The sequence below is a fragment of the Galeopterus variegatus genome, unplaced genomic scaffold, assembly GCF_000696425.1.
Source record: "Galeopterus variegatus unplaced genomic scaffold, G_variegatus-3.0.2 Scaffold85, whole genome shotgun sequence".
NCBI lineage: Eukaryota > Metazoa > Chordata > Mammalia > Dermoptera > Cynocephalidae > Galeopterus > Galeopterus variegatus.
In genome coordinates this window covers 948,039-1,092,217 of record NW_007726196.1, presented here as the reverse complement: position 1 = coordinate 1,092,217, position 144,179 = coordinate 948,039, and the positions used below count along the sequence as shown (strand labels likewise).

General features: G+C 38.6%; 2 protein-coding genes and 1 long non-coding RNA gene across 4 annotated transcripts; 1 reads left to right on the top strand and 2 right to left on the bottom strand.

Moving 5' to 3' along the window:
* Positions 1-12,202: 12,202 nt before the first annotated feature.
* On the bottom strand, positions 12,203-27,274 carry LOC103596719. The gene is made up of 2 exons (XR_551062.1): positions 27,187-27,274; positions 12,203-12,629 (listed from the first exon to the last, which is right to left on the bottom strand). It is a non-coding gene; the product is annotated as an uncharacterized LOC103596719 (long non-coding RNA).
* A 13,192-nt stretch (positions 27,275-40,466) lies between these two features.
* Positions 40,467-72,829, top strand: TBPL1 (TBP-like 1). 2 transcript variants are annotated; one of them, XM_008580400.1, is made up of 7 exons: positions 40,467-40,605; positions 65,092-65,270; positions 67,324-67,406; positions 67,674-67,737; positions 69,473-69,576; positions 69,665-69,759; positions 72,293-72,829. In XM_008580400.1, exons 2-7 carry the CDS (start codon positions 65,136-65,138, stop codon positions 72,370-72,372), a joined length of 561 nt encoding a protein of 186 aa, XP_008578622.1. In that variant the 5' UTR covers positions 40,467-40,605; positions 65,092-65,135; the 3' UTR covers positions 72,373-72,829. The 2 variants fall into 2 exon arrangements, with proteins under 2 accessions (XP_008578622.1, XP_008578613.1); XM_008580391.1 differs by lacking the exon at positions 40,467-40,605 and adding an exon at positions 41,877-41,940.
* Positions 72,830-72,898: 69 nt separating this feature from the next.
* SLC2A12 (solute carrier family 2 (facilitated glucose transporter), member 12) lies at positions 72,899-127,450 on the bottom strand. The gene is made up of 5 exons (XM_008580411.1): positions 127,177-127,450; positions 109,908-111,248; positions 90,428-90,550; positions 85,859-85,991; positions 72,899-76,870 (listed from the first exon to the last, which is right to left on the bottom strand). The coding sequence occupies exons 1-5, from the start codon at positions 127,289-127,291 to the stop codon at positions 76,717-76,719; spliced, it is 1,866 nt and encodes a 621-aa protein (XP_008578633.1). The 5' UTR covers positions 127,292-127,450; the 3' UTR covers positions 72,899-76,716.
* Between the last annotated feature and the right edge of the window lie 16,729 nt (positions 127,451-144,179).

The following is a 144,179-nucleotide window of genomic DNA, read 5'->3' as shown; positions in this document are numbered from 1 at the left end:
AACCCTGTCAAATGTGGTTCTAAATATATTTAGAGGAAATATCTAAGACAGACAATTATATTGCAAATATGGGAGGGTAAATTAATATAAAGAGCTGTAAGATTTATATACTTCACTTCAACTGGTAAAATGATACCAGTAGACTGTAATATGTTATGTATGTATAAGGTAACACCTAGAGAAATCACTAACAAAGCTATACAAAAATATTTACCAAAAACACTATAAAAAACAAAATGGAATTCTAAAAATATTTAAGTGACCTACAGGAAGTCAGGAAAAAGAAAAAAAAACCCAAACAGAGAAAACAAACAAAAAACAAACAAAATAAATGGCAGATTAAGCCTGTAACATGTCAGTTATTACATTAAATGTAAGTGGTCTAAACATACCAATTAAAAAATAGATCATCAGAGTGAATTTGAAAATATGATCTAACTATATGCTGTCTACATCAAAGTCATTTTAAACATAACAATATAGGTAAATTAAAAGGATGGAAAAAGATATATCATGCAAACATTATTCCAAAAATACAGTAGTGACTACAATTAATATATAATAAAAACATGTTTCAGAGCACAGAAAATTACCAGAGACAGAGAGGGACATTATGTTAAAAAAAAAAAAAGGGTCAATTCATCAAGAAAACATAACAATCTTATATGTGTATGGACCAAACAATAGAGCTGGAAAAATATGTGAAGCAAAAATGTGTAGAACAGAGAGGAAAAATAGATAAATCCACAATTATAGTTATAGTACTAAAGATCCCTCACTCAACAATTGGTAGAACAACAAGGCAGAAAATTAGCAAGAATACAGAAGACCTCAACAACAATATGTAATCAACATTTATGAAACACTCTTCCCAACACTGGCAGAGTATACATGCTTTATAAGTGCCTATGGAACATATGCCAAGAAAGACTATATCCTGAGCCATATAGCAAACCTCAACAAATTTTTTAAAATTGAAATCATATAGGGTATGTTCTTTGACCACAAAGAAGTCTACTAGAAATTAAAACAGAAAGGTAACAGAAAAGTCATCGATTACTTGGAAATGAAACACTCACTTATAAATAATGTATTGGTCAAAGAGGAAGGAAATAAAATATACTGAACTGAATAAAAATCAAAATACAACATATTGAAAATTTGTGGGACATAGATAAAGCAGTGGGAGGAAAATTTGCAGCACTAAGTGTATATATTAGTAAAGAAAAATAGTCTCAAATCAATAATCTTAGTTTTACCTCAAGAACCCAGAAAAAGAAGAGCAAAATAATCCCACAGCAAGCAGAAGGAAGAAAATAATAAAGAGCAGAAATCAATGAAATTTAAAAGAGAAAAGCAAGAGAAAATCAATGAAACAAAGGGTTGATTTTTTAAAAGATCAATACAATTAACAACCTTCTAGCAAGACTAACAAAAAAAGAGAGAGAGAGAAGACACAAATTACCAATATTATGAATTAAAATACGGGATATAGCTACAGGTCCTGCAGAGATTAAAAGAATAAAAAAGAATACTATGGACAACTCTACAGACACATAAATTTGGTAACTTAAATAAAATAATAAAAGGCTGAATGCTTTCTGCCTTAATATCAGGAACAAGGCAAGGATATCAGCTATCACCACTTTTACTCAACAGAGTCCTAGAAGTTCTAGCCAGTGTAATGAGGTAAGAAAAATAAAAGTCATACAGATTGGAAAGGAAGAAGTAAAACTATCCCTATTTACAGATAACTTGATTGTCTAGAAAATCTCAAACAATCTACAAACAAACAGAAGCTCCTAGAACTAATTAAAGAGTTCAGCAAAGTCATGAGACACAATATAAACAAACAAAAACCAGTTATATTTACATTTACTAGTAATAAAAATGGGGACACTAAAATGAAAAATACAATATAATTGCTCAAAAAATAATTAGGTATAAATTTAATGAAACATGGGTAGGATTTGCATGCCGATGATTACAAAATGTTGAAAAATATCAAAGAAGATCTAAATAAATGGAGAGACATACCGTGTTCACATGCTGGAAGATGCAACAGAATAAAGATAGTAAAGATATAAATTCTCTTCAAATTGATATATAGGTTTAATACTATTCCTATCAAAATACCAGCAAGATTTTTTGTAGATGCAGTGACAAGACAATACCAAAATTTATATGGAAAGGCAAAGGAAGTAGAGTAGCTAAATAGTTTTGAAATAAAAGAATAAAGTGAGAGGAATCATTCTACCTGATTTCATGACTTAACTACACAGCTGTAGTAATCAAGGCAGTGTGGTACTGGCAGAGGGATAGAGACACACTGATCAATGGAACAGAACAGAGAGTCCACAAATATACTCACACAAATATTACCAACTGTTTTTTTTGTTTGTTTGTTTGTTTGTTTGAAAAAAGAGCAAAAACAATCCAATGGAGGAAAGGTAGTCTTTTTAACAAATGGTCCTGGAGCAACTGGACATCCATAGGCAGGGGAAAAAAAAAAGAATCTCAACCTAAATCTCACACCTTATATAAAAAGTACCTAAAAATGGATCATGGGCTTAATCATAAAATGTAAAATGACAAAACTTTTTGAAAAAAATAAGATAAAATCTTTGAGATTTAAGGCAAGGCAAAAAGTTCTTAGACTTGACACCCGCTATAAACTGAATGTTTATATCCTCCCCATATTCTTGTGTTGAAACCTAATCACCAATGTTAGGAGGTAGGGACTTTGGGAAGTGATTACGACATGAGGGCAGTGTCCTCATGAATGGGATTAGTGCCCTCATAAAAGAGACCTCAGAGATCAACCTCTCCCTTCCACCATGTGAGAACTCAGGAAAAAAGACCACTGTTTATAAACCAAGGAAACGAGCCCTCACCAGATACCAAATCTACCAGTGCCCTGAAATTTGACTTTCCAGCTTCCAGAACTGTGAGAAATAAATTTGTTTTTAAGCCACCCAGTCTATGGCATTTTAGTTATAACAGCCTGAATGGACTAAGACAACACCACAAGCATGATCCATAAAAGGAAAAATTAATAAATTGGGCTTTATCAAAAATAAAAACCTTTGCTCTTCGAACAGCCCTGTGAAGAGTATGGAAAAACAAGCTATAGAGTGGAATAAAATATTTACAAAGCACATATCTAACAAAATACTGGTATCTAGAATTTATAAAGAACTCTTAAAACTGAACAGTGAATAAGCAAACAATCCAATTAAAACACAGACAAGACATAAAGAAACGTTTAACCAAAAAATGTAGAGATGGCAAGAAAGCACAAGCAGAGATGCTCAACACTATTAGTTATTTGGGTAATGCAAATTAAAACTACAATGAGCTATCACTACACACTTTTCAGAATGGCTAAAGTAAAAAATAGTGACATCAAATGCTGGTGAGTATGCAGAGAAACTGGATCACTGATACACTGCTGGTGGGAATGTAAAATGGCATAACCACTCTAGAAAACAGTTTGGTAATTTCTTAAAAATTTAAACAGGCAACTACCATGTACTGCCAGGCATTTATCTCAGACAAAAAAATACGAAGGTTTGTGTTTTGTGTTCATACAAAAACCTATGCATGAATACTTATAGCAGCTTTATTCATAAGAGCCTCAAACTGGAAACAACCCAGATATCTTTCAACAGAGGAATGGTTAATCAAACTCTGGTGCATTCATACCATGGAATGCGACTCAGCAGTAAAAAGGAATAAACTATTAATACATGTAATAGCATGGATGAATCTACAGGGAATCATACTAAGTAAAAAAGCCAGTCTCAGAGAGTGAAGTTATCAAGATGGTGAAATAGATGATTCTCAGTGCCATTCCCCCACACAAGCCATCAATCTACAACTATTAAAAAGCAAAGATTGCCATCCTGGTATCCCTGGAGCTCAGAGAAAGAGGAAGAGAGACCTGTGAAGTCCATGAAGTCAAGAGAGGCCACAATGAGAGGGAGTAGGGACCACTCCAATTGTTCTGAGCCACAGTCACTTCTGAGCTAGCCTAGTAGGAGGCAAGGAGTAGCTGCAACACATAAATCAGCATCCAGGAACTGGGAAAAGCTGCAGTGGCACTCTTCATGTGAACTTCCTTGGAGTCTGCAGAAGAGAGGAGGGCCTGGAGTGCACCATATCAGCCCAGAGATCAGAAAACCACTGGAAGGGTTCCCCTGTCCCTGCATAGGAGTGAGGGGTCACAACCAACCAGAAAAAAGGAGCTACCCAGAGGTCAGTGAGTCATTGCTAGGGATGCATACACAACCTGCCCCACAAGAACCATTTGGAGAATGGGTAAAAGGCTAGCCCTCTGGGGGGAAATTTGAGCAAAAATGAAAAAGAATAAGAAAAAATGAAACACAAATACAGCAGATATGGGACTCCCTCAAGTGAGATAACCTCCACATAACTGGCGTACCCAAAGGAGAAGAAAAAAGAGGAGACCTAGAAAGCATATTTAAAGAAATAAAGACTGAAAATTTCCCAAGTATGGAGAAAGATGACAGCATCTAGATACAGGAAGCTCAGAGGTCACCAATCAAATTCAGTCCAAAGAGGAACACCCCAAAATACATCATAATCAAATTACTAAAAACCAAAGACAAAAAAAGAATACTGAGAGCAGCAAGAGAAAATACACACATAACATTCAACAGAGCCCCAATACATCCCTCAGTGGATTTCTCAGTAAAAACCTTACAAGCCAGAAAGAATGGGATAATATATTCAAAGTGATGAAAGAAAAAGACTGTTAGTCAAGAATTCTACATCCAGCAAAACTAACCTTCAAGTATGAAAGAAAAATAAAATCTTCCCCAGACAAACAAAAGCTAAGGGAATTCATCAACACTAGACCGCCTTACAAGAAATGCTAAAGGGAGTTCTTCAGTCTGAAAGAAGATGATGATAAAGAGTAGCAAGAAAACATTTGAAAGTACATAACTTATTAGTAAAGTAAGTACACAGACAACCTCAGAATACTCCAATGTTATAAGGGTGGTGAATAAACCTCTTATATCTTTAGTATGAAGACTAAATGACAAACCTAAGAAGGTAACATATTCAACATCCATATAAAAAAGATGTAACTTGGAACAACAAATATCAAAAAGGGGGCAGGAGGAATGATGCCAAAGGAGAGTCAGCTTTTTTATTTTTATTTTTAGATATCAAAGTTAAGTTTTTATTAGTCTAAAATGTTTTATAACTATAACATGTTTTTTGTAAGCCTCATGGTAACCACAACACAAAAATTTATGAGACATACTAAAAATAAATAGTGAGGAATCAAAATACACTGCCAGAGAAAACCACATAACCACAAAGCAATACAGTAAACTGGATCTACAAAACAGCCAGAAAGAAAAAAAAAAGATAACAAAATGGCAGTAACAAGTTCCTATAAATCAGTAATAACCCTAAATGTAAACAGAAAAAAAAATGCCCCAATTAAAAAACACAGAGTGACTGAATGAATTATAAAAAAAGAACCAACAATATGTTGCCTGCAAGAAACTCACTTCACCAACTGAAAGTGAAGGAATAGGAAAAGATATTTCGGTCAAATAGAAACCAAAAAAGAGCAGGAGTAGCTATACTTATATCAGATAAAATAGACTTCAAGCCAAGAAAAGTAAAAAAAGATAAGGAAGGTCATTACAGAATGATAAAGGAATCAATTCAACAAAAGGATATAGCAATTCTAAATATAAAAGCACCCAGAGAACCGAGTTATATAACAATTACTATTAGACCTAATTGGAGAGATAGACTCAACACAATAATAGTTGGGGACTTTGATACTCCATTTTCAGCAAAGGATAGACCATCCAGACACAGAATTAACCAGGAAACATCAGAATTAATCTCTACTATCAGCTGATTGAACCTAATAGACGTTTATAGAACATTTCATCCAACAGCTTCAGAATACACATTATTCTCAGAAGCACATGGAACATTCTCTAGAACAGACCATATGTTAGGTCGCAAAACAAATTCCAACAAATTTTTAAAAATTGAAATTGTATCAACCACCTTCTTTGACCACAATGGAATAAACTAGAAATCAACAACAAAAGGGTTACTAGAAACCATACAAATACATGGAAGTTAAGCAATATGCTCCTAAACACCAAATGGGTCAAAGAAGAAGTCAGAAAGGAAATTAAAAAATTCCTGGAGTCAAATAAAAATGAAACCACAACATACCAGAACCTATGGGATGTGGCAAAAGCAATTCTAAGAGGGAAGTTATAGTAATAAATGCCTACATCAAAAAAGAAGAAAGACTTCAAATAAACAACCTAATGTTACACCTCAAGGAACTAGAAAAATGCGAACAAACCAAACTCAATATCAGCAAGAGAGAAATAACAAAGATCAGAGCAGAAATAAATGAATTAGAAATTTAAAAAACAATACAAAAGATAAAAGAAACAAAAGATAAACAAAACAAAAAGATAAACAAAATTAGTGAACCTTTAGCTAGACTAACAAAGATAAAAAGAGAGAAGACTGAAATAAATAAAATCAGAAATGAAAAAGGAGACATTACAATTGATACCACAGAAACACAAAGGATCATAAGAGACTGCTATGAACAACTATGCAAACAAACTGGAAAAGCTAGAAGAAATACATAAATTCCTGGACACATGCAACTTGCTAGGTTGATTCAGGAAGAACTGGAAAACCTAAACGTACGAATAACAATGATATTGAAGTAATAAAAACTCTGACAACAAAGAAAACCCCAGGATTAGATGGCTTCACTGCCAAATTCAACCAAACATTTAAAGAACTAAAAACCGGTTCTTCTCAAACTCTTTCAAAAAATTAAAGAGGGGGGAATACTTTCAAACTCATTCTATGAGGCCAGCATTCCCTCATACCAAAACTGTAAAAAGACACAGGAAAGAAAGAAAACTATAATAGACCAATATTCCTAATGAACACAGACATGAAGATCCCCAACAAAATACTAGTGAACAGAATCCAATGACATATTAAAAAGATCATTCACCACGATCAACTCAGATTCATTCTAGGAAAGCAAGGATGTTTCAACATATGCAAATCGATAAACATGATACATCATGTCAGCAGAATGAAGGAAAAAAATTATATGATCATTTCAATAGATGCAGAAAAAGCATTTGATAAAATCCAACACCCCTACATGACAAAAACACACAACAAATTAGGTATATAAGGAATGTACTCCAACACAATAGAAGCCATATACAACAAACCCACAGCTCATACCATACTGAATGCACAAAAGCTGGAGGCTTATTCTCTATGATCTGGAACAAGACAAGGATGTCCACTTTCCCTACTATTACTGGAAGTTCTAGCCAGTACAATAAGGCAAGAGAAAGCAATAAAGGGCATCCAAATCAGAAAGGAGGAAGTTGAACTATCCCTATTTGCAGATGACATGATCCTATACATAGAAAACCCTAAAGACTCCAACAAAAAATTACTAGAACTAACAAATGAATTCAGGATACAAGATCAACACACAAAAATCAATAGCCTTCCTATGCACCAATAACAAAATAGGTAAAATAAATCAAGGAAGTGATCCCATTCATAATAGCTACCAAAAAAATAAAATATCTAGGAGTAAATTTAACCAAGGAGATGAAAGACCTCTACAATGAACACAAATAAATGGAAAGATACCTCATGCTCATAGGTTGGAAGCATTAACCTCATCAAAATGTCCATATTACCCAAAGCAATGTACACACTCAACACAATCCCTATCAAAATACCAATTATGTTCTTCACAGAAATAGAAAACACAATCTTAAAAATTGTTTAGAGCCACCAAAAGTCCTGTATAGCCAAGGCAATCTCGAACAAAAAGAACAAAGTTGGAGGCATCACATTTCCTGGTTTTAAAATACACTGTAACACTATAGTAACCAAACCAGCATGATACTGGCATTAAAACAGACAAACTGCCCAATGAAACAGAATAGAAAGTCCAGAAATAAACCCATGCACTCACAGCCAACTAATTTTCAAAAAAGGTGCCAAGAATGTACAGTGGGGAAAGGACAGCCTCTTCAACAAATGGTGCTTGAAAAACTACATATACACATGGAGAAAACTGAAACTAGACCCCGATCTCTCACCATATACAAAAATGGACTCCAAATGGATCAAAAACCTAAATTTAAGACTCAAAACTCAAAAACTACTGGAAGAAAACATAGGGGAAATGCTGCATGAAATGAGTGGGCAGTGCTTTTTTGAGCAAGACTACAAAAGCACAGGCAACTAAAGCAAAGGTACATAAATGGGACTACCTCAAACTAAAAAGCCTCTGAACAGCAAAGGACATTGTCACCAAAATGAAGTAAACAGTCTACAGAATGGGAGAAAGCATTCGCAAACTACATGTTGGACAAGGGGCTAATATTCTGACGATGTAAGGAACTCAACTGAACAGAAAGAAAACAAACAAACAAATTAAAAAATGAGCAAAGGACCTGAACAGACATTTCTCAAAAGAAAACATACAAAGGCCAACAGGCACATGAAAAAATGTTCAACATCACTAATCATCAAGGAAATGCAAATTAAAATCACAATGAGATACCATCTTACTCTGGTTAGAATGGCTATTATCAACAAGGCAAAAAATAACAAATGCTGGTGAGGATGCGGAGAAAACGGAGCTCTCCTACGTTGCTGGTAGGAATGCAAATTGGTACAGCCATTGGGGGAAACAGTATGGAGGTTCCTCAGAGAACCAAAACTAGATCTATCTTATAATCCAGCTATCCCACTATGAGGTATATATATGCAAAGGAAATTAAATCAATATATCAAAAAGCCACCTGCACTCCCATGTACATTGTAGTACTACTCACAGTAGCCAAGAAAGGGGATCAACCCAAATGTCCATCAACAGATGAATGGATAAAAAATTTGTGGTATATATACAGAATGGAATACTATTCAGCTCTAAAAAGAAATGATTTCTTATCATTTGCAGCAGGATGGAACTAGAAACCATCAGGTTAAATGAAGTAAGTCAGTCACAGAAAGGCAAATACTGCATGATATCAGTCATATGTGAAATCTAAAAAAATAAAATAATAAAGAAAGGACAAAAAAGGGGGAGTGGGGTTCGTAGAAATAGAGAGTAGAATAATGGTTACCAGAGGCCGAGGGGAGGGGGGCACGGGGTCAGGGAGGAGAAGGAGTGGTGGACTAATGGGTACAAAACTATGCTATCTATCCCAAGTGAATCATTGTGCAGTATATGCACGTATTGAAAAAACACACTGTACCCCCTTAGTACAAATACGTACAAGTAAATGTTAATTTTTTTTAAGATCCCGAGTACAAAATATTTTTTTAAAGCCAGTCTCAAAAGGTTACATAAAGTACGATTCCATTTACATAACATTCACAGGCAGAAAAGGAGTTGTGTATTGTGTATTACCTGGAGTGATTTGTCCTGATCATCAAGGGGAAGTTGGGTTATTACCACACAACGAAAAAAGTGAATATACAGGAGATACCATAGGGTATCTCTTAGTACAGCCAGTTCCTGCTATTTGTGGTAGTTATGTCCTATAAAGTAGCTGCAAACACTGAATTAGCAAATATTGGACAATCGCAATTGCCCTTAGGGGGTATATACATTTCATGTATATACAAACATGTTTCATGTAGATTAAAATCTTAAATTCTAAAAACAATTCATCCCAGTAGATCCTATTTTCTTTATTTTACAGAAGTGAAAACACTACAACTACCTCAAAATAAAAAATTAATTTCTTTTAAAAGGTGAAAAAAGGGTTACAAGTGTTAAATGACTTGCCCGAGGCTGCCCCACTAACATGTGCCAGGATTGGGATTCAAACTTCTGACTGACCCCAGAGCTGGAGATTCTCGCACTACACTGCACTGCCCCCTACCGGCGCCATCCTCGGGTCATCTCTGTATGACAGGCGAAACAAGAAGGCAGAGAGAGCATTGCCTTGGATAACCTCAGCTGGGAACATGCCCGGCAGGCGACTCAAATTTTTCTCTGCTCTGTGCATGTCCTCAGACGACCACAAAAGCCTACATTTCAGACTTGCTTAGCCAGCCCAACAATCGCATAAGCCAATTCCTTGCTTATACATCTCTGAATATATAGCTCCTACTGGTTCTGCTAAAATAGAGCAATTATCCTGGAATATCCAGGTGGGCTCAATACAATTACAAGGGTCTTTCACTGTGGGAGAGGGAGAAGAATCTGTTAGAGTGAAGCAGTGTGAGAAAGACTCAACCAACCAGCATTGTGGGCTTTGAAAATGGAAAGAGGCCAAAGACTAAAATGCTGGCATCCTTTAGGAGCTGGAAAAGACAAGGAATTTTTTCTTGGAGCTGCCAGAAAGGATGCAGCCCTACTGACACCTTGATTTTATCCCATTTAAAACTTTTGACCTCCGTAACTGTAATATAAGAAGTTTGTGTTCTTTTAAGCCACTAAGTTTGTGGTCATTTGTTACATCAGCAATAGGAAACGAATATACCAAATCTATGAAAGCTGTCTCAAAGTTTTCTTAATAAAACATAAAATTTCACTATAACAAAAGGGTAAAAAAAGAGTAAATCTAATTTTAAATATGTATATAGTTTATATGTATTTAAATAAATACATATTTGGTTTATAAAATACATAGATGTATACATTTTTAATACAAAAATTATAGTATTGACTTAACTTATGCTTTATAAAAGAAATTCAGAAAAAAATTACCATTGTGATTTAGCTTTTGTGTAAGAGAATATTCCCATTGAAGTTTCCACTGAGACAGCACACTATAATACATGTAAGATTCAAGACAGAGCCCCTTACGAAGAATTTATAAAGAATATGGCTTCAAAAATTGGTTTTATGACCTTTGAATAAAGAAAAAGTGTGGAGAGAAAGATTTCTGTAAGAAGAATATCTTTAAAAGAAGACACTGTGTGTGGTTTGGGTTTAAGCCGTGAACTCTGTGCCATTCCTGTCCTAAGGGGGAAGGAGGGACCTGCCATTTCACAGGGTAAGAGAGGCTCCTAGGGCTACTCAGAGAGCTTCAAATGTTATTCCTGCAGCAGCACAAAGGTTTGACTCTTGCCAGAGGCCAACTTCTCAGTGGCAGAGCCAGGAGAGGGATGTTGTGCTATAGTCTATACACCCAGAGTATACAGAGCTTGTCACCCACAGGAGAGAGAGCAGGCACAAGGTCACCTTGGGCCCAATCCAAGTGGGCCACCTGAAGAAGCAGAGGGACACAAGCAGTAAGTTAAAGTCCACAGACAGAGCCTCAAGTGGCCACCTGAAGTGGAGATGTATCTGTCTGGAACAAGGGATAGTGCTCATAACAGAAAAATTGGCTCTAAACATCTGCAGGTGCAGAGTACATTGAGACAAATTATAATAATACCCTGTTCTTACAAGATTTTTCCTTTCCCTTTAGAGTCTTTAGACCTACCCCTCCTGTTTGAACTTTCTGGGGGTCAGAAACTGACAGGGTTAGGAAAGAGGAAGAGTAAAAATGGAGGGAGACACTGAGTTGAAGCCAACTACAGGCCCCTTTTCCACTTCTAGCCTCAGGCAGATCTGTGCTGGGGGGCTGTATTAGTCCATTTTGTGTTGCTATAACAGAATTACCTGCGAGTGGGTAATTTATAAGGAACAGAGGTTTATTTGGATTACAATTCTGGGACAGCTGCAACTGGCACAGGCCTCAGGCTGCTTCTACTCATGGCGGAAAGTGGCAGGCAGCCGGTGGGTACAAGCCGATCACATGGCGAGAGGAAGCAAGAAAGAGAGAGAGGAGGTGCCAGGGTCTTTTAAACAATCAGGTCTCACGGGAACTAATAGAGTGAGAACTCACTCACTACCCCTCTTCCCCCAGGGAGAGCATTAATCCATTCATGAAGTATCTGCCCCCATGACTCAATCAGTTTCCAACACTGCCACATTGGGGCTCAAATTCCCACATGAGTTTTGGAGGGCACAACACATCCAAACTCCATCGGGAGCTGAAGTTAAACACATAATATAGTTCAGAATTCTATTAATATCTTGGGTTGGACTTTCTATTGTTATTGAACCAAATGAAATTTTTTTTGCACATGTGCAATGAAAAGCCAAACACCAAAGCACCGGTCTTTGCAGCAGAGGAAAAGTTTATTAACAAAGTGCCCAAGTAAAAAGATCAAGAAATATATCTCAAATCCAACTTGTTCACATCAGGAAGAAAAAGATCTTTATGGGAAAACTGTTAGAGATGAGGTGAGGTGTGGGAGGTCGTGACTGGTTAGAAGGTCTGAAGAAGTTCTTCAGTGATCTGCACAGGTTCAAGCCATCTGCATGTCTCTACATGTTCAGAAAATGCCAGCGTTAGCAGGATCTGGAGGTGGAGTTTCTGGCCCTCTAACATCAAAAAGGTCACCCATCAGACATTTGTTCAGGCTCAGTAGAGAGGTCTTTAGGCTCAACCAGTTTAGCCTAATTTGTATTGGGCCAGCTAACCCCAACAGTACTGCCAATACCTTAGGCACACAACTCATGACTTCCGTTCTAGAGGTATTATCTTAAAAGGCAAATAGGAAAAAACAGAATGAGAGGTTAGTGTCTTAGTGGGTTTTTGTGTTGCTATGACAGAATACCTGGACTGGGTAATTTATAAAGAACAGAGGTTTATTTGTCTTACAATTCTGAGACAGCTTCATCTGGCACAGGCCTCAGGCTGCTTCTATTCATGGTGGAAAGCGGCAGGCAGCCAATGGGTACAAGAAAATTACATGGCGAGAGGAAACAAAAGAAAGAGAGGGGAGGTGCCAGGTCTTTTAAACAACCAACTCTCAGGGGAACTAATAGAGGGGGTACTCACTCGCCACCCCCACCTAGGGAGAGCATTAATCTATTCACGAGGGATCTGCCCTGTGACTCAAACAGCTTCCAACATTGCCACATTAGGGATCAGATTTCCACATGAGTTCTGGGAGGACAATACATCCAAACTCCATCAGTTAGTTATGGGAGTTTTACTGAAAGAACAAGCAATTTAAACAGGGGATAAATTTTAACTGAAAAGTCACTGTTATACTATTTACCTAATTGAGACTCTGTGACATTCAGAACTATCTCCTATCTAAAAATTAACACAAAAATTATAGGACCTGTCAAATTTTCATTCAGGGAAATAATAACTTCCTCCACTGATCCCTTTTTAAAGAGGGAATAGGAGAATGGATAAATAAATAAGTAGATAACATATTTGAACTATTACATCGACATACCAGTTATATTTAGTGTAGGAACTTTCCATTCCTCTTAGCACATTCTAGCTGGATTAGCAGTAATACTTTCTTCCTATGATCCTGTTTCTGTTGCCATACACAAACTGGACAACTAGAATCATCAAGATTTCCTCTCTTATATCCATTCACTCAGATTCTAAAGTGTTTTTCCCTTACGTTGTTCTTATATATCTATTCCTTCCTTTGCATTTCCCCTACCTTTATTGCTCTAGTAGAGGTCCACATTGATTCATATCTTGGTTACTAGAATAGTCTTCTCACTAGTGTCTTTGCTTAGGTCCTAGAATCATGCCCGTATTCAATCTATTCTACACTAAAGTCAAATCTTCATGAAAAGATGATGCTTTTCCATGTTTTTTGCCTGGCATTCAAGGCCTTCCATGATCTGACTCTACCTTCTTCCCAACTATATTCCTACTTTTTTTCTATCCAATGTGTTTGTTCCAGATAAATGGGCATACCTCTATATCTTTTCCTTCTGCCTGGAATATTCTCATGATTGTGGCTATATTTCAGTTTTGTAGAATCCCATCCTTCCATCAAGGTCCAACTCAAATGCCATCTCCTCCATGAAGCCTTTCCCAATCACCTCAGCTGGAAGGGGCAAGCTGCAGTGTGAGTGAGGTGGATTCTAGGACTGTATAAATCAACCTAATTAAATCAACTGAAAACTGAGAAAGGCATAACATTTGTAGGCTCCCATCAATACTGATTTGACAGTTCAATGAAATTTATAGAGCTTAACCAAGGATGGATTGACAAAAGGGAATGATTCACATAAAAAAACAAAATCTCGGGCCGAGCCCGTGGCAAACTCGGGAGAGTGCGGCGCTGGGGGCGCAGTAGCGCTCCCGCGGAGGGTTCGGATCCTATATAGGGATGGCCGGCGCTCACTGGCTGAGCGTGGTGCCCCCGGTCTCAAAAAGGACAAAAAAAAAAAAATCTCCATTGTTTATTCAGAACTTCCCGGGCAGATATGGGGGACAGAGGAAATGTGGTCACAAGAAGTGTACTTTAATGGCAGCATGAAGTTCATTAGGTTTTCACAGAGGTTGGATAAAGGACCTACCTTTATAGTTATTGTTTAATTAGAGAGCAGAAACCATACCATAATTTGGAAAGGAAAGTTTAATTTAAAAAGTTAACTTCAGCAGAGGATTAACTGTAAAGTGAGAACCTGAAGGCTGAGAGAGTATACCCACTGAGAGAACAAAATTGGAAAAAAGGACCCCTCCCCAAGGCTGGGAATCAGATCTCATTGTACAAGTCCATTGGACAGAGAAGTCCTTGGGTTGATTTGAGCCAAAGCGGCCCACACCTGGTCTGAGCAAAGACTAACAAACTAGGAATTTCAGCTGGAAATAGCTAGCAGGAAATACCCTTCTTAGGTCCAAGCAGGCAGAGGCTGGCCAACTGGGAACCATGGCTGGGAATCATTGGGAATTTGCCCTCTGAATTTCAAGGGAAAGCCATAAACAAGAGGTGCCACTCCCAGGAAGGCGTCGTAAAGCCACCGAGGAGATGCTGAGTAGAGATCGCCACAGAAGTGTTGCTTTGTTCTGGCCACCAGATGCTGCTGGCTGCCACACCTGCGGCAGGAACCTGGTCTGCAGAAACCTGCTAGGAGGAGCACAGTGGGTGAATCAGAATAATCTCCTGCGGTGTCCCTCCAGCGCCCTCTAGTGATAAATATTAACATCGTGCCAGCTGCAAAGGAGAGATACAAAATCTATCTCCAGACTAGTAGATTTGCAGCTAAACAGAGAATAAAGGGTGGATTTGGAGCTGAGGCAACAAATTGATAACTAGAATTCTTCCCAATCATTTTTTCCTGTGTCCTCATTTTTCTGTTCAACAGACAAAATAGATTTGTAACTCAACTTCCTGGGTTTCTAAATCCCAGGGTTTCTCTAGCCACCACCATCGTCCTCACTGAAAGATTCCAATGAAAAAAAACAAACAAAAACACATTTACTGAAGCTCTAGGACAGGTGATTATATACATTATCTCTCTGATGTAGAATACCGTAATGAGAACTACACTTTTTGTAGGCAGTAGATGAGAACTTGCTACTCTTCTTATTCTTATCTTAACACATGAGGAAACTGAAGCTCAAAGACAAACAGCTAGTAAGTGATGGATTTTAAAGTTTGAATCTAGGATCATCTGACTAGAAAATCAGTGTTCTGTTGACTAACTCTGGCTGAATTTCTCACCAAAAAACTAACTTTTTTGTGTTGTGCTAAGAAATTCCAGGTTCCAGGCTGAAAATGTGTGCCTCAGATAAGGTCCTGCCTTTGAGAAATCCTGCTGGTTGGTACTCAACTATTACTTTTTGGATGCCATGTCTTTTCTGTGAATGCCTAAAAAATGCAATAGAAGTTAAATTTTTCTCTATGAAATTTGTTAGCTTCATTGTGAGCAAGCTTGGAGTCTAGTTGTGTATACATCTCTGTCGGGGGGTGATTCTATTAGCCTATTATTTATGGATCACTGAGTAAGTGCTAGCTGGCACTGTGCTAAGTGCTCTGTATGCCTTTTCCTGTATAATCCTTGACACAACCTAATGGATAGGTATTATTATCCCATTTTTCAGATGAGGAAACTGCAGACTGGAGAAGTTAAATAATTTGACCAAAATCATCACCAAAGTGTTGGCACTGGGATTTTAATAAAGAGAGGTCTGACTTAGCAGAGGGCTTAACTTCTTGACCATGCCATAAGGCCAGAGCCCATGTAGTTGTCCTTGGCTTCCCCTCTGTTGTAAAATTTTCTTTGTTTCAAATATTCTAGATTTTTAAGCGGATTTTTGTAAAAATCAGCTGCTTTCAATTAATAAAGGAAATTGCTCCTTTGAGATGATTAGGCTCCTTTAAAGTGTGTTAAGCCTTTTATAGAGAGCAGCTGATTTCTAACCCTTTTAGATTAGCAGGGGAAGAGTCACTGATATGGTGCCCCTGCCCATTCTCATTGATTCCAGATGAGGTTGGGTAGATATGTGGATACGTGACACGAACAGTTTGCATTTGTCTAGGAAGAAGATAACGGCTGACAGTAATATGGGTGGACTTATTTTTCATCGTTTGCTTCTTACCCTGGGTCTGCTTGCTAGAAGCATCACATCCACAGAGTGGGCCTCTGTGAAACTCAAGCAGTCACTCTTTTTGTGCCTCCACTTCATGTTTAACAAAAATAGGTCTTAGTGTACATTTCTGTGTCACTCAAACTAGAACAGAACTTACATAACTGAAAGTAAAATCTATTTAAATGCTTAATGCTTAAATATTTGCTTCACTTAGCATTCTATTTTATTAAATTATCTCATGTATATAACATGACTATCATGCCAAAACTATTTGGTTGTGAAAAAGATAAGAACATAAAAATGAATTTTAAGAACTTAATAGCTTATATTACTTAATTTAATTTTATAAAATTAAATTGTGCATATCTAGGGCTATATTTAGATTTAAAAACATTTGTAAGGGCCTTATATTAGTCTGTTTCTGTTGCTTATAACAGAATATCTGAAACTGGATAATTTATAAAGAATAAAATTTATTTCTTACAGTTTTGGAGGCTAGGAAGTTCAAGGTCCAGGGGATATGTCTGGAGAAGGCCTTCAATGCAGGGTATCACGGGGTGGGAGAATAGGCTGAGCAAGAGAGAGCTAAACTTCTCACTCACTCTCCTTAAAAAGCTACCCGAATCACACTCATTACTCCATGAATGGATCGATCCATTCACGAGGGCACAGTCCTCACAATCTAATCACCTTTTAAAGCCCCACCTTTCAAATACCATAATTGGATTTCCCGCCCTCTTAACATAATAATGTTAATGTAATAACAATGAGGATCAAGTTTCCAATACATGAACCTTTGGGGGGGACACATTTTACACATAAAAGGCCTTCTATAGACCTCTCAATCTACAGACATCTGTCAATTATAAAATCTTCCTTCCAATGTGGAGATTTTGACAGCAACTAAGTATGTCTATTCCAATTATGCATTCTGGAACTGGAGAAATAACCACAGGAAGGGTTTGGGCACCCACTGGATTCACTGTGAGCAAGATCTGAGCTAAGATTCCATTAATCACCTGACCCCCATAAACCCCTCTTCTAATTGGAGGGACACTGTGACTTTTTTTTTTTTTTTAAAGATGACCAGTAAGGGGATCTTAACCCTTGACTTGGTGTTGTCAGCACCACGCTCTCCCAAGTGAGCTAACTGGCCATCCCTATATAGGGATCCGAACCCTTGGCCTTGGTGTTATCAGCACCACACTCTTTCAAGTGAGCCATGGGCTGGCCTCACTGTGACTTTTTAGGTCTTCTGGAATCAATGTCATTTCACAGCCAGTGTCCAGTAGTCCCCTAAAGGTCTGGCTATTTCCCTTTTCCCAATGCAGTTACTCTGCTAAAGGGCCTTACAGCCCTTTGGGGAAGGATGAGAGAAAGATTATAGTACAAATTTTTGGTAGTGTACCAAGATCCTTCCTCAAGAAGACTCAGCCACCCCTTCATTTAAGGAGTTCTGGTCTGTAAACTGGCTCAAGTCTGGGAATCAATTGATTAGGGGCCATGACTCTCTGTTTTTATGATTCAACTTAGACTTTTGTTCACCTGTTTTATGCTTATACAGATCGAGTAAGAATTCCATAAGTTTTCTGTCTATTTGACTTCCAGCAACACCATGCTTAACTAGCTATCACCACAGATCTGCAAGAGTCAGACTATTCTGATTGTTGCTTTGCCTCTGCTGTCCATTATAGTAACTACACCTACCTTGCCTTTGTCAGCTGAGTGCCCCTGCCACCCTAGGATCCAATTATCTCCTTTGCATTTAAGGTTTCCAGTTGAGTGGCTGTGGTTCCCAGAGTAAGGTCTGATCTACAGAGAAGAGCAATCACAGAGCTCTTCAGGGATGCTAGGGCTCCTCTCACAAATCTATTTCTCAAGGTATCAGTAAAAAAGTAAGCCTTCTGGAGCCTCTCAGTGTGGGTGAGTAGGTTTTACATGACAAATCCACTATAGCATTTCAATCTCCCTAAGCCTTTGAATCTCTTCCTCTGTAGTTAACCAGGGACATCGGGTATTTTTAACTCACTCACAGTGATCCATGTTTCAGCCAATCAACCAAACTGTTAGCGTCTTTCCTAACTCCCCAAGCTGCAACACTAAATACAGAATCTCTGCTTAGTGGGCCCATATCAGTAAATTCAGCCTGATCCAACTTTGTTTCTTCCACTATTATCCCACACCATTAATATCCATTCCCATACATGTTTTCCAGATTTCTGCTTGTACAAATTAGAAAACTCAAGTAGTTCTTGTTGAGTGCAATGCATCTCCTTATGTGTCACAGATTGTACCTCACCTTTAGGGACCTGCCAGGACTTGAGTCCACTTATAGGTCTAGAAGCAAAGAGGAGTGGTGGGGGTGAGTTCTGAGGAGCATCGTCATTGTCTTGCTTGGTAACTGCCTCAAGGGAGGCCATTACTGTTTCTTAGGCAGTGGAGAGTTGATCCCCTCAGACAGTGGTCAAAAGGCCACTCATGGCTAAGCCTAATGGCTGTGCCAGGAGTTCCTGGTGTAGCCTGAAGAACGATCTCATGTTCTTGTAAATCTCACTAAATGAGTCATGATAACAATTATGAAAAGTTGGCAATCACTGTTATAATTACTGGAAATTCACCTTGCATAATTTTCCCAGTTGTCACACTTCTCTGCATAAACCCCTCCTTTCTGTTCACGTATCACACCACATGGTGGCAGCCTTGTTTCTCATTTCCTGTCTTGCATTTATTGTTCCTAAAGATCTTTATTGTTACTGAGGAGGTATTGGGTTTGGTAAAAAAGGAAAGAAGAAACCTCAGAAACCAATGCTCCAGAGGAAACTAGTAGGAAAAATAGTGAGGGCTTTTGTTTCCTTATTTATAAAATTGAATTATATTGTAATGATGAATAAGCTAACTATCCTGATTTGATCATCACATATTAGGGGAGGGGCGTTCTTTTTTACATGCAGAGAAAAAAATTTTTTTATTGGAACATAGTTGATTGTACATATCTGAGGGTACAGCATTGAATTTCAATACCTGTGTGACCATCACATGTTGTATACAACTATTGATAGTCAACTGTGTACCTCACAAATATGTATAACCGATTATGTTTCAATTTTTTAAAAAAACTGAATTAGATGACCTCTGTAGTCCCTTCTATTTCTACGTTATGATTCCTGACTTGACACTGAACCTGATCGTACCAAGATGGGGCTTAGAAGTGAGAAAAGGATGATGGGACAAAGCCTTCCTGAGCAAGCTCAATGAGCATATTCCAGAGAGCAGTGAAATAGTAAGGGACAGTGTGAGGTGAGGATGTCCCCAGCACTTTCCAAATGGAAGGCAAGGAAATAACAAGCTCAGCAAATCTCTTTGAAAGTTGGAGGGTCTCCAGGACAAAGAGATAAAGAAAAAGTGTAAGTTATAAAAGAGTTAGAAAACACTGGTTGAGTGTTCAATTTCCATACTCCAGAAAATACGCTAAAATCAATATAAAACTGCCATCTAAGAGGAAAACTAGAAAGAACTCCTAATTAAATTAACTCTAACAACTACTTAGGGGAGAAATACAAAACCACTACCATCCAATCAAGGCATAGTTTCAGGGAGAAAAACCAATACCTGATCAATAATATCATAACTCCTCTGAAGAAGAAATAAGTTAACAGAAAGGTAGTCTGCATGGTGTCTAAAAATGAGGAAACAAAGAAGAAAAACTTTGTCTTCTGCAGTATTGTTCAACAGAGAAAGTCTAGTTAATTTTGCTTATATATTTAGTCCATTCGAGGTGTGTGTACCTTTTTTAAATTTATTTTTTCATTGTACATGTTTATGCTGTACAGTTTGTTGTTTCAATACATGAATATATTGTATAATGTTTCAATCAGAATAGTTAGCATATCTATCACCTAAACATTTATTATTTCTCTGTGGTTGTAACATTCAAAATCCTCTTTTCTGGCCAGCTTGAAATATACAATACAATATTATTATCTATTGTCACCCTAGAACACCAGAACTTATTCTTCCTATCTAACTGTAACTTTGTAACTTTCTACTGGTCTACCAACCTTTCCCTGTGAGGTTTATACACTTTTAAATAAGGCATACTATCCTAGTTCGATAATGCTTGCCACTGAAAGTATCCAAATATTTTTCCTTGGACATATTTCCTGACCACTGATTATTTTTGTTATGGAGAAAATATCTTAGTTTTGATATTTATTTGGAGACAATATAACAAAATGTTTGCTTTGGAATCAAAGAAAATTCAAATTGTTGTCCTGTCACTTGAGCAAGTTATCCAACCTAAACCTTTTCCTCATCTTAGTAGAGATATTAACATAACTCATAGTGTTGCTAGTGAGGATTAATTGAGACAATGAATGTAAAGTGTTCGGCAGAGTCTCCAGCACATAAGAGACATCCCCAAAATGGCAGATATTGCTACCAATAACTAATCATTTCATTGAAGTTTTCTTAGTTTTTTTTTTTTTTTTTTTTTTTAAAAGATGACCGGTAAGGGGATCTCAACCCTTGGCTTGGTGTTGTCAGCACCACGCTCAGCCAGTGAGCAAACCAGCCATCCCTATATAGGATCCGAACCCGTGGCCTTGGTGTTTATCAGCACCACACTCTACCGAGTGAGCCACGGGCCGGCCTAAGTTTTCTTAGTTTTGATGGATATTTTTAATTGACTTTATTGGGTTTTCCAGACAATATCATCATGTGCAAATAAAAATCATGTTGCTCTGTTTTTATTATATTTCTTTTTCTTATCTCACTATATTGGCTAGAACTTCTGGAATAAATGAGAAAAAATAATTATGATAAGTGGCATCCTTGTCTTAGTGCTTTACTTTAATGAATGTTCCACTAATGCAGGCTGGACAAATAATACAAACAGGGAAGACATCACAAATGATCAAAAGTCTGACTTCTTCCCTATCTCATCTTCCTGCATCCCACCAAAGGTAAATACTATTCTGAATGTTGCTTTATAATATCCTTACTTTTAAAAAAAATCATTTCTATTAGGATTTTTTTGGCATTGCTTCAAAAGAGTTTTTTTCATATATGCTTGGTTTTGCTTGTCTTTGAACTAGTATTATGCATTATGTAGTCTTTCCAAGTTGATCATGACACTCAATACTAAATTGCTAAGATTAATCCATGTGATTGCTTCTAGCTTTAGTTTATTCATTTCCATTACTGTATAATATTCCTTTTTATAAACACCATAATTTATTTGTTCTACCTTTAAGAGACTTTTGGATCATTTATACTTTTTTGCTATTATTAACAATGTGACATGTACATTTTTGTATATTGTACCCTGTTGCAAGAGCTACCCTTATGATTACTAAAAAGATGAAATTGAGCATATTTACCTACTTTTTATCTATAAGTTCATTGACACTATCATGTTTCTTCTTCTGTGTAATGCCTCTTAATATCTTTTGCCCATTTTTGAACTGAGTTTTCTGCCTTTTCTTATTGATTCTGTTACTTATACAAATTGAACACTCCACTAACCCTTTGGCATTTATGTAAGTTACAAATACATTTTTCCAGTTTGTGGCTTTTCTTTTTACTTTATCTAGGGTGCTTTTATCAACTATAAATATTAATTTTAATCTATTTTCCAATCCTGAGATTACATTCTTTCATATTTTCTATTAAAAGTTTTAAAATTTTGCCTTTTATGCTTAAGTCTATAATTAACCTGGAATTGATTTTTCTATATGGTGTGAAGTAGGTGACCTATTTTATTTTCTATATAGATAACCCATTTCCTAGCACTGTTTACTAAATAATCCATTTTTCCCCAATTGGAATCACAATATAACCTCTGACATCTATCAGGCTCCCATATATGAGTTAGTCTAATTTTTGGCTCCTGATTCTGTTTTACTAGTCAGTCAGTTTATCTAATCCTATGCCAATAGCTCACCCTTGAATCACATAGCTTCATAACAAATTCTGTTCACTGAGAAGGCAAGTTTCATTCTTTCCTCCCAACCTTGCTCTTCCTCTGGAGTGTTTGTCAAGTTCCTCTAAAATTTAGGTTGGGGGGGGATCTAGATGGGAATTGTATCAAATCTATAGATCAATTTGAGATGAAGTTACTTCTTTTAAATATCAAGTTTTCCTATCTATTCAATTGGTATATCTCTGAATGTAATGTAATTTAGTAACATCATTTTTACATAAAGTTCTTACATATCTTATTATACAAGGGTACTTTTAAAAGGTTGTGGAAAAATGGAATGGAAAGATAATATAAACTTTTCCATACACTTGTTGAAGACCCCTTGTTTGTATTTCTAAATACTGTTTTGTGGATTCTATCAATATTATATATTTTTATATTACATTCTCTTAACTATTTGTTGCTAGTTGAAGTGGATATGATTGATTGGCTGTCAGTCTTCATTCCCACCCTTTTCTATTGTCACTGCCTGTATTGCCATTGACACTCCCAACAGAGGCTGGAAAGCCAAAATCTACATTTTCCAGATTCTCTTGAAGCTAATTTTATCTTTGTGAATTATTTTCTCCCAGTTATATAAGTTTATGGGAGATGTGGAAAGCAAAAGTAAGGCAGAAGTCATCTTTCTGTTGCTTCAGGGTTTTCAGCAATTAGGCAAGGTCACTTTAGTATAGAATTTGTCTGCAGCTCTGTTCTAGAATCATTCACATTTCACAGGTGTTGAGTTGAGAGGCAGTTGAAGAAGTGGCTTTCTCATTACAGATTCCTGAATTGCAGCTTTGGTGATTGCTATGGTCTGAATGTTTGTGTCCCCAAAAATGCATATGTTGAAACCTAATCACTGTGTAACGGTGTTAGGAGGTGGGGCGGTTGGGCAGAATCCTCACGAATGGTATTACTACCCTTATGAAAGAGGCCCCAGGGAGTTGCTTAGCCCCTTTAGCCGTGTGAGGACACAGGGAGAAGGCCCCATCTACAAACCAGGAAGCAGGCCCTCACCAGGCACCAAATCAGCCAGAGCCTTGATCCTGGACTTTCCAGACTCTACAAATGTGAGAAATGAATCTCTGTTAGTTATAAGCAGTTTACAGTATTTTGTTATGGCAGCCTGAATGGACTAAGACAGTGACGTATTAGTGAATGACAGTGGCAGTCTCCTGATTCAACTTGTTTATCGTGATATTCTTGGAGAGCCATTTCTGTGTTTTTCTGAGATTCATACTGGCTTCCCATACTGGCTCTTTTAATGATTTTATAAGCATCTAATCTCCTCTATTGAGTCTCTTTCTATTTAAAGCGGTTTCTATTTCCTGGTTGTTAGCTAACATACAGAAACACAACTAATTTATATATGTCTGTGTGTGTGTATATATATATATTTTATTCAACAACCTTGCTAGACTTCTTTTTTATTCTAATGATTGATCTATAAATTCTTTTGAATTATCTTTGTACATAACCATATCATCTGCTAGTAATGAATATTCTGTTTTTTAAAATCCTTGTATCTTTTACCTATTTTTTCTCGCCATATTGAACTGGCTAGTAGTCCAGTAGAGAGCTGGTTGGAACAAAATGAAAGTTTAATTGCAAGTGTCCTTGCTTTAGTCCCATTCTTAAAAGGTAAGCCTTTGGTATTTCACCATTAGGTACAATATTTGCAGTAAGTTATTATTATTATTTATAAATACTCTTTATCAGTTTAAGGAAGTTTGATTTTATTCCTGGTTTCACAAGGGTTATATTTTAAATCACAAATGCATATTTAAATTTATTAAATGTCTTTTGTATCTACTGAAATTTTTGTCTTTCTTTTTTTTCTTTAATCTATTCATTTAGTGGATTACAATTATTTACTTTCTCATGTGAAAGCGACTTCACATGCCTGGGATAAACTCACTCAGTCACGGTATATTATCCTTTTTATATATTGGCTAATATGCTAAGAGGTTTACTGAGGTATAATTGACACACAACAAACTGCACATATTAAAAATGTACAATTCGATCAATTTAAGGTATTTATACATTCATAAAACCATCGCCACTCCCTCTATAATCTCTTCCTCCCCCCATCCTCTCTTTTATCCCTAAGGACTCATTAATCTGATTTCAGTCACAATATATTAGTTTGAATTTCCTGCAATTTTATATAAATGGAATCATACAGTATGCACTCAGTTTTGCCTGTCTTTTTTCACTCAGTGTAATTATAATTATTTTGAGATTCTTCAGTGTTGTTATTGTTTGTATCAATAGTTCATTCCTTTGTATTTCTGAGGAGAACTCAATTTTATGGAGATACCACCATTTGTTTACCCATTCACCTGTTGGTGGATCTTTGGGTTGTTTCTTGGGTTTTTTTGCTGTTACAAATAAAGCTTCCATAAACATTTGTGTACAAGTCTTAGTATAAACACATGCTTTCATTTCTAGGAGTAGAACAGCTGAATCATATGGTACACATAGATTTAACTTGTTAACATACTACCAAATGATTTTCTAAACTGGTTGACTATTTTACATTCCCACCAGAAGTGTGTAAGAGATCCAGTTATTTCACATCTTTGAATATGATCAGTTTATCAAAATTTTAACCATTCTAATATCTGTGTAGTAGTATCTTATTTTGTTTTATTTGCATTTCTCTAATGACTAATGACATTGAGCATCTTTTTATGTGTTTATTTGCCATCTGTATATCTTCTTTGGTGAGTGTTTATTAAAATCTTTTGCTCATTGTTTTATTGAATTGTTTTCTTATAATTGAGTTTTTAGAATTCTTTATAAGATATATAATTTTCAAATATTTTCTCCAAATCTGTGGCTAATCTTTTCATTATCTTCACAATGTCTTTTAAACAGTAGAAATTTCTAATTTTGCTGAAGCATGACATATTAGTCTATTCTTTAATGGATATTCTTTGATGTCTACTTAAGAAACACTTGCCTAACCTGAGGTCATAAAGGTTTTTCCCTATGTTTTCTTCCAGAAATTTCATAGTTTTAGATCCTTTTTGAATTAATTTTATATATGGTACAAGGTATGGATTGGATTAAAGTTTTTTGTTTGTGGTTTTTTGGGGTTTTTTGTTTTGTTTTGTTTTGTTTTGTTTTTTTGCATGTGGCTACCAAATGATTCCAGCACCACTTGTTGAGAAGATTATCATCTCTCCACTGTTTTGATCAGAAATTTCACATAAAGCTTAAAACTGGCTGGTAATTTTCATATCTCATACTCTGTCATGTTTTGGTAACAAGTCATTCTAGTCTTATAAAATGAATCTGAGATACTTCTTACTTTTCTGTTCTTCAGAATACTTTATGCAAGATTGGAATTATATTTCTTCCTTGAATACTTGGTAGAACTATAGAACTTTTGACTATTGATTTTTCTTAATTCTGGAAAATATGTTTTCTTAGGAATTTGCCCTTATCTTCTATATTTTCAAATTCATTGGTATCTAGGAATATTTATAATATTCTCTAATTGTTTTTTAATCACCACAGCATCTATAATGATGTTTCCTTTTGTATTCCTGATAGTAATTATTTGTACATTCTTTTTAACTTTTCCTCAATTAATCTCAATTAAACAGATATTTAGAATTTTTATTAGCCATTTCAGAGAACTAACTTTTGGCCCTATTAATTTTCTTTATTTATGATTGTTTTCATTTTATTAATTTATGCTCTACTAGTTGTTAATTTCTTTCTCTTTATGTAGACTTATTGTGCTTATTTTAATTTCTCATTGATGATTAATTAATTAATTTCAGCCTTACTTCTTTGCTGATATATATGCATATAAGACTTCAAATTTCCTTTTAAGTACTACTTCAGCTTGAACACAAAATTTACCAATAGCATATTTAATGTCAATCAGTTTAAAATATTTTCTGTTACCTATCATAATTTCCTCATTGACCTATGAATCATTTTGAAGGGAATTTCTTAATTTCCAAGTATATGAGGATTTTCATGTTATGTTTGTGTTATTAGTTTCTAATTTAATTGCATGTGTTCAGGAAACGTTTATGTAGTTTTAATCCATTGATATTCCTTAACATTTTCTTCATGGCCCAACGTTTTGTCAATTTTTATATATATTCAATGTGCGCTCAAAAAATATTGGGTGGATTATTACCAAATATGTGTGTGTGTGTCAATTTTTTTCTTTATGATATGTTACTTTTTCATTTATTGAATAATTTGTTTTAGATGTGTTTAATCAAGTTCTAAGAGAGGTTAGTAAACATCCCCCATTAGTATTATGGATTTGTATGTTTCTCCTTATAATTCTCTCACTTTTGCTTTATAGATGTTGAGGCTACATTGATAGGTACATACAGATTAAAACTGTGAAATCTTCCTGGTGAACTGTGATCTTCATTACCTCTTTGCTTTTAAAAACTATCTTCTCTAGCTACATTAACTTCGTTTTGATTAGTATTTTCATGCTGTATTATTTTATAGTTTTGCTGTCAGTCTTTCTCTATCTTTATGTTTTAGATGTGTCTCCTATAAGCTGGATATACTTGGATTTTGTCTTGTTTTGTTTATCTTAATCAGGTTTGATAAGCGTCACCCTCCAGGAACCTCCACGTGTTCAGCTATCTGGAAGCTCCTGAATCCTGTGTTCTTGGAAACTTCGTTACATAGGCATGATTCAAACATAGACAACCACATAGAAATGTTATTGGACAAAAAGAGTATACTCTAACACTAACAAACTAGATGGGGAAATGCAACATGGCCTACCTGTTCAGATTCTTCTTGGCCTCTCTGTATAGTATTCAATCCCGCTGGGTAGTATGGGGCAGTACTTCTGAGATGCGGGTCTTATGACCTACAATCAGATACAGTAGGTCAGAGAATTTCTTTATGGCCAGTTCCAAGACAGAGTCAGGAGAAGGTTAGAACAGGCCAGGAACTGTGGATGAGAATCAAAATATACACATCATAATATCACAGTCTGTTTCTACTATTTTAGTAATTTCCTAGAAATTACAACATGCATACTTAACCTTTACTCTCCTTCTTGATAATATAAGCAGCTTAGAATATTTGACTCCATTAAACATATATGCCATTTAATTGCATTTTAACTTTTTATTTTTAGATGCCCTGTTATGGTTTGTTCTTTTACACATTCAATGTGTACTAGATTTACTCACTTTCTTTGCTCTTTATTACTTCTGTATCTTACATTTTCCATCTGCTTAAAGTATTTCTTTAGAACTTTCTTCAGTACGATTCTGCTGGGGGCAAACTCTCTCAGTCTTCGTTGGCCTGAAAATGTCTTTATTTCAGATTCATTACTGAAATATTTTTTACTGGGTATAGAATTTGAGATTGGTAATGATTTTCTCTCATTACCTGAAGTATATTCTTCCACTGTCTTCTGATGTCTCTTGCTGCTGTTCAGAAATCATGTCAGTCTAACTCCTTTAAATACAATCTGTCATTTCTTTGTGATTGTTTTTAATGTTTTCATTTCTTTACCTTTGTTTTCTTTTTTAGCTTTGCTCTTCTGCTGTTTTACCGTGGAGTTGTTAGATATGGGTTTTATGGGTTTCTTTTTATTTATTCTCCTGGAGAGTCACTGAATTGTTTTAATCTGTGCATTAGTGTCTTTCATTACTTCTGGAAAATTCTCAGTCATTATGTCTTCAACCATTACTTGTGCCCCATTTTCTTCCTCCTCTCCTTTCTGGATTCTAATGAAATGTATGTTAATTCTTTCTCCTCAATCATTTTTGTCTCTCATCTTCTGTATTTTCTTTTTGTTTTTGTTTTAAAAATTTTTTTTTCCTTACCAATCTTCTAATTCACCAATTCTCTTTTCAGCTATGTTTAATCTGCTTTTAAAGCCATCCATTGGATTTAAAGAAGGTGGCCTAAAAACACATATTTACCTTCTTATCATTCTAAAATCCAATTAAATTGAAGAAATACAGAAACACAAATTATGAAAAATATAGAAATAAAAACTAATTCATGACAGCACTAAAAACTAGTCAGTGGTACCATCAGAAAAATAAAACCATGGAGAATTTCCAGATCATATAAATTTAAGTTACTGTACTTTTTAGTTCTAGAAGTTCCATCTGGTTCTTTTTTATATCCGCTATGTAATACTTCCTGAAGACATTTTAAATTTATCTTTTATTTATTAAATAATAGGCATAGTTATTTTATTACCTGTTTTATAACCCACTAAATCCAAATGTCAGCTATTTGTGGTTCTGTGTCTGTTGTCTGTTGTCTCTGTTGGTTTGTTCTTTCTTTGTGTGTTTTTTCTTTTCTTTTCTTTTTTTTGGGGGGTGGGGGGGGCTTTTAAAAATTTTTGTTTCTAGGGCCAGCCTGTGGCTCACTTGGGAGAGTGTGATGCTGATAGCAACAAAGCCACGGGTTCAGATCCCTATATAGGGATGTCTGGTTGGCTCACTTGGGAAAGCGTGGTGCTGATAACACCAAGTCAAAGGTTAAGATCCCCTTACTGGTCATCTTTTAAAAAAAAAAGAAAAAAAAATTGTTTCTGTTGGTTCTTGCTCATGTTGTCTTCTTTCTTCATGTGCCTATTTAAATCTGACTACATCTGTGCTGATACTTGAAAATGTATGTTTAGGAATAATTTGAAGCCTAGTAAAGAGATTTCTTTGTTTCTGCTAGGCACCTAGGGACACTATCAGTCTGAGATCACCTAATCCTAAATTCAAATCTTATATTTCCCTGTACCACCAAGGTGATGGAAACAATCTCAGGAGGACTTCAGTTATTCTTATCTCTCAGTTTTTTATTCTCTTTTCAGTATTTGCTTTTTAGGAAGGCTTCTAAAATTATTCTCCAGCCTTTTTAGTAATTTTCATCATTGAGTTAGCCAATTACCAAAATCTGGAGGTCTATTAATTTCTTCCTGAGTCACTTTTGCTAAATATTTTTTTTGTTAAAGAAGTCCATTTCTTTAAAATGTTCAAATTTATTGGCACAAAGTTGTTCATAGTTTTCTCTTTATCTCCAGTCTTGGTTACGTCTGAAGTTATAACTTCCTTTTTTTTATTCTTAATTTTTTTAAATTTGGACTTTCTGTCTTGTTTTTCCTAGTCGTTCTCCCCCAGGGGTTATCTATTTCACTATTTTTTTTTAATAGATAGAATTTTCCCTGTTTTTTTATTTTTTGATTTCATTTATTTCTGTCTTTATCATCAATGTATATTTTTTCTAATTAATTAGAGTTTCTTCTGCTTTTCTTTCTCTGGTTTCATTTTTCCTTTTCTTTTTTTCTAATTGATCTTCTTCTCTAGTTTCTTAAGTTTGACACTAAACTCATGAATTTTCAGGCTTTCCTCTTTAAAGCAAATAACAAGTTTGTTAATTACGTTGTTTAAATTTATATCTCTACTAATTTTTATCTGCTTTATTCAGAGTGGTTCATTGGCATATCCACTGACATAAACTTGTCAATTTCTCATCATATATCTATTAAGTTTTGCTTTTATTTTGTCTGATATTAATATGGTTACTAGTTTTTATGGTTAGTATTTTCCTGAAATCTTTCTCATTTTTTAACTTTCCATCTTTCCATTTTTTAAATATAAAGAAATTTTTGGAGATAATAGAGTTTTGTTTTCTTTTTTTTTTTTAACTCACCAGAACAATTTCTGCCTTTTAACTGGTGAGCTCAGTATATTTGTACACAGAATACAGTTCAATTTTTTAAAATCCATAATTATATTTTCTGTCTTTTTGAGGTTGAATTTAATCCATTAACATGTATTATGATTGCTGGAAATTTAGAATTTGTTTCTTCTATCTTATTTTGTGTTTTCTATTTGTTCTACTTTTTCTATTTTTTCCTCCTCTTGTGACTTTATTTATATTTGCTTAATCATTTATTTGTTTTCTTCTTTCATTTTTGCCTTTTAGTAAATGAGAATTTATACACTCTATTTTTATTCTCCTGTAATAGTAGCAGTCTTAGTACTCTTATTTAACAAGAAGATCTAAAATTAATCATACCTTAACTCCTCTTTCAAATAATGTCTTAAAAACACTCTTCTTGCATTGACTTTCACCCTCTTCCCCCAACTTAATTGAGTTGTTAAGTATGTGTGATAAAGTTTCCAGAATAGGAATTAAGTGGTTAACTTTCCCACCACCAGAGGGTGAAATGCATTTTCAAAATATTTTTTTACTTTATGTATTTCAAAATAATATTAATATTTATCTTAGTTGTAAACCGAATTATGTTTTAAACAACTAACTGAACTTTTGTTTAAAGAGGTGGGCTAAAAACAAATTTACTTCCTTTTCCTTCCAAAATTCAATTAAATTGCCAAAAAAAAACCCCATAAAAATGAATTTATAGCACCACTAAAAACCAGTCTGGGGGGCTACCAGTTGACTAGAACAGTGGAGAATTTCTGGGTTATAGAAAGCAGATATCACATGAAGTATTAATTCTGAGGAGGGGACAAATGGCAGGAAGAAGGGGATTAAAGGAGACTTCCCTTTGTGTGTGTATGAAGTGTTATAGGTGTATGTTGTCTGAATTTCTACAAAAATGTATTCATGTATTTTTTGTGTAGAAAAAAGGTTACATAATCACTTATAAATAAACTGCATGGATAATGAATACAAATTTGACAATAAAACTAGCAAAGCTGAGGATCTTTGAAACCCATATACCTGACAAATCTCACAAAGAACTCCTTCAAAAGGGAGCTAAGACCAGAGAAATTGAGGATCAGTCATCCATTCAGGATTCGTTTTTGTTATGAAATGAAGATCTAATTATGTATATATTTTCAAATGAATAGCCAATTGACTTCATACCATTTATTGATAGTTTATCCTTTCTCAACAGAGTTGATATATCACCTTTATTGTTTACTAAATTCCTTTAAATACATAGATCTGTATTTTCTATTCTTTTCCATTCATATTTTGTTCATCTTTGTCCCAGTACTACACTGTTAATTATTATTTTTATATGTATCTGTGTATTTTTATATCTGATATTGTTAATGTTCTTCTTTTGCAAAATTTTCTGTTATGCTCTCACATTTTCTTTTCTAGATAAAATTTAGAATCTAATTAATTTCATAAATAATTATCAGTTATTGATCAGGGCAATATTTTATTTATAGATACATTCAAAGAAAATTAACATGTTCATACTATTGAGTCTTTCCATTCTAGCAGTTTTACACTTTCTTCTCTTTTCTCTCCATCTGTCATCTCTGCCTCTCTCTCCACATCAGCTTTGTTATCAGCTAGTCCTCACAGAGAAGGATATGTCAGCCTGTTGCTCTCAATCCACATCCTCCCATTTTCACTATCAGAAAAGGGAATAGCTCTTTTTCCCAGCTGTACCTAAGTAAATCCTGGGGTAGATATTCATTGGCCTGGCTTGGTTACGTAACTTCTCCCCAACGAGTTACAGTGGTAGAAAGACGGGGGAATGTGTCCAATTAGGAGGGATAAGCCACACAATAATTTGAGCAGAGACAATAATGTAAAGAATTTTAAACTATAACAGGGAATTGGAGTGTTGAAGATGGGCTAATTAGAAATAAAGAAAACTCTACAAAATATAGGAATAACACATTATTTTGAAGAAGTAGGTATTATCCCTGGGGCTATGATGGAGCACCCCAGAAAAGAGCCTCCCTTGGACTGTTGCCCCCCACCCCCCACCCCCCACCACCATGGCTGGGCTCCAAACCTTACTGGGGAGGGTGTGGCCATGGCTCACTGAATGACATAGAATCTATGATCCTTCACAGCTTCACTGGAAATCTGCATTCTAGGTGCTGGGGAAAGCAATTTACATGGAGATGTCTAACGGAGGAACTCACCTGACGGGGGCGGAGATTGGGGGCATTGCTGCAGGAGCTGGGTACTGGAGGAGCTGTATGTGTGGTAGTAGTTGGACACCAGAGAAGCTGCTCATGATGTAGCAGCCACATGCTCTTCAGGAACCTTCCTGAGTACTCAGCTCCCATATGCCCCTTTCTACAACAAAACAATGGTGTGTTTCTATGTCATAAGATACGGCTATCTTTCTTACGAGTGAAATTCATCCTTTCCACCAAGTGAAAAGACATAGAATCCTAGGAGTCATTTTATCTATCACTGGCTATATTAATTAATCCTCATATTCAGTGACAGTTCCACTGAATATTCTGTTACCTGAAGACTAATTGTAAAGTTAACTTCTGTGGTTAACTTTGAGTTGCATGTAGCCTCAAAAAAAAAAAAAAAAAAAAAAATCTCTAACTCCTAGCCCCCAGTACCAGTGATTGGAACCTTATGTAGAAATGGGTTCTTTGCAGACGTAATTAAATCTTTTGATGAGATCTTTCTGGATTTAGGATGGGCCCTGAATCCAGTGGCTGGTGTCCTTATAAGAAAAAGAAGTGGGGGATTTGAGACACAGACACACAGAGGAGAAAACTATGTGAATATGGAGGCAGAGATTGGAGTTATACGTCATAAGCCAGGGTGCCAAGGATTGCCAGGTAACTGCCAGAAACCAGAAGAAAGGCACGGAATGCGTTATTGCTCAGAACTTCCAAAAGGAACCAACCCTGCTAACACTTTGATGTTGGACTTCTGGCTTCCGGAACTGTGAGAGAATACATTTTTGTTGTTGTAAGCCACCAAATTTGTGGTGCTTTGTTATAGCAGCTCTAGGAAACACATACAACTGCCAATAACTTGAATATATAAAAAAGATGAAAATGGTTAGCAAATACAATAAACACATATATAACAATCTAATAGAAAATGTGCAAAAATACTACTGTCCTTGTTTCTATAATTGCTCACAAGGCTGTAATTGCATGTAAAGGCAGTATGGCTGCCTTTTTCCTCTACCCATTCTATATTTTTCCTGTCCTCAGCCAGAGGTTGGTGTTATTTACTTGATGGAGTGACCCCAAACCTTCATTTCTGAAGAGTCCAAGTCATCAAACACCCTACCTCTTCTTTTGGTTGCTGTTGTTTATCATTATCCATACTACTGAACATGGAAGTACTAAAAGGATCCACAGAGAATCCCCTCAATTCCAGACTGTCCTCCTTTCCTCCATTACATAAAAGCAAACCAACTTCCTCCTAGTAATTGGGATCAACCACTCCAGCCAGTGGGTTACCTCCTATTTTTTGGCCTTTTGCTTTAGAGGTATAGGGAACTCAAAATGGCCAGGTAGTAGTCTAATCATTCAATTTAGTGAACCATTGTTGCATTTCCTAATGGAAGAACTCTCTCCTTAGAAACTAAGGTCTCTAAATCAGCAGAAAAATTTCCAAGTAAGGACAGAAAAACTCTGAGAATAAGTTATTAGGTAATATTGTGGGAAGAGCCACTCTTACTGACATACCTTGATTCAAATGTGTCTCGGCTATGGGAGAGATGGCACCATATGATGGTCTTTGATTCAAAACAAATGTAAGACAGAATCCCATTTTTCCAGGGTATTGCCTCCCATCTAAGAGTATAACTGAGTCCTCAGTAAATCATTTCACCATTTAGTTAAGCCAGCTGCCTCCAAACGATGGTGTATGTGGTAAGCCCAGTTAATGCTATAGGCATGGGTCCATTGCTGCACCTCCTTTGCTGTGAAATGAGTTCCTTGCTCAGGTGCAATGTTGAGTAGAATGATGGTAAATAAGGCATTTTGTGAGCTCACAGATAGTGGTGCTGGCAGAAGCATTATGAGCAGTAAAGGCAAATTCATTTCCAGAATATGTGATTATTCCAATGAAAATGAATCTTTGCTCCCTCTATGATGAAATAGTCCAATGTACTCAACCTGCCACCAGATGGCTGGTTTATTGCCCCTGGGAATGGTGCCATATCAGGTACTCAATGTTGTTCTGTGCTCGTGACAGAGTAAGCACTTGGCACTAGTGCTGGCAAGGTGAGCCATGGTAAGGGGAATTCCAGGTTGTTGAGCACATGCAGAGCCTCCCTCCCTCCCATCATGGCCACTTTGTTCATGGGTCCATTGTGCAAGCACGAAGGTAGCTGGACAAAGATGCTAACTGACATCCACAGAGCATGCCATTTTGTCCACTTGATTATTAAGAGTGACCTCTGCAGTGGATACCTTTAGTGTGCATTCAGACAGTACATAAATATCTTTACAGTTTATGCCCATTCAGAAAAGTTTATTCATATACCCTGTGATGGTTAATTTTAGGTGTCAGTTTGATTAGATAAAGGCTTACCTAGAAACCAGGTAAAGCAATCTTTTTGGGTGTTCCCATGAGGGTGTTTCCAGAAGAGATTAGGAGGAGAGCCTGAGTGGACTAGGGGGAAAGGATCCACCTTCAATATGAGCAGGAACTACCCAATCCACTGAGGGCCTGGAGAGAATAAAAACGGGGAAAAAATGCTGAATCTATCTCTCTATCCTCTGCAGCTGAGAAACATTCTTCTCTCCTGTTCATGGACATCCAAACTCAAGATTCTTCAGCATTTAGTTCCAAGGCCTTATACCAGCAGCAACCCCTGGCTCTCAGGCCCTTGTCCTTGGACTGAGGATTACACCAACAATTCACTGATTCTGAGACTTCCAGAGAAACACACCATCAGCTTCCCTGGTTTTGAGGCTTCTGGACTTGGACTGAGCTATGCTACTGGCATCCACTTTGCAGATGGCCTATCATGGGACTCTTCAGCCTTCACAGTCATGTGAGCCAATTCCCCTGGTAAATCCCCCCTCATATATTTATATACATATCCTGTTGGTTCTGTCTCTCTGGAAAACCCTGATAATACATACCTCTTTCCCACACTTCCCTGTCACCTATTTTCCAATCCCATTCCTTCCAAGTCCCTGAGTATCTAGAAAAACCATTAGCAACTGCCCATTCTGGTCATCTCTCACTCCAGATATGCTGGATAAACAAATATACTGTTCGTTTACGATCATTTTAAGGTTCCTTCACCACTTTTGTTCAGACCCTTGAGTAGGGCTGGGAGAGCCAACTGTTCTGTAGAAGGTGGATTCCAGAGGGACTGTATTAGTCAGGGTTCTTCAGAGAGACAGAATCACTAGGATATAATTATATAAGGGATTTGTTAGAGGAATTAGCTCCTGCAATTGTGAAGAAAGGTCCCATGATAGACTGCCTATAAACTGGATGCTGGTGTTGTGGCTCAGTCCAAGTCCAAAGGCCTCAAAACCAGGGAAGCTGATGGTGCCCTTGGTATAAGTCCTGGAACCCAAAAGCTGAAGAGTCTCAAGCTCTGATGTCCACGGACAGGAGAGAAAAGTATATCCCAACTCCAGCAGATAGAGAGTGACTGTCACCTCTTTTCCTCTGTCTTTGTTCTCTCCAGACCCCTAGTAGATTGGATGGTTCTCACCCACACTGAGGATGGGTCTTTCCCACCCAGTCCACTCAGACTCTCACACTAATCTCTGCTGGAAACACCGTCATGGACACACCTAAAAAGATAGCTTTACCAGGTTTCTCAGCATTCCTTCATCTAACTTCAAGTTGACACCTAGAATTAACCTTTACAGGGGCTGTACATGCTGTAAGACCCTGTCAGGGGAGCACACTGGCACCAGAGAGAAAACCTTTCCATATTCCAATGTCTCTCCAGCATTCTCTACCAACAGAACTTAACATTGTGATAGCTAGCAAAAGAAGACTACTTATAGGGTCCAGATTCTTCTTTACAGAACAGGCATAAAGAGAGAATTTGGAACAGAGAAGCAATAAATCAATTATAGCACAGGCACTATATGGTGGCCCAGCTTAGGTTGGAAATCCACCTCTCTATCAATCATGTGCTTATTGCAGCTCCCATTTGGAATCCCACTAGGTTGGGGATAGGCAGAGAGGAGAAGTAGTTCCCCAAAATGAGAGGGAAGAGCAAGCACTCTTCCCAAACGAAGAGAGGAGTTTGGGGGCTAACAAAACAATAAATGTTCCCTACAGTTCACCTCCAGACTACTCAATGCATGTATGAACACACACACACACACACACACACACACATACACACACACACAGAGTTTTCTTTTTATCTATAGTCCTCTTAACATAAACAGCTATCCCATATGCAACTGCAAATGTACTCAATTTCTCCCCAGTGGGAAGAGAAAATTTAGTTACATCCAGCTACTAAATTCAGCTCCAATTTCAGGATGTTTGAGTACTGTCAATCTTGATCAAATCTAGATGTAGCTAAATGACGAATAATGAATTTATTTCCAATGCACGAATATGCAATAAAGAAGGGGGAAATGGGATAACAAAAACTAATGAGAAAAGACAGAAAGGAAAGGCAACATACAGTGGCTGTGATCATATACCATATCCTGCTGGCCCAGAGTAATAAGGATAAGAAGGAGTTCACTTCTCCAGCAGAGAATCTTTGGTTAGCCAATCAAAGTGCCAAGATTTCCCTCTCTCAAAGACCCTGCCTTCCATGGGTGGTGAGAAAAAAATCTCCTGGGACTGTCCTTGCAGCCTACTTCATCTTTTTAGCAAGTATGGAGTCTGGGACATTGCCTTTGAGAAAGCACAACAGTAAGTACCTTTGCCAGGCTGAGGACTTTCTGGCAATACCTTAAAACTTTACTTGGCTGCCAGTCAATGTCATTTGGGGAAATCCATTAGCTTGTTATCAGAAATCTTACTGAGACTGAGCTCTGAATATGGACCCTGTCCTTCCTGTTCCTATCTCTTGGAAACTAGCCTGGCAACTCTGTCAATCTCTCTAGAACTTAGTTCAATAGCTTTTGTCATAGATTCTGTCTGAAAGTAGGGGGAGGTAATAGACTGGGATTATGAAAACAGCTTACAGCATCAGCCTCCAGCCCCTAAGTTGTATACCACTCAGCTGGCATATTGGGAAGAACTACCTTTTTCAATCGGTAAGGGGGCATAGCAGAAGATATTTGAGAAGAGTCCTGAGAAATGAGGCATCCATGACTCCATTGCTCCCCTGGGTTTCCAAATTCCTAGCTGGCGTATTAACTTAATGTGGGGCAGAAAACTTAGTTATTTCAATTGGCAGAGTAGATATTATCTGTTCCTTATCAGCACAGGATAACTAAACCACTGGCAGAAAGGACTCCTCTTGACCATGCTGTATAATTTTCACCCCAATATTGCCTGTCTCTTTCAGAAAGGCCATGCGAAACTATAGTATGTCTCTCTTTTGGCACTAGGGGAGGCCAGAAGTGGACAACATATTTCAATAGTCTAATTTTCCTTTTCTTAAGTCAAGTCCCCTAAAGCTAGAGCTTTATTGGACATAACAAATTATCTACCAGTGTCTCTCAAGCTGCCTGCGGTGAAGGATCAATTTTTTTCTTTTCTTGTTTTTAGTTACCAACCAATTGCAGACAAGTGCTTTAATAAACACAAAAATGCATATGTAAATGTCACTGTGATGTCAAATTATTAAAAGTTTAAAAATGTTCCTCCCAATTTCTATACCTATTTCATGCTGACTAGTACAGCTCACTGATTGGCTTTGAATCATATATCACATTTTCAGTAGCACTGATCTAACCAATAAAGCTTGCTATTTTCTCAGCCTGGGATGAATGGCTCCTCACTGTCCCACCCACCTTGACTAAGCCACTTCAACATTTTAAGGTCAGACAATTGCAATTCCCCATTTCCAGGTATCAACTTCCTTATTAATTAAGAGTCTTGGTTCAGAACATATGCTGTATATTCTAACCTCTGGTATATTCTGTTATAGTCTATAACCTCTGTTATATTCTAAACACTGTTACATTTTGACTTCTGTCTCCTAGCTGGCACCTGAATAATGGGGCACAGTATAAAAGCAGTGAAGCCCATAGACTTTATCTCATTGTCTTACTTCTTTCATTGTGAAGTGAATTCCTTGGTCAGAGGAATGGTATATAGGATAATGTGATAGCATACAAACATTCCATAATTCTATTATTAATGGAAAATAGTGCTTGCAGCAAAACCAAATCTAATTCCAGAATGTGGAACTATTGTAGTAAGGCAAATTGTTGACTGATCAATGACAAAAACGAGTCCAAAGAGTAATTGATATGCTTGATTCCAGGCATCTAGTTGATCCACTTGAAGGAGAGTGCCTCATAAGGACCTTAGAATTGGTCACCATTGTTCTAAAATTTACCTTTAAACAGTGGCAGCAGCTGAATGGAGCATTTCCTCTGCCATTTCATTGGTAAATCAAACCATGTTACTCTTCAGCTTAAAGTCTGTTTCCCTAGCACTTGGAAGAAAATCCTGACTCCTTCTATGATCTACAAGGATTTAAAGGCTAAGGCCTTATTTTCTCTGCAACTTCATCTTCTGCCATTCTTCCCTTGCTCTTTTCCCGATGCCCTAGCCACGCCAATACCCCAGCACAGCAAGCTCTCACATACCCTGTTGCTTATGCCTGGAACACTCTGGGTACCCTTCTCACACCCCTCCCTTTTAGAGATTAGCTGACATGTTACCTCCTAAAAGTCCTCTCCTCACTACCACATTCCTTTCTAATCCAGCTTCTGTTCACTTTCTATACCTGACCCAAGCTATTATTTAATAGTCCTTGAAAAATAACTTAGTATAGAAATTGAAACGAACCCAATCATTCTACAGAGCTTTTAAATGTGCAAATATTTTTCTGAACACAGAGCGGGAAGCAAAAGGTCAAGAGACCCCATAAATAGTTAAATACTCAAATGATTGTGTACTCCCAAATCCTCCAGAATTCAGCCCACGTCTTCTCTTTCAAAAGGAAAGAAGCATCATCATTTTTCGTCATCGATTCACGCCAATCAGAGGCCAGGCACCCATGAACCCGCCTCGTGGCCTTTTATTAACTTCATCGGGGCTGCTCACTGGCCGCACACAGGGCTAGAGGCTCTGAGTGCAGCCGAGCTCCGGGGCAGAGGCCCGCGACAGGCTGGGAGTGGGCGTCCGCGGGATTTCGCGCGGTGCTCCCGGAGCCGTTACCGGAGCGTCGCTCCCGCGGGCAGCCCATCTTAAGCCAACCCGAGGGGTCGTTCAAACTGGCGAGTGTACGCCCCTCGGGGTCCCCCGGGTGATTCCTGGGCTACTCGGGCGCAGAGCCACGGAAGGGTCTCAGTCCCCAGACGCCCAGCTTCCAAGTGAGCGCCCTCCCAGTCCGGTCGGCCCGAGCTGCCGCTTCTCCCGCACAGCGCCCCCGTCCTCTCACCCTTCCGGGACCCGGCGACCGGGCGTTAAAGCCGCCAAGTGCCTCCCGGCTCCCGAGGGACAGTCCCGACCGCAAACCCTAGTTGAGTAAAGGATATTGAGGGACAGAGTGACACAGGCTTCCTGCGCTGTCCATCCATCTATCCGTCCATCCTTCCATCTATCATCCCTTATCGCTCTGTTTTAGTAGGCTTCGAATGCCTTAGTGAGAGCTTTATCGCGACATAGTAAATTATCGCGTTTATTGAACTGAAAAACCGACGTGCGACTTTTTCAGACAGAAAACGTCTCGTTTAGTTAGCAAAAACTAGCTTTACTGATTATATGAGTACCTTTTGCATAAATTGAATAAGCTAATGAGAGAGTTTAAGGTTGTGACCAAATAAAAGTGACTTTTAAAAATATTACTATACGTCAGAAATTACGTACATATGTTTAGATATCAGCTAAAAATATACAAGGGATACACAATTTTTTAAGAACCATCCCAAGCCGTTCTCAAGCAAAAACGTCTAGCTGCATGCCCTCTAACCCCTTTCACCCTCCGCCTCTCTCTGCTGGTGCGCAGATGCGGCCTGACTTGTAACCAAGGAGGAGGAAGGGAGAGTGGGGGCGGGGAAGGAGAAAGTGACGGGAGCAGTGAGAGCCGGAAATGAGTGGCTAGCGAGGCACCCAGGAGGGCCCTGCCCGGCGGCGCTCTAGCCCCAGCGCGCTGTCTCTATGCTCCCCCGCGTCTCGTCTATTTATTGTCGCGGGGCGGCATAGGCCGCCCAGTACCCGGAACAACAAAGCCCGAAAGACGGAGCCCGAACCTTGGGGGCTCCTAGCAACGGGCCGGGGCGGGAGTTCCATGGAGACTGGGGAGCGCGCCCGCCTCATCATCATCCTCATCCTCCAGCTTATCCTTCGCGTTCGACGCAACCGGCAGCAGCGCTGCCGCCGCGTCCTCTGCTACCGCCCCCTCTTCCCACGGTAACCCCGGAGGCGGCCCTGGGCGGGGGAAGCGCGAGCGACTGGGCGGCCTGAGTGCCGGGTGCGGGGCATCTGGGCGCCCGGCAGACGGGTGCGGAGCCAGAGCCGGAGCCGTGCTGCGGGTGGGGTACGCGGGGGCGGGTGACTGGAGGAGAGGGGCTGAGGCGGCGGAAGCCGCTCGGGTGGCGGCGGGAGGGTCCGGTTCTGACGAGGACGGGGTGATATTTGGGGACCTCACTCGGGATAACGGGGTGGGGGTGGGGCGTCCCTGCCTGGGAGCAATTATCGAGCCGGGTGTAGGGTAAGAAAAGAGGGCTTATTTTTTGTGTGAGCCACTACTAGGAAAGGCAGGGAAAGGAGATTCCCCATCTCTCTGGAGCCCTCACCCCGGGGAAGAGGGACCGTGCAAAGATGCTGGGGGTCTGTGGCTTCCCACAAAACTTCAGCGGCCTCTGTGCAGCACAGGAGGGCTCCCAAATAACGGCTTAGTCGGTTCCTCGTTCTGGCAATGCCAGTGGCCCTGCTTTATTTTATTATTAATATTTTTGACCAAAACTAGGGATGGAGAAGGATCTGGAACTAAGGAAGAGAAAATGAATTGTAGATAGGTCTAAACAGGGATAAGAGTCAGGATAAGTGTTTAGTAATAGACCCGTAAGAACCTTAAAAGTAAATCTAATAGGGAATGACGGTTTTAAAAAATCTCTTTCTGCAGAGATACGCATCTGTAGGCTCTGTCAGTGTGCTCATTGCAGTAAGACTCAAACTATGCCCAGTCCACATCTGTGAGCTCTCTGACTGCATCTGCCACCTGCAGTTCCAGAGCGACACTGGCAGTAACTAGCGTGAACTTGTGTATTTAGGATGAAGAACAGTGCCTTAAAATTGTGGCTCAAGAAAAGGGAACAAGCTTGGTGCGATTTTGTGTGTGTGTGTGTATGTGAAAAGGCAATGACAGAATCCCTGGGGACATTTTAAAAAGAGACTAGGAGACGATTCAGCCATCCTGGCATAATTTGCACAATCTTTTTTTTTTTTTTTTTTTCCTCAACATTGCCAGTGACTTTATTTTTTTCTTGTCATTTATTTTATATTTTAATTTATTAATATACAATATAGTTAATTCTCGTTCCCCTTTACCAATTCCTCCTTTTCCTCCCATCCTCTCCTCCCACCCCACCCCCGCCAATCAACATCATATCTGTTCCCTGGTCTTAACAAAATCAAGGAATTGTGATTGTTGCAGAATCTTAAAGTTTGAGAAATGGCAGTTCATCCAAATCGAGAAGTGACTTTTAGCGCTATCTGGTCAAGTTTCACAGCTTGATATGCCCAGTTAAGTACTCATGAGTTTATGCTTTCTCTTTAAGCCTTTCATCACACACTACTAAATGATTTTATATTTTCCAAAACCATATTAGGTCAGTAAATAAAATTTTCCTGTGGTATGCTGAAAAGGCCACATACATAGTACTATTATACCGTTTTAGTGGCCAACAGGAATAAAGCTCTTTAGATTAAAGATGAAAATAAAGCTGATAAATCATAGAAGCATTTTTGTCAACTACAGCTTCTGTTTGTTCTTCACCTCTTTTTCTAAGCCTGGTTTCTCTTAAGCAAAAAGGTGTGATCCTTATCAACCCCCTCTTTTTATACTCTCCGCCATCGAAATCAGTATCAGAAACTGATCTGCTACTATCTACTCTTGATTGATCAACTAATTCCTGAAGGACTAGCCAGAATACATAGTTTTAAACAGGCATTTTCTTTCTTTTTTTAAAAAAAAATTATTTTATTTATTATTTTTATTTTAAGCTTTTAGTCTGGAATTGAGGTTCAGTGTCCTTTGTTAAAGGAATTTCATGTATGTGCAAAGATGTGGGCAGTTTTAACAAGGATGCTAAAGGATGTGAATGAACATTGAGAAACCTAAATTGCATTTTAAGACTCTTAAGAACAAAAGGGTAATATTATCATCTTTAGATTAATGAATTGAGGACTGTTGCTTTATCTTTTCATATAGCTATTCTTCTGTGAAGGATATGCTGGGAGGACCACCTTGAGGCATAGATGTTGAATGCCGGGATTTTCATCGTGCTTGTGACACTTAATGAACTCCCTTGACCTCAGGGCTGCCATCAGACTCACTTCCTGTGGTCCTCATTGCTGCTGCCTTTATCCTTTCTCTGTTTGAGTGGGGTCAAGCCCTAGTTTCCACCTTTATTAACAATCCTATTTCTGCTTTCCCTGTTCTTTACTCCAACACTCCCAGTGTTTGGTGTTGTCTTAGTTTCTTTCCTTTCTTTACCATGTCTGAATCAAAAATGATTTTTCTTAATGCTGTCTGTATTATTTGTTTCTTATGGAGTTTTCAACATATGTCCTTTGTTTGTATAGACTTTTGATTAATGTTACTTTGTTACATTTTCCTCCTATATCCCTCCCCTTTATTTGGACAGTTGGAGTGGTCACGTCAGATGTTCTGTATTCATTCTGAATAACTGTTGGTTGTGAATACAACAGGTTAGAGCCGTATGCTGAGAATCAAAAGATTGTATTGAAATAAGACATGTGAAAATATTTGAACCTTTCAGAATAAAAGGCTTTTTAGAAGCCCCAGTTGCTTTTTTAAAGGTAAGAGTATCGTAGATCCTGCTGTGTGTTTTAAATTCAACCTTACTTAGATTTTCATGATTTTTATTCTAAGAAAGGTATTCATATGTCAATCTTTTCTGATCATTTTGCATCTGAAAATTTGACTGAAATTACTTTTTTCCAAGTGTGAGGGAACTAAAGTGATTTCCACAAATTTTGCTTCACGTGGAAAATTGTCGCATCAAAATTTTTGTGGATATATATATATGTAGAATGTGCAGAATTTGCTATAAAGTAGAACAAATACATATGAAACATTTAGCTGAGTATCTTCGAAAGGAGTTATTTCTTATCATGGATGTGGCACATTATTTAAAAATCAACAAGTATTGTATAATCTAATTGAATGGATGTGAGTACAGTTTTTAGATAAAGGAAGCCAGTAATAACCTGGTGACGGATTTCCTTCTGTTGCATCATAGACCATGTGATGAAATGATTGCTATGAAAAGTAAAGTTTAAATTGATTTTAGAAGAATTTATAGTAGAAAATTTCCACAGCGTCTTTGAGTCAGAACCTGTAGTGCTTTGAAAATTTAGCTGTATTGTAACATTTGAACTAATAAAGATTTCCTGAAATTTATACCTATTTTGTTGCACCTTTTATATTCCTAATGCCATGTCACATATGCACAGCTGGATGAAAGGTGTTTCCCTTCAGGTGCTTTTTGTGCACTTGAAGATAGCAGAAAAATGACATACATGGGTTATAAAACATGACAGACAGACACAAATTTGAATTTTAAATCCTTTATTACATACTGCCTGGTACTATAGTTACAGGTGTACAGATTTCATCATGCCTGCTAAATTGGAAGATTCTTGAGAATCAGGACTATGAGTCACATCATATTGTGTGTTCATGTCGTGTATGTATGTATTTTGAAGATTAATATGTTAATAGAGGGAGATATATATTTGTTTATTTTTATTTCACTTCAGGGACTTATCTAGTTGATGAGGGGAACCTTTTTGAAATCTGATTCCTAATGCCTAAAATTTCAACTTTTCATCCTGTCTATAGTTATAAGCAGCAAAAATTTCTCAGACATGATTAGGGCTTTGTTTTAGCCAATTCAAACAATAAAGATAATGGTTGACTGCCCTACTTTGAATAGATACAGTGTTTGCTCTTGTCACCTGACTACCACTTTGGGAAATTTCAAAAGGTTGAGAGACTATATACATGTCTGAGGTCTTTCCAGTCCATGTAGACAAATTTGATTTTTGCATTATGACACAGTACATCTTTTCTTGAGAAGAGAGATGGGTGTTTGTATAGTTGTGAAAAAGCAAGATTCCAGAAGTATATATAGTGGAAAGGAATCAGGTCACATCAGAAATTCTACTCATCTGGTCTTATCAGTGACTAAAGGGTGACAGAATTGATGATTGAGTTTAAAATGTCTGGTTTTGTGCTGGGAAACATGCTGCTAGAAATCCCATTAAATGTTTAAAACACACTAAGCTGATTTCTGGGGCAGTTCAAATATGCCTTCATGTAGGAGTTAATAATATGAAACTGTTTAAAATTTTACCAAAAAATGCAACACAAAAGTTTGTCTTTTGGTTTCTTTCACCATGCAGTATACATCCATTAAGAAAGAATACTGAAAATCAGATGGTGTGTTAAGGTCAGAGTTTTCTCAGGACATGTGTGGATGACTTTAGTATTGAAATGTCCTTAGCATGATAGAATAGACATCTGTCTGTAGACGTTCGTCCATGGTATGTTTTTGTTTTTTAACTATGTGAGGAATTACAGCATCTTAAAATAAGTAAAGAATTTTCCATTAACTAAATGGTTCCAAAGAATCAGGTGTTAATCTTCCTCCTCCTTACATTACAAGTACCTGTATTTCTGTTTGTGAGACAGAACAGTTTTGATCAGAATCAGTTACGTTTTCTTCGGTTTAGGGTTGTATAACACAGAGTATAAACTCTGGTTAGTGGCTGCCTCTGTTCAGCATCGTGGCTATAGTTTTTATTAGTGGTATGGCCTTGAATAAGTTTTTTCACTACCATGAGCCCCAGTTTCCTCATCTGTACTATGAGGTTATTGTTAGTACCATCTCTTAGAGTTGTTGTGAGAATTTGAGAATTAGTTAAACACTTAGAAATTTAGTTAAGAGCTGAAAAAATATTAGCAGGTGCTAGTAACGATGATACTAGTTAGTACATTAAAGGTGAACGATTAGACCACTTGAATGCTTTTTTAAAATTTTTATTTAGAGGCTTTCTACTAAAGCATTGAAATTCTTTCCTTGTGATCGCTAACTATTGGACTGATCTCTGCTCTTAGGTTTTGGGAGGGAGAAGTACTTTTTTAAAATTTTGAATTGTCACACAGGCATCTGGTTATCACTTATGGCAGATGGACTAAGTAAAGAGAGACATCTCTGTTTCTTGGAAAAGGAAGGCCAACAAAGCCTGGTCTGGCACTGTGTTGCAGCTATTGAAATGTTATTTCCCTGTGGACTTGACTGCTTGTTTAGCTGTATGGTACTTCTGAATAAAGGGAACAGACCCCAGTGGTTTCATTTAGCAGATTTAGTCTTTCTTTAGAAAACCCTCTGTTTTTCACTTGTATACCCTTAAACTGATGGTAAACTTGAAACTGCGTCATCAGGGTTAAGTCATTTAACTTGAATTTTGTGTCACTATAAATGTTTTAAATAGTTTTTTTGTAATTTTAGCTGAAATTGCTGCTTTCCACCAATAATTTGAGGCTGAAGAATGACTGCCAAGGATTGCAAAATTATTTGTTTATGCTAAGGCTAAACAAATATTGAGGCTACCTAATCAGGAAAATAATTTGATAATTGCAACTTCGTTTAGGCTGCTATTGAAATAGTTAATTTTTTAAAGTTAAGTCCAAATGTTTTAGTTTAAGCTAGACAGACATTTGAAACTGCTGACTAAAAAAATAAATGTTTCTGGTTGAAGTTAATTGCAAACTGTTCTTTCCTATTTTGGCTAATATTCAGGCCTTAGTTTTTATTTGAAATATATTTTTATAAATTATATATTATAGAAGTTTATGTAAAATATATTATTAAAAGTATATTTTGCTTTAAATGTACAGGGGTAAATTTTCATAATTCCTTTCCATGTTGTGCTGGTTTGTTTATTTGTTTTAGTTTTTTTATATATCTCTACACACTAAGAAGATTGGCAAATATCCTTATATTTAGAGGTGTGACTTTTGTTTTCCTGCTAGAAGAAAGTGAAGTTTGTTGGTACTGTTGATTTAGTTGATCAACTAGGTTAGCCAAAATAGACTTAGTATTGATATAATATTGTTGACATTATTTTCTTAGCCATCACGGATTTTGGATCTAAAAAATACTGAGATAAGAGAGAAAATGATCATGGCTATTTCACTTAAATATATATATATATACATCTATAGATATATTCTCCTTTAATTTTAGATACTCTGAGGACTGTATTGGGAAATTTTTAGGAATACAGGTTTCCAAGGTGTCAATACTATTGTCCACAATAAAACTTGCCTGTTTTGAGCCAAAGTTCTGTCTAACACATTGTTAATGTTTTCCTAGTGTTATTTCCACCACACTCTTTTTCAGGGGCAGATGTTGCTGTCCTTCAGATATGAAGATAACAAAGCCAATATGTAACCCGAAAGTACAAATATGAAGATGGGTATTTGATTTATGACTATGGTCAACTTTTGTAGAGCCTATCATTTTTTGAACCTCAGCTAAGACTCATGGTGAACCTAAAGCTTTTGTGGAACAAGAACCATCCCATCCTTTTTAATTCGACATAGTTTTGTCGAGCCCCAAAGCCTCTTTCCTCCTCACCTGCTTATGGCTACAGTGAGTTTTTTGGGCATCTTCAGTTACTTGTATGTATGTACAACCTAGTGAAGTTGTAATGAGCATCCCATAATTGCTTATAGGTTAACCACTGTCCAGGATCTTTACTGGTTCAGATTAGGGTGGTTGCAAAGAGGCACAACCATGTTGAAGTTACAATTACCAATTCATCAGACCTTCCTCAACACAAATTTGGCGTGCTAATCTAAAAGGTACCTTGTTCTCGATCTTAAAAAATAAAATAAGAATAAAAATAAATAAAAGATACTTTGTTCTCTACTCTTCTTTTGACAAGTAAGTGGGCAGGAGAAGGCTGAGATAAGGGATGTGACATGGTTCAACAGATTAAAAGCTGTAATAATTTTGTGAATAATAATTCTATCATTTTCTCAGGAGCATATTGCTAAAGTAAGTCTTCTGGTCAGTATAGCAGAGAAGACCTTCAGCTGGCCAGTAATCTTGAAACTTCCACTTCAGTACATAGGGCAAAACTACTAGGATCATGATTTAATTTGTATGTACATTAAGAATGTGTGCCTCTTGGCTTACTCTTTCTAGGATTTTGTTTTTAGCCTGTTACAACTGGGAGAATTTCAAATGTCTGAAACCATATCCTTAATTTGTTTGTCTTGTGTTGTATTCTCACTCTCACTTTGTAAAGAGTAACATAGAGAAAACAGTTGCCTTTCAGGGTTTGGGAGTCCTAACTAAAACCAATAATAACTTGTTAGGTGTGGGAGTACTAAGCAAAACATTCCAGAAAGTGAAATAAGGCAATAGTAGGATTTTATTGGAGAACTTGAGGGGATTGTGGCTATTAAGATTTTTATTGCTATATTGAAAAATGTCTACTCTTTCTGCTTATGCCCCAAATCTACAGCTCTTTCTTTAAGTGGTTCTTAGTATTCACTTAATTCAGCAAGTACTTATTGAGTTCAAGACCAGGTGCCAGCTACTGAGACAAGTTCTAAAGATACACATATGTATTATTTATTTTGGTGGCTGGACAGTAGGGGATTTGAACCCTCGGTCTTGGTGTTATCGACACTGTGCTCTAACAACTGAGCTAATCAGCCAGCCCTTAAAGACACACATTTAATTAAACAGTTTTCTTCAAGGAGATTGGTGCCTGCAGTCTAGTAGACGGCCTCTTTCATTTGGTGTGCCCTCTGCTGGGGTGCTCTTCTCCAAATGTTTTGTGTGACTGGCTCCTTCTTATCCTTCAAGATCTCATCTTATGATTCATTTCTCATTTCTAAGAAAGTTGAAAGGCCTTCCCTAGATCATTCCTCCTAAAGTTTCTCTTTTGCCATCTTGTATATTTCTTTTATAACGTAGATCACATTCTCTGATTATTTTAATTGCTGGCCCATTTGTTGTCTGTTTCTTCCACTGGAATAAAACTGCCATGAGGGTTCCTTTACTGACCATTTTGTTCTGAGCTATATTCTTATATATAGAATGAAAAGGGTCTGCTATTGCAAGAGGAATAGTATAAAGTTGAGAATGTTAAGGTGTGTTGGAAGTGGAAGATTAGGGTATAAAAGGAAGATTGGAGGTGGGAAGCACACTGCATTCTACACCAAGCAGATTAGATTCTATTTTGTTTGTCAAAGAGAGCCGAGAGATATTTCTTTAAGTAGGGATGTGGCACAATTTGGAAGATAATTCTGGTAGTTGCTTGGTAAATGGACTAGATCGTAGAGACTGCAAGTAAAGAGTTCCATTAGAAGGCTGTAGCCATAATGACTTGCAAGAGAGCCTAATATAAAACACTATTGCTTTGGATGCAGGATGGAAAGCTAGATTAGAAGTCAACTGGGCGTAGGAGAAAAATGAGAGATGAAGGATGATTCTGAAATTTCTGATTCAGATGAATGAATGTTGGATGGTACCTTATTCACTAAAATTAAGGAGAGACTGGGTTAATGGGTACGAAACTGTGCTACGTACCCTGAGTGAACCATTGCACAGTATATGCATGTATTGAAAGAACACACCATGCCCCACAAGTAAAAAAATAAAATTAAGGAGAGACAGAGCAAGTATTTTTGAGGGGATTAATGAGTTCTGTTTTGGATGTGTTGGTTTAATTTAATAGATATGCCTAATAGACAGTCGGAATATGGACTCAGGTCTCTGGTAAGTCAGGATTGAAGTAGGAGCCAGCCATAAACAAGTTCATATATAGCAACTGAAGCCTGAAAAGCTTTAAGAGGAAAAGGATTTAAGTCAGTGGTTTATAACATTCAGGGATATTAAACCCATTTGAAAATATTATGAAAACAATGGCCTCGTCAGGTACACATAGATTTGTGTGTGTATAATTTCAGGGGGATCCTAACCTCTGGAACTTATCATTGAGCTTTTCAGGGACTGTTGTCAACTTCAATTAGGAACTTCTGATTTAAGAAGCATGCAGAGAAGTGTTCAAGATGGGAGGAGAACCCAGGAAAGATGCCTCAGAAGGCAGGGGTAGTAGGTGGTGAGGCAGAATTTTGAAATTCAGAGGTTGCCAAGGCTTTATGCTCTGGAGAAATTCAGCAGAGGAGAGCTTCAACTATGCTGTTGGATTCAGCAGTGAGCCATTCATTGGTAATGTTTCATACTGCGTAGAAGCAGAAGGCCGATTATGCCAGTTTAGAGCATGAATGGGAGGTCAGGAAACAAGCCATGGCAAACAGTGTAGAAATCGTGATATTCTCTATTGTAAACAGTACTGCTTATAAGAATATATCCCATTTTAAGGACTTAGTGATAGGGAAATTTCATTATTTTGATTACCTATTGTGGTGTTTCAGCCCAATGGTTTTCAACTGGCTGCCCATTAGAAACACCTTGGAAATGTTTTGAAAATTAAGACCCTTAACATGGTCAATTAAGTCAATATCTCTGGGGTTGAGTTTCTTCACACTTATTTTGTTTCTTTTGTTTAGGCTTTTTTTTAATAGTTAAGAACCAGTGTTCCAATCAGAAAACTTCCTCATCACTCTTGTAGTGTATACTATGTAAGAATCTTTTCTTTTACTTGTATGTTATCATCAAATTACTCACCTTACCATTGTGCTAGTTTTAAATCAGTGTTCTTTAGTCTTTCTCACAGTTTCTCCATATTTATCTTTTTTGAGTGACACAACCCTCCCTCTATTACTGAGATCCGGCCAGTTCTGAGTAAAATAAGAAATTTTTAATGATGCTTACATGTGGAAAGAGTATTCATTCTGAAATACTGTTTGCTTTAAGTATATTTTTTTACTCTTCTTGCTATTTTTTAACCAGAAAGTTTGAACTCTATACTATTTTTCCAAGTTGCTAATTTCGTAGTTTTACCTTGCTTTTCTTAAAATGGCACTCATGCATGCTGTAGACCTTTAAACATGTTGTCTACACTAGAGCAGACATTTCATGTGAAGGGTAACCCTATAAAAGCAGTTGAAAGGAAACTATCAAAAACCTGAAATTTCACCTGTTGTGTTTTCACCTTGCAGTGCTTTCTCTTGGTTAAATTCTTGATGAGCTATCAGTGGTTCACATTTGAACCTTGTATTCACATACTTAAAATAAAAATCAGAATACGGAGAAATTTGACCTTGATGTATGCCAACCCTTATACCAACCAGAAGTTACAGGAGAGTTTATTTGATCTTTTAATTACCTAGTGAACTAACATACCTGAAGATTAAAATAATAATCTTTTAAAAGTTATGCTATTTTATTAGCATTAGTTTAATGGCTTAATTAGTCTCACAAATTATAATTACTTATGGGTAACTTAGGCCAATTATCAAGCTTCTATGTAAAGAGATTAAACATCCTAGTTTTTTTTTTTTTTTTAAAAGATGACCGGTAAGGGGATCTCAACCCTTGGCTTGGTGCTGTCAGCACCACGCTCAGCCAGTGAGCAAACCGGCCATCCCTATATAGGATCCGAACCCATGGCCTTGGTGTTATCATCACCGCACTCTACTGAGTGAGCCACGGGCCGGCCCAACATCCTAGTTTTTTAAATGGTAGTCCATAATATGGGAAAATAGGGATACATGAAGACCTGCTCAAGAAATCGGATATCTTACAAGTTAAATAAAGTGAACATCATAAACTTTTGTTGTAATTTTACATCCAAACCTGTTTACTTCTAATTTTCCTGCTCTTGCATGTACTTAACCAAGTAAAATTTAGCAAAATATCTATTTTGTAATATGTGGTAGACTTGGTCAGAGTCTTTTTTTCTCCCTTTCTTTTACTATTTCCTTTACCAACTTCCCTGCCCCTGCCCATCCCCATACCCCCCCCCCCCCACAATCAATAACTACTATTTCTTTTAGTTTTAAATGGTTTTTTTATTGGGGATTTTTTTTAAATTCACTGTTAAATTTAGCTTTCTTCAATACTAATTTTACTTAGCAGATCAATCAACATTATTTATTTTTACCCCTTGCTTTTAAACTTGAGGTATCATGATCTTTTTTTGTGTTCCAAAACTTGGGGACTGCAATGAATAACTAGAAATCCTTTCCATTTTTGAACATTTCTCTGTCCATGGAAGATGAAGAAAGAAGATAATAATAGTAACAATGAGAATAGCTTAAATTGGAATGCTTACCATGTGTAAGTACAGTGCTAAGCACTTCACATGAAAATTCACTTAACTATCACAATTTTACAAATGAGGATATTGAGGCACAAAAGTGTTAAGTAATTTGCCCATAGTTGTATGGCTGATAAGTGGTAGATTAGGGATTTAACCTAAGCAGTCTGCTGAGCTCTTAAACTGTGTGTGTGTGTGTGTGCGTGTGCGTGTGTGCGCGCGCGCAAACATTGCTTTTTAATAATCCCAAGCTAACAGTTAAGTTCTATAGACATTTTATTGAATGTGTGTAGTGCCTTGGGACCTATGCCAAGTCTGGTTACAGAAGTAAGAAAGACTTGATTATGCTTCTGAGGAGCTTGTCATCTACCAAGGAGACATATAAATAGGAAATATTTCACTATATATAGTGAAATTTCAATATAGTGTGGAAAAGTGCCATGATAGAGATATGCATAGTAACATGGTAATGGCACTCAGAATAGGGACACTCTGGCTTAGTTTTTGGGATCAGATTTTTTGGTTCTTTTGATTTTTTTATTTCACCCATGATGATTTTAATTACTGTCTATACTAGGGTTTCCAAATTTTCATTTCCAATCTAGACCTAGACGTGAACAATGAACTTCTGTTATCTGCTCTGTATCTCCTCCTGCATTTCTCACAAGTTCCTTCAATTCAAAATGTCCAAAATGGAATTGTTACCCTTCTTCCTTCCCTGTCTCCCCTACAAATCTGCCCTCCCTCCTATCTTAGTAAATAATGTCTTGGGTCACAAGCTTGTAGTCATCCTCCTTCTCCCTTTTCCTCATCCCAATATTAATCACAAAGCTCTGTCCACTCTGTCTCCTAAAAATATCTATCTTCTGTCTACTACTTTCCATCTTCAACCAGTACCACCACTCAGGTTCATGTTCCTGTCATCTCTCTCCGGCACTGTTACAGTAGACCCTGACTGGATTTCCTTATCCATTCTTAACTTCCCATTGCAGAAGTGGTGGTGATATATCTTTAAAAAATAGAACATTAATTGCTTCTCCTTTAGCTCACCATTACTCTTGGAATAAATATGAAAATTCTTAACATGGCATAGAAGGCATGATTTGTCTTCCATGTATCTTCAGCTTTTCAGTGTTCCAACTTTAGCCATGGTGACCCTCTTCCAGGTCTTGTTCACTGTTGTATCCCTATCCCATAGCATGGGGGCTAAGCTTAGATTTGTAGTTCATTTGTTATAAAATTGAACAAAGGTAATGCTGAGCTATATGGAACAAGTAGAGCTAAGCCACATGCAGAAGTGGGTATAAATGATTTTCAGCAGAAGGACTAGATGAGACAAAACGTTAATATTCTGTACATATAAGAGCTTTTATAAATCAGTGAAAAATCTCAGAAAGAAAATGAACAAAGGATATGAGACTGTTAACTTTGGAGAAATAGAAATGGATAGTGATATTTGAGTTCACTCTGATTAGTATTTAAGGAAAACCAATTCAGTGTTGCTATTTTTTATATCTAAGGTTGTCAAAAATTTTTGTAAAATCTTTGGTGACTAGATAAGACAGCATATGCATATGATCCCAGTGTTATTTAATATGCACAGATAAATATATTAGCCTAGAAATGTGCTTATATGAGCATAAAAAAGACTTAACAGTAGTTATCACTGTGGTAGGATTATGATGACTTTATTTTCTTTGAGTATTTCTTATGTAATCAGAAAAGGACATGCTGCTTCTTTAAAAATCATTCATAAGACTATTTACTTGAAATATTAAGAAGTATATCCAAAGTCCACTTTTACATATATATGTCTGTTTCTGTTACTTATAACAGAATACCTGAAACTGGGTAATTTATGAAGAGACGAAATTTACTTCTTACAGTTTGGAGGCTGGAAAGTCCTGGTCCAGGAGACATATCTGGTGAGGGCCTTCTTCTGGGTAGGAACTCTCTACATGGTCCCATGGTGACCAGTGTACCACATGTGAGGAATGGCATGAGCAAGAGAGCTAACCTGCTCACTCTCTCTCCTTATAAAACTATCAGAACCACTTCCATTACTCCGTGAAGGAATCAATCCACTTACTAGGGTGCAGTTCTCACAATCCAATCACTTCTTAAAGGCCCACCTTTCAAATACCATCATCAGATTTTCCACTCTCTTAACACTTACAATGGGGGTCAAGTTTCCGATACATGAACTTTTGGAGGACACATTTAACCCATAGCAACATAATAAGGAACCAATATGCCAAATTTCTCATCTTTGAGTTTGAATCCCCAAATTTAAAGTTGTATTCAATAAAATATGCTTTTTTGCCTTGTTATCCATAATAGTTAATGTTTGTTTTTTGTTTTTTTTTTTTCCTTTTTTGTCTTTTTTTTTTTTTTTTTACTGACCGGTAACGGGATTGCAACCCTCGGTGTCATGCCCGTACCAGGTACCAGCAACGGAATCGCAGCCCTCGGTGTTGTGCCCACACCGCGCTCAGCCAGTGAGTGGGAACCGGTCTCTACATGGGATCCGAACCCTCGGCAGGAGCGCCGCCGCACTCCCAAGCGGTGCACTCTCCAGTGCGCCACCGGGCCGGCCCCATAATAGTTAATGTTAATGGTAGTGTTGACTAACGATAATGAAGTATATTATAATTTGTGAGATGCTCATTAATTCTTCAAAATGATCATGTGAAGTAGATGGTATTGTTTGCATTTTACAGATGAGAATAGGAACAGTTCAGACCTAGCCATTTTCACTTAACTTCCGTTAGGATCCATGTCTACTGTTTTAACACCCAAGTTTTCTTACTTTATAGATACATTTTAGTATATGTTGAAACAGTGAAATAAGTAAGCCACTGCTTAAACATTATTTTAAGATGGGATGGACATTAGGTTATGTGTCCTCATATTGCAAAATAATTCATTTTTTCAATTGGAACTTTTTCATGAGAGCGTAAACTATTGAACTTATCTTTCTTTAAGCACTCATTCAGAAAATCAGCATCGCTTAAATCTTCCCTCACTACCTTTTAGGCACCATTATGAATATTTTTGTTGACTAAAACATAAAATACACTTTTTTGCACTTTTTTGTTGTTGTTGTTAATAGATGCTGGCAACCCTCAGAGTTGTTGATAATTGACTTCCTTAAAAAATAGTATCTTTGTAGGTCTCTTAATATAGATTTTACAAATTATAACAATTCTCCTTTTTTGACTTCAGACAATAATAATTTATTTTGCTCACAAATCTGCATTTTGAATAAGACTCAGAAGAAATAGCTAGTCTCTACTCCATGGCTGTCTGTCAGCCAGGTAGGATGACTTAACTGGAGGCCAGAAGATCCATTTTCAAGGTGTTGCCTACATGTGGCTGAAAAGGTGGTGCTGGCTATTGACTGGGAGCTCAACCAGGACCAGGGGCCAAGGAACTTGGTTTCTTTCCATATGGGCCTCTCCATGGTCTGCTTAGGCTTGGAGCAGGGTGGTGGGACTCCACGAACATGCATTCTAAAAGAAAAAGGCAGTAGTACTAGGTATTTTTATGACTCAGCCTGGAAAGTCACATACTGTCACTTGTTTTGTACTCTATTAGTGGAGGCAGTTACAAAGATCTGTGTAGGTCCAGGGAGATGGGGGTATACCATTCAGTAGGAGAAGTACTGAGGTCAAATTTTAGGAGGAGCATGTCAGATGGGAAATATTGTTGCCATTATCTTTGGAAAATACAATCTGCCACAGAAGCATTTGCCTGGACTCGTAGTGGTCTGGAGTTACTGATAGGCCCACCCCAGGCTTGGTGTTGCCTTTCCATGGAGCTAAACCCTCAGTCCTTGGAAGGCTGGATTGCATACCTGTTAAAGCTCTAGAGTCACACTGCTTATATTCAAAAGCCAGTTCTGCCACTTAACCGTAACTTTGAGCAATAATTTAACTCCCTGGCTTCAGTTCTTTTCTGTAAAATAGGAAAAATAATAATACATACCTCACAGGGCTATTATGAAGAAGTTTATGAGTGCACCTAACACATAGTAAGCAAGTTGACTAATTTTTATTACTCATTACATTTATCACTTCTTTTAATGGCAAGATTGTTATTCTGGTCTTGGTAAAACAGTGACAGCTTTTCCAAAGGAAATCTGGAATATGATTAGAAGAGTAAAGCATGGGTTATGCCACATCTCCCCAGCTCTTCTCATAACAGTTCATTTCGGTGCAAGTTATTTGTGTGAGTGCAACCTGCTTACCAGTCTTCAGACTTGGTATTTAGATTGAATCGCATAGGTAATAGGCAGAGACAGATGTAGTGAAGATTGCTTAACTTAATGTAATGATGGTCTTGTACATCAAATACTTTTGCTTTTATTTAAGCGTTTGTTAAATATTTTATATGATATAGGTGATGTAATAAATAATCCTTTCCTTTGGAAAATATAAGGGGTTTTTTTTGTGGCCGGGCATACTTTAATCATCTTCATATAGCTAGACTACAAAAATGCCAACCCTGAGGACTGGCTCCTTGAGCCAAGCACCAAAATGTCCTCATGATAGAATGTCACCCTGCCAAACAAGTTAAAGGTTTTCAGTTTTATTCATCTGCCTATGCTATTGCCACTTATTGCCTCTGACTTTCTCCCTTTGTTGTCCCTTTGAACACAAATTCATGTTGAAAGGAAAAGTGGGAAGTTTAGAATTGTGATGATAATTTATCTAAACAGAACAGTTCTTAGAATTAAAATGGAAACTTAGTGTATAATTTCCAAATTTGTATATGTCTATAATGTGTCTTCATCTGCTATCTTAGACCCCTGGAATTTTAGAATTAGATGAGATCTTAAAAACCATCAGTCCAGTCTCATCTCTCATCTGAGAGACGATTTGTTTTTTAACATTCCTGTCAGTTAATTATCTAACAGTACCTCCCCTTTTTTTTCATCTGTGGAGCCCACTACTTTTCAGTGTAGGTATTTGATTTTTGATGTGACTGTGTGAGATCTTTCATATGACTTTGACTCTGTCAATTTCCTTTTCATTTAGATATTTGAGAACAACTGCTCTTTCCTTTCTTATGCTAAATGCCCTGATCCTTTCTTTACACAGCTAGCTGTTTTATAGCTCATGCCATCCTACTTTCCTCTGGATATCTGGGTATCAGTGTCTGCTTTAAATGAGAAGTTCAGGATATTCTAGATTTTGCAGTAGCAAAGAGGCTATTACTTCCTTTGGTCTAGACACTAACCTAGGTTTGGGCGGGGGGGGGGGGGTTTGTTTTGTTTTGTTTTTTTAGATAATATATTTGAAACTCTATGTTGTCTTAGTATGGCTTATTGTAAAGTAAAGTCTTTTGCTTACACAGCTTTTAGAAGTTATTATGGAAATTTTCAGACAGAAATGTAGGGAAATTACTATAATGAATACCCATATATCTGTCACCTAGATTCAATAATCATTGAGAGATGAAACAGTAATATGGCATTTTTTGGTCTTAAAATACTGTTATAACTACTGTCCAAGTCTATGCTTGTTGTGAGTCAGATGTGTCCCCCTAATGCACAGTTCACGTATTGGAAATTTTACCCCTGTTGTAACAGTGTTAAGAGGGTGGGAAATCCGATAATGGTATTTGAAAGGTGGGGCCTTTGAGAGGTGATTGGATTGTGAGAACTGTGCCCTGGTGAATGGATCGATTTGTCATGGAGTAATGGATGTGGTTCTAATGCTTTTAAAAGGAGAGCGAGTGAGAAGTTTAGCTCTCTTGCTCAGCCATTCTCACCATGTGATACCCTGTGTTGCTGTGAAGAGTCACCACCCATCAACAAGGCCCTCAGCAGATGTGTTCCCTGACCTTCCTTGGACTTCCAAGTCTTCGAAACTATAAGAAATAAATTTTATTTCTTTATAAATTACTCAGTTACAGTATTCTGTTATAAACAACAAAAACAGATTAATACAATGCTGTATCACAGAGTAGATTGTCCAAATTTCCTGTGGCAAGATTCCTAATGTCATCTATCACTCAGATCCATTCAGATCCACTGAGATCACTCAAATTTCCCTCATATATCTCTTATAGTAGTTTGTTCAAATCAGAATGCAGTCCTGGACCATGTTATAAAAACATTTGTTTCATTTTGGTTAAAAAAAAAATGGGCTTTATATTCATCAGTGATACATTTCATTTTATTGGTAGTACCTCATTTGAGTAGGCCAGAAATCAGCAAACTTTTTCTTAAAGGGCCAATTGTAAATATTTTAGGCAGATCATTCCGTCTTTGTCACAACTGTCAGCTGTGCCTCATAGTCATTACAGAAACACTTGAACATGGCTGTATTCCAGTAAAACTTGACAAACACTGGCCCATTGGCTGTAGTGTGCTGACCTCTGCCTGAACTATTATGATCTCGGTTTCTTTTCTGTTACTGTGAATGTTCTCACGTTCTGCATCAATTTGTTAAATATTACTATTTGGTTACAATATTCTACTGTCTGTGAGTCCATCAAACAGTAATAGCTACTTTTAATGAACATGTGCTATGTACTTGACATAAATAGTCATATTTAATCCTTAAAAGCACCCTGGAAGGTACAGAAGAAAAAGTGAAGATTTAGGGAGAGGTTAGGTAACTGACCCAGTGTCACATAGCTGAATGTAAAGACTAGGTCACAGCCCCCTTTCATAAGATTTATGCCATACTATCAAACATTGTGAAAGAACATCCTCTTTTTAAAAGGCAAAGTGTTAGCTTTTCTCCACCTTGGTCACAGGCATGTGTTGAGAGACTGTCAAGTAATGCATTGGAATCAGGACACAAGTGTCTACCATCCGCCCTCCATATCCGTGAGTTCCACATCTGTGGATTTAACCAATGCAGATTGAAAATATTTGGGGAAAAAATTGGGTCTGAACACATTAAAAAAAAATTGTACTGAACATGTACAGACTTTTTTCTTGTCATTATTCTCTAAACAATACAGTATAATAGCTATTTCCCTAACATTTGTATTGTATTAGGTATTATAAGTGATCTAGAGATGATTTAAAGCATAAAGGAAGATGTACATAGGTTATATACATATACTACACCATTTTATATCAAGGACTTGAGCGTCCTCAGATTTTGGTATCTGTGGGAGGTGTTGGAACCAATCTCCCATGGATACCAAGAGATGACTGTATTTCCTCATCTATTCCAGGAGCTTTATAAAGAATATGAGCTTAGTTTGGATGGCAAATCTTACTATTAGAAAAGAGCAATCTCTGGGAGACTACATGGGTTCATGTTGTGTTTGCAAATTGATCTGTTACTGGTCTTCCTCTGCTTCTGCCATTTCTCAAATTGTGGATGGTCATTTTGTGGTTAAAACTTTGAGTCCTTTCCTTAAAGTATCCTCAGCTGCAACTTGTATACACTTAAAGTACCTAAATTCTATTTTTCTATATTCTCAGGTTTGTTTAGTTTTAATCATACTGTTTTTATGATACTGTTTATTGTAACTTCAGTTTAAGTATCTTTGTTGGTGTGGAAAATTTTAAATGTAGCAGTCTGATGCAATTTGCCCTAAAAGCCAGGAGGTGGCGGTGTTTTCCAGGTGATTGAAGGTTGCAGTTGTGGTTGCTGAATAACGTTTTTGAATACCAATAAGAAAGTCAGAGGACCTAAAATATAAACAATGTGTTCTTGTCCATAAAATCATTGAGTAAGAAAGAAGGTGCTTCAGCTTCTATGATGTGTTTTAATAGCAAGCAAGAAATATCACATTTCCTGAAGGTAGCACAGCTGCAGTTTTGAACTTTGCTTTTATTAGAAGGAAATATTTGACAAGCCATACATGAGGAACAGGACAAAGCTCCTGATCAAACATGTCTAGATATTAGGACTTGGGATGTGGGCAAATACTTGATATTTATTTTTCAATCAAAATAGAAATAAGTATTTTTCATATAGTAAACTTTAATATATATATTAAAGTTTATTTATATTATTTATTTATTTATATTATTTATTTATATTATTTAATTATTTATTTGTATTATTTAATTATTTATATATATTTGTTTGTTTATTTATTTATTTTAATCCAGACTGTGCAAAAAAGTAGAAGAAAAAAATCATAAAGAAAAGTCACTCTCATGCCAATTCTCTGGATAGAAAATTGTTAACATCTTGGCAGGTATAAATATGTAAGTGCATAAACAGATATGTAAACCAAAATGAACTCATATAGGTTGAGCATCCCTAAATCCGAAAACTGAAAATTCTAAATGCTTCAAAATCTGAAGCTTTTTGAGCACCGACATGACACTCAAAGGAAACACTCTTAGGAGCATTTTGGATTTTCAGATCAGCGATGCTCAACTGGTACATGTATGCTGCAAATATTCTGAAATTTTTAAGAATCCGAAATACATTATAATTTATAAAACCTATTTGGTAGGTTTATATAAGACTGTGCTGTACTTTATTTAACCAATCCCTTTTAGATAGATGTGAAGATTATCTCTGTTATTAACAAATTGCAGTGTATAATCTTATTTATACTTTGCTCAGCTCAATTTATTTCTAAAGTTATATTCCTACTGCCTGACTACAGTTCCACATATGTGCACATTTTTAATTTTTTGTAGAAAGTTTTTATACCAAATTATGAGAAGGCTGGTTTACTCACCTTTACCAGCACTGTTTGATATTTGCCAGTATAAGTGGTATCTCATTCTTTTAAGTTAGCATTTCCTCAATTACAGTAAACTTTAAAAACATATTTATAAAGGCAAAGAACTTCTAAATAAGTAAATTAATTAATTAGTCCAAGAAAAATAATAATGATAATTTTAATATTGTTAGAATCAAGGGATAATGAAAACATATATCCAGCTAAACTCACACCTAAAGCACTGGGTTATAATCACCTTAAATGTTCATACAAGAAAAGAGAAAAAGTTAAAAACATAGTATTAAGCATTCAACTGAAATACTTTCCAATATAAGAAATTAGAGAAAGAATAGAATAAATCTGTAGATAGAAGAAAATTATGAACATAGGCAAAAAATTTAATAGAGAGGATCAATAGTTTATTCTTTGAAGAAACTTACCAAGTAGAAAAACCTTTCAGTAAGATTCATGAGGGGGGGAAAAAGGCAGGGATAAGTGATACTAGAATGAAAGGGGATAAGTATGCTACAGCAGAGATTTTTAAAGATATTAAGAAAAATCATGAAGAATTTTATGCCCAGTAAATTAAAAAATTTAGAAGAAATGGAAAATTTCTTAGGAAAATTTAATTGAGAAAAACTGACTCAAGAAGAAGTAGAAGACATCAATGTCTTAACTCTTAAAGAAATTGGATTAGTCTTTTAAAATCCATCAAGCAGACAAACGAGAAACAGGTCCAAACAATTTTTAGATAAGGTCTTCTGAACTATCTTCTAGAGAATTAAAAAAAAAAAAGAAAGAAAGAAAAAGAAACCACCCTAACTCGTTTAATGAGTCTAGTATGACCTTGATACTCAAACCAGATAAGGACAGTACAAAAAAGGAATATGATAGGCCAATTCTTCTTACGAGCATAGATGTATCAATCCTAAATGAAATATTAGCAAACCAGATTCATCAATATATTTTTTAAAAATCATGACTTAATTGGGTATAGGAATATAGTATACTTGTATATGTAATTAGTTTAAGAGAAATGTATGAAAATTATAAAACGCCAATCGAGAGTAAAGATTTTTCTCTGGAGAGGAGGATGAGCATGTGATTTGGGAGAAGTGCATCAGTTGTATTGTAATGTTTATTTTTTTAGGCTGAATGGTGGGTACATAGATGTTAATTGTGGTATTACTTTTACCCTTTTGTATAATATTTCATACTATAAAGCTATTGTTAGCAGGCTTAACAGCTTTGTGAGTTAGAAATGTCACTTTCCAATACTGTATTTTTAATGGCGTTGCTTAAACACATTCCCCTTCGAGCTGTACAAACCAGCAAAACAAATTATGTATAAATCACCATGAAATATAATAAACTATACTACATTTGCATTTTCATGGATATTTTGTTAAAGGGCTTGTAGGGAAGAAAAAGACTATTAGCTCTTTTTTGTATTCAGATGAAAATAAGAAGTAAAGTTTCAGCCTTGTTAAAGAGTTTTTTTGATGCCTAGAATTAAAAGAAATAGTTTGGAGTTCTAGGTAGATGAGAAGTTTAATATTGACAAGAGGTATTTTATAGCACTCAGTCACCAAATAATAATTGAATATTACTATCTGCCAAACATGGTGTTAAGCCGTGGAAATGTATAGAGCTTTGAGACATAGTCTTTGATCTCAAGAATCTTAGAATTTAGTAGGAGAAATAGATGATCCACATGTTTAATTATAGGTGCCGTAATAGTCATAAGCAATTTGGAATATTTCTTCCCCAGTGGGAATTAGTTTCCACTCTTTCCTGTAGCAGCTTTGTTATTTTTTGTTGTTTTAATTTAAACTAAGTTATACATGTATGTTTTCAGAAATAACTTAAGCTTTTGAACTACTAATATTTACTCAGGTAGACCTTTTTTACCCATTGATAAATTATTTAACTACACTTAAAACTAGAAGGGATCTGATAGGCCATCAGATACTTTGTAGAAATTGACATTTGTCTGTTTCACTGGATTGCCATTCTAGTTATCCTGTTTAAAGGGAATATAATATGTTCAGCTATAAGAAGTGAATCTTTGTTAATATCCAGTACCATTCTCATGTTCTACAAGATAGATAAACTGATTGCAAGTGAGTCTTTTTTCATACTTCAAATAATGTGGGGTCTTTCATGTAGGGTGCCTCTTTTTTGAAGTACTGACTTTTTCATATTGTATCTTTGATTGGAAACTTTTTAGAAAGGCAGTAGTATTTTCTGAGCCTGCTTGCCAGGTTTCTCATCTAAAATATGAACACTTAACTTATGATGAAGTATTCCCATGACCTCATCTTTAGAATTTAAGTTGCCAAAATGTAGAAGTAATTGTTAATTTTGTATTAATTTCAAGGCTTCTTTACATTTACAAAAATTTGCTTTACTTTTCTTTATTGACTTATTTTTACCATATGTATTGTCCTTGTATTGTCCCCTCAAGGAATTCAGTAGTTTGGAACTCAGAGTAGCTAAGTCTGAGTCAATTTGTTTTAGCCTGTTTGATGTTAAAAACAAACAAAAAACTGTCATGAAACAGAATTTGACATAGGTTCTTCATACGAAGTTTCTCCTTAAATAGTTGTTTTTTGTAGCTTATCCTCGAGGAATGTATAGTAGTTAGGATCTACTAACTTCCCATAACAAAAATCCAGCATAAGAATTGTTTTTTCTTTCACACTCGTGAGATCTAGAATTAGGAAGTGCAGGGATAATAAGGAGCTTCTCAGCTTCTTATAGTTCTACCATCCTCGGCTCATTGTCTCTTGGTCCCAAATGGCTACTTGAGTTCTAGCACTCAGGTCCAAACTCCAGGCAGCAAGACTGAAGAAGGGTAGAAAGGCAAAAGGAGTTCTTGCTGGCTTAGTTGGTCACTCTAAGCAGATTTCTCAGAAGACACATAACCATTTCATTTTACATTTCATTGACCAGAACATAGTCATGTGGCCACTTGGCTATACCTGTTGCCAGGGAGCCTGAAAACTGTAGTATTTTATTTCTGCCACAGTGTTCCCAGCTAGACATCTGTGTTCTCTCTGGTTATTATGAAGGAAGAGTGGAATGGATGTTGGGGAAAGCAACTAGGAGTCTCTACCTCATAGTAATTTCACAATTTTTAGAGGAAAATAGCAGAAAATCTGGTGGTGTCCATGTGGCTCAATAACTGGGCTATACTATAATCATGAGAAGTGATGCTAAGAAATCTCTGATCTCTTGTTTTGAATTTATTTCCCTGATAATCACTATCATTATTGTGTTATTATTTCCCAGATATATGTGCTAAGTATTTTTCATACATTATTTTATATAATTCTTACAACATCACTCTGTGGTAGGCACTATATATCCCATGTTACAAAGGACAACACTGAGACACAGATAGATTACACAGCTTGCCTAAGTTCTTACAACTAGTAAGTGGTGAGTCAGGTTGAACGTACTGTGTAAGACCAGTGGTAATAACTGCCTCTGTGCCTCTGCCTGGTAATCTGTCTGCCTATACATATCTATCCATCAGTCCCCACTGCCAACCCATGCCCCACCCCTTGCACATAAAAATGATTTGAGGTAGCCCAAACATACATAAGGAACAGAAAAACAAAAAGATAGGCAGATTGAAGGGAATATAAGAAGACAGACTGAAGTTGATGTAAAATCAATACAGAGAATTGAATGCTATATGGCCCTATAGAGGTGTTACGAAGCCTTGATCTGACTTGTCACTGTGTTCTATCAGCAACTAAAAGACAGAAAACAAGAGTGAATTTTCTTTATTTGGACTCTTGGCATCTTCATTGTTTTATTCATATAATAATTTGAATTCTTATAAAGAATACTAGTTTTTCATATTGTGGCTGCAAGGAATCTTAAAGATAATTATAGGGGATTGTTATAACTTTCTGACTTTCTTTTTGTGGGTTAGGCAAGTCAAATTGCCATTGTTTATTATTTATTTAAGACGTGAAATCACAAAGAGAATTTTTTAGCTGGATATGGGTTTACATGCTCGGTAAAAAATAGGGCTTGCTTGTTTATGTAAATGCTCTTATTGTAGCAATCTTGAAAAATATATATTGGAAGATTCTGATCTAGATAAAAATAGCATTGTGCTATTTGTTGGAGCTCCCCAAGAACAAAAGACTTTGCCTTATTAATTTTTTTCCTCCAGCATCCTCAGCATGTAAGTGTTCAGTAAGTGAATAATGAATGAATGACTAGTAAATGAGAAGAGTCTGTTAATAAAGTTGTGAGTAATATTTCTGCTTCTTTAAGTAAATCAGTTACTCTGCCCAAAATAGAGAAGTAATTCTTTTTATAGACCCAGCAAGTTGTATGAGGTGGGTTTTAATACCATTAATGGTTGGGCACTGGGACCACAAAGTCCAGCTCTTGAACATGGTGTGTTTGGGGAATCTCCATAACTGTGGTACACCATGGTTGTAAAGGAGAGTAGCAGAACGTAAATCTGACAGGTTCCTAGCATGTAGAAGTTACATTTAAGTTAGTTTAAAGAATGAAAGTTAGACCTAGATTTTGAAGGATATTATATAACATGTTATCTTTAAAAAACAACATTTTTAGCAGAGAAAAGAAGGGATATGAGTTGATTCTAGTAACATTTGAAAAATAATAGATTCATTTCTTACATTTTAGTTTTAAGATGATTTGTGAAAAATAATAGAACATTTATGTTTATTGACTTTATTTTATTTTATTTCTCAGGATGTGATCTTCGTGGTAGGAAGCAAAGTTTTTCAACTACCCCAATGGATGCAGACAGTGATGTTGCATTGGACATTTTAATTACAAATGTAGTCTGTGTTTTTAGAACAAGATGCCATTTGAACTTAAGGAAAATTGCTTTGGAGGGAGCAAATGTAATTTATAAACGTGATGTTGGAGTAAGTATCTGAATTTGGGTATGCATACTACATAGCCTAATTTTATAGTGCAATGAATGATGCTAAAATGTATTTATTCTACAGATCGTTTATGGTTTATGAGCATCTTGCCATCTGCTAATTGTACTGGATATAGAAGTGAGCCTTGTAGAAGCAGCCTCTGCTCTCAAGGAGATGGCAGGTTTTGGAGATACCCATTTATGAGTCTTAGCAAAGAAATTATTGCTTTTACAGGAGCATTTTACTGTTCTCTCAGTTTATTTTAGCTAAAGAAAGGGATCTTTATACTTTCATGTATACTCAGTCAAATATGATTATATTTGAATGATGGCCTAATATATATTATAGTATTTGTAGTATGTTAATTGTCATACTCCTCTTTAGTTAGCCAAGGTAGGTGGTTTTCTTTCATAACAAATTGCTGGAAATAATATGGTTCATATCTTAACCTGGACATTTTAAGTTTTAGTTTTTGTTAAGCCTGTAATACAAGGGATCTTCAAAAAATTCATAGAAAGATTCATATTATCTTTTAATTTTATTTTCCCACACACTTTTTGAAGTGCTCTCTTATTTAAAATAAAAGCCTTAGTATTAATAAGTAATAATAAAACCATAGTATTTTAGACTATCATAAATGACAGTGGGTATTTAATTGACTTTTATAAACCAAAGATTGATGAGATATATATTTTATACATTTATTATGAACATTAAGAATGTATCCGAAGGCTTTATTTAAGCTCTAGAAATTAGATGCCAGTCTACCTGGGCAAAGTAAATTATCATTAGGTTTTAGCATTAGAAACTAAGTAAAGATTATTTCAGTGACTCACAAGTAAAGATTTTCAAGTTCATCAGTAATACCATCTTCCCTTAAAAAAAAAGGAATAAATATGTCCTCTAAGAAGTTTAAAGAGGACAATGCCTAATACTGCTTTGGTACGTTAGCATGACATATAGAAAAGAAGTATTTTTTTCTAAAAAAAGGTTAACTGAAAAATCTGAGTTGATAGACAAGCTGGTGGTAAGACGCAGTTAAATGTAGAATAAACTCAGTCTAGTGTTTTACCTGCGTATGAAATTTTATGGATTTCAGTTAAGGTAAATTTTGAGTCTCCTCAGATTTAATAGCTTCCTAGTTTGTTAATATGGCATATGACAGAGAGAAGGAGGAACTCAAGTCTAACAAAAGTTTTTAAGAGAAATATTCTATTCATTTATTTGTTGTATTATCCAGTAAACATTTCTCTTTTCTTATACATAATGTGTGTGTAATATTTCTATAAATGAAAAATTGCAATGAAAATTTAAATTTACGTATTATCTTGGAGCTTAGTCCTTGACTTGTTTATACTCATTATGTAGATAACTTCTTTCCATTCATAGCTTTAAATGCCTTTTGTATTTAAGGAATCTCAGATTACATCTCTGGCTTCAGTGTTTCTCCTGCACTTGAGATTTCCATTTTGAACTTGAGTATGAAATAGGCCTGTCAACTGTAAGATATAATACAGTGTAGAGATATGGGTATCATGAAGCAGAATAAAGCAGGATTTGTAATTAGAGAGCGATGAAGGATGGATGTTTCGGTGAAATGGTCAGGGAAGGCCTTTTTATTGAGGTGACATCTGGTTGAGAGACCTGAGCGAAGTGACAATATTGAGGGGAGAATGTCACAGATGAAAATAACAACTACTGCAAAGCTTTTGAGATGTGAACAAATTTGGCATGTGTGAGAATCCATGCAAACTCCAGTTATATGACTGGAATGGAATGAGAGTTGAAATGTTTATGTACTTGTATGTTGATTTCATGATACAGTGAGTGATTTATATAGACCTTGTATTTTTAATCAATTAAATATCTTTTTGGATTGTTGTGTTCTTTGTGTTTAGTATTGTACTTGATTTCAGAACGTGTGATTTGAGAACAGTTATTTTTCAGTCTTGGATAAGCTTGGAGTAGTATTTGGACATTAACATGACCACACAGAACAGAAATGTGAAAATTAATGTTTATTAGGTAATTCTATTTTTTTTTTTTTTCCCAGAAAGTATTAATGAAGCTTAGAAAACCTAGAATTACAGCTACAATTTGGTCCTCAGGAAAAATTATTTGCACTGGAGCAACAAGGTAAATGTTACTTGGCTTTTTAATTTTAATTTCTTCTATTCCCCTCATGGAAAAGACATTTTCCTAGACTTAAAAATAAAATCAGGGCTGGCCAGTTAGCCTTGTTGGTTACACAGTGGTGTTATAACACCAAGGTCAAGTGTTCAGATCCCCATACCCACCAGCTGCCAAAACAAAACAAAATCATTTGTAAAGCTTCTTATATTTCTTAGTATAAAATTTATTTTCTGTGTAACTGATAAACTTTTTCTTTGTTTAAAACCATAGTGAAGAAGAGGCTAAATTTGGTGCCAGACGTTTAGCCCGCAGTCTGCAGAAACTAGGTTTTCAGGTAACATTTTCAAAAAATATCCAAACTGCAAATATTCAGGGATTTATTTTGTAAAATTAAAAATTTTAATTTAATAGACTAAAGAAATTACCAAGAAACTCTTCTTATTGGTTGAACTTTTTAAAGTTTTTTTTTATATTGCCTGTTAGTATGAAAATTTAGTAGTAAAACTTGGCCATGTGGGTGTTTGTAATGGATTCTGGCATTTTCTCAAATTTCTTTCTAATAGAGAGATTTGTTTCCTTACAAGTTAATTGCCTTTTCAACTCTTCTTCACTTCTCACACAAAAAATTCATTTTTGATTATCTCAAGAATGCCAGGTCAGGATGATGAGAGCTGTAGAACCCTGTAGATGTGGACACACTGGTTGGCAGGCTGTCACCCCTGTGAAGTGATAATCACCAGCATGTCAGCCTTATCAAAGATAACTTTGTAGGGCCGGCCCGGTGGTGCACTGCTACAGTGCGCCGCTTGGGAGCGTGGCAGCGCTCCTGCCGAGGGTTCGGATCCCACATACAGACCGGCCTCTCACTGGCTGAGCGAGGTGCGGGTGCAACACCAAGGGTTGCGATCCCGTTGCCGGTCCCTGTCCAGTACGGGCGTGACACTGAGGGTTGCGATCCGTTGCCAGTCATGAAAAAAGACAAAAAGGAAAAAAAAAAAAGATAACTTTGTAGAGGCATAACTTTGAGTAAAATTATTACTTATTATGGACTTCCTTAGTCACTTGTAAATGATGAGTGAATGAAAGATAAGGATGAGATATGGTCCCTGAAGAGGAGAGCTAGGCTGGGATTTGGATCAGTTTATAGAAATAGTGATGGGAAGCAAGTTTCTCTCTGAAGTAGAAGGTGACAGGAAGGTACTGAACTACTGGTAAGGGGTGGGGGGCGTTGGTGCTTGAGGAGAGTGGGAGTAGAGAGAGCCTTGAAGTGCACCCATGATTTGATGGCAGTGCCATTGTGCAGAGTTTTCTGGCTTTGCACACCTGCTTTGTGTAAGCACTGAGTTGGAGGATAGTCAGTCAGTCCAGAACTGCGGTTTTAGGAGGAATGTTTGAAAAGATGACGAGATGAAATAATTCAAGATGTAGGTAGCAGAGGCCGAAGTTATTAAGAAAACATTATTTTTGGCCTTGGAGCTCCTTTTCTTAGCATAACATTAGAAGTGTTGAGAGAAATCCCAATTAGTTAAAAACACAATTTTATCACTCTGTCCCCAAAAAGAAACACCTAACAAAACTCACAGAAATGTCATTTTGACTTAATGCATATAAGAAAAACATCTGACTTTTAGAGCCCAATATACACTCTATTTACTCATATTGACTTTTTTTAAAGTGACAGCTTTTCCATTTTAACTTTTAGAAAGAGGACCTTGCTTTAATTCTTTTTCCCTCACCATTCTCTTTCCTTTCCCAGTAGTTTTAAATATCCCATTTAAAGTATTAAAAAATTAAACTAAACATAAAAAGATTCCAGAGGTAATGTTTTAATCCTACGAGTATATCAGGTTTTACTTTTTTTAAATGAAGTTTTTGAGCTTTTTTTTTCTTTAGTTCAATTATAGCTTTTAATACCGATTAACTTATAATACTGAATTCATACTCAAGATGTTTCGGTTTTACCTTGTTTGCTCTTATTTTTAAGGATTGAAACAATTATTAAGGATTGCCATGATGAGCAGATTTTTTTGTTTCAAAATAATTCATTGAGTTTTACTTCTCTCCTAAAGGTAATATTTACAGATTTTAAGGTTGTTAACGTTTTGGCAGTGTGTAACATGCCATTTGAAATTCGTTTGCCCGAATTCACAAAGAACAATAGACCTCATGCCAGGTAAGTCTTGGGATAATCAAGATAACATACCAAATTTTAAATTACTAGTCAGGCTATAAATAATTAATTGTGGCTTTTTTCTGTATAGTTATGAACCTGAACTTCATCCTGCTGTGTGCTATCGGATAAAATCTCTAAGAGCTACATTACAGATATTTTCAACAGGAAGTATCACAGTAACAGGTATTCTATGATATTGAACCAAACTTGTCCTTTACAGATTGAATGATGTAAGAAATTCCCTTACCAAGAATGAAATAATGTCTAATTTCTCCCCTTCATTCACTATCACTGCTCTTCAAGGGGAGCCAGTTTCCTGACTTTTAACAACTATAGATTAGTTTTACCTGCTTTTGTACTATTTGTAAATTTTACAAATACTGTTTTGTGAATGTCCTCTTTCATTCATCATTATCTTAGTGAGATTCATCCATATCGTTCTATGTAGTTGTATATAGATCATTCATTCTCATTGCTGTGTAGTATCCAGTGTGTGAATGTATGTACTGCCCATAGGCATTTGAGTAATTTCCAGTTTGAAGCTATTAAGAATAGTCCAACCCTGACTTGATCATTACACATTGTATACATGTATCAAAATATCACTCTGTATCCCATAAATACATACAATTATTCCATGTCAGTTTAAAAAATATGTGTTAGAAACTGCACATAGTTGGAAGCAGTCATGGGGTTACCACTTATGTTCTGGTGTAATCACGTTAATTGATTTTTGTATCTTGGTTATATTGATTGAAATGAACACAGTGTTTAAAACTTTTTTAAAAAGAGAATGTTTTAGGGGCCGGCCCAGTGGCGCACTGCTACAGTGCGCCGCTTGGGAAGCGCGGCGGCGCTCCCACCGAGGGTTCGGATCCCACATACAGACCGGCCGCTCACTGGCTGAGCGAGGTGCGGGAGCAACACCGAGGGTTGCGTTCCCGTTGCCGGTCCCGGTCCAGTACGGGTGCAACACTGAGGGTTGCGATCCGTTGCCGGTCACGAAAAAAGACAAAAAGGAAAAAAAAAAAAAGAGAGAGAATGTTTTAGTATATATCACCATGATATTTTTTTAAATTTATGATATCTTGCATTTAAAATACCCAAGAGAAACCCATTTTACGAACTTCACAGAAGTTTTACATAAGCAAAATATTCAAATATAATTGGTACCTACTTGTTATGTTATATGTGTATTTTGTTAAGTCTTTTGAATCTTTAGGTATTTGGAAAGAGTGGTTTCAGAATTCTAGACATGCATGTCACAAAGGGTAGTGTTAACATGCGAGATGATTTTTAAAGGTACTGTGATTATAAATTGTACAAAGGCATCACTTAGGAGTGAGGCCCAACCTTATGCAAAATTGAATTAAAGGACATTTCTTTAGTATCCTTAAATTTTGCTTTTTATTCCTTCAGTCATTTGAGGAGAATACAATTTTTTGACACCTTTAGACTTTCAATAAATAAGCTTTAGTTTTGACTCATCCCAGGGGATTTCCATGTTCCCTGTGGCCTTTCAAAGTTTCGAAAATGGGGTGGTAGGGAACAAGTCTGTTTCTTCCTTTCTATCATGTGTCTGTTTCTAGATCTTGGAGCTCAGACTTCTGAGAGGCCACAAAGTCTATTGATAAGTCCCTGCTAAGTATAGAATAAAACTATGCATATGAAACCTTCTGTATTTATTAATAGATAATTAAACACCACAATAACAAACTGAAGACAATTGTCCTGGTTAATTAGTATGCATTATGTACTTAACATCTGGAATATTCTATGAAATGTTACCAATTCAGTGGACACATACTGAGTGGTTCCTGTGAGCAAAGCACTATGTAGAAGGGGTAAGGTGAGTCAGGAGGGAGTAGATCAGGATAGGGTGTGGTCAGTACCTTCGAAGAGTTCACAGTGGGTGGATATGTAAGTTTTCAGGATCTTTCAAAAGTGGTGAGTGAGTATTAGTGATGAAACTATTTTATTCAAAATAAATTTCATGAAAATATTTTACATTACTTTGTATGTTTCTTTTTAGCTATTTAAATGAAAGATTACAGTTTTAAAAAGTTGTTCCAGAGTTATATAGATTAATTCATATATACCATCACCTCACTGTCTTGTGTCCTTTTTTTTTTTTCCTGTTGACTTGGGTAAGCTGTGAGGGCGAAATGACCAGATAAGCAATAAACATGTGGGCCACCAAGTAGTGGTAAATCTGTGGGGGTTTTTAGACCATATGGTTTAAAACAGGCCTCTGATTTTCCAGTGTTTGGGTAGCAGCTTTCTATCAGTCTGCTGGGTTCCTCCATACTCCTGTGGGATTCAGTTGTAGCCTAACCAGAAGCCAGATGACAGCGACCAAAAGCATGGTGGACTAGTCCCATTTGTTGTTCTTCCCTTTCATACACGGATCACAGTGCTTTTTATTCTGCTCCATGATAGTCTGTATGCAGTTTTTTTATATGCTCTTTTTTTTTGCTCCCTAAAACAAAATGAATAGTGTCATTTTGTGCTTCAGGTTTTCTTTCATTATTCAGAAAAAAATTGTATTATCTTGGTCCTTATTATGACTATGTATATAATTATGTAAGTATAGATTTTTTTAAAAGTAACTTAATAATCTGAACTACTTGAATATTTTTAATTCTGGGAAGTCAGTTTTTCCTAGTGCTCCCTTTTTCAGCTCTTCTCACCCTTTCCTGCATTGTGTTTGTTACAGGGCCCAACGTAAAGGCTGTTGCTACTGCTGTGGAACAGATTTACCCATTTGTGTTTGAAAGTAGAAAAGAAATTTTATAATTCATCACTTAATTGGTTAGAATCTCTAACTGAGCACCTTTTAAAACCTGCTGCACATTGGACTCAAAACAAAAGGAAAACTGGACCAATAGTAATTGAGGAAATAGACTCTTTTATTCATTCACGGCTACAGTGTAAGTTCCACGCCCTTTGGATTTTATTTCAGACCTTGCTCTAATATGAAAAGGAAGTTTACAAGACATGACTTTGCTGCTTTTACAAAAGGACATTCTATTTATTTTCGCAGTAATTCTCATGTCCCCCATAAGCAGAGCTGTCACAGTGTGCACTACTTTAAATTGTTTCATTGTTGTCATTTTTATTTTTTTCCAGTTTGAACTAATGTGTTTTATTTGTGAATAGTCTTTTACATTTTTGTATGCTGAATATGGGCACCAAAGAACCTGTAAAAGTTATCTTTTTAATTGAATGTGCACCAATAAAAGTTTGGAAAAGATCTCTTCATATCCATTCTATAACTTTTATTCCCCATTTTCTATTTTAACAAAAATTGTATTTGTAATGCTTTTTTTTTTTTTTTTTTAATCTATGCAAGCTTAGACCTTGGCTAAAGTGTGTTAGCTTCTTTGTGAAGTATATTTTGTATATATGTACATGCCACATGTGTATAGCATCTTTTAATGCTCTGTTAACCAAATATCATATAGGAATTTTTTTCTTGCAGATTAGAAATAACATGTATATAAACTCTAGGGAACTGGAGTAGAACTTTATAGATAAAGGATAATGTTTTATGTTGCTAATTTAATATGATAGAAAATGTTAAATAACTTTTAAAAGTTAAGAAATTGTAGTTTTAAAAAGAGAAACCTCTTACCCACTAGGTGGTTTTGAGAAAGAAGCTGTGATGGGTTGTACTTCCTATGTATGTTTATTATTCTGAAGAGATTAAACTACAGTTGTAGGGAAGGGATTGAGGTTCTTGACTCGTTAATCTTAGGTTGGTGCTCAAGGCTAAACTAAGAGTCTTGTCAGAAGTTGATAACATTGTGCCGTTTTAACAAGAAGTGCCCACAAGCTGCCTCTGTGCCACAGTATAATTATAATATAGTTCAACTTGAACTTGAAAGCCATTTTGTGAGATGTCTTTCCCTTTGCTGTGTCTTACTTAATGGAGCTAAAGGGTGACTATCAGTATGTGGGATGGCGACTCTTAAAGTTATAATAAATACGCATTAATGAAACAGTGTCTCTCTGGCTCACGCATGAGCCCTTGACTGGTAATACAGGACCAAGGCACAGTTGTGCTCCACCACTTAGGTTTAGGAGTTTAATATAAAAACCAACAGTGATTTTACCTAGAAATGAAGAGTCAAATTAGCTTCTCAGTAGAAACTTAATACAGGTAATATTCCAACACATCTTCCATGAAAACCTGAATTACCAAATATTTTGAAACCTTTGTGAAAAACTGCAACATCTTAACCTTCATATTTAGTACATTTTCCTTATCATATTCTAAAATCTTGAAAATGTAGCCGTAGCACTCCACTGAACAATACATTTTTATTTTATGTTTATTTTTATGCTCGTTCTTCTCAATGCTTTCCTATACCCTGCTTCTCACTCCCTCAAAAATGGTGGTAAAGGCTAACTTTTCCATTTTCTTTATTAAGAAAGATTTAATTTTGACTTTTAGACTTTCATTCTCTTTTTTTTACATTTGTGTTTATTTGCTCCATTTTAAGGTCTAGTATGATAGCTAAGCTCATAAATACAGAGAATAAAATTCAGTGAAAGAGTTATAGACAGACTTTTAAAAATTTGAGATTTTTTTTAGTTTCAATTAGCAGTAATAAGTGACCTTCTGTTTTGCAATGTTCATAAAAAAATAAATATAGAATAGGGGGAAAACATTGTATAGCTAAGGTGCAGATCCAGATTATGGAACATTTTCAGTATTTGAATGGCTTGAAAACTGGGCAAATCAGTAGCCTGTCAAAATTTGAAAAGGGGAGGAAAGACAGTCTAACCAGGTCTGGTTTCAGAGCTGCTGTGTGAGCACCATTTGGCAAAGTGTCCATGGGTAATGTACTAAACTTAATAACACTGAGAGGAAATGAGTGTGTCTGATGTCTTCTGCTGGCTTTCCACAAGTACTGTAAATTTTTTTTATATAAATAAAGACTGTGAATATATACATACAAACTAAAAGTATTCCCCCCTTTTTATTTTTGAAAACCAAAAACCTTGATTTGGTTTGGGGGCATGGGTTTTGGGTGAAAACTAGTTTAAAGTCAAAATTGTTAGTTAACAGATTCAGGATAATAAAAGAAAAATATAAGAGAATGTTTAATGAAGTCAAAATCACTAGTAATAAACCAGCTAGGTTTATGAACAATTTCCTGCCCATTTACAATGAATGCCTAAACCAAGAAATAGCTGAAGTGTGTAGTGTTTGATCTTCAAAGGAAACACACGGAACAATTATGTTAAATATCTTACAATTTGTGATGCTTGGCAAAGGAAAAAAGTTCATATTGATAAGCTATCTTGATCTTTTTTTAAATCTTGGCATACAATTCCACCAAAAATTCATAATAAAGTTCTTAAATTGATCCTCTGCAGAACACGCTTTGCCTTCTCTTTCCAAAACAAACAAAAAACAATGCATGCTGTAACTTGCATGCGAAATGTGCCATTATAGAATTAAGATCTCAAATCTCTTTTTAATTTTCCCTTGACAATGTTAATTTAAATATTTCATAACCAGGGCTTTTAGTCATTTTCCTGAGTCTCTGACATTAGTTTTACTATTGCTTATTTAGATTTATAGTCTTTCCACTTTGTTATAAGGGAATGGAATGAATCATAAACCTTTATATCAAACTGGGATAGTTTGTTAGGGGGCAGTAAGAAAATTCCAAGCTAAAAAAAAGGGGTTTTGGCTCTTAGGATTCTCCTTCCTTTAAGTTCATCATATTTTATTCTTTTTCAGGATAGGTGGTTCATGTTTTTCTTACATGTGTTCCATAACTTATAATATTAGTAGTTTAATGGATTACTACTTAAGTGATTCAAGATTCTTTTTTGTGAATTTTTTTAATCATCATATCCAAATTCTACTGGAAAATGCCTTACCAAGTCTTAAAATTCAACTGCAGAAATACAGAAGAGAGCAATCCATCATGTGTGAGTGAAACCCAAGTTGCTGGTACAGTTGGCCATCTCTATGTTTCATCACAGAGAAGAACACAGTGAGGGAATTGTCCTGATGTCTGAATGTCATTTATTAGGTCTACAGTCATCTGAAAGCATTGATCACAGCCTGTGTGCTATAACCTGAGGTAGTGATATTCCTGAGGAGTGTGGAGAATTGCGGAAAACTATGGATTACTATAAATTATCATTGAAGGACTTCCAAGGAGAGAATTTTTATAGGCTTAACTTAATAATAAACTTAATTACTTAGAAATTTTGATAAAGTCAATGACCTAACTCCTTTTTTAGTATTTTACTAACAGCGACTTCTAAAGAAATATGTTCCCAGGATCTTTAAGTTCTTTCCTATTTATTAAAAAAAGATGGAGAAATGCTTATTTTTCTCAACTATTGCAGAATTATTTTAACATTTTATCATATGAAATTCATAAAAGGATAGATATTTTGCATTAATTTGCAGTTCATAATTTATAAAATAAGCTGTATAATCTTTGTACTTGTTGAACCGTAATAGGAATTATCACTAGAATTCTAGCCAGGGGTTGGCCGGTTAGCTCACTTAGTTAGAGCATGGTGTTGTAACACCAAGGACAAGGGTTCGCCACCTGCCAGCCACCAAAAAAAAAAAAAATTTCTAAGCCAGGACCCTATCCTAAGCTAGAACATATATGTGCAATTAAATTGTCCACATTTTGTGTCCTGGTTCTTTTTTATATAAGACCCAGTGCAAGTAGTGTCTTAGTAGGCAAAAACTGTAAGGTCTTGTCCAGACCACTTGTTTGTCTGCATATAAAGCTGCTACTGGCCTTTATATGTACATAGCTTAAGGCAAAGGTTGATCTCATCACTAGGATTTAGTTTTCCAAAGGCTACTCTGAAAAAGGTGGAAAGTACTGAACCAGCCTTAAGTAACCAGTCTTACTTAACCTGATATGCTGCTCAGAATAAAAAGAGATTGCTTGGGATCTTGTATCTCCTCTACCTTTTAAAGTTCCTTTTGGGAAAGAGGAGATTAAAGGTGGTCTTTATAATTTCAGGGTGTCCTTTAAAACTAGCTCCGTGACACTGAGTAGGAAACTTGGGAATGGCAAATATGCACTGGTAAGAAGACACCCTACTAGTGTTCTTATACTGTATCAATATTGGAAGGTTTCAAGGCCATTAGGTCTCTTGAGAAAGCTGCCTTGGTTGTTCCCTACTACAGAAACTTTTACACTCCGAGAGCTGCTCTTGGGTTTTCCTCTTTTGAAGCTGTGTTGCCATTAATTCTTCTTGCTGATGACTCATAAAACAAATGTTGTTTTTCACATAGTTACTGAAAGAGAAAAGGCACAAATGAAAATGTCATTCCTAGCTAACAGTACTTGAAAAAAATGTGCAGGCTATTATTTTTTAAATCACCCTGGGGTTTTAATGTGTTTGTTTTGTTTGCAACTGGCCGGTGTTAATGTTTTATTTATGCAAAAACATTTTTATTGTCAAGCCTTGATGTGTCACGAAATTCAGTATACCACAGAACCTTGGTCAGTCTCATGTAAAGGGTAAGGTGGGGTGTCTTCTCAGAGCACAATCACAGCAGTCCTCTCTTCAGGGAATGATTCTAAGGATAGTATCAAATACAGAGAACTAGTGGAGATTTCATCCCGGATCCTATTTCATCTTTTTCCATGTCTCAAACTCCACTCAGAGCACCTATATTTATATCTACATACTCTGCTTTTTGCATCATCCCCTCATTCTTGTATTCACAAATTCTTTTCTACAGGATTATTCCCATTGGCATAAAAATATGCTATAGTATTTTACCTTTATTAAAAAAGAGAGAGGGCCACCTGTGAACTTCCCTCCCTTTTCAAATATTTTTTCTGTAATTTAACCAATTAATCGGGTGGCCGCACTGTGCCGTGCTATGGTGGGTGGTATGGAGAGTGGATAAAGACACTTGCTGTCAAGGAGCTTACATTTTAATAGGGGAGACAAGCACATAAGTATGTAATTTGAAGTAGTAAAAATGCTAATGAGAAAAGTAAATGGAAAGAGAGAAAGAATGACTTAGTTGGGGAGGGCAACTACATCATACAGGTGGTTACCTGCCCAAAGTGACCTTTGGTCACAAACTGTAATGAGGTGAGGCAGGGAACCACGTGAAGAATTCCAGAGAATGGAAAAGTGGGAGCAGGGAAATGCGTGGGTACCTGGAGGGGATGTGAGGTCTAGGGAGGTTTTTTTTTTTTTTTAAGGATGGGAAATAACTGCAGCTGTGTGTGCGTATATGTGTGTTATGATAATCCCATAGAAGGGGGAAATTGATGAAATCAGTGCACAAATGGAAGCGCTGGCCTTTGAAACAAGGCAGAGAATGTGGGCATAGATGTAGGTAGATTAGTAGATGTGGCAGGAGAATGAGGTGTTCTCTTTATTTCTGTTTTCTCAGTGAACTAAAAAGCAAAATCATTGGCAGAGTGAGGAAGTAGGAGGGAGTGCTGGAAGCTTGACGGGAGAGTACAGGTAATCACCTTGGAAAGTTGAAAAATAATTCAACAGGCAATGTGTAGACTGCAGGGCATTCCTAAAGACCTGCTTGAGGTTTATATTCATACGTTTAAAACAAGACTGGTTAGTATAGCTGTGTTTTCTTCAGCCACATTTAGTTCCATGGATGCAGGGATAAAATAAGCTAAGAGTTGGTTTAGTTGGAGTTAAGGTTTGCCTGAATGATGGAGGGAGACAGGGGAAGGTGAAGGGAGGAGAAGGGGATTACAAAGGAAAGACGGTGGCAGTGGTCGTGGAATGTAACAGGGTAGGGAAGGAAGTGAGGACATGGGTGCTGAGTACTCAGTGGCTTCCAGGGCCTAGTGGAGATGAAGAAGGTTGAAGTGCAGGCACTCGAGACAGCGAGCGGGAGAGAGGAGTGGTCAGAGGGGGAGCGGATGGCTGCGAGGGGAGCAGTGATGGGTGAGGACTGTCTAGGGTGTAACCACCCTGTTTGCTCCCTTCACAGCAGAACTTCTTCAAGGAGTGGACTGTAGCTGATGCCTTCACTTCCATTCTCTCATCAGACCTCATTAGTCAGCTCTGTCCAATCACTCCGCTGAGACTGTACCTGACAAACCTGTGATCACCCCCTGCTTTGTACTTGGTCTGCCCAGTCCCACCTTCCTATGACACTTCTTTTTGGCTTCAGTGATACCATGTTCTCCTGGCTTTCCTCCAGTCTCATCACTGTTTGCTTTTCAGTCCTTTCTGATACTGTCTCTCCTCTACTTGATCTCCAAATGTTGACATAATCCAGAGCTTGGGCCTGACCTCATTCCCTTCTCTGCTTTCTGACTAGATGAACCCATCTGGCTGCATAACTTAAACACCATGCTCCAGCTGATGGGCCCCCACGTTGGATTCTCTAACCCTGAGTGTCTCCCGAATTTGAGACTTAAATATTCAACTGCCTACTAACAACATGTCTATTTGATGTCTAATGGACACCTCAAAATCAATATGTCCAAAACAGGACTCTGTTATCTCCCAAGCCCTGAAACCTAGTCCTGAAAGACTATCTCACGTCCATCCCGTTTCTCAAGCTAAAACCTTAGGTGTCATCATGACCACTTCATTTCCTTACTCCTGCATCCAGTTCATTCATTCATTTCTTCATTCTTTCAACAGTGATCTTCAGTTACATGCCAAGGAATTGGTCCAGGTGCTGGGAAACAGCAGTGAACAAAATACACAAATTCCCTGCCCTCAGAAAATTTAAATGTAGTGGGAAGAGATAGACAATAAACCAACTAAAACATAGAGTGTTTCAGCTTTGGTTAAAACTGAAGTAGGAAAGTGGACGCAAAGCTAGGGACATGACTGATTTTAAATAGGGTAACAGGAAAATTCTGAAGGAGGTGAAGTGGTGAGATGGGTGGATATCTAGGGGAAGAGAATTCTAGACAGAAAACAAGTGCAAAGACCCTGAGTCGAACATGTCTGGTGTGTGTGGGATACAGCAGTAAGGCTAGTGTGGCTGTGAGAGTAGAAGAGTGGAGAGCAGTAGGAAGTGTAGGGCTTGCAGGACATCATCTGCTTTTATTGTAGATGCAGAGCCACTGGAGAATTTGAGCAAAGGAATGACTTGATCATGTTTAAAAGGATCATTCTGGCTGCTCTGTAGAGAATTGATCGGAGAGGTGTGGGGGTGGAAACAGGGACCAGGTAGGTGACTACTGCAGTAATACAGAAAGGAGATCTTGGTGACTTAGTAGCAGTGAAGGTGGTCAGGCTCTGCATGTGTCTTGAAACAGGAGCCAGTAGAACTTCCTGGTAGATTGAATGTTGGGTGTGAGAGAAAGAAGGAAGACTCCAAGGCATCTTGGCCAGAGCAAGTGGAAAAATAATGTTGACATTAACTGAGGTGGATAGGACTGTGTATAGAGTAGGTTTGGAGTATCATGGCTTCAATTTAGGACATGCTAAGCTTGAGAGATATCTGTTAGACATTTGAAAAGAGATGTGAGCCGTTACAGACAAGCTGAGTTTTGGAGAGATACCGAAGGTGGAGACATAAACTTCAGAGTCACTGGCATATAGATGGTATAAAAGCCACAACACTGAGCTCAATCAGCTAGTGAGAAGGATAGAGACATGGTCAGAGGACGAAGCCCCAGTGCATGCCAACTTTAAAGAGAGATGAGATGGAACCAGCAGAGGAAGCTGAGGAAGAGTGACTGGTAAGGTAGGAGACAACCAGAGGTGGGACCCAAAGGCAGTGAGGCAAGTGCTTGAGGAAGGAAGGCATATTCACTTCAAATGCTGGGGGTAGTCACTAAGATGAGGAATGAGAATTGACTACTGGATTTAGCAATTGAAGTGTTAAAAACAGCAGTTTCAGGAGAGTGGTGGTAATACAAATCTCACTGCAGCAGGCTCATGAGAGAATGGGAAGAGCAGAATTAATAACACTGAGTATTAAGAACTCCTTAGAAGAACTTACAAATAGCAGTGAAACAGGGCAAAAGCTGGACGGGGAAATGGCACCAAAAGACCTTTTTCTTAAAAAAAAAAAAAAAAGGGAAACCATCACAGAAGGTTTCTGTGCTGATGAGAAGCAGGGAGATAAAAATATGGGCAGTGCAAGGGTGAGCAGGAAGAATTGTTGGAGAATGTGCTAGAGAGAGGAGAGGGTACAGAGGGGTTGACCTCTCACAGGAGTGACTGAGTTCATGCAGAGAATCCAGAGGGATGGTAGTGCATGTAGAAGGTGGTGGAAGTTCCCTCCCGATTATGTCTGTCCTCTCAGTGAAGTCAGCAGCAAGGCCATCAGTGGGCGTGAGAAGGTGGTGTTGAGCGGTTGTCTAGGAGAGAGGCAGAGCTGATGGACTAGGGACATGTGTGACTGACTGCCAGGCAGCACTGGGCCGCTTGAGGTCTGTGGTCATGATTGGAAATGAGACCCAGCACTGGGATGCCCCTTTCTCATCCTCATACAGCTGTTGACTGCAGACACTCACTGGGGCACACCTTAAAATGTAAATCAGATCATGTCACTGCCCTGCTTAAAGTACTTGAATAGCTTCCTATTGCACTTCAAATGAAATCCAAACCCTCACTCAGCCTGCAACGCCCTGCCCATTAGTCTCTACCTACTTTCTAACTTAATCTCAAAGACTGCAGCCTCCCAGACTTCTTTTCGTTCCTGGAACAGGGCAAGCATGTTTCTGACTGAGCCTTTGCTCTGAATCCTTTTGTTCCCCCATCTTCACAGCGTTGGTTCTTTATCGTCACCCAGATTCTATCTCAAATGTTACCTCTCAGAATAGCTTTCTCAGATCACCCAATCAAAAGAGGCCCCCCAATCACTATCTAATCAGCACATTTTAATTCTTGTAGTAGTTTTTGGCAGTTTTAGGTAATGTTTGTTTGGGTTTGGGGGGGGCTGGCTGGTATATGGATCCGAACCCTTGATCTTGGTGTTAGAACACTGCATCCTCACCAACTGAGCTAACTGGCCAGCCCCCGTTTCAGATAATGTAGAGCCTAGATCAGTGCCTGCCACGTAATACGAGGGTACTTCAAAAAGATCGTGGAAAAGTTTGTATTATCTTTCCACAAACTTTTTGAAGAACCCTCATAGATGTTCAATAAATATTTATTGAATAAGTGAATTTGGATGAATGAAGGAAGGAATGGCCACATCAAAATAACTACTAAAAGTGAAAAATAATTTAAGACTCGGAACTAAAATATTTACAAAACAGTGACTTGTTTGTTTTCTCTATTTGTTTCCACTTAAACTGGGGAAAAGAGTAAATAAAATCACAGCTGAAATAGCAAGTATGGTGAACGTCCCATTTTGAGTTTGTAGCTGGCAGGGCAGAGGTTCAAAATAAAATCCCTTCAAGTTACATTATTGCAGAAATCTTTTCTTCCCTCTAAGCTGAGTCACTGTTAATTTTATAAGAAACTTAACATCCTTGGAAGAATATTTGTTTTCTCAGCTTTGTAGAAACAGGGGTAAAAGAACCTAACTCCAAGTATAAGAGAGGAAAGTGTCAAGCAATATGATGTTAATCTCATATTATAAATAGTTTCCTTTTTTACTTCTCAGAAAAACTCACTGGGATTTCTACATCAGGACTAGTTCCCTGGTGACAAAAGTTGATTCATAATTTTATTAACTTCTCAATTTGTAAAGACTCCTTTAATTCAGCAGTGTCTTTCCTCAGTCTTCAAGTTCACTTCAACTTCTGTGTACCAGCAAGTTCCATGGGCTTTCCACCACTCCACATTTCCTTAGCTAATTTGATAACTTGTCAATACCACTATTTTATTTTTTGTCTCTGACATTTCTCTGGAGGAAACCTTGTTTAACATATATACTTCATACATATTTTGTTCAATTTACATAATTCAGACTCGCTTACATTTTCATTTTAAAAGCCTTTGCCAACTTGCGGCTTTGAACTAAAAAAAACCCCTAGCTCTGTAGTATTGCATAAATAGGAGTTAACCAAGATTTCTAAAAGCAGCCTTTCCTTTCTACCCTCAGTGCTGGGCTTCCCCATGGTACGCACCTAGCAGGTACTGCTGCTGCTAAAAATGACTTGAAAATGCAGAACCGTTTTTGCCACCTTGTCTTCCATAATTCTCCCCATCAGCGTTATCTAGTTTTGTTCTTTGGCACAAACCCTGCAGTACTCATGTAGTCTGTTTTGGGGTCAGCAGTACCTTTGACTTTCGGTCCTCTCCTAATTTGCAACTTATAACTTTCTTGGAGAGGGTATGGATTTAAGTTTGAGTAATTGCATGACTCAAAAGTAACAGAAATGTGATTCTTTGAAAAACATTTCCTAAGTTAGATTTCACTAATTCTTTCCCCACCCAAATTTTGAATTAAGAAGTTTTACTGAGTTTTAGATACCCACATTACATCTTCTCAAGGAGTGTCTCATTCTGGAAGCCCACTAGGTGGAAAGATTGGATTTTCTTAAGTTCTTTCTTCAGATTTTCATTGGGTTTGCAATTTGATACATTCTGACAACCCCGTAGGAAAAAGAGATTGGAAAGTTGCTTAAGTTTAAGTCATATATAACATTCTGCTTTCAAGTTAGACTTTTTTAAAAGAGTACAACAGGGAGTGTTAGTAAAGTAGGCCTTTGGTTTCATTTGATTAGTTCATTACTACTTTCTCCCTGCTTTAATTTTTTAGTTTTGTTCACAAGAATTTTTAAAAGAATTCTGCTCCCTGAATTAGTTGATGGGTAGCTCAAAAGTACATATAAGAAGGGTGGATTTACCATTGAAACCCATGAAACAAGTCATCAAATCAAATGGTGTATACTTTTTAATCATCTGCTAGAAGTCAATATTAACCTAGGCATTGTAGAGGTTACATAAGAAAGAATGGACAGAGAGCATTCCTGGAAACTAAAACTTTATAACCTTGTTAAGAAGGTGAAGCCACAAGACTGCCAGTTAATGTAATATAGAACAAAAGGGGACTAGAAAATATTGAAAATCCAGGAGGAGGTAATGCTCTCCAGGGCTACAGTTACTCAGGACTTTGAGGATGAAGATTTGAGTTGACTCAAGGTATGATGATGTAGGTCTAAATCCTCAGTGATGGCTGTAATGTAGGAATAGAGGGAGAAGTGAGGAGATAAGAGTCAGTGAATCAGGATGGGATCTGAGGAAGAAGATTGTTCCACAGGCGCTAATAGAAAATTATGTGGCCAAAAATTCTTTCTCTTTCGGGCCAGCCCCGTGGCTCACTCGGGAGAGTGCGGCGCTGGTAGCACCGAGGCCGCGGGTTCGGATCCCATATAGGGATGGCCGGTGCGCTCACTGGCTGAGCGTGGTGCCGAGGATTGCGATCCCCTTACCGATCCAAAAAAAAAAAATTCTTTCTCTTTTAACCCATCAAGAGGTTTGCTATTTCTACCCCTTGAATCTGGACTGGCCTTGGGAATTGTACTGAAAATAGAAAGCTGTGGAAGTGATGTGTGAATTCCAGAACGTCAACCTCAAAGGCCTGGCACCTCCTGCCTTTGCTATCTCCGAATGCTGCCCTGGGTCTAACATAGACGAAGCTGTTTTAGCTTCCTGAAGGATGAGAAGCCACTGGAGGAGAACCAAAGCTGCCCTCGACAGCCAGCACCTACTGCCACCTGTGTCTAGGTCCTGGATGACAGGGGCCCTCTTGCCCATGTAGCCATGGGGGAGTCCAGGTGGAAACGAGCAGAGGCACCACCCCGCCAACCCAAAGCATCACAGGAGATAGTCCATTGCTGTTAGAAGGCCCTACGTTTGGGACGGTTTGTTATGCAGCAGTAAGTAACTGATGTGTAAAATAGACACAGGAAAGAATGAGAAATGAAGGAAGACTAATAGAATTAGAAGTCATTGGTGACCTGGAATCTCAGTCCTGCAAAAAGCCTGAATTTATCAGGAATGTTGCCAATTTACAGATGGATATGTCAAATTATCAATGTCTGAGGCCACTAATGATTTGAATTGTGTATTTGTAATTGATAGTCTTGTTCAGATTCTATGCTTACCAGGAAATCCAATCATTTGGCTTCAATCTGCACAGAGCGAGGCAATGGGCTGGTAAAGCCAAGAGTATATCCAGCCTTCCTGACAATTATTATTTCTCATTGTAAATGAATCATTTTCACTTTCGTTTTATTTTTTAAAAGCAGGGTTCCCATCTGCATCGAAAATTAGCCCTACCATTTGATATTCACTTTATGACTTGAACCGAGAGGCTTTTTTCTGCATACTAAAGCAAAATAGTTTTAAGACCTAAGACATTTAAAAATGTATAAAGCACAAAAGGAAAATTTTCCACAATCCTACCTACTATATCCCCTAATAAGCCAGGATTAACAGTTTCTTCAATAGAAATAAATATGCACACATATACCTACCATTAATTCACCTATCGGGTATATTCTTCCTTCAGATAGAAGCTGAAGAATCACTATGCCCACAATTTCTGTAATCATACATTTCTCTCTAATGTTTTGAAAGTATTTTTAAAAGAAAATTACAAACTATAGTTTTCCTCCCATTATATTAAAAGCCAAGAACAAATATTCCTACCTACATTTCTAAGTGAAATGATTTAATCCTGGGAAGAGCAACGAGTTCTCTTTCATTCCCAGCCCCTATGCATCCATCACCTCTTCCCCCAGGCCATGGTTTTAATGGCCAGAGCTACTAAAAGAAAAGGGGAATTTTCTACGACCCACTTCTAAATTAAATTGTTTAAATAGTCTCTACACATGAAATTTATTTTACCAGTTTTCTAAATGCCTATTCATATAAGAAACTTTATCTTCAAATTATTTTGTACGGCTACATTTAGCACAATTGTAGACAGTTAAGCCCAAGAGTTTTTCTGCTAATTGTAGCCTTAACAAGTGTTTAGGGCTCAAAACCTGTAAGTCTGATAGACATGGAAGGGCTGAAGCCCCTGGTGCTAGCCCAGGGTGAGCATGGTATCCCAGGACCTACCCAGAACGCCAAACAAAGGACACCTCCTGTGTGCAGGGGCTGGAGAGATGGGAGAGGTTCTGTGATCATTACTGAAAAGAGCTTTAAAAGGTTCACTGGTTGGAAAGCAATGGTGCTACTTCATTAGCTGAATCATCCAAATTAAAGGCAAGGAAGGGAAACCAGAGTTATGCATTGAGACATGGTCTCACATCAAAGGGAATGTCCTAAAATAATTACGGATATTATTACTTTGTTGCACATAAAAGCTGCATTTTTGACCAAAAAGTATTGTTCAGAAACCAATGCCCATAATACTTACGCTTTTGCTAGCTCCATTGATATCTGTTCCAAAGAACATCCTTTTGTCTCAGGTATAAACACAACAACAAAAAACAGGGATGCCAGACTCATGATTGTATATATAAAGCACACCCATGGCAGGCCAATAAGATCTATAAAGGATAAAAGAAACCAATTAGAAATATGTTTTGTATTGCTTGGATTCCATTTGTGAATAGCCATTTTTTAGAGCATATATGAAGCTGTATGTATTTTCAAACATGCCAGTAGTTTCCAGGAAAATAGGAATCACAAATTGAAAATATAATGAGCTCTGAACATGTCAATTTTACAAACTACCCCAGCTTTCTCTGGTAAGGTAAATAGCACTCTTGTAACTATTACAATTTAAACTTTTTCTTGATGGGTGAGTGGTGCGGGTCAAATATGTCCCCCAAAAGTTCATTTATTGGTATCTTGATCTCCACTGTAACAGTGTTAAGAGGGTGGGAAACCAAATATAGTATTTGAAAGGTGGGGCCTTTGAGAAATGTAGTGGATTGAATTATGTCCCCTAAAACTCCCTGAAGCTTGAATTGTGTCCCACAAGTTTTATGTATTAGAAACTTGGCCCCCACTGTGACTGTTAAGAGGGTGGGAAATCCTACTATGGTAATTAAAAGGTGGAGCCTTGAAGAGGTGATTGGATTGTAGGACTGTGCCATAGTGAATGGACTAAAAGTGGTGGTCAGGGGTGTGGTTCTGAGGGCTTTAAAAGAAGAAGTCTCTCTCTCTTCCTCTCTCGACTTCCACCATCTTGCAATGTGAGACCCCTGGGTCACTGTCAGAACCATCAGATGAACTTTGGACTTCCCAGCCTCAGAAACAGAGCAATAAATTTCATTTTCTTTATAAATTACCCAGTTCCAAGCAACAGATTTTGTTATAAGCAACAGAAACAGACTAATACAAGACGTGATTGGATCGTGAGAACTGTGCCCTCATGAATGGATTAATCCATTCTTGAAGTAATGAGTTATCACAGGTGTGATTCTGATGGCTTTACAAGATCGCCACTTGATACACTGTGTTGCCACTGTACTCTGCAGAGTTTCCACCCAGAAGAAGGTTCTCACTGGCTGTGTACCCTGGAACTTGGACTTCCTGGCCTCTGAAACTGTAAGAAATAAACCTCATTTTCCTCATACATTACCCAGGTTCAGGTATTCTGTCATAAGCAACAGAAAACGGACTAATATAGTGGACATGCCTTTTTCAAAATGGTAATGTATCTTTATTAATATTTAAAAAGCACAAACTCATTGCAAAAAGAGAACCTCAATCAACACAGAAACATATAATGCAGAACGTAAAAGACTTCTCTCTTCTCAACCTCTGCAGTTCCCTTCTTGAGAATTGCCACTGTAGCAGGTTGGTTTCCATTTGGTGGATATTTTTAATGACATAATTGTACAGATGAACTTTTCTTGGAATGAGCTCACCCTTCCTTACTCTGATTTGAATAAATCATTTTATGCTGGCAATATTTCATCATTTTTTAATAACTGGCTGTGTATTTGTAATGCTTCCTCCTGGGCTCAGAGAAAACAGTGATAATGGGTCCAATGAAAGGCATCAATTTGCTGAGATGTGTCAGCAAGAAGTAGGATCCTCAAGATTTGATGGATCTCTCCTGCCAGCCTAGTTTCTCATCTGACCACTTCTAGCCAAACACACAGTTCTTTTGTAGTCACTGGCAAGGTCAAGTTACATGAAGAAGCTGGTGAGGGGTGGCCCCCAATGCCCTTGAATCTGCCATTTGCATTGTGCTAGAGGCCCCTGGCTCTGTAGCAGACAAGATTTGCTAATAGCCCTCGATAGCAGCGGCCACAGGGCATGGTTGGTCAACCAGGAAAATGGACTGAGCTGTTGTGTACTGAGGCAGTTTTTGTAAATGCAGGTAGAATGTGGAAGCATGGTAACCACTTGTCAGTGAGTTGTGCTGAGACAAGAACTGGGAACGAGGAGCAGCACTGCAGTTCTTTGGGCAATTTTAATTAAACTCTGATCTCTCTGGGCTTTTCTTGCTGCTGGCACAGGGTTTTGCCCAGCTGATTGCTTAATAAAATGCTTGTTGAATGGGTCCTTCTTCCCTCCCTGGAGCTTAAAATCAGAATATAGGATTTGGAAAAAAAAAAAGGTCATCTCATCAAACCTGCCCCCAGGAGTGTTTGAGCACTTCAGTAACAGGCAGCTCACCACTTCACAGAGCTCCCCACTGCCTTGTGAAGCAGCTCTGTTAAAAAGGCATTCCCAATGCAGAGCCCAAATCTGCCTCTCAGGAGCTTCCGTTCAGAGGGTCTGCTTTGTCCTCTGGCATGACACACATTGAATCAGCTCTCCCCTTCCCTTCTTCATGACAGCCACTCAAATATTGGAATGCACCCCCGTGGCTTCCTGAGCATCCTCTTGTCCAAGTTAAACATCCTGAACTCTCAACCATTCTTTGCAGAGCGTGGGTCACATGCCCTCATCATCCATGTCACGCTCCTTTGCTGGACACGCTGCAGTTTTTAAACAACCCTCTCAAAATACTTTACTCAGAGCTCAACGCCATACTCCAGCTGTGTCATGACCACCGCAGAGTCCGTTTGTCTATCTGGAATAGTTTGCTTTTATTGACACAGCTGAAATTGCATTAGAATGTTGGTATTCCAGGGCTTGCTGCCAAGTAGAACCTTACACCTTTTAGGCCTTTTTATGCTATACTTGGAAAGTTAATTTTTGAAAATAAGTAGAAAATTCCAAGCATCCCAATGAAATGTCAGCTAAAGGTTTTAGAGCATTCCAGGCTTTTTTAAAGAGTGGATCTCTTTTCCTAACATTTGTTCTTAAAGCCCATGCAGGAGAATCTTCTGAATCTTCATTAGCTCATCCAATGTATTAGCTAAACTTCCAGAGATGGGTCATATTTTTTATCCCTCATCACTTCCAATCTTTCTTTTATATTTCTCCTTCTCCACACCAAACAGCAGATGAACTGTGTGTGTGTGTGTGAGAAGGTGAAGGGCACTTGTCTGTGTGTGTGATCTGAGTAGGAGAGGAGTGATCAGTGCTAATGACCAGCTTCTTTGTTTCCTTCACTCTTGGGCTATTTCTAAAAATACAGGACATAAACATTTGAAAATTTTATATAAAAACTCAAACCATACTTAGTTAGCAACTCCAAAAGTTAATTTTCATAACTGGATGTACTAAATAAATATATGTACATATGTGTGTATGTGTGTATATATATGCACGCTTTTCAGTAAACATCCACTTTTGAAATTTATATATAAATATATATATGAAGAATACACACACACATATATATATATGTAATGAACAAACTGGGTCATCTGTTTCATAGAATTTTCCACAGTCTGGATTTAGTCATAGTTGATTGTAGTCATGTCACATGTCCCTTGTGTATATATACATGAAATAAAGAAAACCCAACTCATTGATCAATTTCAGAAGATGCTGGGGAACCACCTCTTTATTTTGAAAACTAGAAAATAAAGAGAAAGTTTCAAGCCAAATAGCTAATGAGAAGAAATTTCTCTTCAGAGAAGTATCCCAGACAAAAATTTAGAAGGAATGATAGAATAAAAATACTGGATCTGGGTGACAATCATCAAAGGAGGCCAACAGGACAAAGTGGGAGATCACCAGACCTGACGGCAGGACACACCACTGTCACCTGTAAAGGAGTTGCCCACAGACAGGAATATCTAAATCTTTCGAGTCTCTATCTAGATCTAAATAGCAATTTACAGGAAACACAAAGGACAGAGGGCCATGCGACATGAGTACAATCAACAAAATCCAGACTCTGGAAAATTCTATGAAACAAATGACCCAGTTTCTTCATTTAAAATATGAGGTGGGGTGGGGGTTGGGAGAACAGAGATAAAACCTACAAATTACAAGACTTATCAATCAAGTATAAATTACATATTTGGATTGTGATTCAAACAACGTATAAAAAATAATTATAAGACAATTGGAAGAATGTGAACACAGACTGGATATTTGATACTAAGGGGTGATTATCAATATTTTTAGGTGTGATAATGATGTTGTGGTTATTTTCTTTTTTTTTTTTTTTTCCTTTTTTCGTGTCTGGCAACGGGATCGCAACCCTCAGTGCTGCGCCCGCACCTCGCTCAGCCAGTGAGCGGGAACCGGTCTGTATGTGGGATCCGAACCCTCGGCGGGAGCACCGCCTTGCTCCCAAGCGGCGCACTGTAGCAGTGCGCCACCGTGCCGGCCCCTGTGGTTATTTTCTTTAATGTCTTATGTTTTAGAGGTCCATGCTGAAATTTTACAGACAAAATGACATTATGTGTGGGATTGAGTCACAATAATTTGGTGGGGGAAGAGCAGGTGGGGTTATCAATACATTAAGATCGAGAGCTGCTTCATTTGGGTGATGGGTAGATCGGGTTCCCGCCATTCTCTTTGCTTCCGAGTGTGTTTGAAAATTTCCCCAATAAAAGGTTCTCTAGGTGGGTGTTTGTCCTAAGAAGACAAGAGACATGAGAGGAAAACAAAGGGATCTTACCAGTTACAGTCAAAAATGTCAGAGAGATGAGGAGATTGATGCCCCAGTTCATGCTGGAAGTTACAGCCATGGCTCGTCCTCTAATCCCACCGGGAAAGATCTCACTGAGCACCAGCCAGGGCACTAGAAGAAAGGGGAGGGTGGGGGCAGGGGACAGCAAAATGAGCAAAATCCATTGAAACTGAGGCCAGACCACACTGATCTCTCTCTGCCCTAATCCTGCCCGGATTTGTGCTTGGGGAGCACGGATCATTCCCCACCTCAGCAGGACAGGGCAGGAAGGGGATGTGCTTTCTCCTCACCTCTAGCCAAGGGAGAAAGGACTCAGGAGAAGCACTAGGAAAGCTTGACCGTGGTCCCCATGAGTAGGACATGAAGTGCTGCTGTCTGACACAGGCCTGAGAAATGCCAGCAGGGAGTCAGAGGCTGGGGCTACCTGCCTCACAGCAGCAACAGAGCCAGCATTGGGCATCCGCCAAGCAGGGAGCCTCAGTGCCAGGACCCAGCTGCACCTGCTCTAGGCCTGTGTCCTTCCTCACACTCTCCTTTCCCTCCGACCTTGGAGAATGAGTGGACAGGAAATGGAGCAAGGGGGGGGTGAAAAGAATCTGAGTCCTTCTCCTGTTTGGGCTTCCGGACCTGGGGCAAGCTGGGTGGAAAGAAGTTCTAAATGAAATGGAGCTCCAAGATTTGATTTTTATACCAGACTAGATGCTGGAATTTCTGGAAGGAGGCTCTTCTTGGCACTAAAATTGATCAGAGGACTTTTTATTATATGAGAGTGACAGGGAACATTATGGGCCCCGCCTGATGAGATTAGAAAGTGCAGTAGTGGAGAAAATTGACTTGTTTTCTGCTCACAGCCTATCAAACCCGGTTTGCCTAATAACATAGCTACGAGTTCTTACCGTGGGCTGACTTTACACACATTTTTACATGATTTCATTTGATCCTCACAAATCCCTACAAAGTAGGAACTATTACTATGCCTCTTTTATAGAAGGGAAAACTAGGGCTTAGAGGAGTTAATAACTTGCCAAGGTCACAGAGCTCATAAGTGACAGAGGTGGACTTGAGCCCTTGCCATCTCTGGAACTGTGCTTTTTAATCACTGCATTCTCTTGATTGTGGTTCAATAAATATTTTTTAATTAATAAATAAATGTGGTGTGTAAGTACCTTTTATTCTGTGGAAAGAAGGACTTAGGAGCAACCCCAGCCTTGGCTCATTGCCGACTAATTCACTGCGTGTTAGAATGCCAGCATTGAGATACTGACCAATTGCATAATCCTAGCCCAGAGGAGGGGACAGGAAGAAGAAGCTAGAAGCCAGGGAGGGACCCCACTGGCCAGCCACCACTTGCGCTGCCTGTGCCAGGATGGAGCAGCCAGCTGTGTTCCAGTGTAACAATTTGCCTCTAATGAGACAATCATCTCTGTAGAGAAAACACCTGCTTGTAGTAAAGTTGCTGGGGTTTTTTGTTATATTTTGTTTTGTTTTTAAGTTGTTGTTTTAAAGTAAGAAAAAATGAATTGAATTGTAGAAGACTGAATTTTTTTTCTTGATTATCTTCTCCAAGTGGATCTATACAGGGTTACCCTTAGGGCAGGAAAGATAACTATAACAAAAACAACATTATTATTGTTCTAATGAATGGGGAATTCAAAAAAAAATTCCATATTTCCCACCTTTTCACCTCACCTCTCTTCCCCTGCCCTTCCCCACCCCAAAGACCTTCACCAGGTTCCTGCAGATTATGTCTTCAGTGGAATCACTTTTCTCTTACTGAGACTGGTTTCTTGCTTAGGTAACCCTTTCTTAAGCTTTGCAAGATTGAGTAGAATGATATCTGCATAAATCTGGTGAAGTCTTGGTAATGAAAACCCATCCTTGGGCAAATACAAGATAAAATTCTATAAATCCAGTTTTTTAAGCTAAATAATATATGCCACACATGAAACCTATGCCCCTTCCTGCCATGGGTGTTTGACATGGCTCGGGTGGAGCTGGGGGTCCCTTATGGACTTTTGTTTTAGCAGCTCCGAGAAAGAGGTGGAGGGAGGGGCATGCTTTCATTTCCTTTTAGTAGAGGAGTTAGCACAGGTTTTCTTGATCTCTCTTCCATCCCCACATCATCACCTCTCAAATTACCTTCTTCTCCTTTCGTCATCCTGAAGATGGCCTCTTGGAATTATTTGGTGGGGTTTTCTGAGAATCATTGCTAGGCTCGTGAGAGCCAGAGTTGGTTCAGATGAGAATGAGCTAATCCTGCTGGTACAGAAAGTGGTGGATCTCACCAACAAGAGGACAGGACGGTTATATAAAGCGCACACTAGTTATATGTTCAGTCCAAACTGCCAGAGGCTTGTCTAGAAAAACCCAAGGTCCACCCTGCAATACTGTCCTAGGCATATTTTCAATGCAACAGTTGAGCCAAATCCTTGGGCAGCTTAACCAGTCAGTGAGCAGTGACCTGAATATTGAAAAGGAGACTGTCTCTGTTCTTATGGAAGTTTGTTGTCAGGAACCCCTGTCCCTGATGTTTCCAAAAATAAATGTACCATTCCTGAAAACTTCTACTTCTTTTTTGATATAATAGAAAGAATTCAGGAATCGATGCCTTCGTTTATCTATTCTTGATAAACTGAATGTTGGAGTAATTGTCAGGTGTTTTGACAATGATGATTCAACCTCCCAATATGGAACCTGTTGTGTTAAAATTAAGGAGAATATTATCTTAACAGTGAATTCAGAACTGTACAATCACAGGTTTTCAGATCCAGAGAGAGTGAAATAAAAATCTGAAAGTGCATGGCATGGGGGGCAAGATGGAATTTACTGAAAGGGTAAGAGACTTAGGAGCAGGATGGTGCAAGAATCTCACAAGCCTCAGTTTCTCTGGAAAGATGCTGTGAATGTCCAAAGCAGAAGGAATGAAGAAGCTCAGTTTCAGTTCATAAGTAAAGAGCACAGAGACATAAACCACTTCATGGGGATTTAATGTTGACATTTATAAAACAGGTGGAAGTTTTTAAATTACCGATGTTTTCTCTAATGAGATGGCCCAATTTCTCCCAAAGGAAAATCAAATTATTGCCACAAGAGAGGCTCTTTTTCACTGCCACATCAGAAAAGTGGTGGCTCTCTCTGGGCATCCTCTTTATTCCCTACCCTGATGATAGGCCAAAAAGGGACACATTGTCCTATTTGCTTGTGACCCACAGAATACTCAGAACAGAGGCAGTGAACTCTTCTACAGGGAGCATGGCCACTGTAGTTCAGCAGGCCCTGAAACAATTCTCCTCGATTCTTTTCCCACCTTCAACCCTATCACTCCAGGACTGCCTCAGCAATTTGTACTCCTATAAATGTCAGAGTCTGCACATGTCTTTAAGGTCTTCTCCATGCTGTAATGATTGAGGAAATTCTGGACTTGCGGGGTTGAGGGGAGTGGTAATTGTCCACGGATATGGAACTCATATTTCATGTGGTATTAGATCATCAAGGCTGCCCATCAGAACTTGCCTGATCCAGAGGAAATCTGTACACAGAATATTTCTGACTACACAGAGTATCATAACAAGACCATGAAGGACAAATAATGTTGACATTTCTCTGTGTTCAGCTGAGGACATGGAACCGGATTAATAAGGGTACACAATGGAAATGGCAGCCCTACCACATTTAAGTTACCCTGTGTATTTCCTCCCTCCTGTTTATTTCTGGCCACTGCCCTAGTGTTTTCCACAGACACTGTCAACTCACTCACTACAGTTCCAGATTTATACCCTGTGGCTCTCCAGGCACACTTTCCATTTAGCTTGAATTCTTCCTGAACCACCTGGCATGCTAAGCCCATGGTGTGAAAGATTCATAGAGGTCTTGAAACTCTTGCCAGAGAACTGCTGGCAACTTTGGAGAAAGTTCTACACTCAGGCTGCTGAGTTTTCAACGACTTGATTTGCCAATGAACCGTGCCCCATTCTTTGTAGGTGTGAAGCCAAATCCTATGGTCGTTATTGCCTTTTCAAGTAGCATGCAGTATACCTAGATCCCTGGCTGCAAAGGAGCACTTAAAATGTGAATTTGAGAGGGAACATGCCCATACCTTCCAACCAGATGTTTAAATTCTGGCCTCATAAGTTCCCTAAGTGGAAAAAGTATGGCCATCATCTCCAGCACCAGCAGTGACGTGGTAGCTTTCCTTTCTTTTTCCTTTTCTTTTTGTGTTTTCACTTCTGTCTGTCTCCTTGAGTTGTGCCCACTCATGTCCTTTTATAAAAGAAATGCTTTATTCAAGAATACTATCTTGAACTACTTAAATTACAAACTAAGAAAGGCAATGAAATAAAGTCCCAACATTTTCCAGTCTTTCTGTTCTAATGATTTCTACTCAAAACCAACTGAAATGGTTTTTTGAAAAAATATTTTAGGGAAAATTGGACTAAATGGAATAACCCTCAATGAAAAATGCCAGAGTTAAAAATGAAACCCCTTTGTGAGCAGGTACCAGTTGAGAATAAGACAAACTATGGCAGTGGTCTTCAAACTTTCCTGCTCGTGTAGCTTTTAAGATAATTTGAAACCCTAAATATTTTCTTTCATTTATAAGCCAACATCTAACTATTTTTCACCATTAATTTAAATAATAGCAAAGAATGCAATATCAATTATATTTAAACTCCAGTGTTTAAAACAGAATCGTTACATCACTCTTTCAAGTGTTTTTGGTGGAATTTAAATACCATACCTATTTGATACCCCTCATCATTAATTTAAAAAATACAGGAGCAAATTTTACATAATTTTGCATAGTTTCTTTTTCACTGCACTTAGTATTTTATCCTACTGTAATGTATTTTTAAGCTTGAAAGTCTCTTACTGACCATTCCATCATACTTCTCTGGAAAAAAAGATCTTAAATTGAAATTTTAAGTTTATTTTTATTTATTCTAAGAGATTAGAAGTATTTTTTCTGAATTAAGCTAACAATTATTCATACGAAATTGGTAAAACTTATAGAAATATCTTACAAATTTTTAGAAATTATTAAATATGAAAAATGAACACTTATTGGAAATACCACTCTTAACGAGATAGATGGGGAGTTTTTTTTATTATGTACCTGTGGGTGAATGTCACTTATTTCTATAATAACATGATACATTTCAAGTTTTAAATAGATAAAATTTATTGCTGTCAATAATAATTAAAATAGATGGGGAATTGAAATTTGCAATTGCAGTGTCACTCAGTTTTTCGAATTAATGACAAAAGTTATTTTTAATGATATATCAACTGATAACTTGATGAGGTCATTCTTTTTGTTGAAAGCAAATTATTGGAAATATCTCAATTTATGAAAGGACTGTCATGTAGTCATTAGGGTCATTTTCCAATATCTACACCGATATTCCCAATTGTCTTTTTGATTAGTGCTCTTAGGTTTTTATAATTTGGGACATATATCATACTAAGATTTCTGATGGGTAGTAAGTATGCTTTCTTTTAAGTGGAAGAACAGTTATAACTGGGGAGATGGAAAAGGAAACATTTTAAGAAACACGTTTTTTTGAACTTGAAGTTCTGGAAATTGACTTCCTTTGAGAAATCATTGAAAGATTACTGTTTGGAAAGTTACCCCCCTGGAATATGTATACCCCTGTTTGAGGATCACTGAACTAGAGTTCAAGTTGCAAAACAAAAAAGGAAGGAGATATAAGAAATTAGTCTTTTCTAGTTTGAACTACAACTTGAATGTCATGGCTTCTGTTATTATATTTTATGTTCTATTTTTTTCACTTTGATGCTTCAATTAGGAAAGTATTGTAGTTTTTAAAGGTTGCAAGCTTTCCTTGGAAGAATTCTTAAAATTGTATTCTGGAAAACAAGAAAGTAACAAATAAATGCTTGTGTTTATTAACGTAGTATTAAACGAGACCTTACTCTGTCTCTTTAATGTCTTTACTGTCCAATATTTATAATTTTCAAGAATATAGGATGTAATTGGAGTACTAGACTGAGAGAAAAGTTAAATACTGATGTATAGTATGTGAGCAATTGCTGATGGTGACGAATTGACGGTGTCATTTCACTACGTGGTTAGCTGTGCTCCTGCTACAAAAATGCAGTTTTAAACTCTGATTCTGTTAGGTACCACTGCTGTATCATCTAACTCCAAAGAGGAAAATGGGATTTAATTAGCTAATTACACATGTTTCTTTAAGTTCTTCCTTTGATGCAAAGTTAGTGTAGAACCACGTGGGTGCTATTTTTCATATACTTTGCATTATTTTAATGACTACCAAAGGACCAAATAATTCACCACTTCAATCAATCAAAATGATCTTTAACTTAATTGGGAAAAAGGATCAGTGTTCTGTGATTATTGGTGATAACTGAAACCTAAGTTTTAAAAGAAAAAAAAAGATTTGAAAGATCTTAAAAATAAACACACTTCACACAAGCACATTACGTAAATATTATCTTATAATGGCTACATTTGATAATAAAACTCCTTTGTTTAGGGCCGGCCCGGTGGCGCACTGGATAGTGCGCCGCTTGGGAAGCGCGGCGGCGCTCCCGTCCGAGGGTTCGGATCCCACGTATAGACCGGTTCCCGCTCACTGGCTGAGCGAGGCGCGGGAGCAACACCGAGGCTTGCGATCCCATTGCCGGTCCCCGGTCAAAAAAAAAAAAAAAAAAAAAAAAAAAAAAAACTCCTTTGTTTAAAAAATAATAATTTATGCAAGAGTCCTTTTCTCTAAAGATACATAATTATCCCATAAGAATGGTGAAAAATCCCAACACCTACAGCCAGCCCAGCGGCAACCACCAAGCCACTGCAGGAAGCTCCCTGGGCTCTCCCAAGCTGAGGTAGTGGGGGGCCTCAGACTCCACCCACAGCTTTTGACATGTGCAACCAACCCAGCAATGATCACCAAGCCACAGCAAGAAGGGCCCTGGGTTCCCAAGCTGGGAAGGTGGGGGGTGAGGGCTTTTGCCACACACCCCTGACATCTGCACCCAGCACGGAAATAACCAAGCCACCACTGGAAGCCCCCCAGTAGCCCGTGTGGCAATGAGGTTGAGCCAGCCCAGCGGTGACCACCAAGCCACAGGCCTCAATCCCACCCCTCCTCCTTCCTCCTTCTTCCATCCCATTTCCTTCCCCTTTCCCCTCTCCCCACTCCCTCCCAACTGCTCTGCAACAGCATCCTGGAATGTGAAAAATAATATTAATAAAGTTACATTTTCCTTAAAAAAAAATAAATAAGAATTTAAAACCTCAAGTGATCTAACAACAACAAAAAAGAATGGTGAAAAAGGAAAATGAACACTTTGACTGTGATAGTTCTCAATGTTAGAGACCTGAAGCCTAGGAGGAAATGTGAAGAATATCAAAATCCCTTTTGAAACACTTGATGTGCTTCTGGAATGTAAGCATCTTTGTTTTAAATCCAGAAAGCCTTGGAGTGAAGAAGCTAAGTAAACTTCCAAATTAGAACCTGCTGTTCCACATCCCTGAAATTGTCATAATCTTTAGCCAAGCAAACAGCACATGAACCATTTTTTAATTGTCATAATCTTTAGCTGTGCAAACATCACATGAACAATTTTTTTTTTTTTGAAGAGCCAGAGTTAATTGGGTTTAAAATCTAAATTTAAATGTTATGGCAGATGATTCTTATGCTTCCTACTGAGACCCAGACTCCAAAAGGCTGGTTCAACTCCATAAAACAAAACAAAATAAAACCAAAAAACTAGACCATATAATCTTAGAGCTTTTAAAAATTCAAGTTTCTTGTTTAAAACATGAAAGAGGGTATTTGAGTTTTAGGATATTTCGTTTGGGAGATGGTTCTCCAGCGGTCTCTCACATTTCTGCATGTCTTATGAGCAAAGACATGTTTTTGCTCCAGGCTGTCTTTCCAAGGATGTTTGTTATCAAAACATCCTTAGAGGATAGAGATTGTGTCACCCTCTGAAGAAAAGAGCAGGTGTGTTTACTGTCCATTAAAGAAAAGATAGGAATTTCGTTTGGGAGATGGTTCTCCAGCGGTCTCTCACATTTCTGCATGTCTTATGAGCAAAGACATGTTTTTGCTCCAGGCTGTCTTTCCAAGGATGTTTGTTATCAAAACATCCTTAGAGGATAGAGATTGTGTCACCCTCTGAAGAAAAGAGCAGGTGTGTTTACTGTCCATTAAAGAAAAGATAGGAAGGTACTTCAAAAAGTTCATGGAAAAATAGAATTAAAAGATAACATGAATCTTTCCATGAACTTTTTGAAGTACCCTTTTTGAAGTAATGTTTCCCTCCAGGGAAGAAATCAGGCTGGATTACTGTCTACTATAAAAGATTCGGATTCTCTAAGATTGGGGTTCCTCTCTTATAAAACAACCCATTATGGGCAGGTGCCATCTGGTTCTTTTCATGTTGACCTTTGGGTATTGGAGCTTGAGGAACTGATGGAAATTCTGATATTCTGGCTATTGCTATTGCTATAAATAATAAACTGCCCTTTGTCTCTGACCAAGGAGTCTTGCATCTTTTATCAACATACATGAAACTGCAACAGGCTAACTTGCTAGCCTGTAAGTAGGGTAAAATCTCAGCCCTTTGCAGTTATTGACAGTTTGATTACTTGTGACTATGGTATGATTTTTCTACAAAGATCTGTTATTACTATTATTAACTTTGAATTGTCCATTCATATCTGAGAGATTTAATGTGATTTTTAAGCCTAAACTAATCCACTGAAATATTTCTAAAAGCTCTAATGATTAATAGGTAAGCAAAAACACCCCCTCCTCCTAAATCCCAGGGTTAGATTTTCATACATTTCTCTTAGGAAAACCATGAGGGAATTGCTTCAGATGTTTTTTTGTAGAGAGTCGAGTTTAAATGCATTCAATTACTAAACTATGGTAGGAATAGTTATCCCGTAGTATGGCTAATCTCAATCTGTTTTTCAGGGAGGCTGAGTCTTATATTTGGAGGAAAAAAATGGAAAAACTTGGAAATGAACATTTTGTCTAACATCATAAAATTTTTAAATGACATTAATTTTAGTAAATTTAAAACACAAACCTTCTTTAGTCATCAAATACTGGAAGTGGCCCTGCATTTTCAGTTCAGTAGCTTTACTCAGATATAATATTTGGCCAAATGTCAATGGGATTCCAACCAAAACCAAACCACATTCACCTCTTTTTCCCTAGATATTGGATCAGATTCACACCAGAGATCATAATATATCAATCTCACACTAGAGAGCTCCTCCTTAATCACAGAACTTGAGAGAGTTCTAGAAAGACATTTTTGATTCATCCAATAAATATTTATTAGCCCCTATTGTGGAGCAGGCCTTATGTTGAGCTTAAGCAACATCCTGCTGAGGTCAGCCCTGGCACTATCAGAACTATTCACCTCATGTCTAGCCCATGGGCAGACACTGAATAGCACTAATAACTGAGCATACTGAGTCCATGCTGCAGAGCTTCATTTAACTCCTCTACAGTGTGAGGTAGATACTATTGCTCCATTTTCTAGAAAAGGAAACTGAAGCCTGGAGAGATGAATTGACTTGCCCAAAGTCCTACTCTGGGGAGCTGGGATTTGAAGCCTGGCCGAAGCCTGGTCCAAACTCAAACACCACGTGGCACATCCTCAGCAGGCTTTCTCGCCATCTCCTCACCATCCAAGCTCACATCCTCCTCAATAACACTTGGCCTGCCGGTAAAACTCCCACCTCCCAGATCTTCCCACTGCTTTCTTCATACAAGCCTTGGCTCAAATGTCACCTGAGAAATGCTTTTTGTGCCCATCATATCTGAAGTAACCTCTTCCAAGCATGCTCTTTCCCTCACCCCTTATTTTTTAAATCACTCTCAGCTACGCCTAAATTTTGACACTTCTTTCTCCTGAAAGTGTATCACATGCATGGTCATTTTCTTGCTCATCACTAGCTCCATGAGGGCAGGGCGTGGCTCTCTCCCATCCATTCCTGAGCCTGCAGCCCCTGGCACTGCGCCGGCATGCTGCGGGTGAGCACCACACACTACTGAACTAGTGGGTGAAATGATGGATCCCCACTGCTCTCTCCCTCTTCTCTTCTTGGTCACTCCAAGATGCTTTCTTGTTGAAACTCCTGCCTGCTTTAGTCTACAGGTTGGTAGAAAAGAGCAGGGGAGGTTATCTGGTGTCACCTATCTTTCAGTCCTCCATGTGAAGTTCCTCTTAAATATGTGATACAAAGGTAATTGAAGGATGACCGTCACAGCCTCGTTATGTAACTTAATATGTGACCTTGGAAAAAGTTCCTTCCATCTGCTCTTAATGAAAAGGTATTAATCAGGAGATGGAAGAAGTTAATTAATTAACTGATAGATATATGAATTTTGGGACCCCAAAAGCCCTAATAATTGTTGTGAAAAGAATAGCCACACACATTTTTCTGAACTCCAGTGATGATTTGAGGGAGGGCTGGGTTTCTACGCAAGTGCCACCTCAAATGAATGCATGAGATAGTGACATTATGCCTTAGGTTTTGTCTCATCGTTACTTTGTGAAGCATGCATAGAATAGAAGTCTTCATGTGGTTCTATGTCCTCACAATGTCAAGAATCTGTGATTCTATGCTGCAGCTTGAGCCAGACGAATAAATTCTCAGTTATTAAAGAGAGCTAAAATGATGATCAGGACCACCCTAGAAACACAGTAAAGAGTCAGGTTAAAATTTTGAATGTATTTTGAAGTGAAAGGTGAGGTATGGAAAATAAGATGGTGAATAAAAGTCTCTAATAATGGCAGTGGAGGATATATCCTGATTTTATGTGGTGGAAGAGTTTTAATACTAGTTAATAGAGAAATGGAAGACAGAGGCTCTTTAATCTCTTTTGGGCCATGAACCCCTTCAGTAGTAGGCTGGTGAAGCCTATGGACTCTTTCTCAGAATAATATTTTAAATGCAGAACATAAAGTACATAAGATTACTTGGTACCAAATTTATGCCCCCTCCTGAATTCTAGATTCTAGAGAAACCCCATTATTTTACAGTTAGGGAAGCAGAAAACCAGAAAGTAGAATGATGTAGCGCAAACACTTAACCTAAGAATAGAAACACTTTCCTGGCAGAAGAAAACCATGCTGTGAGCTAATACAATTAAGGAATGTTGTTCTAAGCCAATCCATATTTAAGAAGGTTTAATAAGGATGGTTTAATCTTCCTTTCGATTTTGCTTTAGAACAGCACGTACTTTTCCCTTTATATCTCTATTTACACAGAGGATTTGCTTGTATTACCAGTAATAAACTCTTTAAATAAAATACCTTAGCAATAATCACATCAGGTTAATAAGTTTTATAATGCATTCAAGATCTGGTATGAAAAGTTTGCTCCTAATAAACATTTTTAGACTCCATCTGATTCCTACGGTTTATACCAATGCCCTAGAATACAATTTTGAGGATTTAAATGGAATTCTTAATGTATGTTTCCTTTAGAAAAGAAAAAGAAGCCACAATGTGAATATGGACAAAAATGACTCTAGCAAGAAAAAAAAAAAGACAATCATTCAGATCCATCTCAAAAATACTAGGAGAGGGCCGGCCCGGTGGCGCAATGGATAGTGCACCGCTTGGGAAGCGTGGCGGCGCTCCCGCCTGAGGGTTCGGATCCCACATACAGACCGATTCCCGCTCACTGGCTGAGCGAGGTGCAGGCGCAACACCGAGGGTTGCAATCCCATTGCCGGACACGGAAAAAGACAAAAAATTAAAAAAAAAAAAAAAAAAAAAAAAATACTAGGAGAGTTCAGTCCCAAGTCACAGATGTGAAATAACTGTTCCCTTTAGAGGGAGTAATTAGGTTTCTGTCTCTGACCGCATGCCTCTCAGCCATGTGTGTGAATACCCAGGTCAGTCCTTGGAATGGCAGTTATAAATTGGATGAACCATGAGATGGAAGAGTTATTTCCCTTTCACATTCCCAAACTTCAACTCTGAGGTCCTCCATCTCACAAGCTCTGCTTTTGGTCTAAGTGGTTCTCAGAAAGACTCTCTTCTGCATGTTGTAACAAAAAGAGATGTCCAAAAAAACACAGGACTACTTTTAGATACTCTGTGTCCACAATTCCCAAATGACTACTTATGACTTAACAAAGAAATGCCCTAAATGCCTCCCACCAGTTGTTTCTGATCACTGCTAACTCCCTTGCCTCTTTCCTCACAGGCAAAAACAAAAAGAGATTTTTAAAAATCATGTCCAAGTGATGGATTGTTCTGCAAAAAGTCTCATGATGGTGTCTGGCAGGAACAGGAGTTTCTTCGCTAGCCTAGCCTTTCTAGTTTAGTCGGTCCTTAGCCTGCCCACCAGATTAGCTTGACACAAGGAAAGAAGCACTCTTTGAGATCTTTTCTGTATCTGCATCATATTTTTGAAGTCCTTTTCCCCCTCTGCCTTGAGAAACACATGAGTAATCCAGCAAGATTTTAAGCAGACTTATGCAGTGCTCACTTAAAGGGACAGAAAGAAACATGAGATATCTCTTCCTTCAAAGAGCTTACAATCTAGTAACTATATTCTGGTTAATAAACCAAAGCAAACGTACAGAAGCAATACACTATATCATTAAGTACTAGTTATCATTAATGATGAGGACTAATTATTGTATTATCACACTGTAACTTATATTTACATCATACTCTGCAGCATCTGAAACACTCTCACATGCATTATTAGCTCATTTGACATGCGCCCATACTCTGGGAGATAGGACAGGTATTATGATACCCATTTCATAGATTAGAAAAAGCTTAGAGAAGAGAAACGACTTAAAGGTCTCATAGCCAGTAACTAGAAGAGCTGGGATTAGAACCCAGATTTTCTGATTTTAAATTTAGGCTTTCTGTAGCCTAGAACTAAATTAAATTACTCTCTACTAGAAATATACTAGTAGTTCAAACAAATAAATACCTCTAAGAAATAAAGTGAATTCTAAGAATTCATAAAGAAGATAAAACTTTCATTAAGCTTCAAAGGTAGGAAGGATGTGGATAGAGTAGAGGGGGAAGGAAAAGAGCACAAGAGCTTTGTGTTTATTGACTTGGGTGTGGACCAGTGGGAAATAAATCAGCCCAGAGAGGTGAGGTATTGCCACATGACACAATGTCAGGGGGCATCATTCACTTTGTATGCTATGTGGGGTCTAGATGTACTTCTATGGGAATGGCGGCCCCGGAGCACACCTTCACAGACTACAATGTACATAGTGCCCCCAGAGTCATGCAGAAATCTTATGGAGTTGGGTGAGATGCCGGAGGGCCCTGAAAACCGTACAGAGTTTTTCCCTCAAAGATGGGTGATATATTAGTAGAAAGAGCATGGAATTAGCCTTCAGGTGCTCAGGATTCTAGTCCTAAATCTGTGTGACCTCAATCTCTTGGAGCTGCTCATTCCTTTTCTATAAAAGGAAAATGTTGGAGTAGATATTGTCTAATTTCCTTCTCATCTTGAAAGGCATTTGACTTCTATGATGTGGTAGAAAGTAAAAGGCATGGAATATTTGTGAACATTGGTGACATGAGGAAAATGGTTTTTAAGGATTACTGGTGTGAAAGTTGCAAGTACCAGAATGCAGTCACTTACGTCCAAACCCTAACAAAATGGAGATGGGAGGGCATGAAAGAAGGAGCTCTCATGTGCATGTCTGCGACCTTCCTTATCACAAGAGATTTCTCTTGTGAAATCATGTTTTGCCTGTAACAGGACTTATTAAAAGCAAATCCCTCAAGACTTCAGTATTCCAGATAATCTGTGTACACAAAGACACTTGCCTAGCAAACAGCTGTCTCAATTAATAAGCTAAGGCCAACTCTTGTAACAAACCTCTGTAACCTTTGGTTTCATAACAGCCTCTGTGTACTTCTTTTTGTCTTTAAAAGTTTCCCCTTTCCCCCTAACCCCTTGGATATGCCTATGATCCATCATAGTATGCGTATCCTGGATTTGCAATCCCACTGCTATTCCGATTAAACTCTTTGCTTTGGAGAGTCGATCTGTCATTTATTTTCGGTTGACACTGGTGTGGAGGATGGATGGGCATGAGAAGAGCCTGGAACAGAAGAGGATTACTGGACAGGTCTCCCAGTAACCTAGGAATGAGACCATAAGGGGTAAACTAGGATGGCAGGAACAAGAAGGAAATGATAAACACAAGAACCATTTTTGAGGGATAATCCAAGGCCATTTGGTCATTGAATTGGGGAAAGGCCCCAGAACACCAGCCAGGAGTGGCTGGCTGGAAGAGTGACTGCACCATGAAAGAGGAAGGGAAGTGGTAAGGGACCCTGGTGAGAGGGGAGAAGGAATTCAGCATTGGGCTTGTGTTTGGCTGACAGTGAAGCATCAAAGTGGAAAAGTCCAGTAGTCACTGGGAAAAAACAGACTAGAAGTCATGTGAGATGCACAATGGAACTGGAGATAAGTGGGGGTCATCTGCTCAAGGGAGATAATTAATGTTCCTCAGAAAGCAAACATGAAAGATTTTAAAATGCATTAGCAGAAGAGTGTGTTTTGGTTTGACAGCTAAGAAACCAAGGCCAAAAGACATTAATGAAATGACCTCATTTTTAATGGCCTTCTTTTTTTAGAAGTACAAGAATACTTTAAAAATTCATGGAAAAATAACATTGAAAGATAATACAAATCTTTCCATGAACTGTTTGAAGTACCCTCATAAATGGAATAGAAGCTAGTCATACACTTCAATAATTTAAAAAATGTCTATCACAATGGAAGACTGAATTCAGGGCCCATGACCTTTTGCATATATTTTTCCCCCACATTCACATCTATTCTCTCTTAGGCCCGAGTATATTACCGTGGTGGTTTTGCACTGTGTCCCTTTAGCTAAGCTGGAACCACTTTTCCCAGAATTCTCCTTCCCTGTGTAGTTCTGCATTAGGGATGGCAGAAAAAGAAATCTGCATGAGATTTGGAAGGCCAAAGCGACACTCCAGCCCTCTGCTTGAGGGCTGGGGCCGGTACAGGTCCCTAGCCACCACTGAGCGTGTGTACCTTGTTGCTGATTACTGGTTCCCCTTGTTGGTGTGGGAGAGCAGCGATTTTGGTCAGATATCCTCCTACAACTTTTCCAAGTACTAGGCCAGGCTCATTGTCAGAGCTCTTGAAGAAGGGCAACAATTTTTCTGCATCATCAGAGTTGATGCAGTAAGAGACAGATACAGGCTGCAATTTCTTCTCCTGATTCCAGAATGTTCAGTCTTTGTTTCCTTCTGCTTTGAGTCTGACTTTTCCTCCTGCCCACCCCACTGCCCTGCAGAGGCAATAGCCTTCCACAGACTTCTTCAACAGCTTCCCTTTATGGTACTGATTAGTGACTTTTTCCTTTCCCCCCAATCATCCCTTTCCAGACCTCTGCTTTCTCAGCTTCTCCTGTGATTGTGTGATGTCTAATCCCTATAAGAAATTCCTTACCCATATCACTCACCGTGGTTCTGCTTTCCGGGTACAATTACTCACACTGTCTACAGATTATCCAGGCCTTTCTATACCTGATCTACTTTTAATTGACTGCACTCTGTATTTTACTTATTCTCAAAGGACCATTGGCTATTAGTAAAGGATGATGAAATTTTAAAATGTATCTTAATGTTTTTAAATAGGCATCATGATAGACAAGGAACCATTATTAAAGTACTGGCCAAAATAAGGTCTGGGGAAACTATAGGCTTCAGGTGCCTGACCCTGGGCACTTGCACAGCACCCAGAAGTACCCAACTCTAGCTGTTGAGTGAGAGAGAAAGTAACTTCTAACTTGTTTAATCCATTGTTATCTTGGTCTTTGTTACATCAGCTGATCTTGGATTCTAACCAATACACACATTCAACATTTTCTTAATCAACTTCAGTTACTCAACTAAATGCACATCAAAAACTCTCTTCTTACCATTACCCTTGACTTTCATCCTGTAGCTCTGCCTTATAAAAAGTACATGCCCATTTACCTAGCGGAGCTTCGGAAAAAGAGAAACTTTGTCTTTATCTTGCAAAAAATGCAAGTGGCCTGCTTAATAGCCTGACAGTTGAACAGCAATACAGTATTTTTATTGTATATATTTTTACTTTTTATGTATCTTCAAGGGGAGGATGGAACGAAAAATAATTAACGTATTCTGTCTACACCACCTGCAGAACTGCCTATTCTTGTCTGGGATTAAAGATTAACAATGAACGTCAGAAGACAAGAAATGTTTTCATTTTTTTTCAGCAAGTCACTTAACCTCTCTGAGATTCAATGTCTTCATTTGTAAAAGTCAATGAATATCCTGTCTTCATGGACTTGCTGTGAAGATAAAATAAAGTACTCCAAGGTATGTAAAAACTGCCTAGCACAGTACTTGATATAAATTAGTTAAATCTAAAGATTAAATTTAAAAAGAATTTGTGTAGAATACTATTTAAGGAATCCTAGAAGGTAAATAACAAACAGCCTCCAGTAATTTTTTCAAAAATCAGATTGAGTTTTCTATAAAGGGGAACTCTTGCTCTAATACAATACAGTATCAATTGATGTGTTCAAAACTGAAGGATTTGCTGCATTTTTCAAAATTACCTAAAAACTAACAAGAGAAGTATAGCATGATAAGCAACCATAAATAGGTTGTTTGTGGAAGTTTAAGAGCAATGTCTCTATTAATATGTGCCATTACATTAACTCTTTCAACTTGAGAGGTTCCACTCTGAATTAAAACAAAGAAAGCATCCCTTCCTTTTTGCTAACTCTCTCTTAAATTCTTAATTGGTTCTTGATATTTCAAAAGATTGAATCAAAAATTGATGTAAAAAGGTAATACTGTATTTTTAGTTTATGATAAATATACAGAAAAAAAAGATGTTGGCAAAGGAAATCAATGGAATAATAAACACCACCTGAAGTTTATTAAATGAGCAAAACTTGTTGTACTTAATAATATAGAAAAGTTCAACAAGCAAGGTTAAGTTGTTCCTTAGTAGAAAATGGCACCCATGCTAGCCCTTCTGATAGACTTTGAAGGGCTTCTTGATATAAAATTGTAAGTAAGATGCTTGCTCAAATTTCATTAGTTTTAAGTATCAGAGTAGACAGAGTGTATCTCACAGGCACATACCCATGATCATTGAATCCTGAAATAATAGTAGAAATCTGTTTTCAGGAACCGTTCACTAATGATATGTATCATTGTTAAGTATTAAGAAGCAGGGTCAAGGTTTAGGAACAAGTCAGAGTGGTCAGGGGCTGATGGTATTGTAATGCTTACTCTATCTGCCCATGCCCAGTATTATGTGGGGAAAGACCAGCTTTTGGCCATCCATGGTTTGGACTATGTTACCCAATTTTGCCACAGCTGATTAAGACTGAACTGCTACCTCTGACCTGACAGAGCAAAGAGCAGAGTCAATCAGATTGCCTCTCTCTTTCTGTTTCTGAAATTTGAATGAATCAACATCTAGAAACTGAGTTCACTTGGAAGTGGGAGTAGAGGCTGAAAAATGAGGAGGTAGAGTTGGGGCAGGACAGGCCATATCAGCTATGTACAAGTACCTTGGATTGAATGTCCCCCGAAACTTGACCCCCACTGTGACAGTACTGAGAGGGTGGGAAATCCTATTATGGTAATTGAAAGGTGGGGCCTTGAAGAGGAGATCAGATTGCAGGACCATGCCATAGTGAATGGATTAAAAATGGTAGTCATGGGCGTAGTTCTGAGGGCTTTAAAAGAAAAGCACATGAGAGGTTAGTTCCTCTCTGCTCCACCATTTTTCTGCCATGTGAGACCCCTGAGTCACTGTCACCACCACCAAGATCCTCATCAGTTGTGTTCCCTGAACTTTGGACTTCCCAGCCTCTGAAACCATAAGCAATACATTTTATTTTCTTTATAAATTACTGTTCTGTGTATTTTGTTATAAGGAACAGAAATGGACTAATACCACAAGTCTAGTTATTAATTAACTGAGATTAAGCAGGCCAACTCACTAGTTGCTGACCAGAAAGAATCAGAGAGTGTAGCTCAGTCCATTCAGCATTGAACTATGATCTCCTTGAAACAAGGACCAGTCTATCCTGTTCTTTACTGTTTTCCCCAGCATTTAGTATAGTTCTTGGTTATTTAAAAAATTAGTTACTCAATACATATCACTGGAATGACTAGTTAATGAGTTAGCAGTGAATGACAGGAGTGAGCCCATGTGTGGCCTTCTTCCAGAAATACTGTCCAGTACCTGGCCCCAGAGACATGTACTTTTCCATGAAGTTCCTTCTCCTTCAATACAGCATAAATCTTCTCATTGGTCCTGAACCTCCAACATTCCCTTTAGTTGAGCCAATATGCTTGCCTCCTTGATCCTTATAAACAAGTTTCAAAACCAATTCTGTAAACAGAGAGGGAGGGGCTGCAGAAGAAAGGGAAAGGAATGAGAGAGAAAGAAAGATAAAGAAGAGGGAGAAGATAGAGAGAGACTACTCTTGATTTTTATGTACTTTTTTTTCTAGTCAGGTGTACAAAAGACCCTTCACAACTTCCCTGCAGAGAGGTTTAGACTTTGGCTGTGGGGCTAAAAGATGAGAGAAATGCAACAAACAACCCATTCTAGCAAATCCATCTGTAAGACAGTTTGCTCAAGAGAAATGTTTATACTCTGTCATTGGTACAAACTGGCTATATTAAATAAAGTTGTTAACTTGTGGCTATCTCCCTATAAATTGTTTGTATTGCGTTGGATGGAATAACTAGACTCCTGTAGTCCCGTATAATGGATCAGAGTGAAGTATCATGGGAGGTTAATTTCGTGAATAAAATGTACTCAAAGATAATGCATTCTCCTTCCCAACTGATAATCCCTTCTTCATTATTATTGGAATACACCCCTTATTTTGTCTTTAAGTAAATCTAACCACTTGATTTTGTTTTTCTTCCACCTATGAAGAAACTCAGAGAAGATATGGAGGAAATGTTACATAAGTAACCTTTGCTTTTATAAAACAATATAATTTCCCTTGGACAATAAATATCTTTCCAGGTGTGGTTCGTCCCCTATCAATTGGAGTTAGAGTATCCTCATATGACATATAATGGAAAACTTATTCCTCAATTGAATACTAGCCCTGCACTTTCCAGAAGCAGATATAAACTAAGCATACTTTCCACATTAGCAGAAACATCAAGTGGCCAACATTATCCTCATCTTGCTTCTAGTACTTATATGTACAAGGTACTACAGCAGTGGGATGCTCTGACTGACCAAAAGTAATACATTAGGCTGGTCGATTAGTGCAGTTGGTTAGAGCACAGTGTTATCACACCAAGGTCAAAGGTTTGAATTCCCATACAGACCCACAACCAAAAAATAAACAAGTAATACATTGACATTCATAAGGGGAGAGAGGGAAGGAATAAAGAATAAAGTACTTACTTGGTCCTAGACCAATTGAAAAAGCAGCAACATAAACAAGCAGACTGGCTAAGGACAGCCATTTCAAAAAAGCTGGGACGTCCGCAGGGTCTGTGACTACCTGGGTTTCAGTTTGGCTCAGTCCAGCATTTGGTAAGGATGCAGAGGTCGTCCCTCCCCTCTTATCCATGTGATTTCTCATGGGCATGTGTGAGCTGCTGCTGTGGGAAGTGATCCCTTGAAAGTGCTCTCTGAGAGTGTCATTGCCGGCTGACAGGTTTCTTGGTCCATAAAACGCAGACTCATCCAAGGACTGGTTGAGAGGAGTGTGGCTTCTGCAGATATTGGTGAAGTTCATGTGGATGTTGAGATTCACAATGCCCATGGTCATCAGTGAAGCTGCCATCACAGAGGAGCCAATGCAGAGGAAAGTTTTGCTGCCAACGTGGTCTACAAGCAGAGTGGCTGGGATGGTGCTGACGACCTTGACCACCCCAACCCCAGTGGAGGCGAGGCTAGCCGCCTCGTTGCTTTGAAAGCCAACAGACTTCAAAACAGTTGATGCATAGAATAATATGTTTGGCTGGCCAGTGACTTGTACAAAAAATACCAATGTTAGGCCTATCATCATTCGGGTCCTCATGTTGTCCTTTGAGCTAAACAGATCCCAAAAACTGTACTGATATTCATCTTTCAGGGAAGATTTTATCACTGTGAGTTCCTCTGTTGTATCTGAGACTGCTCTTAACCTTCCGAGAACCTTGCTAGCAGCTTCCTCTTTTCCTTTCATCACCAGAAACCGCGGGCTGGGAGGAAGAAAGTACATTGCAATCGCTTGCAAAACTCCCAAGGGAATAACAAGACCAAACATATACTTCCAGCCACGGGAAACATTGGCAAATGCATAATTTGAAATATAGGCGAAAAGAATGCCGATGACAATCATCAGCTCGTTTAGTGACACGAGAAGGCCTCTTCTGTGCTGGGGAGCAATCTCCGCGATGTAAACACACGTGGCAATGGAAGACAGTGAGATGGAAACCCCTATAGCGATGCGTCCCGCGATAAGAACCGTGTAGGACACACTGAGTATCAAGACTAAGCTTCCGAGTCCCAGCAGGCAGGACGACAAGATGATCGCTGTCCTCCTTCCATACCTGTCTATCAGGACCCCTCCGATGAGAGAGGCGACGAAGGCCCCAATGAGCAGGGCGCTCACCACCATTTCCTGCTCATGGCAGGTCAGGCCTAATTCAGTTCTGATCTGAAGAAGTGCCCCAGAGATAAGCCCAAGTTCATAACCCACCAGGAGGCCACTGACAGCCGCAGTGACAGAGGACAGGAAGGTGAACATGCTGCAACCTACAAGCAGAGAGAGAGAAACGGGAGGTCAGTTAGGAGCTACTCCTTTAAACATCATTTATCCGAATGGAGACTTAACCTTGTATGAGTCCTTCCTAGTGCAGACTTGAAACACACACACAACTGCAATAGCATAATAAATGAAGCAAAACGTGATTGAACATAAAAGGAAAAGCCATTTTTCTCTCTTGTTCAGGAGGAGAGATGTGGACCCATTTAAGAAGTCCAGTTTTCTACTATTTCTACTGTTGATGTTGCCTGTTTTAGAGCAGACTGTGGTGTGAGATACACAGACGACAGATGAGGAAGACTGTACAAACAAGAACACCATTTAGTTCATGCCTCGGCATCGGGTCAGAAATTCCAAGTGCCTGTTCCTCTCCCAGTTGTCTAAAGGCAAAGCTTTGAGGGCAGGACAGGCAGAGTAGGAGCTTCTAGAAGTGCTGCAGGCTTCCTGTTGTGTAACCTGGGCCAAGATGAAACATGGCCTCCAGGAAACTTGCCCTCATTCCTCCTTGGCCACAACTGGGCTGCAACTGGCAGCGAAGTCAAGGTTGTGTTAGAAAGAAGGAAGGGAGAAGTGGACATGCAGGGTAGGGGACCAGCCATATCCATTACATGCTGTGAGTCAGGACAAAGGGAATAGAACATGCGGAGAACAAAGGGGACTTCATATTGTTCTCTTTTTTAATGTTAAAATCCAAGGAAAAAAGTCGAAAGCTTAATAGTCATTAATTTGGGGTGGTAGGTACACAGTGTTGGTTATATGTTTGTAACGTGTCAAAATAGAAACAAAACAAAACAGAACGTAGCAGAGAGAAGAGTGTTCCAGGCACCGGAGACAGCAATTTCCAAGGCCTTAGGACAGGAGACTCCAAAAAAATAAAATAAAATAAATTGAATATTTAGATGGAAAGGCAAATAAAAATACACTAATCCACATTAAATAAAACTAATAATTTTGCGAACAGGAACCATTAAATTGAAATTAAATCAGCAATTTATCCAGCTAATCAGAAAACAAATATTTAGCACCATTGCATAGCAGGCACTTTACTGGGCAGTAGGTGGTATGTGTATAGTAGTGAAACAAAACAGATGTGGTCCTTGCCTTCAAGAAACTTAATGTTCTGGTGATATCTCTATTATCTATTATTACGTACTGTTTTATTTTTTTACATGCAAAATGACTTTAAGCACTTTCTTGTAGGTTCATCCATGTCCTCAATTTTCACATATTCTTTTTCCCATGTGATTTTAGAATCCTCAACAACCAATACCTCTGCTGCAAGTAGTAGGTCAGACCCTCACATGTGGATAAGAATATTGGGTTGCTTCTTCTCTCTACTTGCTGTTGTTCACTTTATCTATGTTTAATGTGTTGATTAGTGTGTGTGTTTTGGCCATCGGTAATTGGTCTCTGATACTCTGATTGGACAAATAAGTGCTTTTGGAGAGGAAAACACTTGGGAGGCAGAGAGAATGAGGCATCCCGAATGGCGTTCAGAGTGGCAGAGAGCAGCCTGGGGACACTGAGTTAGGGACATGGAGAAATCCTTGCCAGAACTGCTTGAGTAGCTGAGGAAGATTGTTCTTGCCACCTCGTCTTTCTCCTTCCTTGTTTTCCTCTTTATTAAATAGGAAATAGTATTTCCCTACAGAAAGCAAGACTCCTGGAGTCCTTGCCTTTGATGCTCTACTATCCTGCTTTAGCGAGAGCTTGAGGAGGTGGGTTAAGAGGGGGTGGGTGTCAAATAGCTTCTTGTAGTGTGAGGGGACAGGTTATGCCTGTCCCTGACAGAAGAGGGATCCAGCTTCTTCTGCTTCCTGGACTCAGACCATTTGCCTCATTCTTTTAGCCAGGGTTCACAGGACACTGACAAACAGAGATGTGTGCAAAGAGTCTGGAAGCCATCCCAGCTTGTTGATGTCCGTCTTGAGACCTAACACTAACACGAACACTGAGTATAAGTCTTCAGAGACATTATCAAATTATTTTCAGATGAGATGGTAAAAAGATTTTACTTTAAATTTTATGTACTACAATATATTACCCTCTCTTTCTCATTATCTTTCTGCTCTATCTGACTCTAGGCAATTTGCCTTTAAAAGGTTAAAAACTTGCACTAGGTCATTCCATGACCCTAGTCCCTCATGGAGAATTTGCCAACATGGCGTTATATGCTGCAGAGTTAAGCTAAGGTCCTATTGGTCTGAAATTTTATCTATCTTCCCTGTGACATGTTTTGAGGCTACTGCCCCAAACCAGCTGCCCCACTCAGCTCACTACCCATCTTTATTGCTGCTGAAGTTCAGTTATGATCCACAGGCTGGCCACTCGGGGTTCTGAGTTCTAATTCAGTGTGTAAGGCTGACCCCTAATGCTTCCAAGGTTGCAGCCTTGTGATACCTCAAGACTTCCGTCTTAGAAGATTTTCCTGGTGCTACCTTACCATATCAAAGCAATGAAGACAGACATAAAGAGTGGGCTTTTTCTGTGTTCGTCTTTTTGGTTAATGATGATGATAGGTTATCTTATAGAAGCCAGAAAGTAGAGAAGTTTTCCAAGAACTCTGGCAGTGAACAGGAAGAAAGAGATAAGATGTGGTTGGAAGCGATGGCAGGAAGGTGGGGCTTGTGTTTGTCTAAATACGGATGTTTGGGCAGCTAAGTGGACAGAGGAGAAGCAGCCAGAGCTAAACGAGAGGGCGAGAAGAGGATTCATAATTAGTGTTTTTTCCAGTCTGCCCCAACGATGACAAAGTGTAGCATACCCAGCAGTTTTGCTCATGGCCCTGTTTCACAGGGGCCTGTCCTTTACATCCCCCCTCCCCCAAAAACGCCACAGGGATTTTTCAGCCTTTCTTTTCTCTTTTTCTTTTTGGGATTTTTCGGCTTTTTGTGGACATCACAGAAGTGGAAACTATCTGGTGACTTGCAACAGGTACTACAGGTACCCACAGGCTGTTTGGTTATACCTGTCCTGTCTTCTTGCTGCTGTTGGGGCTCAGAATACAATACCCCAAAATATGGCATCCTGGCGTACTACCGAGAGCTTTAAAGGGAAGGGCAATGGAAAGACCTCAGAGAGAGGTCGCCTGGTCTTCTCCCATCCTCCTGTCCCCTCTCCCCACCCCCCCAACACCGGCCAGTCAAAGGAACCAGAATTACTCTTCCCCAAGGCAGGTCATAGAAACTAGAGCAAAACAAGCCATAAAACCCAGAAAGGTCACTCTCACCTTCTCCCTTGAACACCCTCATTCCAGAGGAGGCCTGCCCCATACCGGGAAGGAAGCTACACAGAGAGGCCACAAAGAATCTGAACAGACAGGCCTTGCTGGTTTCCCCCTCAGTCTACTCCCATTAGATCATCCCCGCTTTTTGTCCAATCACAGCTCTGCATGGCTGTGCATTCTTCATCAAACCAAAGCATGAAAACAGGCAGTCTTCCCTCGGTCTTTGCTCTTCACTTCTGAAGTTTCCCTTGTCACGTAAAACTTTGATTAAATAAACGTGTTATGCCTCTCTCGTGTTCACCTGCCTCTTCTCATAGGAGTGTCAGCGTGACCCTCAGCACGGGCGAGAGCGCCCTGTCTGCCCCTGCCCTGCTTTGCTGGAAGACCGGCAGCTGCGACAGGAAGAGCTCCGGTTTGCCTTTTGATACAATGACGATTCTTCACTAACGTAATAAAGGAAAACTGTTCGGATCAAAGACGTGATCGCAGTCAAGACGCTTTATGCAAAAGAGCGCGGAGACCCTCAGCGCAAGGTCACAAAGGGCGGCCAGGGGCCACCGCGCTGGCTGCCGCGACAACAGCGCCTTGTCCGCCGCTCACGGCCGTTCAGACGAACCCGCAACTGTGGCTGGCTCCCAACTCGAAACGCTCAATTTTTCACAGTATTTGCGTTGCTGCCCGCTTTCTTCCCCATGCACCTACTGTAATGCACGTGCATCGTGGGCACACGGTAAGCACTGGCCGCTACCCGCGTCCCCCGCAGGCCGGAAAGCGTGCACGGACAGGTGGTTTTTGGCAGGCAGCCAGGTAATTATACAGCTTGACCAACTGTGAATGCTTCACAAATTTAAAAGACCCCCTACTTCGTGTTTTGTTTAAGAAAAACTTGCAGTGGCTCCAAAATAGCCTTGCTGTTGCGGTCTGCCCTTTCTTTGCTCTTTCTCCCTGGATGCCTTTAAGCCCAACTCATCCTTCAATAGTTATCCCAAGCGTCACCTCCCCTATGAAGACCACCCCTCAGTCTTCACCCCGCTCCTGGGCTGCCCCGCCCCCAGCCCCTTTGTGCTCCCACAGTGCACAGAAGGGGTGTTTTCAGAGCACCTGTCCTGTTGTAAGGTGCCCACTTATTGATTGACGGGTTTGTCTTCACTATTAGCTTGAAAGTTGCTTGAAAGCAAGACCCCTGCTGTACTCATGTATGGATTCTCACCTCTAGTCTTTTGGCACAAGATTGTCAATTTGTTGAGTAAATGAATCCGCGAATGAATGGAAACAGCGCTCCAGAATACCCAGCGCTCCAGAATACCGAGACTTGGTCCTCTCTCTCCCCACTACAGCTGTATCAGCAGACTAAGGTTAATACACAGCATTATGTAACAGCACATGGGCCTTTATATTTACATACATGCTTAGCATTTGAACAGCATGCTATGAGCATTTCTATAAAGCTTTCCTTACTATTATTAGCTAGTTCATATAGCATCTTCGCAGGAACCATAAAGTGTCACACATATATTTACAGATTATTTTTATTTATTATTATTTTTTACAGTGTATTTTATTAAACGTCAGCCCCGTGCATGGGATTATTCTCCGGTCATTCAGATTCAGTGTTTAACAGTTCCTTTTAGTGGACCAGGTTTTCAGGTTCCACAGCACTGTCCAGGCACCAATTCTCCAGCCCATCTGCACCACTTGCTGTTTCCAGAAATTTCCGTGCTCTTTCTGGACTTGTGCCTCTCTTCATGCTATTCCCCTTACCCCAGTGTCCTTCACCTTCCTTCACAGCCTAGGGAAACCAGATTCACTTTTGAAGATGCAGCTCACGTATCCTGTCCTCTACACAACCTTTCCAGACTTCCCCTCCTGGGTTAGCATTAATCTCTCCTCTCCGTCTTGCCTTTGTTTCCATAGTCTTCCAGCGCTCTGGATTATGTTTAGCTATGTCTGTCTCCTGCCTTAGATTGGGTGCACCTTCAGAGCAGGAGTGTGTGTGCCTGTGCTCAGTAGAAGCTAGAGGATGTGCCAGGAAACAGGTGCACTGGCTTAGCTGAAAGGCTCACCTCATACCAACTCCCAGAAGGCAGGTCCCTTGGAAAGCTGTGGTGCGGTGCTGCCAACCTACCAAAGGTCCTAGATGCTGCCTCTTGGCCCTGGACCATGTGTAGTGACCCCTGAGGTGGTAAATATTTGGCACTAGTCTTTATCTAGCCGTATCTCCCACCTCCCCAGCACCCCAATCTTCTCCTTAGCACACAAAGAAACAGACCAACTGAAACTTTGGCCTCTTTCAACACCTACTATTGTTTAACCTTTCTAGCAAAAAAACGTAAGAGCTTTGCTTTCTTTCTGTTCTGTTTTTCCAGTCCCAGCTTTGACTTGATAGCACTTTCACAGACACACTTTCCCAAAACTAATGTTCTCCTGATTCTATTGGCTGGGGAGGTATTAAGAAGAGGCACTATTAAAATTTGCATGTTAGTATTTCCCTGCATTCTGCTTTGCTGTTGTTCATGATCTTTTCCTGCCTGACTGCATATATGACTTTTTTTTTTTTCTTTCTTTTCTTCCTCTTTTTTTCCTTTCTTTCTTCCTTCAGTTCAAAATTTTTACCAAGATAAGGATAGGTGCTTGGTTCTTCTAAATTTGTCTGCCACTTGTTGAGTTCTTCTGCTCAGAAAAAAATCCTAGTATTTTTTGCCCTATTTGTTTTGGCATAATTGTTTATGTGTTCATTATACACATATTCATTTCCTCTTTTATCTCTATCTTCTTGTCTTTTTTTATCTGCATCCTAGAAGAGCTTCTCATATTCAGCCTCCACATCACAGCTTTCAGATCATAATTCCGATCATGCAGTTTTATTCTCCCCCACTCTCTGCATGACCTTTATAAGCTCACTCCATCCTCACCTCAGTTTACTCTTATCATCAGATGCTGTCCTACATGTGTTTTCACAGTGTATTTTTTAAAAGATTATATTGAGAACAGAAATCAGAGGCTTTCTAAAATTTATTTGTTTCCTGTGAAAAGAAATCTTAAAATGCATCCTTTTCCACTGTATTTGACATGTATTTGCCAATAACCAGATTAGCTGCATTCTCTTTACCCAGCCCCTAAATCAGTTATGATATATTTAACTGCAAGAACCCAAAACCCTGAAAAACAGGAGCTTAAAACATACTGGCATTTATTGTTTACTTATCAAGAAGATCAAGTTGGGTTTAGTGTCTCCAAGAGTTCACACTCTATCCATCCTTCTGTTCCCATCTCCCAGAGGGTTGTCCTCCTCTTGTCACCGTACATGCAAAGTGGCTGCCACAGCTCCAGGAATAAGATCCTCTGAAACCTGTTCCAGATGATGGAAGAAAGCTTAGGAAGGGCTTATCCTACTGTGCCTCTCTCAGGGAGAGGACTTTCCAGAAGCACCCTGGAAGACTTGCCCTACTATCTCATTGACCAGAGCCGGTGGGCCACTGGTCAAACTCGGCTGCAAGAGAGAGCAGGGGAAGTGAGTATCTGAATCTTTTAGTTGCCCAGGTAGGAATAGGAAAAAATTAGAAGGGATTAGGAATGGCTGCGGGATATTCAGTGTCTGGCACACCTGACTCTAACCACCTGGTTGCAGTTAGAAACTCTTCTTATGTTTTAAACTAGAGGCGAAATTGATGTGTACAGCAGCTAGCCAGATGGCTGATTTCTGGAAGTTATTTTTCTGGTGTGGCTCCATTGGAATGAGAAAGAAACTTTTTTTTTTTGTACTTCTACTTTTTGGTCCCCTGTTAAGAATAAGGGATATTATTCCTGGATTATTTAAAGCTGCTTATCAAACACTGTATATAGAAAAATGCAACTTCTAGAATGCACCACTCCAGTGGCTCTTCTAGGCTGTGTCTCTTCTTAACACTGATCTCATGTTTCAAAATGCAATGAACCACTGGCTTTCCTATTCAGCACAGAGTTGTTAAAATCCTGAAAACTGGAGCACCTGAAGAGATACAGACAGAGAAGTAATAATAACGAATGGGTGGGAAGAATCGGGCTGTAAGACAAAAGCTTCTGAGCCTTGAAGAAAGCAGCTCTGAGGGTCTGTGGAGCTGGTTTCCTTTCCTTGGTTGGTGAAAGTTCCATCTCTGTTAAGTGGGGATGCACAATGGCAGTCTGTGGAAATCTAGCATTTTACTGTTTGATCTTATACAAGAGGTTCACATCTGCACTTTATTTACTGGTAGCTCCTAACTCATTAACAAACTTTTTTGATTTTCAACACTATTGCAATTTTGCATTTCCATATTTTCGTGGAGATTTTCAATAGATGCTTTAGGACAGGTGAATCTGGTGAATAAACCAGCAGCCATCTTCCCTAGAGACCTCTGATGTCTCTAGGATGGAGATTCTCAATGTGTGAGCCATAGTGAACTATGGACATTTGAAAACTGCCATTTTAAAAAGGATCCTCATCCCATTGATGATTATACAATGTTGGAAAAAATAATAACATACTTCAAAAATACTTGAAAATAATAAAATATTTCAAAAAGTTCATGGAAAGATTCCTATTATCTTTCCATTCTATTCTTCCATGAACTTTATGAAGTACCCTTGTACATATTTGTGCTTCAAGATTTCAAATATATATAGAGATGTGAGAATATTTTTTAAAAATTTATTTAATGTGCTAATGAATGCATAGTAGCTTTCTGTTATTTTAAATTTTCTAATCAATAAATAGAAAACCGCAAAGACTATTATGTGAGGATTTGAAGTTATTTTTCTATTTTAAAAGGAGTTTATCTGTATACTCAAAATTGATTGAGAATCAACCCCAGTTCTTTTTAAGTTCTTTAATTAGGGAAATGAAATGGGCAGGACATAAATAACATTGTAAAATCTGTGGCTGGAGGTCCTTTTAGGAAGAGCACTGTATATACTGAAATTAATACCTACATGAACACCTGAGTGTTAAAGGAGAAGCTCATGGGGCATGTCGATAATGGACAGACTACGAGAGAGGGAGAGAAAGGGAGAAAGGCTGGGATGCTTTATATAACATAAAGAGAGAATTTTGACAAGGGAGAGACAGAGAGAGGTTATCAATAAAGAAAGGCTAAGAGGGCCCAGAAATAGAAGAAATGGAAGAAAAGGTCAGGACAAGTTTTCAAGGTATGGGGGATCAGATGGGGAGAGAAGCCGAGGGAGCATTACATCAAAAGGCATGTGGTTTTTAGAAACGTTAGTCTACTAGAAGCTCCTTATGGTGGATTTGACACAAGAATTTTAAGAATGGGCCTACCTAATATTCAAGTGCACTATAGCTCTCTTCACACCATCTGTAAAAACCTACAAGGAGCTTATGTGAATGGGACTTGAGAATGTGAAGGGAAAGGGACTATAACCTACGAATGGGTTGGAGCAGGGTTAAGAGAAAAGACCAGTTGTTGGAAGTGAAGGGCAAGAGTCCAGGGACAACAGGAAGTTGTGCAGGACGTCATGGGGAGAACCACAAGACTCCTGAGGTACACCGTGTGTGTTTGAGCATGGGGGCGGTGGGGGTGGCAGGGAGCAAGGAGGCATGCTGCTTTAACCATGTGGGAGCTGGAGCTACTTTTATTTTAATAGTAAAAGAATGGTGACCCCACCAAGCTGGAGAATTTGGAGACATGCCAGTGGAGTTTTCTAAGACTTCCTCATCCTGTCACCAGAACCACCACTTTCAGAAACTTTCTTGATTTCTCTACACTCATATGGTCTCCTTCCCAAGAATTCCTGCCTTCGTGGTACTCAGCACACAAAGGTTGCATGACATGGTGCCTGCTTACAGCTTCAGATTCCTTTGTCATTCTCTTTCCCTGCTTTGGATTCTGTGATCCCATCATACCCTGAATGTGCTACTCTCTCTTCTCCAAACTTGTACACAAGTTCCTTCTTCTGCTTAGAATGCTCTGTAAACCCATTGCCTCAGTTATACCGTCTTGACTCAGCTTAGCCACACTGTCTTCCAGGCGTCTTCAGGAACTGGCTGGACTTTCCCCTGTGCACGACCACAGGCTTGCGTCTCTCGTCACCTCCTCCATTATAGGACCCCTGATCCTCGCCTCTCTCCCCAGTTGGCAGTATGCATCTGCACTGCATGGATGCCTCTTGTTTACCGTTGAACTCCAAGGCCTAGCATCATATATGATTCCTAGCAGACACTCAATATTTGCTGAATGATTATCTTGTAGCATTTAGATTCTTATCTTTCTGATGAGTTAGTAAAATCTATAGACAGAGATAGTGTCTTAAATTTCTTTCTTACCCTGTAGCATCCAGCACTGTGCCTCTCATATAGCAGGTGCCCAATAAGTATGAGGGTACTTCAAAAAGTTCATGGAAAGATTTCTATTATCTTTTCATTCTATTTTTTAGGAACTTTTCGAAGTACCCTGGTATTTGTTAAATTAAAATCCTCTTTAGTTTAGTTCAACAAGAGCTTCTGCACTCATTTACTCATTGAACAATTAAGCATGTGCTATGTACCAGCACTTTTGGGGCACAGATGACAGACCAAAATTCATCTGGGTGGTGAGCTCAATCAGCCTTGGTGGTTATCGTGAGCACTATGTTAAGATGGTTCCAAGGCTGCATCTGGATCTGATGGTACAAGGTGGCAGTATTTGTGCCACGTGTATGTGATCCTTGATATATAGGCTGGAAATATAAAGAAAAAGGCATAATACCTTCCTCTTAGCAACTGCACAGAACTCTGATAAGTACGAGAATATATATTTTATTCAGGAACTTGTAATCTCACAAAAAAAGACATGTTACATGAGAAATTAGGGGACTAGCTAAAATAGAATGCAATCAAGTTCTGAAACAAGTGTAACTGGTACCCAAATTCACAGATCAGACTGCTCAGAAAGTAGAAGCAAAAGCGCTGGCTTTGATTATTGGACAAGAGGGCAAAGCTGTGCACTGGATTTAGGATGCCACGGTTGTGATTCCTGTGCTGCCACCTGTTATCTGTGCTACCTGGAGCAAGTCACTTTGCTTCTCTCCGGGAGGAAACTGGGCTTAATGCTACACGTACATTGTGGAATCTGAGTACCTGATTAGTTATCAGCTAGACTTTGACAAGTCCCTTAACCTTTCTGTTCCTCTGTGTCCTCGTTCATAAGATAAAGATAATAATTATCATCTACTTCATAGAGTTGTGAGAATAAGAGAGATAGAGGAGTGCCTGGTACATGGTAGTAAGCTCTTGGTAAATATTAGCTGTTGTTTTCTTACCCTCAGTTTCCTTATCTGTGAACTGGGGGAAATATTACTTCAGTGGGTTGTTTTAGAAACAGGAAGAGATAACAGTAATAGAAGCTCTTGGCCTACAATAATCATTCAGCAAAGGTTCATTTAATCTGAATCTATGAGGTGAAATCTTTGTAATATGAAGGTAAAACTTTGAAATATTCTCTCTCAGTGACAGCAAAGAAAATAAAATGATACCTTGTTTCCAACATAACAATTGTGCCTTTTCATGAATTCTTGAATTCCTGTGTTTTCAAAATTGGCAGTACCTACACAACTGGGCTTGCATCAAGAAAAATTCTTCCTGTGATTTTTGCCTTGGGGTTTCCACAGTTTAGTCTCCCAATGAAAATGAACATTTTATTAGCTTTGGATGATTGCTCACCCTACAAATTGATCCTAAGTGTCACTTTTTCCCTCCTATTCTTAAAAAGACTTGCACATCTGAAGCTGAGATGTCATTTCAGGCAGGTTTCTAAACTAGTGTTGCACACAGCGCCCAACTCCAGCTTCCATAAAGTGGAGACTGGTGTGTGCAGAAGCAAAACATTTTGTACGTACGATATAATATGGATCCCACTAAACGTCCCAGAGACAGTGATGCCAGGAGAACTGAGTCATGAGTTGTCTAGGAGTTGTCTGAGTAACAAGTACTTCCAAAGGAATCACAATTTAACAGTTTGAAGTTAAATTCCACTTGATTTGCTGAAGGAAAAAAGTATTCCTATAAGCCAAACAAAGGACTGGAGCTTTCTCCCTGATATTTTGGCAGAACAGTATAAAATGAGTCATTGTTCAAAATCATGAAAGATCTTAAACTTAGAACAATGTGATAAATTTTAGTCTTATTACTTACACCTAAATTGTATAGAATAATTAGTACATTACGAGGCATAGCCATTTAGCAAAAGCATAAATGAGTGTGCTATGACATATGATGGAAATGACCAAAGACAAATCAGAAGAAAACCCACATAGATTTGTAATTTATTATGAAGACAATATATTTGCCTCAGTTTCAGCCAGGAAGAATTTTGGAGGATTTCAGGTTCTTCGACTTTAAATGAGATTGGTACTTTTTGAGGGAAGATGGGGTGAGAAATCAGTCATCCTTATCTGGTATTTGGGAAGCCAATTCCAACTTTTCTTTTTCTCACCACCATAACTCAGTGTCTTTTAAGTGGATTACTTTGTGTTATTTTATTCAATAACTCACCCTTCTGGAGAAACAGTTCATAAGAAAAAAAATTGAACTAGAGAGCTCCAACTCTGATCAGCTCAAAAATCTTATAAAACCAGTTTTTGCTCATATACTCTGAATAAATAATTGCTTCAACTCCTAGAAGCCAGAGCTAATTGCACACTAATAGAGGGCCATTTGGAGCTCTCAGAACTTTTCAACCCTGAGGCTAAATAGTACTTCTATTGAGAAAATGCTAAGTATGAAACCATGTTTCAAGAACTAAATATTCTTGAATGAAAAATAAAATCCCATACATCTACAGCAATTAAAAATTACATTTTAAAATTGGCTGATTCACCTTTTATATACACGTGTAAATTTGAGTTTCCTTAGGTTGCTCCAGGGTGAATCCACTGTATTGTGAGTTCTGTTGCTACCAGTGAGTGTAAGATCTAGACCACTAAAAAGCACCCCCTGGAAAATTCACAAGGAATATACTTCATGGGCTCACACTAGGGTCCTATCAGCTACTCCAAGCTGTGTTCCTGGGATCTCTGTGGTCTCTGCAAGGGTAGTAATTTGGCAGAGAGCAGGGTGATGTTGAAAATATTTAACTGGGGCAAAGGCAGCAACCTATCAGAATGGACACGGGCTGCAAAAACCAGTTCAGGCATGCTGCTATGTGCCAGCTAGGCTCAGCCGGCCTGGGTTGGCCCCACCATTTGGCTTCCTGCTCCTGAGCTCACTGCTCACTTCATCCACATTTTCCCAGCCTTGCCACAGAAGGCTCCCACCAATGTGTGTCTGTGCTACGCCAGTGGCCAGGAGGTGGTCTGTGGCACGTGGCAACCTCTCTGCCCTCTCTGGGTGACAAGTCCCTAAAGAGGAGCAAGAGCACTGCTGTGTGTGCCAAACATCACCTGGAGTTTGTAGTGAAACAGCTCCCACCATGTTTGTCTAGAGCCTTCTCTCTCCCTAGGTGATCCCAGAGGAGCCATCTGCCCAAGCCTCACTTCATGAAAAGCCTTAAATTTAGGCTTTTGATTTGATTTCCAAGTTAAGTTAAATGTACTGTCTCAGAGATATGCTGACTGGATTGAAAAGACAGATGTTTATCTTTAAATCTTGTCTCATTACTAGACAAAAGAGCCTATAGTCCTTCATAAATTAACATATCTATAAATCCTGTCCTTTCCTTGGGAATATCATAATTCACACAATTTTTTGTTATCAGTCATTGATTTGTTAAATACATATGTTTTCGAAGCACAATAATTTTTGTCATGGGTTTTAATACTTGACTTTTTAGTACATAAAATGCCTGGGGAAATAGGAATGGCCTAGTGTCTCACAGATTCTGAGAGGCTCTGGCCCCAGGCCTGGGTGGGCCCAAGGTAATCGGCCTGTTGTTAGAATTCCAATTCTCACATCAAAAGCTCTGTCATCAGGTCAAGCTGGTTGGCCTGACTTTCTCTTCCCCGGGGATGAATTTGTTCCCACAGTTTCTTCAGTCTCTTACAAGTGCACTTCCCCTCAGGCTGCCCAAGGAAGCCTGAGAAAGCAGGGCCTGACTGAATTCAAAAGGCCCACGTTAGGCAAAACCTGAGAGAACAACACTCAGTAGGAGCCTATTGATGGTTCCATCTTACATGCAGGCCACCTGCTCAGGTTCCATTTGTAAAAAGGAGTTCATGGCTTTAAAAACATTTGAGGACAATTGTCTTAGGGTGTTCATCTGATTAGTGGAAAAGCGTATTTTCTAAATCCCAGACTGTGGCACCCTCAGAGGGGAAGAAGGGCGGCCCTCTCAGCTGGGTCTGTGAGTCCAGTTCTCAACCTTCTGGGTTCCAGTACATTCCATAGCTGGGTCTGCAGTGCTGAGAACCTGTACTCAGACTGTAAATATTGTCCTGGTTTCTGACATTTTGGGAAGACAGGAGAGAAAAAAGTAGTGCTGGTGGTAAAGGGAGAATGAAGAAAACTCTCTCCCTAGCCAGTTGTTTGGATCATGGAATAGGGAAAGCCTAGAACCTGAAGACGAAGGAGCAGACATCAGGCCTCCTGGGCCAGAGGCCACCAGAGTCAGTTCTGCACCAGCCTCTGTGTGAACTTGGGTCAATCACACATTTTCCAGCCTCACGTTCCCCTCATGAGAGATGCTCCAGTGTTTTAGTTTCTCACTTTACCTGTTGTGAGATCTGTTGTCAGCTCTAGGTCCCAGGATTTCAAATTAAGCTCAACCCTGCCCTACAAGGTCAAGTAGAACACATCCACGAACATTGAATAATTTACTAAAAATGTACCCACTTTGAGTCATAGCTTCTTGAAAGTGAACTAAGTTCATTATCTTCTAGTCATTAGAACAAAGCATTCTTTTCAGTTAAAAAGGGGTTGGCCGAGGAAGACCTACTGAAATTTGTCATTGTGTCCCATAATATTAAGGGGGATTCAATCACAGAACTAGGGTTTTTGTAGTGTTTTGTTCCATTTTTCAGTACCTCATGATTTAATTTCCTTGTGATGCGTTGTATAACTCATTCCTCCTTGTGCTTTGATTTTTCCATCTACAAATATAGAAAAACTTGCTACCTTCAAATGCAGAAATATTGTGATAATTATTGAGCTTTTATTAAATACTCCAAATTTCCTGAAAGAAATTATAGAAGTTTAAAATATAAAAAAACCAAAAGGAATATTGACAAATATTATTTCATTAAACCTCAACATTTTTGTAAAACAGACTAAGGTACAATATCAATATTAATGAATGGAGATGTTAAGTAACTCATCAAGATACACAGCAAGTCTGCACTATGCACTCATTTATTCATATATGTGTATAATTGCTTTTGGATGCCAAGAGATGTTTAAGGTAAATTAAGAAACTTAAAATAGTATAGTAAAATGTTTCTATTCCTCTAAATGTAAGCTATATATAGCACAAATCAAAGTTGTATTCATCTGAGATTTTAGGGAAACATTTTCTTTTGCCTCCCAGTACAAGTTTCCCTTACCTGCTCTTAGAGAATTTGGGAGCCAGGGAGCAAGCAAGCACGTAGGGAAAGGAGCAGCTCTACATAAGACAGGGCTGGGCCCTAGTGAACCGAAGATCTCAGATATCCACTCTGGACTAGAAGTGGAAAAGCAGGAGAGGGCTGAGCAGGGGGCAGGAAAGGGAATAATGAAGGCTTCTCCAGCCCCAAGAAGGAGCCACTTTAGGCCTCCACGTGAGGGCTTGTGGATTCAGTTCCAAGTTCAGACAAACCCATAGTGCGAAAATGTCAGTATATAGATCCATTCCAAGGGAAAAGCAAATGCCTTCATTTAGTGTGTTGGATTTCTCATGAAATTCCAATATATAGCTTGGGAATGTAATATGTGTTTAGGTGGAGCAGAGCTGAAGAAACTAATACGAAGGAGAGAATTACTGGTGTTCGATTTCATTTCGTATAATAGTTACTTTCTATTCCTTTGAGAACAAATTAAATGAACAGAAAAAGTCACCAAAAATTTGGTGCAATGCGTTTGTAAGAAGTGTAAATGTAGAAGTGAAGACAAGCCTTTGGGTTAGCAAATGAATTAAAACTTGTCCAAATTTCATCTCTGGAAAGAAAAAGTGTTAAGCAAACCTCAGTTAGAAAGACCAGTTTTAAAGAAAGCAGAGCAGGTGAAGCAGGCGTTACAGGCTCTGCATAGCGCTCAAGTTCATTACAGACATGCTGGGCATTTTAAAAGAAAGTTGTGTTCATTGATTACATAACTAATACTTTTACGAGCCCTACTTAAAATACTGATTTTTAAAACGGTGGTTATAATGTCCACTTGTTACATAGTGTCCATTTGAGACAGTAAATGGAAAAGTATGTGTGGTTGTTTACAAATGAGACTATCTTGCCGGTCATTTCCAAAATGAGAAAGATTTATACATTGTATTATGTAAACACAGTCCACGGGGGCCATCATACCAGCCGCGGGTGTGGAACTCACACAAGGTGCCAACAAGACTTCAGTTTGCACGTTACAGCTCCGAGTCACTCCGCGTCCCCCAGACCCTGTCCCCTCTGCATGCATCCGGCGCTCTCCCATGCGCACGCGCGTGCACACACACACGCACACACACACACACACGCACACGCACACACACACACACGCACTCCCGAGGGAGACACCAGCACAGCTCGTTCCTCTCGCCGGTCACCCGAGCCCCGCAGTCCCACTTTACCTCTCGCCCAGGGAGGATCCCGGCCGCCGCCGGCTCTGTAGCTGCCATCAGGCTCCGCCGCTCCCCGCTTCTGGTTCAGCAGACTGGGGCCCTCTGTGTTTTCAACAGGTACCATGGTCACGTAGAAGTTACAGCCTCTCCCTCGCCACCAAAGCACCCCGACCTCTCCCGCTGACAGGAGTGGTCACTTTCCCCATGGTCGCATACTAAAGAAGAGTGGGAGGAAAACTTCGGGTAAAGCCCATGTAATATGTAACCAACTTTGTTCCTATTTCCGAAGGCTTTGCCCTTTTCGGTGACACAGGCTGTTGCTATTCCAAGCAGCCTATCACAGGCAGGGGGAGGGCCGTGTCTCGGAGGACTGTTTTTGCCTTTAGATGCAGAGTGGGAAGCAAAGGGTTAAAAGGCTTGGAAACGGGAGCTCAGACACAGCGTTTGGCCATGAGCTAGGGGTAGCTCTTGTATTCCTCCACCTTTGAAAAGAGGGAAAGAAAAGAAACATGCAGATTTAAATGCAAGCTGAGAGTGGGGACAGAATACTCACAGATGGTATCAGTTGCAGAAAGAGGAACAATTTATGCAAAGACATACCAGAAATAAAAGTGTGTCAATTTTTCAACAAGACTGTTATTCTAAGAGTCATGACACTCAACCAGCTTAAACAAAGCATGTAACATCTTTGTTTCAGCCTGTTTTTGATCTCAGTGAATGGCTTATCTACCTATCTCCAAGGCTGTCAGACAACTAAGGCCTAAAAGCAAGAATATACAACTTAGAATGCTTAGATTCTCAAGACTTTTTATATCCTGAGATTATAGCAAAGTAATCCATTTTTAATGGATAATTGCCATTAGACGGAGAACTGATCCTTAATTTTCTGTCAGATTGCATATTTGCCTCGGAAGGATACTCACAATTGAGAGAGGCCAGACAAAATGACCAATTGTGTGGGTGTGATGGTCATATAATCTGAAACAAAATCAGGGCATGAGAGAGAGAATTTTTTTGTTTTGTGAATATATTTATGTAAAAAGTTTTACAGAGTTATGATATGTTAATTTAATTTATACATTTAGCAAATCGTATTTATCGAAAAACCTTACGGAAGAAATTGAGATCATCTTAGAAAAGAATTTGGAGTAAACACTAACATTTATGGAACATTTACTATGTGCCAGAAATTGTGGTAAGGGCACTAACTCAAATGATTCTTTTGAAAAAACTTGTGAGTCAGGTACCAATATTATAGAAGAGGACATAAAGGTTTAGTAATTTGCCTAAAATCTCCCTGCTAGTGAGTGGTGGAGCTGAGATTATGAAGCCAGGAGGTCTATGACATAACTCTCCTGTATCTTAGCTTCCCAGCCTTGTCCTTCTCTGATTTTCTTGGCCTCCTACACTTTTTAACTCTTCTTGACCTTAAGAAGATGCCGTGAAATATGGCTTTTAGTCCCAGCCATTCCTCTGGAAAGGGAATGGAATTTGTGCTTGTACAGACAGAATTTACTTACTTTCAGAATTTTGACTAGATCATAACAAAGCTCTAAATTAACTTATCATTTGTACGTTTCCTTTACTCATCACTAGATATTTCTGTATATTTCTTATCCTTCAGGGAATCAGGTAGCAAATGGAAATATATAATAATTCAACTAGTATTTATTATGCACCTGTTGTATGTCTGCTGATAGTGCTGGAAAGTGGAAGGCCTCTAAGCATAGCCCGGTCCCCTTCTGATTAAGAGGGTAAGAAGTTCAGAATCCCATAGATCAGCTTTTTCCAACTAAAGAATGTGTAATGCAACGATGTTTTAAGCAACTGCTTTTATTCGTTCCCAGGGTGTGTTGTGATTGTAGGACTAGCAGTTTTTATCTGTGAGACACACATATTTTTAATCAGTTCTCCAAAATCTCTTGGCTTCTACCTTTTTTTCTACTCAGAACCAATGACCTTAGTGTGGGGGAGGAGGGAGGGCAGGAATGCTCTTGCCATGGGTCAGTTTTATAATTGCTTTGTTTAGTGATCTGTGTCTCTGGCAGCTTCTTGATGCCGTGGAAGTGTTGGGGTGTTCACTGTAGTGATTGACTAGGAAGAAGATAAACCTAATTCCAGAATACTTTACTGTGGTTAAAAGCAGTTCAACAGTTCTCTCTGCTTTCTGTAACCAAACTGTACAGGAGGTCCATGGGCATAAACCAACCAGAAATCAAAAGGAATAAGCAAACAATGCAACTGACGACGTTGCCTCCTGGTGCACGTAATTCTGTTCTTTGTTCCACTGTTGACCTGGCATGGTCCATTGGCTGTCTCAAGCTCTGTTCTGTGCTCACTTCATTCTCAACCCTGAAAAGTTTAGGGGGTGAAACTCTTTCCACCCAGTCTAGAGCAGGATATTCTCTCTGCCTAAATTCCCTTAAGAACCCTGTACTTTTTCTTCAGTATTTTGCATACTTATAAAGTACTTATTATAGTTATGTGCAGTGATTTGATTAAATCTACCTTTTCTGCTAGATCGTAAGCTCCTTGAGAGTGTGAACCATGTCTGTTTTCTGTATTATGATATTCCAGGTGCCTGGCACAGAGTAAATAGTAAATATTTGCTGGCTAACAGACTGATCCCTCTAAATCCAATAAACTTTAGCATTACTAGAATGTAAACTCCAAGAGGGCAGGCACCTGTAAATTTGTCTTGTACATCCACTCATCTCTATATCTCCAGCTCCTAGCACAATACCAGGCATACAGTAGACATTCAATAAATATTTGTTAAATGAGCGCTCACAAATGGAGCTTGTAGTGATCTAAATAACTACTCAGTTTTTAAATATCAAGGCCCATATGACAATTGCCTATAACACTTTGTCCTTCCTCTCTACTTTCTGCAGTTTGAGCCACTACCATCATTAAAAGCTGCTCCTTCACTCGAAGGATATATAATCAGCAGATGTAGACAGATAGTTCATTCTCCATAACCCCAATCATTTTACTATATTCTATTTTAGACCACTGCTCATAGGCAATGCTACCAAACCCAAAAACACTTACCATGGTTTGCAAACTGACAAAACAGGAGAGGATGAAAGAGAAGGCAATCAGCATCATAAGGCACATGAAACCTGTTATATATCAGGCCTGTTTCATGGCAATTTTTCTAAACTTCACAACAACTTTCTAAAGTAAATACTATTACCTGCATTTTGCTGAAATTGAAACTGAGATGTTTATGAAACATACCTGAGATCAAAAAATACTTTCCAATTTTGTATTATAAAAATTTTAAGTCACAGAGGAAAACCTAGATTCTATAATCAACATTTTATCAATCTGGATCATCACCTGTCGATCTGTATACCAATCCCTCTTTCTCTACCCATTGATTTGTATTAGTTTTTATGCATTTCAAAATAAATTGAAATACTTCAGCATGCATATCATTAACTAGAGTTCAATTTTGTTTAGGTTCTTATTTTTGTCTTTTGAGAAATTTTACATATGAGGTAGTACACAGATCTAAGGGTGCCATTAGATGTGTTCAGGAAAACACATACACAGGTACAGGCCAACATTCTATAACATTACAGAACATGACTGTCATCCCAGAAAGTTCCTTCATGTCTCTTCTGAGTAAATTCCCATTCATCCTCTAGAAACAACGAATGTTCTGATTTTTTCTACGTAGATTACCTTTGCCTGTTCTAAATCTTCATCTAATGGAACTTTAGAGTATGCACTCTTTTGTAAGACTTCTTTCATTACTCATAATTTTGAGATTAATCCACGTTTTTATGTATAATAGTCCCTTCTGTTTATTGCTGAGTAGTATTCCATGGGTAAATATTCCAGTTTATCCATTTTCCTATTGATGAACACTTGGGCTGTCTCCAATTTTTGGTTATTATAAATAAAGCTGTTATGAGCATTTTTGTACAAGTGTTTTTGCAGGACATAATGTTTCAAAGCACAGTCGTCCAAATCCATTTGGTTCCAAAACCACATGCTTTCCTTTACACCCTGTTGCTTCTCTGCAGTGCACCCTACTGCACTAATTTGATGTGGAATGTACCTCCGGTGGTTTTATTCTAAAATAAATTCATTATGGTCTAAACACAATGGGGAAATATGATCTTTAGACAACCAAAAAAAATTTCAGATACAATTTCAGTTCTTTATTAACCATATTCCCATAAAATATTCATCCTGATATGATTGTTTGAAGAATATTTATTATTTCACCTTTTTATACTATCTGAATAATTCCTCTACCTAAAAGTTTTCAATGCAACTTTTTTGTTATATGCAGAATATTACCAATCATAACATGCTGATGAAAATTCCTCTATTTACAAAGTATGATTCAATTCATTATGATGTGTTCATTTGATATATAAAAAATCATTAAAAGAAAGACAGTGTAGCAATGTTAGGAAATGTCATTTCTATCATTTTATGTGGGAAAATTAGAGTAGAAAATTGCATTCTTGTTACCATTACAATATTTTAAAAAATATATGTGTACATTAAGACTAGAATAGAACTTGGAAAAATTGAAAATAATTGATATGTTAGGGTGGTAAGTCCTGTGTGAAAAGTACTTCCTTAAAAAATGTTTTCTTAATATTGTTATAATATTGTATATATAATAAATGTAAATCTTCAAAAAAAGTTCTTCATATTTAGGGCTGCCATGTACTGTTGTGCAGTTTAGTACACCAACTCCAACTGGTCCATTCCTACTTGCAGACAGCAGAGGCTTGTTTGTTTATAAAGCAAATTTTACAGAATATGACAGTATTGAAGAAGGGGCAGCTAACAGGCTGCTCAAATTATAATCCCCCTTTAAGTCACACCAACATCTTATCTACCAGTTTGTCTTATGACTGCTTTTGTACCAGTTAGGTACATAAAATGAGCACCTTTCTCCCTTTGATTAGCTATTTCTCCAAATAAATTATTTCCACTTTTAAAAATCTCCCTCAGTACTCTCCCCATGCTCGTTGGATGGAGGGCACTTGCAAAAAGTTGTTCAATGGTTAACCCTTTCCTTGAGGTTAACCATCCTTTTATACTGTGATGTCAGAAAAAGTTGCTTAATCATACGTGACAACAGGCAGTATTGGTTTGGGGCTCAGTCCACCTTCATTCCATGTCTCTTCTTATTTGCTAGTGTTGGGAAAATAGAATAGTTTGGTCAGGGCCCTCACCTCGGGTCCTGTTGGGTGTGGTTTAGCACATCCATTGTAAGCAAATTGTGTGTGTGTGTGTGTGTGTGTGTGTTTGCGGAGTTAGTGTGCATGAGTACTTTTTAGTTTTGTTGCTATTCTTGTGTTCTTTTGAGAGAGAGAGAGAGAGAGAGAGAGAGAGAGAGAGGACTTTTAGTGAGGCAGGCAGGCAGGTGTCTGCCTTGGGCATCCACCTCTGCGGTCATGCTTTCCAGCTTATGGCTCCAAGGACCTTTTGGCTAGTTACCTAGCTTATAGACCTCTGTAAAGGGGTCTTGTGACCCAGCCTGGCATATGAAGGGTTGGTGATCCAACCTGGCATATGAAGGGTTTGTGACCCAATCTGGACAACGAGCTTGAGGGGTCTGGGAGCTCCAGACCCAGCCCTAGCTCAACAATCAGCCCAGTCAGTGCAGGATTACCAGAAGGTAAAAGAACTCGACAACTGGCATGGTCAAGTAGCTTTACAGCTAGTTAGTGAGGAGGGCACTGCATAGAAAATGACTATTTTCCAAACTTAAATAATCTGAATAACTTGAGGAAATTTAGGAGCAGAAAGCTCATTGAAATGAGAAATATCATACTCAGCTTTTTAAGATGAACTCATTGAATTTCAGCACTGGTGGACAGCTTAGAGCTTATCATGGACTGTTATCTTTCTTTTAGGCTGTCCAGCTTCTGAAGACCCTTCCTGTTTGGAGAATCCCCCTCTGGATAGAAGGATCTTTCTCCCTTGCAGAAGCTGGAAAGGCCTGATACTTCTTTCCTCGCTTCCTTCATGTATAGGACCAGGCTCTGACAAGCAGATCATACACCCAGATTTTGCATCAAAAGCTGGCAGCAGAGGATCAGCCCATGGCTCAGTTGGGAGAGTGAGAGTGTGGTGCTGATAACACCAAGGCCATGGGTTTGGATCCCTATATAGGGATGGCTGGTTAGCTCACTTAGGAGAGCGTGGTGCTGACAACACCAAGTCAAGGGTTAAGATCCTCTTACCGGTCATCTTTTTTTAAAAAAAAAGAAGCTGGTGGCATGAAGTAGCAGAATCTGCAGGTCTCATTCCAGTGAGGATGGTGGCAGTGGCTCTGACCAAAATATGCAGCATTCGGGGTTACTAGATACACGTTGTGAAGTGTGTGCTCGGGTGGCTGGACCAGCTCAGAGCAGGACTTTGGTACTACTCCTGACTGCAGAGTCTCCATGTTAGAGCTGGTTTCTGTTGCTTTAAACCAAGAACTGTGAATGACACTGTATTAGTCCATTTTTGTGTTGCTATAACAGAACACCTGAGATTGGGTAATTTATAAAGAACAGAGGTTTATTTGCCTGACAATTCTGGAACAGCTGCATCTGGCACTGGCCTCACGCTGCTTCTATTCACATGGAAAGCAGCAGGCAGCCACACATGTCAAGAGGAAGCAAGAGAGAGAGAGAGAGAGAGAGAGGTGCCAGGGTCTTTTTAACAACCAGCTCTCATGGGAACTAACAGAGGGAGAACTCACTCACTACCCGCACCCCCCAGGGAGAGCATTAATCCATTCATGAAGGATCCGCCCCTGTGACTCAAACAGCTCTCAACACTGCCACATTGGGGATCAGATTTCCACATGAGTTTTTGTGGAGCGGCAACACATCCCAACTCTATCAGACACTAAACTCAACTAAGTCCTTTTGTATGTGCGCAGAGGCAGATCAATCAGGAAGCTAATGAAGTTTAAGCTTCAGGGCCCCTTGCTCACACCAGCCCTTCCAAGGCCCTGGGAGACACTCAGCAATGCATTCATATGATTATATGGTTTTGTAAAATTTGCAAAAGTAAAATATTTAACTGTAACCAGTTAAGACAATTAACTTTTTGCATCCTGACACTGACATCTCTCTGTCGTATTTCCTTTGTGTTATGTGACATAGGAGTAGCCATGAAATATTTGGGATCTGACTTGGGGTCAGTTAAGTTGGAAAAATATTTAGTTTTAGGGGCTGGCCAGTTAGGTCAGTTGGTTAGAGCACGGTGTTACTAACACCAAGGTCAAGGGTTACTGACCAGCTGCCCAAAAAAAAAAATTTTGGCTTTGGTTTTTTATAGATGGCTCACAGGCACTTTGATATATAGGTAAGCTCTTGCTAACTCTCCAGGTATAGGAAGGACTTCCAGGAATTCTGCTACCCACTGCACCCGCTCATGTGGCACATATCCCACTTCATCACTCGTGTGGCACAAAGATGAAAAGGCGCAGGGCTAGAGGTGGTCACTCACTGGGAACCTGCCCTGTGGCTCCCAGGGCCATGGAGGAGGCCCACATTAGGACAGACTCGGGTCTTTTATTCTCTGTACAGAAAATAACATAACAAAAACATTGTGTCATGAAAAGAAGATCAAAAGGCTTACAACCAAAAAATGGATGGAAAATGTGTTACAGAGGTGTATCAGGCTGTTCTTGAACTATGCAATGTCTGTGACACCTGGCAGCTTTTTAACATTTATAATTTATCTAAATAAATATTTATTTTTATTCTTAATTTTGTGTTTATAATCTTCAGGTCCCACAAAACTTTGATCTGCTCCTGTGAATATGTTCTGGGAATATAGTTCTTTCCAGATGACCATGCTTACTGCATATCTCTAACATCCAGCCACTTCTGCCCATTCCCACTGCCATTCTCGGAATCCGGGCCACCTCACCACCTCCCACATGGACCCCTGCAACAGCTTCTAACAGCTTTCCCCATCTGCGATCTTGCTCTCCACAGCCCATTTTCCATACTGCTGCCAAGATTTTTTCTAAAATATAGATTCTTAAATAGCTTTCAGTTATTTTAAACCTTTTGCCAGCTTCTAATTGTTCTTAGGATTGGTCTAAATTCCTTAATGAGGTTTAAAATGCCCTGCACTGTCTGGCACAAATGGACCCCTTTCAGACCCATCTCCTGCCATGTCCTGACTTGAACTCTGCAGTCTAGTCCTATTGTGAACTATGTGGTGAGCAAGCCATCATTGCCTCCTTGACCTGATTCCTTTTTACACACTCTCATCTCACTCCTCACATGGTCCCCATTCTCCCACCCTCCCAGCACAACTAAATAAACCAGGGATAGATGTTCTCATGCTCAGGGAGCCAGCAGCATGGGCCAGGATTCTTTTTTTTAGATCCTCTCTCGCTGAATTTAAGTTAGGGAATGATATATAGGTCAGAGTTCAGTGAAGAAATCTGAGCAGGAAGAAATTTAACACAGGGAATTGGGCGCTTATAATATCAATGGAAAGCCTGAAAGATCAGATTCCAAGCATTCAGGTAACTCCCAGAATAACAGAGCTGATTCAGCTGAGCTGTTATATCTAAGCTGTGCAATGGAGCAATGAGTTAAAGAATGTATTGCTTAAATCCAGGGATCAGACTATCTGTCCCCATAACTGCATTCTCTAGGAATCTATAGATGCTGGATAGGAATCTATAGATGCTGGAATGCCATCTCAGGAATATCTCACAACTGCCTGACCCTGAAGGCTAGCAGAAACTCCCCAGAAGCAACTCATCATAGCTTCCTTCATGCAGATGCATGAACTGATATCTAGAGCTCTACTTCAAGGGCAATAGGAAAAGTCTGGGAAATGTAGCCTTCTAACCTCCCCAGTGGGAGGGAAGGTGGAGTGGAAGTTGATAGGGACACTTTGCTGTACCCACCTCAATGGTTTGGGTTAATAAATCATATGGAGTGGAGCCTGGGGTCAGAGTCATGGCTGGTCAAAGTTTGTACAAGCCAGAGTTTTAACAGCAGGAGCAAAAGTGACATGCAAAATAAGGGAAAGGTGAGTGCAGAGAGAGCAGGAGAACGGAAACTCAGAGCGAAACAGAGAGGTGGTATTCTATGGCCCCATGGCAGTGGTCTTGGTCTTGGGTTTCTATGAGGCCTGGCTGTGCTTTACACCTGCCCTTCAATGCTTGAGGGCCTGCCTGGTGTCCTCTTTTTCATCCCTCTCCACTGCCAGCCCATCCCCCATTGCCAGGCTCTTCTGTCTTCTTTGAACTCCTTCCCTCAGGCTGGGCCAGGTGCCCTCATCTCAGCTCCCAGAGCACATGTTGCCAGCACTGGTCGAGCATTAAGCAGAGACTGCTGTAATAATTTACGAATCTGTTTTCCCTAGTAGTCTGTAAGCATTGTGAGGACAAGGTCATGAACATCTTGTTCACATTCCTCCAGGGTCTAGCATGGTGTCTCAAACCTTGAGTTGCTCTCAAAGTACTTATTGAAAGAAATATACAGGAGAAAAGGATGGAGAAGAGGGTGTGAAGAATAAAACTTCAGATCAATCTTGTTTTGTTTCACTGCATTGTTGTTTTGAAAGTAGGTTCTGGGACTAGTCTCGGCTTTAATTCTGGGTGTACCACTTACTAGCTCTGGTTCTTTATGCCTCAGTTTCCTCATATCTAAGATGGAACAAGAATAGCACGCCCATTTCATAGTTCCTGTGAGGATGGAATGAATTAATATACAAGAAAGTATTTAGAACAGTATCTGACCAAGTCATCCTCAATAAATGATAGCTGCTGTTGTTATTGTTGAATCCAAGGGACTCCATAGAAGTATGAAGCAATAATATAAAAAATACTGGTTCAGGAGTAAGATAATATGAATTTTAATGTTGGATCTTTATTACCCACATGACTTTGGTCAAGTCAAATAATCTCTCTAGGCTTGGATTCTTCATCTCTAAGACAGAGAAACATACACTTGCCTTGTACAAGGGTAAAAGTTTGTGGAAAAATAGAATTGAAAGATATTACGAATCTTTCCATGAACTTTTTGAAGTAACTTCCTATGAAGCTGCTAATTGCTTTCCCAGAAGCCAGGCTCCCTCCTTTCGGCAATATTCCTATAAAAAGTGTTAAGGTACTGTACAAATATAGTCTATTCACCAAGGCAACAGTAATAACAACTGTAGAAGGGAATAGAGTTATGCTTAGTCTATTAGTTTATTCATTCAAACCATGCTTTTTCTAAATAAGGATGGAAGCAGCATATGACAGTAGACTGGCAACTAATACAGTGGTGATAAACCAGAAAGGTCCATGCATCTCCAGCCTTTACAATAGCATGACCTGACTCAACATTTCATAGAGCCACATATCCAACTGGAAGCCCCTGGTGAAATCTTCAACTCTCAGGTAAAAATGTGGGGGTTGGCCTTACCTCCCAGGACTAGTGGGATAGCTACCCAGGAAGAGAAAGGGCAAGTTTAAAGAACTGGGGTATATCTGTAGTTTTTAAGCTCCACCTTTAGACAGTCTACTCCCTGAAATGGCAATGGCCAAAGCTGCAGTGTTTCTCTCCCTGTTGGCAAATACAGCGTGTATTTAAGCTGAAGGAATCAGTTTCAGCATAAGTAAGAAAGAGATTTGCTGGACAACATTCCTGAACTTGTCATCTGCAGAGCTTGCATGTCCCTCAAGTTGTTAACAGATATTCTGAGGAATTAAAAAGTGAGGGGGCTGTTTCATTAAAAAGTTTAAGAAAGTCTTCATATTATATGCTGTTCCTGGGACATCAAAAAAACATTTTATATTTAAGAAATTTTGCAGCCTAGATGTGCAAACAGTTCTAAGGTCGAGTTTCTGCATTTTAAAATTTTGGATCCTTAATTTCTTGAGAAAAAAGTCATTAACTTTTAGAAGGATACAGTTTGGGAAATCTGCATGAAGATATTTGTGGACATGGGTGGCTTGGCTCACAGCAGGCCACGCACCTGAATTTTCTCTTGTCTGCTGCCCTCCTCTGATAGACAGAGGGAAGAGCAGGTTTCCTGCCGCAGTGCACAGAGGGGAGACTGCAAGTCACTGCAGGTCTGATGGGAAAAGAGAGAGGGAGACACTTGAACCCTGGGAGTTGCTGTTGTCAACTGCTCTGTGCACTTTTGGGGCCCCTGTTAGCTGCTTGTTCATGCTGTGTCTATGCTCTCCCAGGTGCCTTTGGGCCCTGAAGTAAAGGGAATATAGGAGTGAAGGAAATGTAGGAATTCATTCAGAAACTCATCCACTCATCCATCCAAATATTTATTGTGTACCATGTCCCTGGTGTAATACAAGGTGGTAGGTAGGGATTGAATGATGGAGGAGGCACTCCCGTGCAAGAACCAGAGACTTTTCCAGGCTAGCTGACTACATTCATTGCACCTGTGCCTGACTCCTCTGACTCTACTTTCCTTCCTTTCTACATATGAATTTCAAAGACCGAAGTCTTTGATCTGGATTTCTTTCTTCTTATCACGTCACATCCAACAACCAACTTTTCACAGCTTTCCAGATCTCAAATTCCATTTGGTAAAGACATTTTGCTTTTTAATTATAAATGGCCTCCTTAGGTTCATATAATTTTCACCATCTCCAGAATTCTTATTTCATTCTGTCTTGTACTGAAATTTGAGGCAGAATCTGGGTCACAACATATATCACTTGAAGCTACACTGGGCATAGACATGTATTTGCTCCAGGAAGACATTTTAATGGAATTCTTAAGCTCAAAAGATGTCATCATCCTTCAATGGTTCACAAGAAATAGAACATTCTAGAATTTCTACAGAAAAAAAAAAAAAGGAAGATTCATGAGGTAGTTTCTAGACTCTCCCTCCTTTGGCTGCCTCTAACTTCACAGCAACTTATAAGTGGCAATGAAGCACCTCTGGAAAATTCCAGTCTTGCCCCATTGCAGAGCACCATGAAGTGGTTCAGACAGGCTGAGACACTTTGTGACTTTAATCGTCATTATTATGTGGTATTTAATGATGAGTAAAAGTAAAGTGGTAGAAGGAAGAAAGAAATCTTCCATTACTCACACGGAAATGAATGTATTCTCACAATGTGCTCTCAAAATAAAAGCTCTGCTTTGCAGGGGAGCCTTCTAAACTCTTCACCATTGGAGCTCCTATATATAATTCATTGGCTGGATGAAAACAGGTTTTTTAATTGCTCTCTGAACTTTGGCAAGACAAGTGTAAGCAGCATCTTATATCTGCCTTCTGAAAATGGTTGAAGAACTTGGACCCATCTATAATGAGGGTAGGTCAGCAGTGACATTGACCTCCCCCAGACCCTCTCCCCAGCATTCTATCACCAAACTCACCAGCAACCAGAGTTTGTTGTCCTCTCAAAACTTCACCTGCATCACAATTCATCTTAACCCTTCTATAACCCACATAATCTACTCTAGCATCCTTAATGGATAGTAATTTGATCTCATGCAAACTGTACTTTCCTCTTCTCAAAATGATCCTTCTGCTGCTTAATTAAACATTTGAATGAAAGAAAAGAAAACTCGAGTTCAAAGATCTGTACATATAAGAAAACTAATAAAAAGGAATTAAGCAAACATGTTTATTCCAAGAGTGAGCATCTTTCAGAAAAAGAGCAACATCCAGATGCCTTTACGGGTTAGTTTCCAGAAGACTATTTCTGGGAAGAGGGGATTTGCATTTTTCTAACGTGTTCTACCCACAGCCTAACTCTTCTAGAGCTCAGGGAAGATTTTTTTCTGATGCACACTCATGACTGAATAAGCGAACTGATCCCTGATCATTTCCTCTCTCCAGCTTTATAAGGCCATCACTAAGAATCACAACATGTAAGGACTGAAAGCGGCCTCAGAGACTGTCTAGTTCAGTGTCTCCTTTTGACAGGTAGAGAAACTGAGGCTTTACATGATTAGTGATTAGCCTAATCACATAGTGACCTACTCAGAAGCTGTGTTTATAAAGGAAACCATTAGTTATTAGGTAGTAGAATTATTAGCTTTATGTTATCTTTCATTTTTAAAAGTATCAGAAAACATTAGTTAAGTCCAAATCCCTTGTACTGTTGAACCTGATGTGTGCTGCTGCGGCCCCAGCCCTAAAGATGTAATCTTCACCCTCACAAAGGCCTGATGAAGAAAGAAGCTTGTCTAAGGTCGAGGGCAAGTGAGGAACAGGACAAAGATAAATATCAAGCACTAGTAAATGCAATTTCCTCTTTCCTTGTTCTTACAGGTGCTTTCTATTTTCTTCTCTACATGACAAACATTGAAACACTATGGTGAGCAATTAAAAGTGTATAGCATGTCCAAATTCCTCCTGGTCAGGGAATCAGATGATGAGTAAATTTGTAATGATCATTATGAGAGAAATCTTGTTTTAATCATTGTCCTAATATACATATGCACTTCCCTTCCTTAGTTACATAAGGTAGGAACCAGGACACATATTTTCTGGGTTATTCTGGATAATGGATGTACTGTGTTGTCATACACTAATGTCCAGAAAAGTAACCGATGTGTGAAATATGAGGCCAACTTTGCTCCGAACTCAATTGCTGATGGTCTTCAAACAGTTTTGCTTGTGTACACTATAAAAGAATTTGAAAAGCTCTTGAAAAACTCTGAACCTCCTCACACATTTTAAAGCTGGCATCTAAATGTTTTACCATAAGTTTAAATAGTTGCAAAGTCTGTATTTTCCAAGGAACTGTATAATGTATATATTCTTTAAATATATTCATTAAAACAGGAATTATAGATTCGATCTGTGTATAACATCTGTCACATATCCTAATAGGCTTCAGTGTCAATCAAACAGATAGATAATACTCATTTTCCATGAGGAAGTATTTAAGCTCATTTTTAAGTTCAAACACATTAATGTGTATCTTCTTGGACAGTCTTCTCAGTTCTGAATTCTTGTTTTAAAGTAGGTAGACAATAGATAGAAGGAAGAAAAGAGATTTGCCATGAGTTGAAACTTGAGAACTGAAGTTTGCAGGAGGAGCAGGCAAGCCTCACCTATCTCATATTGAAAAATTGTGAAAAAGCACAAATTCAGGGAAAGACATGGAGGAAACTTATATGTGTATGAATTAGCAAAGGCAAAACTATGGAGACAGTAAAAAGATCAATGGTTTCCAGTGGTTAGGGGGATGAGAAAAACGATAGGACCACAGAGGATTTTGAGGGCAGTGAAACTACTCTGTATGGTACTATAACGGCGGATACATGTCTTTATACATTTGTCCAAACCCATAAAATGTACACCACCAAGAGTGAACCCTCATGTAAGCTATGGACGTGGGGTAATAATGATGTATCGATATTGGTTCATCAATTGTAACAAATATACCATTCTGTCCTGGGTGTTGATAGTGAGAGAGAGTGGGAGGAGCATATGGGAAATCTTTGTACTTCCAGCTCGATTTTGCTGTGAACCTAAAACTGTTCTAAAAAATAAAGTCCATAACAAAAACAAAAAAAAGAAAAAAGCAGCTCGGCTAGATCTGATCAGACTCAATCTGCAATGGTCTATCCATGTCTCACAGGTGGTGTGGTATCAGATTAAATCGCTCTGGCCTGGGGAACCTGCCAATGCTAGTCTATTGCGTGTGGATACCGTTGTCTTGCTGGTGCCAAAAGCCAGCCCCTCTGGATTAGAGATGCAGCTCCGTGAAGCAAGTGGAAATTTCCACAATCATTCAGAGAAGGGGAAGATCTAGAAACCACAAAGGAAGACTTCACGGTCAGGGATGAGAGGGGGGCGGGAAGGAAGGGAATCATTCTTTCTTATGGACTTTGGGGAAGAAGGGCTCAGGAATCAGCAGCAAAGTTGAGCCCAGGGAACTGCTGTTGGGGTCCAGCAGTGAGAGCAGCTGGCTCCTGGATGCAGAGGCAGGCGGGCGCACAGCACAGAAGCTAACACGAGGCCAGCCCGGGGTCCCCGAGCTCTGTCTCTGCTGTCTGCAGATTTGGCAAAAGGCGGCAGCCGTCTCAGCTAAATTGTGAGGAGTTAAAGCAGTGGTGTGTGGGCAGCTGGTTTCAGCTTACTGGTGGGGAGTTAAAGCAGTGCTGTGTGCACCCGCTCAGGACAGAGGCTGCAGCAGCTGTCCGGGGGCCCGAGGCAGTCTGTCGCTCTTCCTCTGTAGCTTTCCCCTGCTGGCCCGCCCGCCAGCGTCATGGAGGCCTGACAGACTGCAGCTCGTCACCCTCTCTTTTCCTGCACCCCGTGTTCTCAACCTCTCCACTCCCCCCAGGGAGCCTAGGAAGGAACTCAAGGCTGCTAAAGGAAGACAGAGAACCAAAAAGCACCTACATAATTAAAGAGGCCCTGCCTAAGGAAGGAAGCGCTAACTCTGCTCCTCCCCTGGTGAAGAAAATGTTGGGACCCATGATAGCTCTTTTAAGTGGCTGAAATAATATTTTGGTGCATATTTCTGATTTCAAGCCCTTTATGAGTGGGTGGCAACACCAGATATGTGAGGTTCAAATATATCTGAAGATAAAATTTGAATCTTAAGACTCATTCAAGAACATGCTTTTTCTTCATCAATTTTACAAATATTGGGAACTGGCCACTTAGATCAGTTGGTTAGAACACAGCCTTGTAACACTAAGTTCATGGGTTCAGATCCCCCACCAGCCAGCCACCAAAAATAAAATACCTTATGAATACTGTATGAATTCCATTTATGGAGGTACTGAGTATGTCCCTTATTCTTTGCCCGTCCCCACCTGGGCTCACAGGGGTAACAGAGCTTGGCGTGCCTTGTTTCAGGGCTGCTGACCAGCAGCCTGGAAGTAGCAGTGACCTGGCACTGAGAAAACAAGGCTCCTCCCAGCTTCTGTTTTGCTAGAGTTGAGACCAATGAAGGAGGATTGTTCTGGATTGTCCAACAGACAAAGAGAAGGGAGGCCAGTGCCTGGGTTTTATATCAATGACCTAGGGCTACCGTAACAAAGTACCACAAACTGGATGGCTTAAAACAACAGAAATTATTCTCTCACAGTCTGGAGAATGAAAGTCTGAAATCGAGATGTCAGCAGGACCCCGCTTTCTCTGAGAACTCTAGGGGCCAACTTCCTTGCCTCTTCCAGCTTCTGGTTGTTGCTGGCAAGCCCGGGCATTCCTTGGCTTTAGACATACCACTTCAGTCTCCACCTTTGTTGTCACTTGGCTTTTTTCCTATATGTCTATGTCCTTTCTCCTCTTTTTATAAAGATGCCAGTCGTATTGGAGTGTAAGGCCCATCTTACTCCAGTATGACTGACCTCATCTTAACTAATTACATCTGCAAAAACCCTATTTCCAAATAAGGTTACATTTTGAGGTCCCAGGAAGTACACAAATTTTGGGGGAATACAATTTAATCTGGTGTAGAGCTGAAGAGTCAGATGCAACCCCTTGACAAGTAGGGCTTTGAGAATCGGGGGAGGAGACAAAGTGTTTTGTGGTGCCAACACTGGCGAGGACGCCACTGTCTCTCCTATGGGGCCCCAGTGAGGTGTCAGTGCCTGGGTCACAGTGGCTCTCTGGTGCACTTTGAGGTTCCTGGTCACAAAGCACCATGACTATCACCCTGGCAAAGATCCCTGGGCCCAAGTGTGGCACTGAAGCACAAATCCACACCATCAAGGGTTCAGGGGGTTTGTGAAGTAGACCACGGACCAGAGGGGAGTTTTCAACATTGTGAACTGTGTGAAACCTCCAAGTCATTCATCAAAACTGAGAGAGACAGTGCCCCCAGATAATTTATATAGTTGATTTGTAGGAATTCAAGAAATGTGACATTTCTTACACACCATGATGTGGAAGAGAATTCACAACTACAAATAAGGAACAATTCCAGAATGTAATTGAATTCTTGTGCAAACCATGGCAGATTACATCCCATAAAATTGGATGCCATTGATTTTTTAAACAAGGCTGTGATTCTCTAGGAGAATTGATTGACAGGGCTGATTGAGAACTTTTTTTTTTTTTTTTTTGGCTTCTCA

Coding starts and splice junctions, on each gene's coding strand:
- TBPL1 (XM_008580391.1), top strand. Junction 65,271..67,323: donor TTTATAAACGTGATGTTGGA/GTAAGTATCTGA, acceptor TTTTTTTCCCAG/AAAGTATTAATGAAGCTTAG. Junction 67,407..67,673: donor ATTTGCACTGGAGCAACAAG/GTAAATGTTACT, acceptor TTAAAACCATAG/TGAAGAAGAGGCTAAATTTG.
- SLC2A12 (XM_008580411.1), bottom strand. CDS start 127,291: ATGGTACCTGTTGAAAACACAGAGGGCCCCAGTCTGCTGAACCAGAAG. Junction 111,249..127,176: donor GGATCCTCCCTGGGCGAGAG/GTAAAGTGGGAC, acceptor CTCTGCTTGTAG/GTTGCAGCATGTTCACCTTC. Junction 76,871..85,858: donor TCAATGGAGCTAGCAAAAGC/GTAAGTATTATG, acceptor TTTCTCTTTCAG/TAACTATGTGAAAAACAACA.